Source organism: Canis lupus, chromosome 4, assembly GCF_003254725.2.
Source record: "Canis lupus dingo isolate Sandy chromosome 4, ASM325472v2, whole genome shotgun sequence".
NCBI classification, from domain to species: domain Eukaryota; kingdom Metazoa; phylum Chordata; class Mammalia; order Carnivora; family Canidae; genus Canis; species Canis lupus.
Window position 1 is genome coordinate 49393208 of NC_064246.1, and position 144179 is coordinate 49537386.

The following is a 144179-nucleotide window of genomic DNA, read 5'->3' on the forward strand; positions in this document are numbered from 1 at the left end:
AGCAACATGGAGTGGCATCCGAAGGCTATGGTAGTAATACATAGCAGTGAGAATGGCAAGAATTACTTGACTTTGTGAGAAGTTAGACATGAATCAAAGACATTAAGAATGTTTAAATATGAATGAAGAGGCTTAAAAGTTGTCAATGGTGTCCCAGACGTTCAAAGATGATGTGTTATGGTATCTATTATGCCCTCTGCTTCAGTGGTCATAAGATTATTTGTGGAAAAAGAAGTAATATTAATCATATTTGGAAACAAACAAGTTAATAATTGTGTATGTGTATTTGAGTATGTGGGTACACACTCATACACATGGAGAAAGAGAAAGATAATTTTGTTGTTGACTCGATAGCATGTAGCTGGAAAATACAAAGCACAAATATGAGGACTATGGGAAGGTCTACAGAACAGCTTTGTTCTTATTTCTTCTTTCTAAATACATTTGTTTCCTCAATCCAAACTAGCAATAAGCCAGTGAATGTTCTCTGAGAACGTTCACTGACTATAGGTATGTGCACTCTGGACACAGAACAGAATGGAATTGCTAGAAAAGTTACTGTCCCAGGAGTAACCCTACACCAGTGAGGGGCCGAGTTGGTGAAAACATCAATCAGCTCCTACACTGTTCAGTGGGATAATTCTAATATGCACTCCACACAGCCTTTCAGAGCCTCATTTTCCCTTTTTTAGTCATCTTTGGATCATATCTCAAATAAATTGCTTGCAACTAAATCCTTGCATTAGGTTCTGTTTCCTTCTTACTGTAACTTTGTGTATATGTTGCCTAATATTTTCTGTCAATTTTAAAACAACAGATTTTCTTGAATTAGAAAAACAAACAAGTATGTGTAGAGAGGATGCCAGAGTTAGGGTAATTTACTAGGTTTCTTATTTTAGAAGTGCCCTGATCTGCTGTGTAGTGAAAGTACAGTATCTTTAATAGGCAATATTTCTTTTGGTAGAGAATATTTGGTAGGTTGTTTGATTTTGTGATTCAATTTTGTTCTATAGGAGCTGTTTTTAATTCTAAATTTCTAGCAACATATATTTTTTGAGTGCTTTCATGTGTTTGTTCATAAACTGAGGAAACCCTGATGAAGTAAAGGGGTAGTTGTGGTAACTCAAGGTAAAGAGCCTAAGGTAAAGAGCCAGATGGACTTAAGACTCATCTATAAGTTAATTAAGACACTTACCAATGTATAATTTAATTCGAGCAAATGTCTAATAGAAAAATATTTCTATCATCTTAGGAGAGACAAGGCATTTACTTCTTCGTTTTTCCTTCCACTTTTAAGATTATAACAGCATGTATGCCCATTATGGGATTAGTAGAGCTGTGTGAGTTTTATATTCCAGGAGCCTGTGACTAACTTCATACTTACAAGAGTTGAACTCCTTGATGAGGCTTGTAATTCATCTTATTCTGCAGATTAATTTCCAGTACCTGTTTTATTCACTCCCTTTAACACAAACTTCTAAGATATGTTAGAAGCACTACCCTTTCAAAAAGGTCATTTATTGTTCTGACCATTTTGAGGCCCTTTCTGTTGATTGCCCTGTAGACTATGGTCGGATTCCGTGCTATCTTGGGTCTGTTATTATTTCCTCACTCTGGTGTGTCTTGTTCTCATAGGGAGTGCCTTCACCTGTCTTTCATTATCACTGGGCCCCACTCAACATGGGCTCTATGAGAGAAGGGTGTGCCAAGCTTAGGAGTTTGTCTTCCCACTTACACAGAAATTGAGCAGTATGAATCGGTTTCTTTTTTTCTATTTTTGTTTGAAATCTCTTCTTATGGATCTGTCTGTACCTGAAAAACAGATTTTAATGTAATTATATGCCATTATACTATGAACCTGAAAACCTACGCTTAGGAATTTTGAAACTTAGCTTAAGGAACATAAATATTTGTTCATAGTCAACTTGGGATGTTAAAAAATGAGACAATTTCACCGGAAACAACAACAACAACAATAAAATCAGATATCTCTTAGCATCAGAAATGAAAGCAATAGTAACAAGATAATTTTTTCAATTTCATTTGATTAGTAGAGTGGTAAAAAATAATTAGAGTGGTAGGAGAGGTCTGGGCAAAAAAAAAATCTTTGTGAACATTTTTGAATAATAAATAATGCCATTCGATGAAAGCCAGATTTCTCCCTTTACTAGCTGTATAATCCCGGCAAGTTACTGAACTGTCTGTTTGTTACATCATAAGTTATTTATAAATAAATTATATAAGTTCTAGCAAATCCTGAGAATGGTCCCAGTACATGGTAAGGGTTCAAAATATTGTAGTTATTATTATATAATATAAAAATCTGAAATTAATTGTTAGATTATTGAATTACACTTAAGTAAGAATTTGAGTGAAGTAATTTGCTTCCTTAATTGGCTACTCAGGTTTCTACCATTTCTTTTGCCTGTGATACTTCTAGCACCATCTCTTAGTGCTTCAGAAAAATGGACTTGGTTATTGAAGCCAATATTCTTGAAGAGACCTTTTGCATGTATCAACAGAACCAAAGGAATGTGTAGACTCTAAGATGTTATACATTAAAACAAAACAACTCCTCTCAAAGAAAAAAAAATCCACAAAGACTTTGCTGTTACATAGACAGGGAAAGCACAGAAAATGCATGTGTTCACTATGTTTTATAGCACTGTGAAAATGACTAGCTTCTGAGGCTTGCCAAGTTAAAGCCAGCTGGGCCAAATATTGCTGGAGCTCCTCCTAATGGAGGTAACTGAATGGAGGTTAAACTAAGTAACTAGTAAAAACTCATCACTTCCTATTTGCAGTTAGTGAAATGGTTAAAAGCAAGACCAACATTTCTTTTGTAATATGAGAGAGAACATTTCCAGTTCTAATGAGTGAGGAAAACTATCCAGTTAATCCTCTGGATATAGAAACACAATTGCTTTTAATAGAAAGGCAGCTGATTGAATGTCATCTTAAGATAATCACAGTAAAAAAATAAAATAAAGAGATAATCACAGTATTTTTCTCAACTGCCTAAGACATCCCATAGCAATTCATGCATAAAATATTCCTTTTCAAAGTTAAAATCTGTATTCAGAAATATACATTCAATTTAAACATAAAAGACTGTCCTGTTAAATGTGATGTGGAACTCATAATAAAACTTCAGGATTTCCTATCTTACTGCAGGTCAAATGCAGTATGCATGTTTCCACTTACTAACTCTGTAGAGGGGCAAACACAGTCTTAAGTTGAACTATTTCTCTTCTAGATTGGCATCAGGGATGTTATTTAAGATTAGTGAAATGGCATATCTAGATTTCCATCTTTATGGATAACGATTATTTATCCCCTTAATTCATTTAGATGCTTTTGTGTTTCTCCTTTTGAAAAAGAAAGTCATCTTTTTTTTTTTCTTTAAAGAAAGTCATCTTGAAATACTTTCTAAAAAAATTGTTTTGAAAAAAATTGTTTTGGAGAGATAAAAAGAAGGGTGAACTACTACAATACTATGAAATATTCTTTAATGGCAGTTCCTGTTATAGGTTGATTCAGAGAATTGATTATACCTGAAGATTTCATTTTCATTTTAAGTAATCCATCTTATTTTCCCATTAAATTTCAGCCTAATTTCTGTTGTATTTAACTTTTTATGGAGCCTTAAAATAAAGAAAAAATCAATTTTAGGCATCTTATTGTGGAAATCAACAAATAGTACATTCCACTGATACCATTCTAATTGGACTTACTGGCTTCTTCTTGAACAGAAAGCCAGTTCTCAAAAAGGTTCAGCAAGAGAGCCAAAGAATCTCTTTAGTTTTCCCATTAGCTAAAACTAATGCCTACAAGTCCTTAATATACCCTTTCAAAAACAAAAACAAAACAAAACAAAACATGTATGAAGCCAAATTCTGCTACTGATAAGCTCTATCACTTGACCGAGTTATGTAGCATCTATGGGTGTTGGTTTTTCCATAAATATTATGGGGAAAATAATATACATGCTTAGATATTTTGAGGATTAGTCTCTCTCCTTTCTCTTGCTTGGAAGAAAGTCTGGTAAATATAAGTGCTTTAAAAGTGTTTGTTAAATATAATAAAAATATAACAATTAAATTAATTTAAATAAATGACTATAAAGCATCAAGTAGAAACTAAATAGAAACTAGGCATTGTTATCTTCAAAATCTAATTATATCTCTATTCTCCTGTCTGATCACTCCTGTCCTTAGATTCTTGTACTTTGTGCTAAACTACTTTTAGTTACTGTAAAATTTTAATTTTGTTCTCAATGCCTGGCCTTATTATTTGCTTCCAGAATCTGAACAACCTTCTCCTCTCTGTCTTTTCCTCCTTCCTTACTACTGCTCTTTAACATCATCATAAATCATAATCATTATCATTATCAATTACTTAGTTTTTAACTTAATGCTCACTTTCTCTGGGAAGCCTTCTTTAGGTCATTTTAGATCAATATGGCAGCCCTCACTCCATGTTTTCTATACTGACCCACCAGTTTGTCCTATAATTGATTGCCTGTTTGCTGGCCTGTCATTTCTCCTCAATTAAGCATATTTTATAAAAATGTTCCATCCCTGAGGCACCAATCACAATTTGACACATAGCACTTTTTTCTGTATGTGTATTAAGTAAATGGAATGCTTCTTTTATAATCTACTGAGAACAGGCTCCAGATCAGTGGCCTTTAAAAGATGGTCTGTGGAAATATTTTCTCAGCCAGTGAAAAAAAGTAAATAAGAAAATGTGGTCAGTTTTCATAAAGATAAGTGTAATTATTATTATTTTAAATTTCTGAGATGTGCTTTTCTTATTCTAATGATAAAAACTATTCCTTTAGGGCACCTGGGTGACCCAGTCCATTAAGCATCTGATTCTTGGTTTCAGCTCAGGTCATGATCTTGGGATCATGAGATCAAGCCCTGTGTCAGGCTCTACACTCAGCATAGAGTCTACTTGAGATTCTCTTCCTCTGCTTCTGCCCATCCTACTTATGTACTCTCTCTCTAAAAAAAATTAATAAATCTTTAAAAAAATTATTTCCTTAATTAAATGAAAGCAATAATAAATGGTTAGTTTATTTATATTCTCTTTACTTAGAAAATTAAAAAGCTGGCAACTTCTACTACTGGGATCTCTATTTTTTAAAATTTATTTAACTAATACATGAGATGCAAAATTCTAGTGGAAATAGAATGAGGCATAAAAATAAGGACATAAGTAGATGACACAGAAAAGTAAGCATGAAAGAGGCTCTAAAAAGGATAATGATATATGGTATCTTTTTTAAAAAAGATTTTATTTATTTATTCATGAGAGACACAGAGAGAGGCAGAGACATAGGCAGAGGGAGAAGCAGGCTCCCTATGGGGAGCCCAATGCGGGACCCCTGGGACCACTCTCTGAAGCGATGGCAGATGCTCAACCACTGAGCCACCCAGGTGTCCCTTTTTTTTATAATAATGCTTAGAATTAGTCATAATTTTTTTGTGATAGCCATGCATCTTGAGCTATCTATTGTAACCTAGGTGAATATTCTATTTGTTGCACCTGTCCCCAAACTGAGGTTTCATAGACTAGAAGTCATAGTGCTTCTGCATTTCAGTGAAGCATTTGACAGAGTTCTAAGAAATGTTATTGGACCAGGTATAGAAATATATCATAACTAATAATGTAGAGGGGTGGATCATAGCCTGAAAGTGATGAGATATGTCAATGTCAAGTTGTCATGTGATGGCACTTTCTTTGGCTCTGGCACATTCAAAATTTTATTAATGACTTGGATGAGGACACTGATAGCTTGCCAATCTAATTTTGAGGTGACAGATATTGTAAAGAAACAAAAATGATCAATTACAGTATCAGATACAAAGAAGTCCTTGAGAGGACAAATAATTGTCCATTTTAAGAAGAAAAATATTAAGTGACAATACAAATGTATGCTTTTTTGCCAAAAGGAAATTCACAAGAACAAGTTAGTTAGCCATTGAAATAAAGGTAGAAAAGACGTAGGAATTTGAATTCAATACAGGCCAATAGTAGAAAGTATTAAAATGTAGTTGTGATCTCCTTTGTAACAATAAATGGAAGGAGGAACACCTGGGTGGCTCAGTGGTTGAGCATCCTCCTCCAGCTCAGGTCATGATCCCTGGGTCCTGGGATCCAGTCCTGCATCAGGTTCCCCATGGGGAGCGGGATATACTCCCTGCCTGTGTCTCTGCCTCTTTCTATGGGTCTCTCGTGAGTAAATAAATAAAATCTTTAATAAAATAATAAATATAAAATAAAATAAAATAATAAATAATAATTCTTGTTTTGGCTAGTGGATATTACATTCCAAGATAGTTTGATAAAGGCAATGTACCTATAGATGGGCTACCAAATGTTGAAAAGAAGTGACCTGAAAAAAGAGACAGTTCAGAAGAATTGTATCTATGTCTTCAAATATTGATTTGTTATAACTTTATCATTCTGGGGAGTGTGTGTGTGTGTGTGTGTGTGTGTGTGTGTGTGTATAGAAATGTATCTATGGAGGAAAATGTTTTTTTATTTATTGTAAAAGTATTTCAGGTTATGTAATATCAAAGTAAATGATTATAAAGACAGTCTATTACAACCAGAGGAAAGTAATAATGAAGTCATCTTCCTACAGTTGAAGGTCAGGAAAAAATCATATTTTAATTCCTCCAAGGAGACTGTTGAGAAATGCAATTGCTGTTCAAACTTATTTAAATATTGTGAGCTGCAAAACATACATCCATTTAATAAAACTACATTTGATTTTTGCAGATAAATAATGTCATAAGTGAAGGTGTAAGCCATATTTAGAGGACAATAAGTCTGATTTGAATACCTTTTATACATTTCTGCCTCTGAAGATACATTTTAATCATAATAACTAAGGAGAGCAAACAGTAGAGAGCTTAGAAAGTGACGTTATAAAATATGTTTGCATTTGGTTAGTGTTGACCGGAAATTCAATCAGAGGACTAAAGGAGAAGGAGAAGTCTAAAACTCATATGTCACTCCAGATGACTTTTTTAACCCCAAATATTGCTTTTCCATCTTTTTCCTATTTACTGTAATAGGCCCATGGGACAAGATGAGTATACTGGTAAATCTGGAACTACGGTAGAAGGGGAATACCCTTTAACATGAATAAATTGACTTTCTTTCTCTATTTTTTTTTTACTACATTTCTTTTATTATGGATGTCTCACTTCATTGGTACAGCCTACAGGTAATGTGTCACCATGATAAATGCCACCTGCTTCTATCAGACAGTGCTGTCTGGTGAAATGAGGGCTCCATTACGAGCTGTAGTTCATTTCTGATTTTAACACAGATTGGTTGACTGACCTTGAATAAATTGGGTCATGTCAGCATATTGGAGCTTTTTGGCTGCATCCTTGCCTGCCTCATATATAATGAATGTATTGCATATGGTAGCCTTTCAATATGAATAATCAAAGTTATCACTAAAATAGTGACAATATTTCACTATTTTATAACCAGCATTGCTGATTTCCTAACTTCATCTCAATAGCTAGCTTCTTTATCAAGATTATAGGTATGTTTCTCTTTCTGTCTGTGATGTTATATATCTTCATTTAAATATTTTTGAATGTTTTTCTTTATTAATATATAATTGACAAATAATATTGTAGGATTGTAGAATACAGTGTGATGATCTGATTGCTATATATATATCAATATATGTCTCTACATAGATGTATATACGTACACACACTGGGAGGGTTTCTCCTATTGAGTTAATTAACACATCCATCATCTTACAAATTTACATTTTTCATATTTTTTAGTGAAAACATTTAGTTCTACTGTCTTAGCAAATTTCAATTATGCAGTATAGTGTTATGTATGTTATATATCTTCCATTGTCTTTGGTAGAAGTTATTTGGGATGTTCAGCTTAGAATTATTTTCTGAACATGATTACACCGGTAACTTGTTCAGATACTATAGTTGCTTGAAAGACTTAAGTACAAATATTTTAGCCAGATGGTATTCAACTTGACTTGTTTTTACACAACTTACCTATTATCATTTAAAAATATATATTTGAGATTGTCTCACATCAAGATCACATAGATATACTTCTTTTTTAATGATGATATATTCTTTAATTGTATTAATGTACCATAATTTATTTACTCAATTCCATATTGATAGATATTCAGAATTTTACAATATTTTGTAATCATAAACTATGCTGCAAAGAATATTCTTGTATAGATGTGTGTGTGTATATATATATATATATATATATATACTTTAAAACATTAAGTGATTTTTAGACTGAACCTCTTAGAATCAATAAACCTGTAAAATGAAGAGGTTGAGAATGCTATAGTATAAGCATTTATTTTGACCAATATATATGTTGCCATTCCATGAAATTTGTGTTAGGAATAAAAATACTGCAATATTAAATATATTGAGGTCAGAGTGTACTATGTCTACTAGCTATTTATAAGACAGTAGGGGAAAAAAAAGTCTTCTACTTCTGGTTATTTTTATTTTCCCACGTCTTTGATCTTTCACCAAGTAAGAGATGAGCATTGATCAGTAGCACTGATTATATTGATATCTTACATTAAGGATGTATTTGATGAGATATGTACATATTCCTGATATCTTTTACAGGTGCCCAATTTTAGCAGTTGTATTGGAAGATAACCCTGAAGGTTGATGGTATTTAAATTACACTCTGCTACTTTTTCCTTTGAACAATTTGAAGGATAAGCCAATTGGAAGTTAAACAGCAATTTTACTTCATTAAATTTTTATAAAAAATACATATGATTTAACATAAATTGATGATAGAAAATGTTTTAACCTTATGTCTTTGCTTGGGGAGTGCAATTAAAATAGAAAATAATTTTCTTGCCATATTGATTCAACACTGCATTCTCCCATGCCCTCTTTTATTCACTTGATACCACACGTAGTTTATTTTAGATGATGTGATAACAATTCCTGAATGGTTTACATATGTGATAACAGTTTCTGAATCGTTTACCTATTCTGCATTTGGAAATTTTAATATGTTATTTTTCAATGTTCGTAATCAAGGATTAAAAATGTGAGTGATCCTTTTTTGATTAAGGTTATTCTTTAGTGTGAATCAGAGTAAACACAGGCATGGTTAAGTGTAATTAGATTTAGTTACCAAAAAGAATGTGTGAAAACAAATAAATGAACAGAAATACATTTAGATATGAAGTAGATATCCTGGAAATGCTGGTAGTATGTCACCTATTCTTCATGCATACAGGTTATAGTACCAACGAGCTAAAGAATTTCCATTGGCTGCCTTAAAATGGTAAAGAGACCATGCCAATATAGAAAGTTGCATTTTATTTTATTTTCATCATTGTTTCTTGGAAGACATTTTTCTGTACTGCCTTAAATGCAGTTAACTAGTTACTTCTACATTTTGAAAAAAAGAAATATATTACAGATATTATTGTACTATTATACAAATAATTCACTATTTGCCTGGCATTTTTATGTGGCTTTTGGAAAGTATAGCTTTTAAGTTTTATATTTATTCCTAACCTTTCAACTGCTTTATTCTTAAGTCTCTAGTTGAAAGCCACCACAAAAGGAGGACATTGTATGGATTTAGGAATTAATCTTAATTTTATTAAAGATAATGACCAAAAAAAAAGAAAAAAAAAGGTAATGACCATAATAAAAAATCTATATTTATTAAATATGCCCCTTGCTCCAAGAACAGTGCTAAGTGGTTTTATGAATGCCATTGGCCCACACGACAACACAAAAGGTATGGTAAGATTATTCCCTCAATTTTTCACTAAAGGAGCTTTGAGCTATCAGGATTAAGTAACTTAAAAAAGATCTTACCATTAATAAATGGCAGAGTCAGTCTTAAGCTCAAGTCTGCCTAGAGACTTGGATATAGTTATAAGTAGAAGAAATGTACAGGAATATGATGGAGCTTTTGTTTATAACAAATTATGGGATTGTGAGCACAGAAAGACACAGAGACTTTCAACAGCATTAGTTCATTCTTAAGCTATAAGGGGTTCTTGTTTTTTAAGTTGCCAAATATGACAGTATTTTAAATATATATGCATTTCTCAGTCTAGAATAAGTAAGATTGAACACAATATAAATTAGATGTGTAATTATATTTAATGATGTTTAATTATTTCTAATTCTCCATAAAAGAAAACTAGAGATCAAGTAAAATGTATAGCATGATGCTTTCTATTCAGCATGAATGGGGAATGAGAGATGTATGAAATGAAATATGAAGTTTTATTCCTGCTCTATTGACCTAGAACCTTTAAAGTCTCAGTTTATTAGGGAACATTTTAGCCAAATTATACCAATATTAATGGATTTTTACCAAAAGGTATATTCTGATATCAATGCAATTAAGCAAATCTAATTCTATGATCAATATTATGATACCTGTCAAGAGAAAGTTATTTTCTGACACATTTTAACAATGAAGAGTTACTTAATTTAGTGCAGTTTATTTTGAATCTTGCTAACTGTAGTTCTTATGGTTTTGTTTCTTTTCAGCTATTTGTATCATTATTCCAAAAATGAAATTGATAGGACAATAGTCTGATAAGGAAACAAACCACAGAGAAGTCATGTTGAAGTCATGTTTTGTCTGTAAAATTTATTCTTGTACCAATACAAATTTTACCAAATAGTTTTAGAAACTGTAAGTTTCTGTTGATTTTTTCTATAAAGTTAATTTTTACTGTGTTAGTTAGTGTAACTTCTAAATGGTATTGAATTTTTTTTTATTTATGTCAAATTTTAACTGCCTGCAGTCCTAGTAACTCCATTCTAGGTTGATGTTCGTATGTTGTTATGTGGCTTATGAACTGAATAAATGATTTATGATTTGTATTTATTTCTTAGCTAATTTACAAAATTTTGAGCAAATTATTTCATTATTTCAGTATGGAACTGTGATTCAAATGGATAGATTATTATCACTGTGATAGTATTTTTTAATATATTTCTGATCACTTTGAATTCTGTACTTGACATGTACATGCTATTTTCAAAATGAAAAGCAAATGAATGATGAGATCAAAATGCCTTCATAGTAAAGAATGTCCTTATGACCAAATTATTGTAGGTAGAAAGGCAATGTCAAAACCTGGCTTTACTGGAAAAATGCATGCTGAAATGTTCAAAGTGATTCACTTCTGTCTGAATCATGCTAGTATAGGTGATTTTACTTTCTTCCTTTTGATAATCTGCATCTTATATTTCTGTAATATACATACATTACTTTTTCAAATGAGGAAAAGAAATGAAACAAAAAGCAAGCAATCAAGTAGAGACAAATGATATATGTATGGACTTAGAAAATCCTTCTGGGTGTTTTAGAAATGGCAGTCAATATGTCACAATTGCAGAGGCGGATTCAAGTTTTGAAGGAATCAGTAGCTACAGTGCACAAAGTTCCCAAAAATAGGTCATTCTGGAGCCTGGGAGTCCAGTTAAGGAGACTATCAGGACATGGACAATGAGGAATAATAATTCCTTGAATTAAGCAGGCATGGGGATGGGGAAAACTTAGCAGACCAATGAACAACTAGAATGGTTGAAAGAGTTAACACTGTAGAAATGAGAAATAAGAAATGCCCAAATGGAATGTCTCCCAATTGTCTTTCAATGTCAAAAATAAACAAAAAATAAAATGAAAGAAATGGTCATGTGTCAAAAATTCTGTAGAATAAATTCTTAGTATCTTTAGATACTTGATTTTGCATTGGTACAATCAAATTTCTCAAGAGAAAGGTCTTCCAATACGCTACCTGTGGTGGGCTGGAGGTGGGAGCTGAATCATAATTTCTCATTTATTACTCTAAACTACATTCTTTTTTAAAAAAAATTATTTATTTATTCATGAGAGACAGAGAAAGAAGCAGAGACATAGGCAGAGGGAGAAGTAGACTCCTCACAGGGAGCCCGATGCAGGAGTTGATTCCAAAACCCCGGGATCACACCCTGAGCCAAAGACAGATGCTCAACCACTGAGCCACATAGGTGTCCCTCTAAACTACATTCTTAGAAGTGTGTTATGATCTATGATTTACTCAAAATGTATCTAATCTAAGGATCAGTAAGAGAAAGGTTGTGGAAAAAAGTGCTGAACCTGGAGCAAGAAGCCCTGGATTCCATCCTGGCCCTATTCACTGACTACTTGTGTAGCTATGAAACATTGGATCCTAATTGTGGTGTAAATTACAAAAATGAAGGAGGGCAAATGGTTCCAGGTTGACTTTTAAACATCTGTATTTTCTTCCGCTTTCATATTTTAGTGAATGTGCCTAAATCAAAAACTTGAGTGCAAATTACATACTCAGCAATGAAGACTAAATACTATAAACTAACATTTATTTAGTGAATATTATGTCCTAGTTTTCTATGTGTACCACTCTGCATGGGCTGCTGTAACAAAATACCATAGACAAGATGGTTTAACCCATGGTAACTATTTCTCATAGTGCTGGAGGCTGGGAAGTCCAAGATCAGTGTACCAGCATGGGGTCTGGATGAAGGCCCTACTCCTGACTGGTAGATGGTAGTCTTTTCCCTGTGTCCTCATGTGGTGGAGAGAGAGAGACAGAGACAGAGACAGAGACAGACAACAGCCTTGCTTTCATGATGTCATGTAAACCTAATTATCTCTCAAAGGTCTCACCCTCAAATACCACCACACATGGGGGATTAGGGCTTTAACATATAAGTTTTGGGAAGACGAAAACATTCAGTCCATAACACTCTGTGCTGTACATGTACTAGTTTATTAATTCTTATACCAAACCTGTGAGACTAAGAACTTTTAATATCTTCCTTTTAGAAGATGAGGAAATTGAGATACAGCAAAGGGTAGTAATTCACCCTAGGTCACCCAGCTAGGAAAATGGGTACTCAGAAATGCAAATTACAGAACTCACATTCTTAACCACATTGCAGTATACAATTGTGATTAATTACATGCTGTAGCTACTCAGAAAAATAAGTTAAATCTCTATCTTTCACATTAAAGTTGTCTACAGTGTACTATTTTATTCTCTTCAACAATTGGCTAATTTCAGGGACTGGAATGTTCCTAGATATTGAATATGCCATGACTGTAAAATCTAATTCTTATACTAAGCTTTGTGTTTTTCTGAGATACAATAAAATTTTCCAAAAATAATATATGTTATATTAGAACATGTAGCTCAAAAATGATAAATATCACCTCTAATGTGACCATGGAGGGAAAACCAAACCAAACCAAACCACTGTAATTAATTGTGTGTTAAAAAATAAAGAAAATGACATCCTAGTAGCTAACAAGCATTTAAACTATTTATATTTTAGGAAATATCAACAAACATTTTTATTTTAAATCTATTTAGCAAATACTTGTTCTTGTTTCTGGCTGCATTCATTGTTTATTTTAGTGATGGATCTAAATGCTCTAAATCTCAGCTTCATGAGGGTCTATACTAGGAAACCTTTTGTTAAGAACAAATATTTTATTAGTTTCATTGCATTCTTTCTTTCTCTCCCTTTCTTTCTCTCTACCTCTGTCTCTCTCTCCCTTTCTCTCTCTTTTGCAAAGAACAATTTTTAATTTAGTTTTATTAATTCCCAGATCATTTGGTCTGACAACTCAATTTTCCTCTATGGAAAATGTTGAAATTACATAATTTTATCCACCATCCACTGATATCTGGAAAATGTTCAGAAATACTTTATGATATAATTATAAAATGCTCTTTTAAAACATTATAACCAATAATAGAATCTGGGCCGCTAGGTTAAGAACTTGATGATATCTGAGCAATGCGTAAAATAAACAGTTAAACTTATTTAAAAAAGCATCTTATCTTCAAATGCTTGAGGATAGGCTCGTCATCTTTAAACCAGACCAGAGTATAGAGGAATTAAGCAAAATCAGAAAGTTATCAAAAAATAATGAAAGCAAAATCTTAGTAAAAGAAATTATATTAAATATGGTGAAAGAACTAAACATTTACATTAATGTTTAATAATATAAATTCAGTTTTTGTATCCATATCTGGTAAAACTACAAGGATATGTATACGTGGATGAAAAATAAGTCTGTAAATGTGAAATATGTTTGAAAACAATGCTGAAAATAAGACTTGTTATTTTAGAGGTGGGACTATAAACATACTTGCTGCTGGGGCTCACAAATATGATGAGCAAATGAATTAGCCCCAGTGTAAGAAAAACTGTTAATTTCATAGGCCTGTCCTCTGTTTTCTTACTTTTTTTTTAAATTTTTATTTATTTATGATAGTCACACAGAGAGAGAGAGAGAGAGAGAGGCAGAGACACAGGCAGAGGGAGAAGCAGGCTCCATGCACCAGGAGCCTGATGTGGGACTCGATCCCGGGTCTCCAGGATCGCACCTTGGGCCAAAGGCAGGCCCTAAACCGCTGCGCCACCCAGGGATCCCCCTGTTTTCTTACTTTTTATAAAGACATGAAGAAATATGATTTTAAGATAAAACTCCAGTATCTTGAACTTGTTCAACTAGAGTAACATAAACATCTGTGACTCAACACATGATTTACAAAATGTGACATTATCCAATTTGCTTCAAATGTTTTTCAAAGAAAAAAGTGAAGATAAATGTTGAAAGAATTAAAATTCCCTGTGTAACTTTCCCAGATCAAATCAGGCATTGTTCTAAGACTTTACATATATTACATATATCAACTTATCTAATGTTAACATTTTTATGAAGTAGCTTTACTCATTATCCTCACTTTACAGATAAGGAATCAAAAGTTAATGATAATTAGATCAGAAGGATTTGAACCCAGGCTATTTGACTATAGGTCATTGTTCACATAGCTCTCTGGGGTTAGCATACCCCCAAATATATAAGAGATTGTCCACAGCGGTTTTATCAATGAACATTCTCACATCCCAAGTATAGAGATCCCATGATTCTCCACATCTTTGTCTACAGCTGGTATTTTCAGACATTTTAATTTTTGTAAATCTGATTCTAGTGTATTATTACATTTCCCCAAATCCTGGTAAAGTTGAACATCTTCTCATATGTGTATTAGCTATATAATGCTTCTCTAGTTTTTTCATCATTACATTTTAATGAACTATATTAAAGTATAGCTTAAAAACAATGAAAGTGTGCAGTTTCTACAAATTTTTTTTAATTTATTTTTTTATTGGTGTTCAATTTACTAACATACAGAATAACACCCAGTGCCCGTCACCCATTCACTCCCACCCCCCGCCCTCCTCCCCTTCTACCACCCCTAGTTCGTTTCCCAGAGTTAGCAGTCTTTACGTTCTGTCTCCCTTTCTGATATTTCCCACACATTTCTTCCCCCTTCCCTTATTTTCCCTTTCACTATTATTTATATTCCCCAAATGAATGAGAACATATAATGTTTGTCCTTCTCCGACTGACTTACTTCACTCAGCATAATACCCTCCAGTTCCATCCACGTTGAAGCAAATGGTGGGTATTTGTCATTTCTAATAGCTGAGTAATATTCCATTGTATACATAAACCACATCTTCTTTATCCATTCATCTTTCGTTGGACACCGAGGCTCCTTCCACAGTTTGGCTACCGTGGCCATTGCTGCTAGAAACATCGGGGTGCAGGTGTCCCGGCGTTTCATTGCATTTGTATCTTTGGGGTAAATCCCCAACAGTGCAATTGCTGGGTCGTAAGGCAGGTATATTTTTAACTGTTTGAGGAACCTCCACACAGTTTTCCAGAGTGGCTGCACCAGTTCACATTCCCACCAACAGTGTAAGAGGGTTCCCTTTTCTCCGTATCCTCTCCAACATTTGTTGTTTCCTGCCTTGTTAATTTTCCCCATTCTCACTGGTGTGAGGTGGTATCTCATTGTAGTTTTGATTTGTATTTCCCTGATGGCAAGTGATGCAGAGCATTTTCTCATATGCATGTTGGCCATGTCTATGTCTTCCTCTGTGAGATTTCTGTTCATGTCTTTTGCCCATTTCATGATTGGATTGTTTGTTTCTTTGGTGTTGAGTTTAAGAAGTTCTTTATAGATCTTGGAAACTAGCCCTTTATCTGATATGTCATTTGCAAATATCTTCTCCCATTCTGTAGGTTGTCTTTGAGTTTTGTTGACTGTATCCTTTGCTGTGCAAAAGCTTCTTATCTTGATGAAGTCCCAATAGTTCATTTTTGCTTTTGTCAGTTTCTACAAATTATGCAATAATTTGCCTGTTTAATCTCAATAAAGCTCATTTTCCATTAATCTCTCACTTTCTTGGACCTAGGCAAATACTAACCTTCTTTCTGTCACTCTCAATTAGATTTTTTTTTTCTAGAAATTACAGACTACTTATCCATATTCACTTGTTGGACATTCGGGTTGTTTCTCTCTCTTTTGTTATCATTACAAATACAGTTTCTATAAATGTCATGTGCAAATTTTCACATGGACATGTTTTCATTTCTCTTGGCAAATGCCTGGGACAGCAAGTGCAAGATCATATGGTGAGTCCACATCCTTCAGTATTTTTAATTTTAGCGTCTTTGGTGGGTTTGTAGGGGTTGGTACTTGTTTTGGCTTGATTTTTTAAAAAAAGATTTGATTGAATGATTGATTGATTGATTGAGTTAGAGCACACATGGGCAGGGAGGCAGAGGGAGTCTCCAGCAGACTCCCTGCTGAGTGAAGAGCCCAACGTGCGGCTGGATCTCTCAACCCTGAGATCAGGACCTGCGAGGAAATCAAGAGTCACACACTTAACTGACTGAGCACACCTGTTGTGGTTTCAATATGCATTTCCCTGATGACTAATGATGTCGAGCATCATTTCAACTCAGGGAGACTACCATACTCCACTTAACAGGATCTTGCTGAAACATTAAGATATTGAACCTAGACAGAAAGCTGGTGTAATCACAGGGCTCACCTCATTTGCTTCCCTTTTTTCTCTGTGATCATGATCCTTCTTGTTTTTTAATGTTTGAATACTGTGGAGTTTTGTGTTATTCCAGTTTTTTAATTGTTTGCAATAAGAAAGTATGTTTGATCTTAGTTATCCCATTATAGCCAGAAGCTATTGTTCTTTTACAAAATAAATTTTATAAATATTATTTTTAAACAATTAGGAGTTAATGGAACTTAGTTTTGCTAATGAAAGTAGATTTAATTAAAACTATATAGAGTTTAGGAGTTACTAGGTTTTTTCATTATTTTATATTGTTTTCTTTCCTTCTGGATTCTGGATTACATTGATTAATAACTACTTTAGTAAAGTTAATTTGGTGGTAAACTCCCACATTCTTTATAAGTCTGAAAATGTCTATTTTTTCTCTCACTTTAAAATGATAATTAAATACGTGCTAAATTCTAGTTTGTTGGGGTGTTTTTTTCAGCGTTTTGAAGATAATAGTTGTTCTCTGTCTTCTTGTATTTATTTCTTCTGTTATCTTATTTGTCTTATCTTCTTAGGTTTTAATAGTTTTGTTAGCCTCAATAATCAGTCGATTGATAGCAGAGAGTAGAATGGCAACTTTTTATAATATATATTATAACATATATCTCAACATTAAAAAAAAAGATAGTAGAGACTAAGAGGGGAAGAAAAGGAGAGGTTTACTACCAGCTTGATCAATGAGATTCTTTTAAATTTGAGGAGTTCATTTGAATTGCAACGGGGTGCCAAAACTGCCCTTACAATCATATTCCTTTAATCAAGAGTAAGCTTAGGTTGTGAGAATAGATCATTTTTCCCCCTTTGAGGTCAACTTGTTACAGATGGAACAGCATGGTACTGTGTTTATAGTGAAATGGGTTTTTGAGCTGTGCAGGAGCTGAGGTGGTAATACATGGCATGATTACATTTAATTTATATTTCAATTCTGACTCTCTTGAGCCCTAGCTCTGCTTTCTCATTTTCCTCTTTTCGTGACAGTCATGCATAGGGTGATGACTACAGATTTTCATCAGTAACTCCCAAATCCCTACTGGAGTCAGTATGCTACAGCAACTTTCTCTCTAGAATGTTTTCCTTTGTTTTGTTTTGGAACTTTGTTGATTTTCTTTTTCTTTTGGTCACCTCTCTCTGTTCCAGAAACATAAAATTATCTGTAATTTGGGCTGCTGTTACACTAACGTAACAAATAATTCATTAATTAATATCATTTTCTATTAAAACATTAACATCTGTATCTTCTAATTAATTGCTGTCAAAGTCCATGTGCAGAGTCAATTATTTCTTCCTCTCAGAAATGGGTAGGGGTGCCTGGGTGGCTCAGACAGTTAAGCGTCCAACTCTTGATTTCTGTTTGGGTTATGATCTCAGGGTCATGAGACTAGCTGCCAGCTGTGTGTTGGGCTCTATGCTGGATGAGGAGCATGCATAAGGCTCTCTTTCCCTCTGCCCCTCCCTCCAAGCCCCTCAATCCCGTGCATGTGCACACCTGTGCTCTCTCAGAAAGAAAGAAAGAAAGAAAGAAAGAAAGAAAGAAAGAAAGAAAGAAAGGAAGGAAGGAAGGAAGGAAGGAAGGAAGAAAGAAAGAAAGAAAGAAAGAAAGAAAGAAAGAAAGAAAGAAAGAAAGAAAAGAAAAAAAAAGAAAAAAAAAAAAAAAAAGAAAAGAAAGAAAGAGGGATCCCTGGGTGGCGCAGCGGCTCAGCGCCTGTCTTTGGCTCAGGGCGCGATCCTGGAGACCGGGGATCGAATCCCATGTCGGGCTCCCGGTGCATGGAGCCTGCTTCTCCCTATGCCTATGTCTCTGCCTCTCGCTCTCTCTGTGTGACTATCATAAATAAATATAAAAAAATTTAAAAAAAAGAAGAAAGAAAAATGGGAAAAGAACATTGCTGTGTTTATTGTAGTTATGGAAGAGAGAGAAGCTGAAATTTGATCTTTTTACAAGCCACCACCATTAACAAATGTAAATTTTTAGAATATTTATCTCAATTTTTCTTTCTTTTTTTTTGTTTTTTTTTTAAGATTTTATTTATATATTCATGAGACACACACACACACAGAGAAAGAGAGAGAGAGAGAGAGAAAGCCAGAGACACAGGCAGAGGGAGAAGCAGGCTCCATGCAGGGAGCCCGATGTGGGATTTGATCCCGGGTCTCCAGGATCACACCCTGGGTTGCAGGTGGCGCTAAACCACTGTGCCATCAGGGCTGCCCTCAGACAAAGATTCTCATTTAAATGGAATGGTTATATTCTCCTTATGAACAAGTGTGCGTTTACTTATAATTGGGCAACAAACTATAAATGGTGGGATTAAAAATAATTATTGTAAATGATATGTAAAATGAAGAACAAATTGGAAAAAATGTAGATATTGTGATGCACAGAATGTATACAAATGCCAAAATTTACTAAGCACCTCCTAAGCCAGAGAGTTTGCATTTAAGTCACATCAGTAGATATTTGCTGGGCTCCTGCTTTGTTCCTGGAAATGTGCTAGCTGCTATGGTACATATAGCATCCTCTTGCCCTTCTCATTCTACAGGATTAATGTCTCTTGAACCAATTCTTTTCTCTCTATACCTCCTACTCTTCCTTTGTACAAATCTTCATCCATCCTCAGACCTGCGTACCTGGAGTCCCCAGGATGGTCCACCCCTATCCATTCTTACAAGTTTCCTTGAATACAGACCTGTTTATTATTCTCCTGTATTAACTCTTCTGTATCACTGCACTGTCCTCAGTTTAGCATTCACATTTCCCATCATGATGTAGTAGGCATGTCTTGAGTTTTTTTGCCTTCTATTCTTTATAACTCCTTTTGCCAGCATAGCACCCCCCAACCATGCATATTTATGATGGAAGAAACTACCCTCCCATTTCACAGTATTCTGTTCACAGAACTGCCAACTACAGTGTCTCTTTAAGGAGTAAATACATGACCAAAGCTAGATCAATTATAACCTTCCAAGAATTGAATCCACGTTGTGGCCAAAAGGACCTAAGGTAGTTGAAGCTGAGTTAAAGCAGTGACTGTGCTTTAAAGAAAATACTATGAATTCCTGCTACTGAGTTTCCTGAGAATCTCCTAATTCCTGTATTTCTTGGGATTTGGCTACTTAGCTCCCCCATCAATTATGTGATTTACCCAGTTCAATAAGTTCCCTTATTTTCTAAAACATTATCCACATATGGTTTAGATTGCTTTCAAGAGCATTTATTAATAGACACCCTTCATGGACATTCAACACCATTTCTTGCAATGCTCCACCTTACATCTGAGACTGAATTCTCCATCCTCCATTAATTCATCAGCTTGTTTTTCCCATTGTTCTCACAAAGTGCCCAGTTGTTTTTTATCTGACTAGATATTTACTCCCCATGCCTCCCTCCCCCCTTTTTTTGTGGAAATGCTTATCTGTACTACTCTAGTTCCTACACATCTTCTAGAATTCAATTTGCATTTTCTCCAGAAACATTTATATCACAGATGCTTCTACTATATGCTCCTATACTCCATTTATCACTCTTTTCAGTTATTGCTTATCTGCTGTGAAAGAGGAAGTTCCATAAAAGGAGAATCTGTGTCTATCTTCTTCATATTTTATTCATGGTGCCTAGGTCAGTGCCTACCACATAAAAGCAAATTAGCAAGTATTTGTTGAATAATGAGCAAAAGAATGAACATAAGAAAACTTATTTAATTCTACAAGACATTGTATAATCATGTTTCCCAATGAATATAAACAAGGTCCGGACAATGAGTTTTCTGGCTATTAAAAAAAGAGAAAGGGATTGAGAGAGAGAGAGAGTGAGAGAGATCAGTGATAGGTAGGTTACCAGGGATGGATGCAAGAAGGACATAAGAACATTTTGGCCCTAGCATTGCAACCTTTGCATTCAAAATGGTACATGTGGGATGTGTGGGTGGCTCAGCATTTGAGTGTCTGTCTTTGGCTCAGGACGTGATTCCAGCATCCATAATGGAGTCCCACATCGGACTCCCTGTGAGGAGCCTACTTCTCCCTCTGCCTATGTCTCTGCTCTGTGTGTCTCTCATGAATAAATAAGTAAATCCTAAAAAAAAAAAAAAAGAAAAAAAAGAAAAAAAAAGGTACTTGTGAAATCTGTCGCTTTTTGTGAGGTAGCATTTCAGCACCATGTAGATATGTTGACAAATAAGTTTTATCTCGCATGTAAGTTTGGTTTTTAGTAGGATAATGAGGCCTCATCCATTCTTGCTTGGCATGAATGAATATTGTGATTGATTAGTAATATCTGCCTTGGAAGAGGAATAAGAAAGTTTGAACAGGAGTGATAGGTATTTTCCATTCACATGCTGGTGTTATCCATTATCTTCCAGGTGCCTTTTTGAATTAAATGGTTCCAGGAATTTCCCAGCGAGATGTAGAAAATGTCAGTTTGAGAAATGTATTAAAGACTCATATAAAATGATAGAAACATAAAATTTTTAAGATGTGTCAAACATCTATTCATATTATAGGTTTAGAAGTCAATGGCTGGAGAGAAGAGGTCTTGCCCGTAAATGCCCACCAACTGGTTAGCAAGAAACTTACTTTTTCTATTTTCTGGTTTGGACTTTTCAGGCTACATAATTGAAATAAGGGAACTTATTGAACTGGGTAAATCACATAATTGATGGGGGAGCTATGTAGCCAAATCCCAAGAAATACAGGAATTAGGAGATTCCCAGGAAACTCAGTAGCAGGAAATCATGGCATTTTCTTTAAAGCACAGTCACTGCTTTAACTCAGCTTCAACTACCTTAGGTCCTTTTGGCCACAACGTGGATTCAATTCTTGAAAGGTTATGATTGATCTAGCTTCGGTCGTGTACTTACTCCTTAAAGAGACACTGTAGTTAGCAGTTCCGTGAACAGAATACTGTGAAATGGGAGGGTGGTTTCTCCCATCACAAATACGCATGGTTGGGTTTGTTTGTTTGTTTGTTTGTTTGTTGTCAAAGACTCTGAATTAATAAAAGTCACTTATTACTTGTGGTGACTTTACCAAATTACTTTAGTCCCTCCATTTTTAAATAAGAAAGATATAGTTAACCATTGGATCACACTATCCTATATGCAGGTATTAGCCAGTACTTGTCACATGATAAAAAATTAAGTGCTATTGGATATTCCTATTGTGACATTTTAGTTCTAACATAACATTCAAATGACTCAACTTCCAAATCTCTTAAAGAAATTTTGTGTCAGTTTTCAAGCCTTGATAAAATTAGCTGTATAAGGGAGTAGGCTCCCATGTCATAAATGACAACCCATTTCATTGTGACTTTTTTTATAAGACCTTTCCCCCTACTTCATATAGTTACAGGGATAAAGACAGTCTAGAAAACTGTGGGCAAGATGGGGATCATGGAAGAAAGTGAAGAGGAGAACTAGGGAACGGAGGGAAGTCTAGAGAAGGAAGAAACATGGAAGATAAACCAAGGTATCATGCATGGTATTTAAGCAAGGTTTTCTCTAATTCTTTCTTCTTTGTAATCTGGTGTTTCATTTTCAAGGTTAAGTTTTCCTTTTCTCCATATAAATTTTATGAATTATTACATTTTATTGACACAAGCAAAGGTGGTGACAGCCGCAAGCATAGCTTTGGAACTCTGCCCAACACTCTTAACTCAAAGTTATTATCATTAATAAAATAATGAGTGATAAGCAGAGCTAGAAAATACAATCTATGCACTGAGCTGATTGCTTATTCACATTATCTCAGTTAATCGCATACTTCTATGAGAACTGTCTTCATCTTTTTTTTTTAAGATTTTATTTATCTATTCATGAGACACACAGAGAGAGGCAGAGACATAGGCAGAAGGAGAAGCAGGCTCCCCATGGGGAGCCCAATGAGGGACCCCAGGACCTTGGCCTGAGCCAAATGCAGATGCTCAACCACTGAGCCACCTAGGTACCCCAAGAGCTGTCCATATTTTATGGATAAGGAAAATGAGGTTTATAACTATTAAGGTGCCCAAAGTCACAAAAGTAACAACCAACTACAAAAACACAAAACATGAGTGTTTCTCAAGTCCATGCATTTAGCTGTTCTAGCAAACTAAATGAAGCACTCACCTCTCTCCTTTTTCTCTTTGTGATTTTCACACAATAGATCACATCCTCCACCATCCCCACTCACATCAGTATGAACAAAAGGCAGATCCTTGGGAAATCCTCCAGTCCCATCTGTCCTAGCTGGGTGTGCTCCAGGTGAACTGTTTGGCGGGGCCTACTCTGAACTCTGTGAAGCCTCTGCACCTGCTGTTGCCTCAGCTTGGAAGACTTTCCTGGATCTTGTTAGCTCATCACTTCTAAATCTTGGAAACCTTGCTTTGACCTCACAAGCTCTGAGTGAATGAATCAGGGAAGTTCTTCAACCCCTCAACCCCTGTGGCTGCTCAGTCCACTGCAGCAAATCCAGGGCTTTTGTACTTACCTTAATCACATTATGCCTGATATGGTATTGAAACCATTGGTTAAATTTCCACTTTCTTCAAATAGATAATGAGGTGAGAACAGGAAATCAATTTCACTCATCCTTCTATGCTTAGTGCCTAGCACAGCAAATGGAACCTAATAGATGCTCCAAAAAGAGAATTGGATGATTTAATAATATAATATGTATTAATTATTAGCATACTATATATTAATATAATTCCTGAAAAATTCTATATGCTAAGCATTGTACTTATTTTTTCCCTGCATTACCTCATTCGATTTTTCTAGTCAATCTGACATCTAAGTCATATTATTCTCACTCTAAATTAGGAAAACAAGACCTAGAGAGGATATGGAATTTATCCTTGTTCACACAGATAGTGCCAGAGGAAATTTGAGTTTTGATCTTTCTAAAGTAGAATCTATACTCATAAGCACTGCACTTTATTAGATCCCTTCATGAATGAAAATAAATCAAACATCAAGCACATGATTTTAGAACATGATCTTACAATGCAAGTTTCCATTATTGCTCTCCTAGTTAAAAATAAAATAGCTTAAACAGCCCGGTTTTCATTGTTCTCACAACACACTGCAGATGTCCCTGAATTGGCACCTTTGTCTTGTGTTCTCCCTCTGGTGATGGCTCTTTTGGTCTACTTTTGGTAGACCTTTTGGTCTGTTTATACGGACACTATCTGTTTGGGGTGGCTGAAGTCATATTCTTTCCTAATTTTCTGAACTCCAGCTGATACACCTGCCTCTGAATGGACAGTGCATTTTACCCCTTTCATTCATTCTTTTTCTTGTGTTTCAATGAAATTCTGCTGAGGTTAGGAGTACAGTCTTTGGAGTCAATCAGGGTTGAGGTTGTGGGTAATTCAACAGCATAACAGCTTTGCCTTTGGGGTAATGCTGACTTTAGATGTTAGATGCCTCCACTGTGGGTCACTTGGCCAGTTAAGTCTCAGGATCCAGGGATAGGCAGAGAGAGTGGGGCTGTGAAAACTGGGCATGTCAAATGGAGCCTGGGTTCCTGGTGAAGAGAATAAGGAGAATAAGAAAGGGAAAACCTACCATTCAATGGAAGGAAATAAGACTTAGAAATTGATCTAAATCAAAAGTTCCACCATAGAGGTTGGAGAGGACTTTGGAGCAATTGAGGTATACCCTGTAAAGCAAATATTCCCAGGGAAGTTACATTTTTGGTTCTGGGAATTGTTCAAACAAATGCAGGAGATAATCCTCTCCATGGCAGGAAAAGGTTAAAACCACACACCCTATCTATATATAATATCTATAGAAATCTTTGACCTTCTGGTTTTCTCTGCCCTTTTCTGCTTCTTACAAACATGTTTATTTGTTGTTATAATTTTGTTTTGCTTTTCCATAAGTTTACATTTGTTTTTTAATCTTATGGATAAAAAAAAAAAGAGGACATTTGACCTCTCCTTAAAAGTAGGCCTCCTTGCTCCTGAGGATATTTGTATCAAATGAAGAATAGCCAAATTGAACAGGTGGGACGAAAAATTCACTCTTTCTCCTGTGTTATGTGAGGGTGCCCTGATCTCCAGGCCACCTGCATCCTTTAGCAGTCTTGATGAAAGAGCACAGGGCCTGGCAGTCTTGGAAGTTTTGTTCCCTGGTGCTGTCTGGACTGCCGTGGGCTGCTACCAGCCTTATGGTCTCCACACAATCTGTCATTTCTGCTTTGTCCCAATAACCTTTGGCAACAACAAAACAAAAAGGTACCTGAAAGTCAGGGATGCTGATATAGTGAATTTGCTCAGACCTTTACTTTAAAAAATGCAGGTGTCATTGGCACCGCAAGAAGTCATTAGCTGTTGAGAAGGTTCATTTAGAATCAAGATCACCTATGGGCTTGTTATAATTCTAGACCAAAAAAACCATGTGGCCACCATCGTTGTTTTGCATTTTACCCTCTTTTTACCAGGTTCTGCAAATTGGAGGAAATATGTGAGGAGATAATAACTCAGAATGTATGTATGTATGAGTGTGTGTCTGTTTGCATCTTTTTTCTTTTTTTTTTAATTTATTTTTTATTGGTGTTCAATTTACTAACATACAGAATAACCCCCAGTGCCCGTCACCCATTCCCTCCCACCCCCCGCCCTCCTCCCCTTCCACCACCCCTAGTTCGTTTCCCAGAGTCAGCAGTCTTTACGTTCTGTCTCCCTTTCTGATATTTCCCACACATTTCTTCTCCCTTCCCTTATATTCCCTTTCACTATTATTTATATTCCCCAAATGAATGAGAACATATAATGTTTGTCCTTCTCCGACTGGCTTACTTCACTCAGCATAATACCCTCCAGTTCCATCCACGTCGAAGCAAATGGTGGGTATTTGTCATTTCTAATAGCTGAGTAATATTCCATTGTATACATAAACCACATCTTCTTTATCCATTCATCTTTCGTTGGACACCGAGGCTCCAACAAATGTTGGAGAGGATGCGGAGAAAAGGGAACCCTCATACACTGTTGGTGGGAATGTGAACTGGTGCAGCCACTCTGGAAAACTGTGTGGAGGTTCCTCAAACAGTTAAAAATAGACCTGCCCTACGACCCAGCAATTGCACTGTTGGGGATTTACCCCAAAGATACAAATGCAATGAAACGCCGGGACACCTGCACCTCGGTGTGCATCTTTTTTCTATTTATTTATATATGTATCAAGAGAGAGATACTTACATTGCATATCATTCACATATATACATAGTTATTATTTTCCCCCCAAAAAAGAGAGAAAAAGTTAAATACCTAGATTTATGAAGAAGGTACTATATCAGAGAGTCTGACGCTCAGTTTCCATTGAGATGTGCAGTGTTATAGGCTAGCGGCCTCTAAATGCCCACAAAGTCGAGAATGACATCAGTGAATGAAGCCAGGCATCTGTGCTGGGTGGTACAGAGCATACAAGAGGGTGGTGGGATTGTGAAGAACTGGAAGTTCTCTGTCTAATCTGGAAGGGGCATCAGACACTCACTTTTAGTTCACTGTTGCCTTGCAGGATGCAGGTTTATTGTTGGCAGATTTTCATATCTAATAAAACCGGAAAAAAAAGTGTATGTAAAATTTTTAAATTCTTTTTTTTAAAGATTTTATTTTATTTATTCATGAGATACACACAAATACACACACACACACACACAGAGAGAGAGAGAGAGAGAGAGGCAGAGACACAGGTAGAGGGAGAAGCAGGCTCCATGCAGGGAGCCCGATGTGGGACTCGATCTTCGGTCTCCAGGATCACACCCTGGGCCGAAGGCAGCGCTAAACCGCTGAGCCACCCGGGCGCCCAAATTTTTAAATTCTTAAATTGTGAATGTGTATTTCTCCCATCTCAACCTCATCCTTACTCATTATTCAACTGGCCCTTTTTCATTTATATTGGCAGTCTTTCTTTACATGTCTAATTTTACAATAAACTCCAACCTGTACCTACTATTTTTCATATGTCCATTCTTTCCATATATTACTTGTTTAATAAAAAATGAATAAAACTAGAATATCAATATACATCCAAGCAAGAGATATATTGTTTAAATCTGTAAATTATTTAAAGACCTAATAATCTCATGGCTAGGTTTTCTAACTGTCCTTCCCTTTGGAAGAAATATGCTTTCTTTTCTTTCTTTCCTTTTTGTCTTTTTTTCTTTTCCTAAAATATGTGGTGTGTGATAATTATTTTTTTCCCTGAAGCAATTGATATCTATTTGTCAACCCTACATGTTCCCCACCCATGCTGGCTGTCTTATGAAAACCAATGTGGGATATATTGGTAGAATTGAAAGGACCTGAATTTTTAATTCAGACAAAGAAGCCTAACCAGTAGCATTTGAGTAACTGCAACAGCGTCTCATAAACTTAAAATTAATTCTGGCCTCTTATTTATAGTCTGCAATACCCACCAAGGTATGATCCCCGCATACCTATCCACCATCTCCTACAACTCCTACCCACAACACTTCAGAATATATTTTTTATTTATCCTCTAGAATTTTTACCAGCTTTTCCTAGCCATACAACCTTCTGTCTGGCATAGATTAACAATTTCTGGCTTTTCCTTGTCATTCATGTCTGAGAACATGTGTTGATCTCCCACAGAGACCAACTATAGGCATTATGTACACTGGTGAATATTCGTTGTACTTATTATCTTAATGATTTCACTTTTTAAAACATTTATTTATTTATTTATTTGAGAGAGAGAGAGAGAGAGAGAGAGAGAGAGCAAGATGGGAGAGAGAAAGAGAGAGAGAGAAAGTGCACATACGTGCCCATGCATGAGTGGGGATGGGTGGGGCAGAGGGAGAGGGAGAAGCAGACTCCCCACTGAGCAGGGAGCCTGAGACATAGGGCTTAATCCCAGGACCCCTGGGATCATAACCTGAGCCGAAGGCAGATGCTTAACTGACTAAGCCAGCCAGATGCCCCAGTGATTTCACTTTTAAAAGCTACTTTCTTTTTATTAAAGGTTTATTTATTTATTCATGAAAGACACAGACAGAGAGAGAGAGAGAGAGAGAGAGAGAGAGGCAGAGACGTAGGCAGAGGGAGAAGCAGGCTCCTTGCAGGGAGCCTGATGAAGGACTTGATCCCCAATCCCGGGATCATGACCTGAGCCAAAGGCAGGCGCCCAACCACTGAGCCACCCAGGTGTCCCTTAAAAGCTACTTTATTGAGGTATGACTGATATACAAAAAGCTGTACATATTTAATGTATACAACCTGATGAGTTTGGTGATAAGTATGTACCTGTTAAATCATTGTCACACTCAATGCCGTAAGCAATTTCATTATTCTGTGTGTAAATATCCAGTTAGGGTTTTTTTGTAAAGGAGAGAGGAAGGTTTGTGTTAGTTACATAAAACTTAACTATTTGCAAGACTATTTCAAATGTTTACTAAGACCTTTCCCTTTCTGAAAGAAAAAAAAGTACACTATATTTTTCTTGGCCATCGTGCCCTCTGCCTCTGCCCTCTGTAAACTGAGTTTTCATGAGGAGAATGACACAGTAGTTTGTACTGATGAGTGTAATATTTATATTCTTACAAGTACAGTTTGAGTAATTATTTTCTTGCTAAGACTATTGCTAGCATTGTGATTCTTACTTTTGACAGAACGTATAAAAGAATCATCAACCTCTATACGACTTGACAAGGAAGTGTAATTCAAATAAATAATCTTTTAATAGCTTGGCGGGCTTTAGGAGATAAGACCTGTGTTTTGACTAGAAACCCTTTTCTATGTGCTTTCAATGGGGCAGTAAAAGAATTTAGTAATATCCTAATGCCATCTAATAGAAAATACTGCTTATTGAGATATCATATTATTTTTTAAGCCATCAAAATCATTTCCAGATATCCATGATTGCTAAATATAATTTGGGCCACTATTTGCATATTAATTTTGTTGTAGTTACATGAAACTTGTTGACATTTACAATAGAAGGATCTTCTCCCTAAACAAATGCCTGCAATAAAGCTTTAGTTGTCTCAGTAACACTGATACTACAATTGTTTAGATAATAACATGCAAATAGGACATTTTAGAAATAGCATTGACTGGGAAGTTGGAATCATACTTCAGATACCATCTCTACCATAAACTGCAAATTGGGTAATTCATGTCTCTGTGCTTTAGTGACATTGTCTATGAAATGAGGCTATTGGCCAGAATGTAGCTTTCAAGTTTCACGTCTTGCATTTTCATTCTTAAAGTAAGTGGATCTAATTCCTGGTATTCAAATGTTTAAAAATAACCCATTAAAGTTTATATGTAATACTTTGGGGGGAGAGTTTCTTCTTCTTTTTCTTACAAGTTAGTGTTACTTCTATATGTTGACATTCTTATTCAGTACCATCCATGACATAGGATTTCAGTAAGTGAAGGATTTTTTTTTTAAATGAAGGATTTTTGGATGATGACTAAAATGATTTGATTTTTTTAAAAAAGGAGATGGTGTGAATGTTAGTTTGGTCAAATGATACTATCTCCCTCTCAGTGAGACACAGTTTAAAGAGAAAACAATGCTTTTATTTATATTGTACCTTTATTAGGTTTTTAAACTTATCGTAAATAAAGCTTGTATGCTTTTGGATTTAGGAGAATTATTTGATTTCAAATGGTGGCATATGGAAGAGCTATTTATACCATTAAATAGGTTACTATACAATTATATATTACTGTGATAAAATCTTATAAATATACTATGGTTCATAGTCAACAGTTGTCAATACTTCAAGACTCAGAATCCCTTGTGTAATAGGTAATTAGTAAGTTTCTTAAATTGGAAGCTTTAACTCTTCCTTGTTTTGATATATCTGTTCACTATCTAGATCACTGACACATGAGGAGGAGCTTAATGACGAATCTACTTAAAAAATGTTGCTTAGAGAAAACATGTCTTCTTCTAGGTCTAGGAAAATCCATTTATGTTCCGGGTATTACTTTCCTAGGGCAACTGTAACTAATTTCCACAAAGCAGATGGCTTAAAACAACAGAAATTTATTTTCTCAAAGTTTTAGAGGCCAAAGTTAAAAGATTAAGGTAATCAGCAGAGCCACATACCCTCTGAAGGCTTTAGAGAGAGAAGTCTTTCTTGTCTCTTCAAGCTTCTGGTAACTTCAAGAATTCCCTGTGGCTGCATCATTCTGTTCTCTGCCTCTGTCTTCACACGGCCTTCTCTTCTGTATATGCTATATCTTCTGTCTGTGTCAAATCCCCCTCCTCATGCTTTTCTTATAATGACATAAAAAGACTTGTCACTGAATCTAAGACCAGATAATCTAGAATGACCTCATTTTGAGATCTTTAATTATGTCTGCAAAGACTGTTTTTCCAAATCAGGTCATATTCACAGGTTCTAGAGGTTAGGATGTGGACATATCTTTTTGTAGGTCATCATTCAACCGATTACATTTCCCCATATGTATGTTCGTAGAAAATCTTCTTTATTGGTCCTGGGAATGAGGCCCATGTGAACTCTGCTCAGCGGGGAACATGCCTCTCTCTCCCACTCCTGCCCTTCCTTTCCTAATCCACACCCCCACCTGTGCTTGCTCTCTCCCATTCTCTCTCAAATAAATAAATGAAATCTTATAAAAAATCTTCTTTATTCTATTACCCTGCATGCCATGTTTGTGTTCTTAAATCAGAGTTGTTCCTAGGGCAACACCAGTGTCAAGCACAGTTCCTGTTACATGTCGACTCATAACACATACCTGCTTAATGAATGGATTTCTTGAATACCCATAGCTTTCAACACCTTGATTGGATTAAACATTCTTTTGGTATCATTTCAGTTAAATATCTCTCTTCTCTGTAAAGTTTAATGACTAAAGATTAAGACAGTACAGTGGGAAGTTCAACATAAAAGAACAAGTTTATATTTTTATTTCTTATTAAGATTCAAGAAATGTATACTATAGTCTTGAATCCACTGTTAGCAGGGAACTTACCCATTATGGTTTCCAAAATATTTTTTATTTATAAAATAAAGGAGCTAATTTAGATGATAAGTCCACTTAAACTCATTAAAAGTGACCTACTTCTGATTTTGTTTCTAATCCTGGTTTGGCATTTTACAGCTATAAAACAACTGGTGAGTTCTATAATCTTTCTAAGCCTCCGTTTTCACATCCGTAAAATGAGAATTGTTATTAGTGCATCACAGCAATATGAAAATTAAAAGAAATGGTGTATCAAAATAATATAGTGTAATCCCTGACACTAAGAAAGCAATTCATTATTGGGAACCAGTAATTAGTGATGACTATTCCTGTTATATAATACAATGGCTTATTTTTCTATGGGAGTTTTGTTTAGGATCCATGGAATACACAGATATGATCGAACATCAAGATTTAACTTTATCCTGGGGCACTGGCCAAAATTTGTTGAAAAGAAAAAGTCTCTGGCAGCCCAGGTGGCTCAGCGGTTTAGCGCCGCCTTCAGCCTGATCCTGGCGACCCTGGATCAAGTCCTACATCGGGCTCCCTGCATGGAGCCTGCTTCTCCCTCTGCCTGTGTCTCTGCCTCTCTCTCTCTCTCTCTCTCTCTCTCATTGTGTGTGTCTCTCATGAATAAATAAATAAAATCTTTTTTTTAAAAAAAAGAAAAGAAAAAGTCTCTTTTCTTTGGGTCACATATCATTTTAATCTTATCTGAATAATCTCTTACTCAAGATTGTTTTTGAATGAAAAGTGTTCCTGAGAATACTTCTTTACTGGGTACTACCTAAGGCTTGAATTTAAAAAACAGTTTTGGCACATTATTTCTGTTTCTTCTATTTTTACAGTGGCCATGAAGGGAAGAAGCAGAACTTAATGTGGACAGCTGACCTCCAAATATGTGGATTCAGTTTCCACATGTCAACTAATCAACTCCCAATGGTAATCTGTGCAGAAATAGGACTGCTGAGGAACAGAGAATCACCAATATTAATAAAACCAAATTTAAATGTTTAACCTTTTAGTACCTGAATAACTTTTTTGTTTTTGTTTTTTTTTTCTGAATAACTTCATTAAAGAGAAGTGCTCAATAGTATTTTGAAGAGACCCTTTATTGCACCCCTCACCCTGCACTCATTGTGATGCCTGAAATTCTAATTCTATTCAACAGTGTCATTTCATAACCTTCAATGTGGGGAAGATCTAGGCAGTCTTTCATTATTGTGTACATATTTGCTACCTTCTATAACTAGATCATTTTGAACATAGATTGTACTTCATCTTTCAAGATTATACCCTTTTATAATAATTATAATATCCACAGACATTTTTCTGCTCTCAGATCAGTTGCAAACTGCAGCTCATGGTCAAGTGAAGAGAGCTGAAAACAGCAGGAGCAAATGGCACTGAATGACTTAAAAACAGCTGTACTAGAATATATAGAGAGGAATATAGTCTCGTTTGTAATGTCTGAAATTGAGTTTTCTCTTTAAAGGAAAATGCAATTTAATTTTCAAAAATATTTGAATTTTATTATGTAAGAAAAAAATCCTCTGTTTTAACATGTTCATTGAATTTTATTTCTTCATTTTACTTGTACTCACTTTTCCATTTGTGGGTGGAATTTATTATAGTTACTAGTTTTACATTGAATGAAACAAAATCTCTAAGATTTATTTCAATAAAATTTTGAATTCCTTGTCATTTACAGTAAAATGTATATACTTTCCGTAGTAAGGCCATCCTTTGTTGTTTAAATCCTCTTTTCCCTCCTCCTTACCCCCAAATATTGTTACTTTAGTTTTTTAAATAAAATTGTTGAACCCACAAACATAGGCTGTGAGTAATGTGGATATCACATGCAAATAATAAAATAATAATCCAAATTTGCTTTTGAGCTCCTCTAGTAACTATACCACCTCAAATATTTTTTTTAATTTTTATTTATTTATGATAGTCACAGAGAGAGAGAGAGAGGCAGAGACATAGGCAGAGGGAGAAGCAGGCTCCATGCACTGGGAGCCCGATGTGGGATTCGATCCTGGGTCTCCAGGATCGCGCCCTGGGCCAAAGGCAGGTGCCAAACCGCTGCGCCACCCAGGGATCCCGTTAAAAGACTTTTTGTTTATTTATCTGAGAGAGAGAGAGAGAGAGAGAGAGACAGCATGAATAGGGGTAGGGTCAGAGGGAGAGAGAAGCAGACTCCCTGCTGAGTGGGGAGCCTGATGTGGTACTTGATCCCAGGACCCCAGGCTTAAAACCTGAGCTGAAGGCAGACGCTTAACCAATTGAGCCACCCAAGTGCCCCTCACTTCAGTTTATTTCCAAGTCTAGATTTGCCCTTTAGATTTACTTTTTTAATAATTTCTATCTCTTTATTGAGATTCTCTATTTAATGTATTGGTGTCATAATACTCTTATGACTTGAATATAGCTTTTTGATTCTTCAAACACACTGATTATACTGCTTTGAAGTCAGCCCACTCTGAATGCTTTATTTTCCTCACCTTCCTGTTAAATTTCCATTTCTGGTTCTTCTGGTCTTCTGTTTGCTTTTAGGGGGATTGTAATTTATGATTACCTTCAGTATTAGTCTTCCCATTCATTTGCTTATAAGATTGCTACTGTACTTTCTAATAGTATCCACAGGTATGGAACTTCTGCATACCTTGCCCTAAATTAAGTAAGGATCTCTTCAGGAGGGAAAGTGTTTGTTAACACAGCTTGTCCTTCACTGGTAGCATTATTGCAAAACTGTGGATAAAAAGATTCATGAGTGTAATTCCCCATGAAAATATAGCATACAAACATTCTTGCAAAAGTTTCATTCCTATTTTGTTTTGAATAAAGACTCCTTACTTTGTTGCATAGCTTTCATTGATTTCTAGAGCCCTGAAATTGTTGTTTTAGAGAAACTGTCAAGTTTTATTTTATCTTGGGTAGGTGTATTTGTTCAGGTCTTTACTCTGCCATTCTAGCATTGTTCACATTAATTATTATAATTCCTGTTTCCTGCATAAATAAGGCTCAGCAGGAGCTGCCCAATGGTCCCTGTCAATATTTAAAGTGAGATCTCTGACTTCAGGGGCTCTTTATGCTAAGGTGGATACCAAACTGCCCATATGAACACCCTAGTCATCTCTAGCTTCTTTCAGATGAACTTTCCTTTTGATATGAAATGACTAATTGTGTTGTTTGTAATGTTTTATAAGATTATTATTTTTTCAAATAAGCATAGACCATTAGTCAAGGAAATCCAGTGTAAATTTTTTTAAAAGATGAGTTTTGAAAGCATCAGTGTTATAATGAAGGCAATATTACTTACATAGTGTTTTAGGCAAATCAACAGTCTTATATAAATTTCTTTATAACTACACTGCTTAAGGTAAGAACCAAAAAAAATATTATCCACAATTATATTTTGATGGACTATTGATGAAATCATTCCATAATAAATGTGCCACATGTTACAGTTAGAGAAATACAGATAAATTACCAACCCAAACCAGAAAGAATCTTAATACTTTACAGCCCCATGCAGATATCGAACTTTTTTTTTAAGATTTTATTTCTTTATTCATGAGAGACACAGAGAGAGAGGCAGAGACATAGGCAGATGCGAAGCATGAGCCCTGCAGTGAGCCCGATGTGGGACTCCCAGGACCCAGGGATCACGACCTGAGTCAAAGGCAGATGCTCAACCACTGAGCCACCCAGGTGCCCCTTGAACTTCTCTTTAGACCACAAATGTTTTGTTGAAAAATAATGTGACTTTAGAATATGTAGAAAAACAGAATTGTTTCAAATACAGTTTTAAAGTTTTCTCACTAAATAATGAGGAACACCTTCTCTTTCTCTGTGAAATAATTCTTGCACCAAACACAATACAGCTGATTAATTAATGATTATCAAATAAATATATTAATCTGTATAGATTTTCTGAAAAAGACTTTCTCATCAGTTGAGTTAGCCGAAGTCAGCTGGCTCATATATTTAACGAATACAATAGTTTCAAAAGTAGAGTTAAAAAGCATTTTTAGTTTTTTTGTTTGTTTGTTTTTAACACTGGAATACATGCAATAATACGTGGCCTCTTTCTCCACAAGGCACGAAATAGCTGCAGCTGAGGCTCAGGAGACAGTTTCTCACAGGCCTTAGCTCTTGCTTTCGTGTCATATTTGGTCTACATCATACACATATGTTATTTCTCTAGCAATAGACTTTGTGACTCTCTGAGTTAAGTGCTAATACATTACTATCATCTTTCAATGAAAGACCTGTCCCTTATCATCATCAGCCATTCCCAACAATCGGATGCCTCCTAAGTGAGTCATCTTTTAAAAACTCGCTCAGCTAACACTTTCATTTGAAGCTTACCCTTACACCACTTTCCAGGTTATAAATGCCCCATACCTTGTGCATTTATTGATAGATGTACATCTTGTTTAAAGTGTTGTAACTTCATGTTCACTTGGATTCTTTGTGAATTACAGCTTTCCAAGATCATCTTGTCATCTTCATTTCTATAATCTCAGTACCTACCACAGTAGCTGAGGGATTCTAAGAGGTCTCGTGTTAGATGGTAGTTCAATGGTTCACAATACATAGGGCCGGCATTATAACCCTGGGCCATTGACAAATAGTCCAGGACCACTTCAATTCTTCTTACAGTACAAGTTTTATCTTGGACAGGATTAGTTTCTACAGATATAACTATGTAACTTATGAAGAGTGCCAAGTTAGCCCTTAGCATCCTCTACCTACAGTATTTATATTATTATCTTTTCCTGATTCTCTTCCTCCTCTATCATAATTGCAATTTCCTTAAGGAAAAAAAGCCATGAAATATTTATGTCTACATCCCTATCATAGAGCACAATACTTAACACACAATAGAGACTTAGTGAATGTTATAAGAATTTAGTTTAATTAAATTAACATTTGGAGTTTATTTGACTGAAGTGTGGCTATAATGTAATGGAGTCAGATGCTTGTTCTTGTTGGTCACTAGAGTTGGAGATATTTTAAAAAACTCCAACAGAAGGTCTTAACAAACAGGTATAATGAAATTCAAACAGATGGTCAGCAATTATGCCAACTCCATTCTGATTTTGATTCCTAAGCTAATTACTGTGGTGAGCCCCGACATGGATATATTTTGATAGCCAAAATTACCATCGTTCACTACATTCGTTTTTTGTGAGAGCCAAGAAATCAATGAACGTGGATCCAGCTAGTTTATATGAACCATTTTATTTGGATTGAATATGAAATTTGGTTGGAGGATTTTAAAACGATTAATTTTGCTAAATCCTGAATCTTTTAAAAATTTTTTGAAGATTATTTGTAGAGACATAATTTGTTTTGTTTTTGCCTGGCCACCATCTGACACGGAAAGATTTTGCCTCATATAGTCTCGTCTGTAGAAACCAGGTACAGTTTAATGTCTGTCATAGAAATCATTTTTTTATTGTCTTTCAAATGATTACAAGTATTTTGTACTTTAATCTGACTTTGTGGTCAGTTTCTACAGACGAGACAGATTATATTCCTCAGATAGAAACACTGAGGAATATAATAGCTCCAGAGAAGCTTTTAAAATGACTATGCTCAGACTCCTCCCTCAAAACAAATGAGGTCTCTGCACAGTAGATCAGAAAGCAAATTTGCTGTTGACAAGATACTCTACTATCATTTCAGCATTTTGATTCTGTTCTATTTATGTTTTATAAATTTTGAGCTGAAGTTACCAGATACTGGGTGTTTAATAATTCCTCTTTTTAAAAGTGATTAATTTAAAAATCATAGCTTAGTCATACTTTTGATACAGCTTCAAAAATATTCTTGGTACTTTAGATCCTTGCTAGCACTTGGCACCTTATGGTGCTCCTACGTGAAAATGTTTAAAACAGGTCAATGGTAGGTCCTATTGATAATATGAAAAGAGAGTCAAGCATTCCATTTGGTTATTGAATAATGTTAGCTTTATTATTATAATAGAATACAGTATGACATAAAATTAAGAGCTTTTGCTAAACTCTGTAAAGCAATACATGCATCTGCCATAAACAACCTCGATTCATGTTAGGTTTTATTGCCACTTCACTGCACTAAGGTGCAATAAACATTCAGTGTCATCTTTTAAAAAATGTTCCTGGGAGTAAACAGGAACTGTCCTCTATAAGAGTGTATCTTTATTTTCAAGGAAGACTTAACTAGTATTACATGGTTTAGCAAAGCACTGTAGAAAAGCTACATAGAATAATTGGTCTTTGATAAACTGTGCAATCAATTTATACAATAGAATACTATCACACATACTAACAAACTAAGAAATGATAGAAATGCAATCATTGCATAGCAAAAAGCAGACTAATAAGAAATATTCACATCTAGTGAGCAAAATACAGACCAAATGTTATCCATGAGGAGCCTGGAAGATAAAATGCTCTTTATAAACACATTAGGTTAACGCCGAAAAATAACAGATATAAACAGCAACACAGAAGTTAGAGCCATATTTTATTTTATTTTCTATACATGATATCTACACATGATACCAGAGGATGAAATGTCCTTGGTTCAGTCTTTATTGGCCTAGCTCATTGAATTTAGGCAGGACCAAATCAAACAATAAAGCACATTTAAAAAGAAAACCAGAGTTTGCTTAGGAAAACACAAACTGTGTTTTTTCCTACATCATTGGATAGCAGCTTTTTGAAAGAAACATTGCTCAAAACTTGGGTACGGATCCCAACAGACTTATTTGGCAATTATGCTGATAGGTTTATGCTGTAGTATTCTAAATGTGGTTAGACTATGACCTGTGGATTCTGGATGCTAATTTTAAACATCTCTGAAATTCTGTCAGACAAAAGGAGACTTCAAAAATACCTTCTGAATAAATATTCATCTCTAAAACATCTGGGAAGTAATGAAACAGACCAGAATTTTTATAGGGAGTATTAATGGACCTCTTGTAGTTAAAGCCCTTACATAGTATACCTACAAATATATTGCTACAGTATAAATGAAATATAATAATGTTACTCAATAAAAGCTATTTCCTGTACATTCTTTCATGTGTTTTTATATTTAATGCTACATATGGTACAACACTTATTGAGATAGTTGGTATCAGCAATTATAGCAATAATATATTCTAGCTCCAACTAATGCTTTTCCATTTTCTTTCTATTTTACAAGAGCCTCAGATAGGGAAATGTGGCATGACTTGAGCAGAGAGCAACGGATTTACTACTGTACACCGGGCGATAGTTTGAAATTATAAGCTTTCTCTACATAAGCGGACTTTATACCCATCTGTTTAATTTCCATCTGATTCCCACAGGCTGTTCTGTTTTTAATTCAGGCTCTAAAGGTATTTCCATAGCACTTTACAACATTCTAACAGCTAAGAGCGGTGAGTCCTACACAATATTTTAAGAACATAACTTTAAAAAAGTAAAAAATGTACAATCTCATGCTGTATATTTACATATATAATTTATATATTCTATATTTGTTTACTAGTCATAAATTTCAATCTAAAGCTTTTAATGTACTGTTATATAAAATAATACATTCAACAATTCTAGAGCTTGCAAAATATGTTTGCCCCTCTAAGAACATCTTTTTATAATGAGAATCAAGTGATTATTGGACCCATGTGCTATCTGGATATAGACAGGGCAGCAAAGAAAGTATTTTTTAATTGTTTTATTTAATTTTTTTTTAGTTTTTAGTTTTTATTGAGTGTATGTCTCTGTTAAAATGATTCCTCATTGAATCTAGTGATAAAAGGTCAGATGATGGTGAAGTAGCCTATTTAAAGCATTTGTCTCTTTTGGACTAAATGTGCTTAACGGTAAGGAACTGCACGTTTGCGTATGCCATTTCCATGAATTTTAAAATAGCCTTTAACAACAGAGTAATGCATTAGCTATTTTTAAAAGGAGAAAAATTGGGGGTCTTCAGCTTTGGAAACAAAGTGTTAAAGCTATACATCAGTTTAAAAAACAAAACAAAATGTAAAGCACACTGAAGTTTGTGCAATAAAGACAATAGATTTTTAAAATTTCTTTCATTAAACATTTATAATTTATTCTTTGAAACACCTCCACATAAAAATATTTTTGACATATACAGTATCTTTTTTTAGAACATTTGGAAATATATATCTACAAATGACCTGGAGTTATAGAGTTAAGTTTTATTTTCCTTCTACTTTTCCCTACAGTCTGGACCTACTCACATACCTTTCCTCTCTCATTCTGTCTCCTTCTGTCGTGCTTTTTCTCTTTTGCTTCCTCTCAGAATCCTGTCTCTCAGCTATATGTTCTGCTTTGCTCTGGACTGCTGGACAGGGGTCTGTTGTTCTTCTATGAATTATGGAAATAAGGAAACCTTCAAATTCTTTAAGACAGAGGCAATAAAGCAGGTGGGAATCACTGCGTTGAGAACAGAAAGCAATTCCCAGTGCAGAGGACTGAACAACAGGATGTGAATAAAAGGACCTATTGATGTGGGGTGGGGGCTTTTAGCTGAGGCTCTCTGTTTAAATATGTAGCCCAATAGACCAAGTTAAAGATTCCAAATAGCAGCGGGAAAGCTATTCTTGACAGTCGGTCAATTTTGCTGACACTGTTAAAGGTTTTCTTGGGTTCTGGTGGTTTTGTTTCCGGCTTGACTTCTTTTGGTTCTATGGTTGCACTTTTAGCAATCGTGGCTAAGCCAGGGTCACCCCTGGCCAAATTAGGGGTGTAGCTGGTTGCTGTTGGAGCATAAGTGTTGTTTTTCTTAATGAGAGGATCTTTCACTTTCTTTGGCTGTAGAAGGAAAGAGTAAAAGCATTTCGTTCAGTAGACTGTGGTAAGGAAGTTTATACGTTGCTAAGTAAAGTGACCTTTACTTTGAAATCCAAATCTATGCTTTATTTAAATTGTAAGAAATATAATGTATGGCTGTATTATTGAGACAAATTAAAAATGCAGACACAAATGCCCAGTTATAAATTTGACAAGTTAGAGCATCTAACCATACAGTGATTATAGCTAACAATAAATATGTATCCTGGACTTGAATCTTGCTAAGACCAAATCTTAAATGTTCTCACCACAAAAAAGAAATGGTAACTATGTGACAGGATAGAGATGGTAATGGATGCTATGGTAGTAATCTCTTCACAACATATAAATATCATATCAACCACATTGTATATCTCAAACTCACACAATGTCATGTGTCACATATTTCAATAAAGCTGGAAAAGAAGGGCACAGTATTTTCCAGGATTTCCCATCAAGAGGTAATGTGATGTCAGTTTAGGAGTCTATCCTCAAGAAGCTTTGTAGCCTCAGCCTTTACCCTCTAGAAACATGTTACTGCCACATGAAGAAGCCTGGACTAGAGACTGGGAGACCAGAGACCAGCCAGTATCAGGCCCCAGATGAGTGAGAGGCCATTGTGGATGCTTCCCCCTGGTGGAGCCTCTAGTTTTCTGCAAGCATGTTAGTGAGCCATATCCTACTCATGGAAGTACCACCAGGTTGTTCCCAGACCCAAAGGCCTGGTGGTTACTTTAGGGCACTAAGTTTTGGAGTGGTTTGTTTTGCAGCAATAAGTTGCTGAGTCAACTGTTATTTGCTCCTTCTCCTCATGTTGCAAGTGGATTGATAAAGCAGAGTTTTTCAGGGTATCCTGAAGTCAATTTTTGTTCAACGTCAGCTGCTTGTCAGTGTTATCTGTGCAATGAGTCACAACTGCAGCATTTCTTGGGGTTTCTGTCATATGGAAATTTCTAAAAAATGAAGTGAATCATTGTTTACAACTATGTGGTCTGATACAATTGCCACCAGTCATTTGCAACTACTGAGGACTTCAAATGTGGCTAGTCTGAGATGTGTATAAGTATAAAATATGTATAGGATTCTGAAGGCCTACTATAAAAAAAGAGAAAAAAGTAATATATCTCCTTAATAGTGTTTTTTATTGTTTACATATTGTAAGTATAGTATTTTTGATATGTTGGTTAAAAGCATATTATTATCACTAAATTCTATACCTGAAATTAATATCATACTGTATGTTTACTAACTAGAAATTAAATAAAAACCTGAGAAAGAAAAAAAGAAAAAATCAGCTTCACTGGTTTGTACCTTTAAAACAAAGTTATTAGAAAATTTTAGATTACATATTGCTCACATATTTCTGCTGGACAGCACTAGCCTAGGAGGGTAGTTCTCATTCTTTTGTGCACACTACACCACTAGTTAAAATTTTTAAGAACAAATATGTCTTGGGCACAGCTATATTTTGAATTGGAATTCCTCAGAAGTAGAGCCTTGCTACTGATTACTGCAAAAGGGTATACAGAAATACTTATGAGCAGCTAAACTTGACCAACCAGGCTCAATGCTCTCTGAATAATTTGTATTTTTATTATTGAATCAGAATAAAATATTACTACCAGATCTGCTGCTTTTCACAAAGCACACTAGTCAGGAATTTTAACAGGTTAATTTCTTTATTATCCAGCCCTGTGATCTATCTGCTACCTTTTTCCCCCTCTCTGAATCCTTAAGAATTACATTAGGACAACAAAAAAAAAGCCCAGAATTTTTTCTTTCTGGTATTACATTTTTAAAAGTAAGGCCACTTATTCGAAGTGTACTCCTATCTTATAGTGAAGACAGATTTGGTTAAGTTTTATGAAGTTGACAGAAATTTGCATAATTATTTGTAAAAAATAAAGCAAGAAAAAATGATTCTTTCAAATGTCAAAATTATACAGGTCAAAAATAGATATGGTTTACTAAGTCACACAAAGACTAATACCATATGATTTCACTTATATGTGGAACTAAAAAACAAAACAAATGAATAAATAAACACAAAGCAGAAACAGATCCATAAATACAGACAGCAAATTGCTGGCTGCCAGAGGGGAGGGCATGGAGGTGGATGGGCAAAACGGGTGAAGGGGAGTGAGAAATACAGGCAGGCTTCTGGTTATGGAATTAGCACATCATGGGAGTAAAAGGCATAGCATGTGGAACAGAGTCAATGATATTGTAATAGCACTGTATGGTGACACATGTGGTGAGCACAGCATTAATGCATAGAGTTGTGGAATCACTATGTTGTACACCTGAAACGAATGTAACATTTTGTCTCAACTATACTGGAATAAAAAAAATAGATAGGATTTATTTCAATGCAATTAAACTGCCAAATTGAACTTGTATTAGTCCATTTTCCTTTAACAAATAAGACTTCTAACATTACAGACTACATGAAAAAGCATACATGTCCTTTAGATAAAATGGTATGTACTCCGTTGCTGAAGAGAGGCAGTAGGTTCCAATCTAACCAAAACTTGTTGAGTGACAGACATCCTGTTAGATAAATTGAAATGAATAATCTGCAGCAGGGATAATTCTTGGAGAAGAGTTTGTATTATTAATAAATTTCATTTCTCCCAGTGCCAAATTATGATAATATTCCAGTACTAAAGTTTCTCAAGTTAAGTGCCTTTATTTGCAAAATATGTTGAATAAAATATTGAGAAATATCTGGTTGGCTTATTTGGGAAAGAATACTTAATAATCTTCTTTAATCTTTGAGAATGTTGAGCTCCTCCATATTCTTTAAAAAAACTGATATTTCTTTCAGCAATTTACCATACGAGAATGCATCTTAAGCAGGCTCCTGAAGGCTCACTTGTTAATGTGATGCCTTACAAAAAAATTTTTTTTTCAAGTTACACCATGTCAGAGATTGAAAATTTAACTCTCCTGAAAACACTCACCTGGTCATAGAAAGCATATTTTATTCATACTCTCTGAATGTCAACATGAGACCTGGATCACACTGTGCTCACACTCCCTATAATAAGTAAATCAAACCAGTAAAGCCCTGGGGAAGGTTTTTAGAGGCATAATTTACAGAAAATATTATCTTTCTCATTAGGATGAGAGATATAGATGAATTATTGATAAATAATATATGTGTATGATAATGATAATGATAAATAATATATGATACAACTCTACCTAACATCTATATTTTTATACTGAATAACATGGACTGTAGATTAATAGAGATCAGAGTATTTTCTTTGAGACATGAATACAGGGTCTGACCTGTATCACCTTCATTAGATGTAAATACTCCAGAGATAAATATAAATTGAACGGTGAGTTCAATCATACCTCAACCTAAATTCTATGCTTTCCAGACCAAATTCATCTAACGAGTTACTAATAACTGATACTGATGAGAAAGAATCAGAAAGACACTGGCCTCTGGCAACAAAGAAAATATTAAGATAGAAAAGCAATTTTCCCCAATGTTGGCACATCACTTTCCACCTAAATATCAACCATGTTTAGATATCACCAATTCTGAAGCACTTTAGCAGACTATTTCAGTGATTCTAAGATATGCATTTAAAAATGTTCACATCTGGGGCAGCCCCGGTGGTGCAGCGGTTTGGCGCTGCCTGCAGCCTGGGGTGTGACCCTGGAGACCCGGGATCGAATCCCACATCGGGCTCCCCGCAGGGAGCCTGCTTCTCCCCTTGCCTGTGTCTCTACCTCTCTGCCTCTCTCTCTCTGTGTCTATGAATAAATAAATAAAATCTTTAAAATAAATAAATAAATAAATAAATAAATAAATAAATAAATAAATAATAAAAAATGTTCACATCTATGACTCTGGGCTATGTCTTATAATTGGTAGTTTTATATGATGTCTTATAATTGGTCCTATGATTAACCATTCTCCATGTATGGTTCTCTCCCCTTTGGGCTGTCCTTCTACTCTAGGACAAATGGAGACCATCAATGGCTAAAGTAAGCATCTGATAATCATTCTGTCCTCACTCTCTTACTCCTCTCTCCAACTGGTATGTGCAATCCCTTTGTCTTGTCTCTTCTCTCTATGGAACCTGAGCCAAGGTCCTGGTTTGCAAATTCAGATTTTTTTTTTTAAATACTTGGCAAGTATGTTTCAAGGCAAGTGAATTTTGAGAGCTTGGTTCCTGTTGGCTGCCATAGTGCGTTCTACACAGAACTTTCTTTTGCTTTTTACTTGTGTAGGAGATTATCAGGGTGTTAGCTGATTCATCCGTGCCTGAAGGGTATATCTAAAGGAGCTTTTACTTGGCAGCATATTTTCTTTCTTACTTTTGCATATATTAATGGCTCATCTTATAGTCAGTAACACACTATAAATTAGTTTAAATATGGTAGATGTTTCCACTGCAAAAGATTCTCTTTTATAGTATGTCTGTAGAGCTATGAGGAAAACACCATTAAATTAATTTCTTTACTATAGACTTTCAGATTCTTAAATACCCTGTGACTCTGTGATATGCAGCATTATTCAAGTGTATTCAACCACAGAACTTTATTCTTTGAGACTATTTCATAAGACTAGTACTCCCAGGAATAGAATTTGGGAAAAAGCTGCTACAGAGTGATTCCTCCTAGATTATTTCTAGATGTTTTACAATCTCTGTGTCTCTGACTTTGACCTTCTTTCCATCATCCCAAGGCTCGCTTACATTTTGACATATTTTTCCTTCAAGCCACAGGAGTAGAAATATCCTCCACACATGTGCTTTAAAATACACTCTAAAATAGGTTCTAATTTAGGCAAGCAGTAATGAGCTTGACTTAATAATTTTCTACAATGAAGAATTTTTCTGTGACTTCCTTGTATGATCCTTAAAGCAAACCTCTAATTTGGAAAGGAAATATATTCCTTGTCCTTTACTTAACTGAAAATTGGTGAAAATGCATTTTGTAAACTCAATTCAATTGAGACATTAGATTAATAATATTTATGACCAAAGTGATTAGGCTCAGAAATCAACCAAAAGACAATGATTTTCAAGTTCAAATTATAATGGCATAACTTTATTTGCTCCCAATGTCAAGTTGATTAAAATTGTTCTCAGAGACCATAGGAAAGCAGTTTTGAGTAGGACTGTTTACCTTCATCTCTCCTTTATCTCTTTCACTCTACTCTGTATACTGGCCCACTTAAACAACCTCTCTCTTGAGCACTGCCAAAATTACCATAGCATACAGTCACTTACGATTTAAGAAACATAGAATCCTCATTACCTAGTCTCTGCATTCTTCATCCATCCCTTGAGGTCCAAACATGCCATCTCACAGGTTTAGTAAGACATACCGGTGATACATACCACAGGGGATATTAAAGTACTTACCTTTTCTGGAACCACGCTTTTGCCATCCCATGCATAACCTCTCTTGGTGAAATAATTGACTGTGGCAAACTCAATCAGAGCCGAGAAGACAAAGGCATAGCACACTGCAATGAACCAATCCATAGCAGTGGCATAAGCCACCTTAGGGAGGGAATTTCTGGCACTGATACTCAAAGTTGTCATGGTGAGCACAGTTGTTACTCCTGTAAAGAAAGAAATGAAGTAAGGTTCACACTATAAAATTTGATCACTGGAGGTCAGCCTACTTGTGCAAAGGGAAACCAGCAGGACCACAGATACACTGTGTTTTTTAGTTCATCCCATTTTGGTTTGGGATGGATGCGTTTGCATTTCACAGTGTGGTGGGATTGAGGGGGACCTCTTGGAGGGATAGATTGCTCTGCTATTGAGAAGCTGTGAATGTTGTGAGTTCCTTTAAATGGGCACATTGAATAGGGTATCCTGAGCAGGAAAGGAAATTATACTATCTCATTGTCCCCAACTATTTAAACAGAAAGCGTAGATCTTTACTGTCTCTGATAACACAAGAAATTGCTGGGTCCTCAGCTCTGTTTAATATTCTATCTGTATATACTAAATGTATAAACCAAGAAGCCCATAGCTTCTTGTTAATCAATAATTGATAGGTAATTGAATTATTTTAGGATAATATTTTGTTATATATTCTGCTTTTATACTATCTTTTCCCCCTAATTCTGACACAGCTCCTTTTTTGAAAGAACTCCTGAAATGTGTTGCATGTCACTTGCTTGAGGCCACATGGCACAGAAATGGCAAAACAAAAATTTGAGCACAAGCTTCTCTGATTCAAATGTCCATAAGCTTTCCCTTTCTCTGTTAATGCTGCCTCATCTGGCCCTATTCTGCGAATCCATCCCCAGTGATTAAAGTTATCAATATTCAAAGCAGTTTTCAAGTCAGTTGCTTTTAGATTATTTAGATTATTAGTATATGTGTGCATTATAATAGAATATTGTAATATACCTTGTAAGCCATTTGAAAATATATTAATTAATTCACCCAATAGGCTGCATAGTATGGAAGAACTTCTAACCTCTTCCAGTGACTAGTCCCAACCTCACCATCTCCTAGCACTAATAGGTAAAAGCATTTTAAAGATGATAAATTATTGCTGTGGAAGATACCGTCATCTGATGTATCTAAAACTCTTATCTATAACTACCCTTTTTGATTAATTTTTAGAGAATCAGCAGTGTTACACAGCTGGTAGGTGGTTGATTTTTCTAAGCTGCTTTAAACCATCTAATAGTCCCTAGTTTCCCATGAATTTTTAAGGTAGATGATCTTTGTAACTATGTTAGGAAGTGATAAGATTAAGAAGAAACACAAAGACTTTTGTTAAATCATATTTTGGAAACATGGTCACAGATGTAGGGAATAGACTTAAACTTTGGCGGTGTTACAGAAAGGTCTGGGGCATTATCTGTATTATACAACCAACAAATGGTTTAAAGAAATATTGGCTGGTAAACAGCCCTTAAATTTACATATCAATATTAACTTGAGCAAAGAGCAAAGGTAATTAATGTTGGTATTTGGGGAACAGAACAACCCAGTTTCAAATCCCAGCTCTGTAATTGCTGAATGACCTTGGGAAAATTGCCTCACAATTCTGAACTTCTGTTGGTTTTTCAAAAAATTATTTCTTTGTAAATTAATTTTAATAAGTCTAACTCAGAGGGCTGAGTATTAAATAAAATGCTGTAATAAAGTGTTTAGCATTGAGCCTGATACCAAGAACAAAGTTAATGGCTATTATTATTGACAACTTCAGTCCTTGTTAATAAATCTCTGCTACGATGAATTCCTTTTTTTTTTTTCAAATTTTGGTTCATGTAGGCAACTGTCAGAAGTAATTTGGGAATGAGTGTTCTTAAACTAAATATATCCATAAATTAAAAGTAAGAATAGCATAAAGGGAAGAGAGAGAGAGAGTGTGTGTGTGTGTGTGATATCTTACAATTCCTGCTATAAGTACAGGGAAAAGAACAAAAATGTGTTGAGCTCATCAACTGAGTTCCAAGAACTCAACCTGACAATTTACATATTTTATTCTTCTCACTTAATCTTTTAAACAGTACTATTTTACTTTAATTGCCTTCTCAATTGAATCTTAGAAAAGTGAAGATTGAACCTAAAACTTGTATCTACCTGGCAGCAAAATTACATAATCACACATTGCCTCTAAATGACAGAGCATGACCATCAAGAAGATGATGTTTGAAGACATAAGAGACTTCAGCTTTGTTGCATTCTGGATGCCTTATAATAAGCTGTTACTCTGTACAACTTTTTTTTTCTTTTTCCCTTGTGTATTTTTTCTTTAAGTATATATGACCCTCTCAGGCATCTAACGTAGCACAGAAGAATGTGCTGAGTTGAGACTAAAAACAATAGAAACATGTGCACTAAGTAAATGTTAAAAGGCCAAAGGCCTTGAGAAACTGTATTTGTGATTGTACTGAACGAAAAACATTAGAAATATATAACTTGAAACAAGGAAATATTTGCCACAATTGAGTTTACAGATATGTAGTTTATGTTCACCAAAAGGGCATGAGTTGGCTGAGATATCCGATTGTTGAAAATGTTAAGAGCAAGATTTTTAACTTATAAAACATTTCAAAATGCTTTAGATAATTTCCAAAAAGGAAAGGTAGGATTTTTTAGGGTAAGAAGAGAGGAAGAGTTAGCATTAAAAAAAAAAAAAATCCTTTTCACTATAGTGCTATTATTCATTCCACAAAAATAAACATAAAACATAAAATGTGCTATTTTTTTCAATTTCCAGTGAATAAAATGTTCACACTGAATATGCATACAGAAACACGTATCTTGACAAGAGTTCAATCTTCAGTTCTAGTAAGTGTCTTCAACACTAGTAAATACTAACAAATGGTAATAAAAAAAAAAGAGTTTGAAATGAACTACTTTTTTTGCTCTGCAACTGGGATCATTCTGGATCTTCATATACCTGTGTTCCTAGACTACTTGTGAGAGCAAAGATGTGGTTTCCAACCTGGAAGCACTTTGCTAAGTTCAGAAGAAAAAACTATTTTCTGGGCATTTGCAGCAAAGTCTTGCTTTTTTCCCTGAGATAACTGATTTTTCAGACCTTGGCTGTTATTAAAGAATGATACCATAGGGATCTCTGCACATGATAATCCTCAGTTTAGATTATAAACTTAAGCTTTTTATTCGGTAGTAAAGAGTCTTAAACATAGCGTGGGCCTAGTTGATATTTACATGCATCTATTTACATGCATTAAAAACAGCTTGCTATTTAAAGAAAGAGTTTTTAAAAATCACACCATAATGAAAATGAAATGGTAATTCTTTGAACCTTCTTTCTACTGGGCTAACTTCAGATTTTAACCCATGATTATTGTTTCATTCAATTTACAACATCACCAATATAACTTGTCCTCCAGACCCTTGCCTGCATGTCCTGATTGTCACTTACCAAAGACAGTCCTCGCTGGTACAGACTCTCTGTTGAGCCAGAACGAGACTTGGGAGAGAATGACTGTCATTATGCATGGCAGATATGTTTGAATAACAAAATAGCCAATCTTTCTCTTCAAGTGGAAATGAGTGGTCATAACAACATATTCTCCTAGAGGGTGAAACAGACAGTAAGGTGAGCAATTTGACCTTGAAAAGAAGTTATCTCCAGATTTTTCAAACAGCAGCAAAAACCTAGACTTAAGTCATCCTTTCTCTATGTGGCATTTGGTTCCTGAAGAGAAAACATTTATCCAGGAAAGAACGGAGACATTATAAAAATACCAAAAAGGGTTCGAGGATGAGACTGAGGTGCCAGAGATCTCATGGATATTGCTGCATCCTTATCCTGGTACATCACACATTTATGAGACATAGCTGAGCATCTATTTACAGATTGGCTTTAATGACCAAGAAGGCAATGTGCAAGATCCTGATGACACATACTAATGGATTAGAACAGACCAAATCCCCAGTTTACCACAGCGGAAGACATTCAGGCTATCTAATGAAGTAGCTTTGATGTCCAAGTTAGGGGAATTCCAGTTCTCACACCACACTTCCTTTTAGCAGCTCTGTGGCCCTGGGTAAGTTATTTAATTTAGCCTGATCTTTGGAATGAGGAGAGTGGGTTAGAACCTAGGGTTTCTCAAAATTTATTTTGAGGAATACCTTCATCAGAATCACTTGGGAAGGTTCTTCAGGTCCCACCTAGATACACAAACCACTCTCTAAGAGAGGCCAAGGAAAATCCACTTCAATATAGCTTTTGAACCTGTCCCAATTCCTAGCTTGGGTTAGGAAACAGTGGACTACCTGGGCACACTTCATGATCTTTGTATACATCAAAGTCTGATTTCATTTGGAGATCCAAAGTGATAGATATACAACCCGAATTATAGGAGTTTTCTTTTTTAAATTGATGTTATATTTCCTCAATTGTAAATCGTAGAAACTTTTAGCTTTATCCATTCTCAATATATATTTAGCCATCTGTGGGTGGGCAGGAGAGAAATGTGTATTCATACTAAGAAAACATCACTTTCTTTGGTATTCACCAAACTTTTTCCTTCCCTTCATCTAAAAAATTTCCCCACACAACCTGTGATTTATATCTCAGCCCATGGCCTGGCCATCTACTTTTAGCTACATATGGATAAAACTGTCCATGATCTCTAAATATCCCAACCTTCACTTTTCTGCAAAGTAATTGTAGAGGTTCCTGGTGTAGTTCTGCTTTCAGCTTTCTTCCTCATTTTTTCTTGACTCTAACCAGGAATTTCCCTTCTCACTCCTTGCCCTATTTGTATCTAGAGGGCTGCCAAATCAACAGCTCTAAGTGACACTGATTTCAAACCTGTACTCCCAAATATCTACTAGACATCTCAGAGATACTGATTTCTCATTGACATCACCAACTAAGTATGTTCAAAAACTGACATTCATTAACCTTTCTCATAAAAAAATAATGAATAGTGTAGAGCTGTGCTGCTTTTCCACTTAAGAGTCCATCTCTAAATTCATGGTCCTCTCATCTGTCTGCTCACTCAGGCTAAAATCTTAGAATCAAACCTTGCATGTTAAGTCGGGCTTCTGAGGGAGAGAGAAAGGAATCAGTTGATCATCACAATTTTAATTTCTCCTTTGCAGTATCTCTGGCTATGCCTTATCTCATGGTCACTGCTCTTATCTCCTTTGTAGATCTATTAACTGCCTTGTTTATTTCCAGTCACTTCCTCACTCCAGTTTCCCTAAATTTCGATGTCAGAGTAATCTTTTTAAAGCATACATAAAATCTTAAAATACCTTAATGCATTCCCATTATCTGCATTAAAGTTTCAAACCTCAGCACTATTGACATTTCAGGCCAGTTAATTGTTTGTTGTGGGGGCTGTCCCACATATTGTTGGATTTTTTACTTGACCTCTATCCATCAGATGCCACTAACAAACACTCTGTCCTTCCCCAGTGTGACCACAATGTCTTCAGTGTTACCTACTGACAAGTAAACTCTGTTACCTGGATTTAAGACTCTCCATGTCATAGCTGTAATATGCATTTCAGTATCATGTCTCATGTCTCACCACACATTTTCACATCTCAGTATCTTGACCTACAAAATTCTCTACTTGAAATCTATTATTAGTGACTATTTTGTTCATCTATGAATTGGGCTCAGTCCATGGTGGAATAGGAAGAAATGTCACATAGAAGCAAGTTTATTAGCCTTGGAAACAAATGGATTTGGGTTTAAAACTTATATGTGCTATTTTCTTTCTGGATAGCCTTGGGTAATTCACTTTATAGTCTCTGATCCTCAGTTTCCTAATCTGTAAAATAGTGAGAAGTATATTGTGGGGAGAATAAAGAATAAGGGCTCTATTTAAGATCATGCTGTATAGGAGTTTTAAAATAAATTTTAGTTCCTTTCTCCATTTTCTTCTCTTTTCCCTCCATTCAGAACTGGTAAAAGTATTGGTAAAAGAAAATGCATTGACTCTTTATAAGAGGAAATCATTCACACTCCCAAGTGTGTTTTCATTGCTAATTGTTAATAATGATAACAACTGTCATTTATTGATCGCTGGTAAGTAACTTCAAATTTATTTATACCTTCTGTTTACAGTTATAATACAATCTCATACTTCTTATCTTAGCTAATTTACATGCTTTATCCGTCTCATCAAACTGAAAGCTAATTGAGAAGAGGGATAGTTCTTTGAATATAGCATGTGTTTTACATATTTTAAGTATTCAACATCTGTGTGTGGTGAAAAGGGAGGCACTGAGGTTTAAGGACACTCACACAAATTAACATCCATGAGACTCTGTCTTTGGGAGGGTATATACAATGTTTACTAATTTCTTTTCAGTTTCTATAGATACCTTGGGTGATGACTCCAAGGTCATCTGAAAGAAATAAGTGATTTAAATTTGAGAAAAATGTAGAAAGCCAATTTTCCCAGCATTATGAAAAGATACTCCTGTGGGGACATGGCCATGTTACATTTCACCCTCTCAGGAGTATGCATTATTATTTCTAACCATTCATTCAACTGTGGTTTACAAAATGTCATCAGCTCAAAGAAAAAATTCCATCTTTCATATAATGTCAGAAAGATGAGTGTCTATACATATTCCATTATCATCTTTTGTTGTTCACAATGTGACATTTGAGGAAGATTCTGCAAAGAATATGATTTTGGAGGAGCTATTATTCGACATTTTGTTTGTTATATAAACCACTTCCTCACTAACAAATTAGAGAGAGAATAAGAGGACTTCAAATCTATTGAAATCATTTTCCTAAATTAAACAAAATCTAAGAAGTTTTGGCACAAAACATTTAAGTAAGGAAAAGAAAAGACAGCAAAATCGGAATCATGTTGTAATAGATTAAAGATAAAAGAAAAAAACAACAACAACAAAATCAATCTCCTATTGAATAGAAAGAGTATCTCTAGACATCAAGTGCTCATGCACTAAGCATGTCAAATTCTTTTTCTCTAATTCAACAGTCTAGAATTGTAATTCAAATATCCTTGCATATCATGTAACCCTCAGGGAAGCTTGTAAATTAGATGTGACAATATTTCTGATACATTACCATACAAAATTAAGGAGAGAGAAAGAAAAGAAGCAGGGATATAATTGTATAAAGCAGCTTCAAGGATTTGTTTAGAACTGGCTTCCATTTACTTGAAGAGTAAATACTTTGTTTAACTTTATTTGACTTCAGTTTCCTCATTTGTTCAATTAAAATGATAGTGCTTTATTTAACTATTTCCTAGGATGCTGGGAGGATAAAATGAAATGATAGATATGAAAGTTATTTTTAAAAATTGAGTCACATGGAGATTGACAGTGTGAAGACAGAAACAATAGAAGTATATTTTCTTCAGCTCTAAAAAGCAACCATTCACTTCAACAAAGTTGTAGTGAATTAGGCCTCTGTAAACCTGTCACTTTACTTTCAAGTGTGCTTCTAGGCTTTGTGTTTTCTAAGGCTATATGTTTCCTAAGTTTCTATGCTACTTTTTAAATAGGAATAAGGAATCAAAAATTATCATTGAGGGAGGAATTGGTATTTTAATATCTGCATCAAAGAGTTATGGAATAAAAAATTAAAAATATGATTAGAGTTCTAGTCCACTTAGACTCTTTAGACCCATCCCTTCATCTGAAATATGAATAGTTTGATCAGGTGACCATAGAGATCTTTTTGCCCTACTTCCAACCCCCAGTTTTTATATTTCATGGCTACAATGATTTCTCTGAAGATCATGTGCTAAGCTTCATAAATGGGAGCCTTGAGGCTCCTTGGATGAATGTTAATCACCACTCTTGTCTCTACTCAGGGAAAATGGGTGCTTTCCTCATTCATTTTGACCCTGCAGTGTCATCCTTAAATCAACTCATCCAGAGAAGACTATCTTTAAGAAAGAGGATCTTACAATTTCTCTTGGTTATTTGTCTAAGGATAAAAGTCATTCATAAAGAAGAAACATTCTTATTCAGCAAAGCTAACCTAAATTTCCTTAGATCAAATCTGTCTATTGATTTAGGTAAATATGAAGGTTTTATAGTCATCACCATGTACTTTAAAAAGGCATTACATATTATTATATTCTTATTGTTTTCTGGCCATATTATTATTATTATGCCTGATGACTAATTTAATTATTATAATTTTTGTAGAAGTCATATTTACATGCTCTTTCATCACCATTGTAATTTTTGCTGGGCACTCCTTAAAGAATTACTTAGGAAACATAATGTGGTGTAGTAGAATGAGATAGGTGGCCATTTCTGGTGTCCAGTTCCAAACTGCCTTTCCTGATACTTCAAGCAGAAATGACTTCTTCTTTATGCCATGTGGCTCCCTTGCACTAGCTCTGTTATTATTATTAATAGTAATATCTAATATTTATTACATAATTTGTACATGTTAGACACTCTGCTAATAAGCAGGTTGCATGCATGTTTCTTATTTAAATCTCACAGTGGCTCATGAAATAAATTCTTTTATCATCCCCAAATAGTACAAGAGAAAGATGAACAGAGAGATGTCTTGCCAAAGGTCAGAGAGTTAATAAGTAGTAAAACCAGCATTTAAACCTTCACAGTATAATTCCAGAGTCCACACTTTTAAATCCATGCTATACCACATTATTGCATTTCACACATGTCTATGTAGCCTGTTACTAGTTATATGGTTGAGAACACTCGGCAGCTAGATTACCCAGGTTCAAATTCTAGCTCTGCCTCTGCCTATCTGTATGATCTAGGAAAAACAGTTAAATCTCTCTGGCTTCAATTATGTTCCACCTGTAAAATGGATATAATAACATTAATACCTATATCCTGGGATTGTTGTATTATTAGAACAATGCCAAGTGTATGTTAGCTACTTATATCAATCAACTATGAGCTTATTGAAGGCAGAAATTATGTGTCCTTCATCTATCTTTCCTAGGCCCAATTGCAATGTCAAACACAGTAAGTGAGCAAATGGTTGAGAGAATTAGTGAATAAATGAATGAATAACTTCATTCTGGATTTGCCAACTGACTGGACTCATCCTTCTATGTGCCTGTAAAGGTTTTTCTCTGCCAGGTGAGTAGGTGTATTCAAACTAAATCTCTAACTTATTGTTTTCCTCCAAATCTATGGTAGACACCAGGAAGGATACTGGGGTTCTAATGTGTTTACACTGAATTTAAAAATCCAAGCATTGGATTAAATCTCATATTCCCTCCTGCTATGTCACCGAAGTGATCTAGAGGTATTTGACTTGAAGGAGATCACTGGTAGGTAGTACATATGAATGTGTGTTTACATGTGAGTTGGCTTAGGCAAGTAGGGCAACCCCTTCTAAGAGGTGATCTGAATCGCTTCTCTCCCCACAGAGAATTTTCAGGTAGAAGTAGATGGTTTTTATCTAATCATTCTTCATGTGGTGGTCTTTCCTGCTATCAGTCCTACTGTTCTGACAGAAACAAGGAGGTAAAGTACTTGATGCTTATTTACCTTAATATTTTCAGGGTTCCACATGGATATGTGAAACATGGGATTGAAGACCTTAAAAAGATCTTTGTTTCTTCCCATAGCAATCTACCAAAGTGGATTTTTGATGAGCTAAAGTAGACCCAGAGGGAGTATAGTTCAGTGTTTTATTTTGATATTGAAAATGTACACCAACCTGAGCTCCTACATCTGAGAATTTGCTCACTATTTTCCTTACCTCCCTTTCCCCCCACCAATATTCATTTATGGGAATGATAAGAGAAAGCTCTTATTTGTACAGGTAATGCTTGCTGCTTTAGCACAGAATGAGTACTTTCAACAGATCCAACTTATGAGGTCCAGACAGTTTGATGATAGTGGGTTAGGCCACTGCCTCTCATCCCGTAGCCCCATTTATGCCTGTATATCATTTATGAATAACTAGAATTTATGTAGGCTACATCCTGATGAAACCAGAGAAGTCTCCAAGTTCATCAGACTTAGCCACTCACCTTGCAGACATGGAAACTGGTCATAAAGAGGGATGCAGTGACATGCCAAGGTCACTAGCACTAGAACTAGAGTAGAGCCACTTCTTCCTCTGAGTAACCCTTGGGATTTGTATATAGTTCTAGTATTGAATGTATGCCACTGTGCTTGTGTTACTGTCGTTCTAATGGTAATGGAGAATTTCTTGAGGGAAAGATTATTTTCAATCTTCTGGACCTAAAACAGTGATTATTTGGTTCCCAACAAGTACAGATTAACAACATGAGAGGCAACCCCTGAAGCAATCCCTCCTTGATTATCCTAGGCTGGATACGTTTATTGTTTTATTCATTAATTCACAATATTTATTTAGTGCCTCTTCTGTTTCAGCTACTATAGTAAATAATAGGGATACAGAAGACAGATATGGTCTCTGGCCTCACAAAAATGTTAATCACAGCACTTAACACCCATTTTGATAAATATAGTTCATGTGTTTGTCTTCCCTTAGACTTCAGATTCCACGACAGCAAGCTCTCTGCCTTGTCTGTCATTGACTGTACAGTGCCTACCACAATATCCAGCATATAATAGCATTTATTTTTGAAAGTGAACGCTTCTCATTTTCCTATGTTTTCCCATAAAACTTGTGAGGTAGAAAATTTTTCAGATTTTCCATGTTCTGGGATATCTTTAAGACTATAGCAATAACTACTACATGCCATTTTGCATGCTTACTATATGTAATATTCTACTTAGTGTATTATATTATCTTTAGTGAAAAAGTATAAAATCTCCACTTTTTAGAAGAGACAGTTTCCAATTGTAATCAGAAAAATGACTTTCCCAAAGTCACTAGACTTCTATGTGGCAGGACCAGGACTTGATTGCACATCTTTCTCACTACAGAGCCTAAAATCTTCCCACTATTCCACATGCATTTTTAATGTGGACAAAGCTGAGGAAAAATCTTCTCCATTTTTCAAAACAAGAAACATAAATATTTGAACTTTCAGAGTAGCCATAGTTGTGATAAAATAAGCAAAAGGCAGAGCCCATTAAGCAAGGATTTTCCAATAATCAGAATAAGATATATTGACCTATTACTTGGACTTTTTAGAATTATTGGGGTTCTGACATAAAACCTGAAATCTAAGGAAGAGAATTTTCTGAAAAAAATAGCACTTCTACCCTTATTTATTACCAAATTGTATTTTTTTTAGAAATTACCAAAGTTAGTGAACTAATTTATTATTATTATTTTTTTAATTCATGAGAGACAGAGAAAGAGGCAGAGACACAGGCAGAAGGAGAAGCAGGTTCTATGCAGGGAGCCCAATGTGAGACTCAGGACTCGATCCTGGGATCCCAGGCCTACACCCTGAGCTGAAGACAGATGCCCAACTGCCGAGCCACGCAGGCATCCCTAATCTAAATTTTTTAAGACAGCTATAAAAACTGCTGACTTCTGTTAAGGCTTTAATGATTGAACATAATTAAAATTATTGAGATTGCAGAAGGGTTAAAATTCAACTTTTTATAATTTTCTAGCCCAATGATCACATTCCATTTGGTTGCAAAATGGATATTTACATAACTAAACTCTTATTTCTTGAAACAACTTCAAAAGTCTAAAATTTGGGGTCCAGCTGCTTAATAGCACTTGCTCCAGTTCTTAGTATTACATTGGTAAAACAGTTATAATACTAAGAAGAATGGCACCCCACTTTTTTCTAATGCCAAAGTGGAATGAATGGTCAGTAATGTAATGATGTTTCTGTAGGATTTAACTGTGGAAGATCCATAGCTGAGATACAAATGGATTTGTAGAAGGAATTAGTGTTTGGTATCTTATGTATAATGATCACTGCTACAAATTCACCAAGATTCACTGAATCATTGCAATAAGTCAGGCCTAGATGATATTAATAGCTAACATTTATTAAGAATTTTTTATATGTGCCAGAAACTATCATAAGTATTCTTCACGGATTTAATTTATTTCTTCCAACAACCCTGCAAGGTGACCACAATCAACAAGTAAGGTGGAAGTGTAAGAATTTAATACATACATTCTCCTCCAAAAGTTCACATTTATAAATACTCAGCTACCCTGATCTCATAGAACTGGTACCTTATTTTGCAAACAAAGAAACAGAGGCCAAAAGACATTAAATGATGAATCCAAGGGCATAAATCTATAGAGTTTACACTAATTCCTAGCTTATCTGGTTTCAAGGTTAGTGAAATTTTCTCTCTATCTGTGTTATTGAAGAACTTACTGAATTCTCACATTGTCACTCACAAAAACTGTTTATATTTCTTCTGACATATCTGGAATAATCAAGTGGCACTAACCTGTACTAGACTGAACAATTCCAGAGTCTACTGTTTGTCCAAGAAGATCATACTGATTTAGGCGTGACCCATCTTCTGCTACAACAACTGAGCGTGCTGGCTCTCTGGTCCACTCATAAACAACTTCTGCTCTAGTATACGCATCTGAAAGGAAAGAAAGGAAAATGGTCCATGGGTCATGCTACTGCAAGTCTCCTAATTAGCTGATGAGTCCTACCAGTTTCATATTTTCAATTGCATGGCCAGGACAGGCAGGACCAAAAGCAGAGCCCATATCCCTTAATTTAGGAAAACTGAAACACATTTTCCTGATTTGTTCTGTCATCTGTTCACTCTTACAACAAATGGTTATTAAGCATCTACAAAAGACAAAGTACCTTGCTGAAAAAATACATAACAAACAAGTTTCCCTGATGTTGTGGAACATGCATGGCAGTAATGGGGACAGAAATAGACAAGCTAATAAACATATAATTTCAAGTAGCGTTAAATGAAACAATGCCGTACACAATAGGTGAGGGGGTAGAGAATGAAAGACATGGACGTATTTTAGGCAAAGACTCAGAGAGGGTCACTGAGGAAATGACCATTTTATGCATGACAGAAATGAGAGTAGGCTATATAAGTCTTGGGGAAGAATCTGCTGGATAGGTGAACAAATTTTTTTTTTCCTCTGGCCCTGATAAAAGCTTTATATGTTATAGGAAGAACAGGAATACTGATATGACTAAATCTGAACTACATGAGAAATGAAATAAGGTTAGAGGCAGTAGCATGGGTTCAGATTATGTTGGGTCAGGGGAAGGTCATGATAAATGTGAAAAGTAACACTGGAAATTTTACTGAGCATCCATTTTTAAAAGAAGTCTGACTTTACTTCCTTTTAAATTAATTCTCCTTTCTATGGTATTTACTATTGTGACAATATGCTGATGAGATACACCATTTAGCTCATTACACTTCTCAATCATTTTCATTTACCATGTCACTTTTCACCCAGCCATCTTTCTACATGAGAAGTGAGGTCATAATCCTGATCTGTAATTCTGAAAGGTTGGGAGAAGAGGTGTAGAGAATGAGTGAGAAGGTGAGGAAGAAGGGATTCTATAGCTTTTCTGGTTTCTAGTCACAGAATACCATTATACATAGGGTGGAATGATAGTATATACTCTCCTTTGTTTAGATGTAGAGTGATATTAAAAATAAAGAGAACAGCACATTAGTAAAAGCAGAAAGTTTCCAGGGTTATATCAGGCAGATATGATAGCAAAAGCTTCCTTTACTGTGAAAGCTTTACTCCTTGGCCAACTTCTGCATTAGGCACAGTAGATAGTGTCCAGGGTCTGCAATACTTCTAGGTGACCAAACAATGTTTTAATTTCATTTAAAATAAAAAAAAGTGAGCATAACCCAACTTGAATTCTATTCATCTTTATACCAACATAGTCATAAAATATAAAAGTTAAAAATATAAAATTAGAAACTAAAATATATATTTTAATATACATTTTTTTAAGGAATTGTTCACAAACGGAAGTTCCTAGAGCTTGTTAATATCATAATGTGTCCCTGTTTCACCCAACACTTGCCCCAACGTAACCAAACTTGAGAGTTTTGTTTAATTCTTTATCCAAGCTGAAATATTATGAGATGTGAAGTTATGGTTGCATTTTTACACCCATGTGAAGCTTCCATAAGAAAGATGAGAGCCATGCCTCTCATTCTCTGAACCAAAGCTTCTTCTTGCCTCTGGGATGAATTTTGCAGAAAAGTGTAGCCAGTCTTCTCCTGATTTTACAGTGTCTGGTCTATTCCAGCATCACTTTTGGACCAACATACAATCAGGTTATTTTTGTAATCAAATTTCTCCAGAAGTTTGAGAGAATATACTAGGAATTAACTTAGTGGTTATTACTTCTTTCATAAACATGTAAGATTGATAAATGAATGGTTTTAGAATTTGTTCTTATTGAATTTTACTTTTTAATCATGGCTGCCCTCATTGACTTTTTTTCATGGCAATAATCTTTTATGTATGTATGTATGTATGTATGTATGTATGTATTTATAGCTTTAGTAAGGTATAATTGACAAATAAAATTATAAGACATTTAAAGTGTACAACATAATTTGATACACATATATAGTGAAATAATTCCTATTATTTGTTAAGTTATGTGTCAAGTTAACACATCTCATTGACTTAAAATTTTGAATCATTTCAGCATTGCATTTGTTAAGGAGAAGAAATGCATTTATTAGCATCTAAAACATGATTTATTTTTAAAATTCCCCAAAGAAGTGCAGAGCATAGTAGCTTGAGAAGAACCATATTGCTTACAATTTGCAGGTACCATATTCAGTAAAATATTTTTCCAATCATTATAAATTTTTCTTTTTTAATGGAAGGGTCTTGCCTAAGAAGACAGCCAAAGTTTATGGTAACATAGAATCACTGATTATTAACATGGAAGGATTTCAGAGGTCATATAATTTGTCTCATTTTACAGATGATAAACTGAACCACAGAAACGAGACATATTTAAGGGTTTAAATATTTAGATAGTTATTTAGTGGGGAAACTGAGGTAAGAGCATAGAATGATATTCATTCTACTCTACTGCTATTAATAAGGATTTTCTAGGCAAAAACTGTATATTATATTCTCAAAATCCAAGCAGGGATACTTGATGGTCAAGTATTTAGGGATGAAACCAATTCTAGACCTTGTGTCATTTTGTAACAATTAAAACACTCTTGCTACTGTATTGTACTATCATTAACAACAGTGCTTGGACTCTACCTTTTCCTACCTCATCATGTGTTGCCAAAGGGCTGCTAATACAGTTTTAGAGGAAAAAACTTGTTACCATCCACTTTTCACTTCATATAATTCAATGTCTCATACTTGTAATGTCTTAGAAACTCCATTGGGTATAAAATCTACAATAAACACGAAACTATTGTGAAAGGGGAGATTACTCATTGTTCACGTCTCTTAGTGGAAATCTCCCAAAATGCAGAGCAGATCTACATGATTAAATAGGTAAGGGGATTAAGAAGTGCACTTGTGAAGAGCACCAGGTGTTTTATGGATGACTACATTGTACACCTGAAAATCATATTACACTGTATGCTAACTAGAATTTATTTATTTATTTTAAAGAATTTATTTATTTATTTGAGACACTGCATGCATACCGTGCACTTGAGCTAGAGAGGAGCAAAGGGAGAGGGAGAAGCAGACTCCCTGCTGAGCAGAGAGTCCAACTTGGGGCTCAATTCCAGGACCCTGAGATTATGACCTGAGCTGAAGGCACAAGCTTAATGGACTGAGCCACCCAAGTGCCCCAACTACCTAACTGGAACTTAAACAAAAACTTAAAAAAAAAGTTGGTGTTTTAAGATGTAGAAGACATATCTAAGGTATATCACAATAGGTGATATACCTTATTTCTTCATTTCAGTATCTAGAAAGTACTTTTTATGAAAACCTCCTTCATCTGAGACTATTCAGCATAAAGAAAATAAGGTTAAAAAGAGTCTTCAGGTACTTAGTCAAAATGTTGAGCTCAGATTTCAAATAAATCAGCAGATTACCAAAGAAAAAAATTAACAAGAAGACAGAAAGTTTTGGTTGGGCTTATGAAAGAATTTGTGGTGAAATAACTCTGGGAACATAGACTTGGTATCAGAAGAGTATCTGTTAATACAGACTATCACTTCTCTTTTATGGGCCTTTATCTTTCCATTTGTATGAAGCAGGCACACTAAATAATTTCTAAAGTTATTTATTACTCAAAATTCATTTAAATTTCTACTTATCACTCTCTCCTTATTTATAAGGCACTATGCTTGATAATCAGTAGGGAAACCATCACTTATCAGTCCTTACAAGGTCTAACACTCTCCTAGATCTTATTGTCAGAATATCATTTGAATCTCTTAGAATCAAAGTCTTATTTGTATTTTCTTCAAAAAGCAATTGAAAGATGTCAATTGAATCATGTATGTTGTCTTCTGGTTATCTGGCCTTATGAAGAGGGCTCTATCACCAATAAGCAAAAAGTGTGATATAACACTGACAATCAGGGTCTAATGGAAAGTAGTAAGGAAAACATCTGCTTTTCTTAGGTTAGTTCTTATCAACATATGGATGAGGTTGCCTCATAAACATTTATTACAGTGTTTTACTAAATTATTACAAAATCCTGTAGCTTCTCTCTTGTTTATTTTCTTCTGTGATATTTTGGCAAGATGTTTGCTCAAAAACTGGGTCAAAGCATTTTTAGCCCACGTTTGCCTCAGTTTCTTAATTTAAGAAGTGTGCTAATTAGGCCAGGTCAGAGAACTAACTATACAATAAATCAACCCCCACTGCTTCCTCTCAAGCCAATGGCAGGCAATGGTAATTATTCATGGTGCTCTCCCACTGAGCTCAGATGCTTACTTTTTAATATCAAGCCTCCTCTGTTTGTTTAATTCCCCACAGGTCTTAAATCCTGTTTTCTGAGGCTTCTCTGAGATTTAAACATTAAAGGGCATTTAAAACCTGATTATTGTATATTTAATAAATATTTATTGAGTGTACATTATAGTAGGCTCTGTGCTAGGAAATGCTGAACAAAATAGGTTGTGCTCTAAATGGAGTTTACAGTCTCCAGACAATAAAAAGTCAACCAACAAATAAAACTAGTAATTATTGTGTGATACATCTAAATTAAACATGTATTATAATCAAGGCACTATATGTAAATTTAGATAAGGTCATTAGGGAAGGCCTACGAGATGACATTTATGCTGAGAAGTGGAAAAGTAAAAGAAGCCAATTACAGGAAGAATGAAGGGAAGAGTGACCCAAGTAGAGAAAAGAGCATGTATAAAGGCTCTGAGGTGGAAAACAGATTTTTATTTAACTTCAGTTTTCTTATATGAGACACTATTTACTTTCTAATCATTATCCATTTCCTCCTTCCTGAAATACCTCCAATTTTCTTCAGACTGACAATGTGCCTAGTTAAGAATATTTCTTCCCAGTTTCATTTGCAGTCAGCATTGGCAATGGGACACATCTTTGATTATTAATGAGATGTGAGTAAATGCCTTCTAGGATTTTAGGGAAAGCTTTTATCTTTTTGATACAGATGCTAGTTCCTTCTTCTTTGTCCACAATTCTTTATTTTGAAAGCAGATGCAACGGCTGGAGTTGCAGCAGCCATTTTGTGATCAGGAAGATCTAGGGGCATTTTAGAACATCATCCTTGTTAAGATGCTGACTAACCAACAATCAACCAACAATCACCATCATTCATCTTGTATAGAAAATATAAACGCTTCTTTTCAGCTAATTATACTCACTGCTTGAAAGCTATTCCTGACTAGTATGTTAGACAAGTAATTCGTTGTCCAAAACAAGGTTATAAATGAAGATAAAAGGGGGCACTATTAGTAGTTACACCAGGATAATCAGCATAAATAAGTACTGCCTCAGGCAAAGTATAACGCACAATCTTCCCAAGTATAAGATTATTTTGTGGATGAGATGAACTAATACATATAAAATATTTAATATACTGTCTCGCATATAAGTAACACATAATACATAATATTATTGTTAAAAATGGAAGTGGTAATCAGGAGAAAACATAGTAGTCCATAATATAGAATATACGTTCAATTGGGAAAAGAGTGGGGAGGAGGGAGTTATCACCAAAGGCCTGTTTGGCTGACAATTTTTGAAGTAGTTTGTCCTTGGGTTTCAGTATAGAATTAGATTTATAAATAAACTTGTCTCTCCATGACTAGTGCTGCTAGGAGCCTGAAGGCCCTTTGCTATTTTCTTTGCTTGCTATCTTCCTACACTACCACTATTTTTTTCTATGAATCATATCTTCACCAAAATAGTTACTTAGACTGTCTGTCTAGTGGGAACAGAGAGCTGGTTAGGTAGTCCAGGAGTTGACTCAGTCCTTATAAGTACCTCTTCTACAGGAAACCAGTAATACATTGCTCTCACACCCTTTATATATGCATACTAGTCAAAAGCAGAAGGGTAGAGAAAGACCAGAGCTGACTCTGCTGGCCACTCTTCTCTTGGCTCCTCTTATGTGTATCTATCTGCATATTTTCGAACAGCAGAAGCCCAGAGGGTTATCACAAAGTTTTCTAGGATACCTGCAAAAGCATTAATATGCACATGGAATTCATGGGATATCCTAACAAGTCGAGAACTTTTCTAAAGATTGTGATTAGGGTAAATTCTCATCAGGGAATATTTTTTTAGGTGTAGGCTTCATTATTAAGAAACAATTATCATCCACTGTTGCCACCTACCAATATTTCCATCTGATAAACAACCTGAAATATTCTTAAGGTCAAACAAATGTCAGCAATGATACGAAATAAGCACAATGATCTCCATTTATTGGCAGGGAGATATTATCTATGGGGTAAAAACATCTGTACTCTGCTTGTTTTTCTATGAATAAAGCTTTAACAAAAGTAGAATTTTTCCACTAATTAATTAAATCCATTCTTTCTTATTGAGGAGATAGGGAATAATCTCATTCTGAAATAACATTTTAAAATGGAATAAAAGATTATTACTTATACAAAGTATTTTTTAAAAGATTTTATTTATTTATTTGAGAGAGAAGGGAAGAGAGAGCATTGGGGGGGAAGGGCAGAGGGAATAGCAGAATCCCTCCTGAGCAGGAAGCCTGGCCCAGGCTCTATCCCAGGACCTAGAGATAAAAACCTGAGCTGAGGGACACCTAGGGGACTCACGGCTGAGCGTCTGTCTTCAGCTCAGGACATGATCCTGGAGTCTCAGGATCGAGTCTCCCATCAGGCTCCCTATATGGAGCCTGCTTCTCCCTCTGCCTGTCTCTGCCTCTCTCTCTCTGTGTCCCTCATGAATAAATAAATAAAATCTTAAAAAAAAAAAAAACCTAAGCTGAAGGCAGATGCTTAACACACTAAGCCATCCAGACATTCCTAGAAAGTGTTTGCAGCAAATCACTAAACTTTCTTCATGCTTTTTATCTGTCCCCCAACAGACTTTAATAATTGGAGGTTTCTTGCTTAAATACTTAGGTCTCTCAGGGATGCCTGGGTGGCTCAGTCAGTTAAGCATCCGACTATTAATTGTGCCTCAGGTCATGATCTCAGGGTCATGAGATTCAGCTCCACATAGGGCTCTGCACTCAGCACAGAATCTGCTTGTCCTTCTCTGTCTGCTCCTCCCCCTGTGCACGCTCTTTCTCTCTCATAAATAAATAAATAAATAAATAAAATCTTTAAAACTATTAAATAGAGAGGTCTCTTATAAGAATAAAGAAAAATTAAAATTACAAATTTACTCACAGCTTCCAAATTTTAGTGGGCAGGCATGGGCATCCATAGGAAAGTCCTCCAAATGCATTGGACACTCAGCTCTCACCGTCAGCCTTACCAATTAAGAAGACAGAGGACATAAACAAGAGCCCTATAGATAAAATACTTGGCTGATAAACCTGACTAGGTTGTCACTAACTCTAACAAATACATTAAGAAAAGCAAGAGAGGCAGGCTCAAACTTCAGCATGATACTGAGCTGTTAATGTTAACCAAAAGATCTAAAAGGAATTATTTACAACAATGACTAGATTCTATCCATTTATTTGTTTTGATAAAATAGGTGACACCAGATTTTGTATGATGGACAAGCATGTTTAATGTTTTCCAAGACAAGCATCATTACCTAATTCACCTAGACTCAGAAAATCTTTTGAGACTATAATTAGATGTAAGCAAATACTTGGATAAAGACTTGGCAGAGAAGAAGACATGGACAGCTAGGAAGAGAGGAGAATGTCTCCTCTCCTCAGTGCAGCTCTCCCCATCCCCTTCTCTAAAACAGCACCAGACAGCATAAAACAAAAAAAAAGGAGTAGGTTAAGGAGAGTTTGTGGGTGATCCCACTATAATCCAACCATTTTGTTTTATATAGAAACCTGCTGCCTAATTGAAGCCAGGATTTTGCTGTGCTTCTTTCTAGTCCCTATCTTCATTTCTATTTACATTTGAAAAATGGTAAAGAAAATAATTCACTGAAATACATTTGATTTTGTTTGGTGGACTTAGGAATTTATACCAAATTCATCATACAGTTTTTATAAAATATATTTATCCATATTATTAAGTAGCTGAAGAAATGGGGTAGGAATGTCTTTATAGCCAGTAAACTCGTTAAGTGATTCCAATGCTGATGAAAGCAAATATGACATGTGTAAATTAATGACCAAACTTACATTTTAAAATTCAAATTTTAAGGAAAGTGATGATATATTAGCAAAGGAGGTGGTAAGTTTAGGAGATCGGCAATAACAGGCTAGTTATTGACGAAGAACACTGTGCATATCAGAAAGTATGAATTGCTAAACTTCACAGTAGATGCAAATCCTGCCCCAGAAAATTGATAGCTGAGAAGAATAAATACTGAACTTAGGCTCAAAAACAGGCGTAGGAAAGGAAAAAAAAAATGGGCATAGGGTGTTTTACAAGGGGCAAATACTTCAGGTTTCAATTATAAATAGATTTTACCCGGATGATCTGGAAAGGTCTCACTCAACATAGACATGTTGAGTGTCTATGTTGGACATAGACACTCAACACAGAGGACATGTCTGTCCACTGATCCTCTATTTTTTTCTCTCTCTTTTTTATTTTTGCATGTGATTTGTCACTCTTTTAATTCTATTAGATGTTTACTAGTTGAGTCCAACACCTAAAGTAGCTCCTGAAGCGCTTTTTCTTTCTTTTTCATTTGGATATTTTTGTATAAAAAGGTAGAAATTCTGGCAGCTCTCTTCAAAAGCAAAGCATCCCTCTATTCCCACACTAAACAAAATCCACCGAGTCTAGGATTTTGCCTCCATTATCTTTTCATGCCAAAGGAATAATTGGACAGTCTGAATTACCAAGTACTGTCCAGATCTATAAAAACAACATTCTAACAAGTCACTTGGGTATGAAATAACTGCTTCCCTTAAGAATAAGTTCTGTACAATTTTAAATTTCTTCAAATTAGGAATATTTTAAACATTTTTTTCTTTAAAAGTATTCACAACTTTTTTTGATTTGTGTTTCCTTCATTGAACTGTAAATGAATGAAAATATCTAGCTGCTAGGTTTTCCAATAATCTCAAAATGGAAGAAGTGTTTATAAAGCAGATATATATATGTATATATATATTATATTTTTTTCTTCAATTTAAGCAAAATTAAGAATATTTATATTCTCTAATAATATCTAATAACATCATTATAAATTCATATACTTCTCTAAATGTATACTTTCACATGAATCTATGGTTTTTAAGATGAACTGTTCTAATTTCGGGGGATTTTTTCCTCCTTTTTATGTAGAAACATTGTCAGATATATATCTTGAGACAGCGTCTAGAAATTTAATCTAGACCTTATTGGGATGCAGAAATATTTTAGGTTAGTAGTAGGGGGAAGAAATTCCTCATACTGAACTAGCACAGGTTGGATAGATACTTGAGATATATTACTTAATATACATTATAAATTCCCCTCCCATTTTGTCTAATCATTTTACTTAATGCTTTCATACTTCCATAATACTTCAGTCAGTTTATTTTTCATACTGGAGCAATTATTAAGGTTGAAAAACAAGGTAAACAGAAAGCCAGATATTTCACCATGCCCTATCAACTTCATAAGCACATATATATGGGACAAAAAAGTATAAAAAGAATCACAAATGGAAACACAGTCATCCTTACCTCATGGTGTACAACAAGGTACCATCCTCTGTGATCCTCAGGAGTTTGTTTGGCATGGTCATGTTGTGTGCCACAGACTTCTTTCCATTGTGAAAGAAGGTATCCGGAGTCCAGATTTTACTTGCCATTAGGTTATTTAACCGGAGAACTGTCATGGGTCCTTTAAATTTTAATCTTTCATCCTTCCAGCTTTGACGGAAAAATACATCTATTGTATATTCCTAGGTAATTTTGGAAAATGGCAGAGAGTTCACTGAGCTGTATTTTGCAATGCAAATGGCTTACACAGACAATGCATAATTTTTGTAATTTTAAAAGCAAAATAGGAGGTAGGTGATGTTTTTAGAAGTAAACTGTGGTGGTCTGTACATATTGGTGTCAGGTGAATCACTGGTCGGCATAATCATTTTTTAAAATATCTAAAATGTCTGAAATATTTCTTGGTCAGAAAAATTCCACAATTATCTCTTCAGATATATGAAAATAAAATCATGCTCTAATCCCTACACCTCTACTACACCAGCACTCAAAAAAATAGGATACAGTACAAATAAAAACAAAACTCATGTTAGAGGTTACCACAGATAGGAAGATGTTTAAATTACATAATGACAGCTACAAAGGTAAATCATAGCATCTTGGGGGGCCCTTCCATAGTCTGAAAACCTCACAGTCAGTTTCAAATCATTCATGATTCTAATATTAGCATGACAGTCCCATCTCCTTTATGGCTAAGTAAAAAAAAAAATTTTACAGATAATGTATATGGACTTTCAGTTTTCCACAACAAAGAAGATTATGAAAATAATCTGTTTCACCGTCAATTGGGATCTTTGCCAAAAAAAAAAAAATTCAAAATATTCGAGTGTGTGTGTGTGTGTGTGTGTGTGTGTTTGAGTATATGTGTATATAAGACACATGAGAAATGTGTGAAGCTCATCATCATTCACAGCCAGGGAATCTATTTATTTGAATAAACACAGAATTCCTTATGGCAATACCCAGAGACAAACATCTGCTAATCTGAAAACAAGCAATGTGACTTACCAGCTCCTAAAATTGAAAAGGGTAATATCCATCTTCCTTGCAGCACTTGCTACACTGACACTAAATTTGGAACTTAATGGTTTGAAATAAAGATTCCCACATTCTCCATTAATCTTAGCATGCTCCAAACTGGAAGGAAGACTAACTTGAAAACATCATGCTACATTTTCTTAATCCCCTAAACCCTGATGCATTAGAAAGCTGTTCTTTTTTTTTTTTTTAATCTTATACATATCATCTTGAACATGCGGAATAAATAATGTCTGTGTCTAGGCATTTTGTGCATGAATTTAACTACCTGTCTTTTTCTCAGGCTTTAAGTAAGATTGGGTAAAGATTGAGGAAAAGTTTATCCTTTCTGCCACAAGTTTGGTATTACTGAGCCCTTCTGATCAAGTAACTAATAGTTATTACTGGATAGTTTACAGTGCACCAGGCATAGCACTAAATGTTGACTGAGAGAGCAACAAGGAAGTGTAACATGAGGCCAGTTTATTTTTGTGGGCAAGAGAAACTACCTTGTCTGTTGCTTAGGTTTTTCCATATCTGGAAGTGTGAGGTGAAATGGCACTGAGATACATGACGTAAGAATTTACTCACCAAGAAACAGTTTTTAAGCATCTTTTAATTTAGCAGAGGGAGAAACTGTTTAGACTTGGATGCTGTAAGGAAAACTTATGGAGTAGGATGGGCATACAATGGTTGTTTCCATGAGGAGAGAGATGGAGAGGGAGCCTATGGACTACACTGGGAAGTGATACAGACGAGCAGTGCTTGCCAGAGAAGCAAATGGATGGATTTACCCTGAGCTGTGTATGTTCTTTTCTCTGGACGACAGGCTTATGAGATAGGGATATGATAATAAGGATATTTCTATTACTCAGGAATCAGCCACATGAGCTCTATTTTCTGTCCAACTGAACTACTTTAGCTTGTCAAACAGTAGCGGGAACAGTCACTTATAAATCAAGATGCCAAGTATGCCGAACTGACCATATTCTTATGAATCCAAAAATTTTATTTTGTTCATTTGTTTGCTTGCTCTAAGATTTTTGAAAATGAAATAAATGTTAAATATTTTAAAAACCTAAAATAGATTTATTACCAAATCTGTGATACAATATATCCAAAGTCAATGATTCCAAAAATTATGTCAACACTTGCCAAACTCCTCATGTTTACGTATTTGTCATGTTTACAACCAGCTTTACTTACCTGTGCTAATGGCAGACATTGAAATCCCCAAATTCACTTATGATATTCTCCCTTCAAATATTGTACTGGCCACACAAGCATGCACACACACACTGCAAAAGTAACTGGATAAGCTTTCGTATCCATGTTCCCTTCAGCTAGAAGTGGAAATGAAAACTGAAATAAAAACACTTGATAGTGATCAGATCCTGTCTAACCAAGAGTGTAAATATTTGGTCTCCCATTTTATTAGAACAGCCCCTGCAACACTGCCATGGTAGCAGCAGGCAGCTCTCAGCATGACCTCACCCTCGGGGTCCTAGTTCACTAGACCAGATAGGCCAGAACTGCTTCTACAGAAAGCTGGAATAAGAAGGAGGATAGCAGAGCTGGAGCATAATGGTTAGGGATATAAGTTCTCAACCTGCTAACTGCTAACTTTGTCTGTCTGCCAAATGTGTGACTTTAGGTCATTTTCTTATCTTTCTAAATTCCAGTTTCCAATCTATAAAGCAGGGATCATGCAGTACTGATTTCATCTGTACTGCATATCTCTCTATTGTGAGAAATGAGTTAACAATGCAAGTGAAAAGCTTGCAAGAATGTCTGAAACATAGGCAGTTCTCAGTAAACATTAGAAGTTGTCTCCCAATTTTTTTTTTTTTATCAACACCAATTTATATCAGATTTCGATGTAGGTGGGAATGAGAAATGTGTTCTTTGGACGGTAGCAGCATAGGAAACCTCAGGAAAGTGAGGTGGTCATAACCAAGCAAAGCAAAATCAGAGGCAAAAAGAAAAGTCTCTACAGAAGACTGTCTGAATAAAGTTCAGAAGTGAAGAAACTGTTCAAGGTTCAGCGTTCCAGCCCCTACCATTCTAGTGAGAAGTTTCTCCGTGTTACCCTGTTCAATAGAGTAGGTTGCTGGAGAATGTGAGTCTTACTCTGAATACTGGGACAAAACATCCATTATGTTCCTAAGCAAATATTGTATTGAAGTGTTCCCACTTGCACCATCTATTACCATCTGTGTGTGCTTTGACTTTATACATTTTAAGCACCATGGAGAACATGGCTCTGTGACTGTGCTGCCTGGATATTTGTGTCAGAACCTAGTGCCCTGGGAATGTGCTGTTTGATTGCCAATTAATGGCTTTTAGAATAAAGTTAAAGAGTTGTCCTAATTTTGTTTTCTATTCCAGATGAAGTCAGATGCCTTGGGAGCTATGGAACCTCTAGGGACACACAGCCTGAGTTCAAGTTGCTACCTAGCTAGGTCACTTTCCTCCTCTGGAAAATGCGGAAGATAATAATGCCGAGGTAAAATGCATAGTACGAGCACTAGATGAAATATGATCTATAAACCTCTTAGCATGGTGCTTGACATATTGGAAGCATTCTTATGGTTATCTGTATTAGATATTCTATTAGTTCTCACTTTAAAAATGACAAATATTTTCTTGTCTTGAAAAACAGCTTTGTCATTGGCCTTCTAATTTTGATAGACTCCAAATCATACTGCCCTGTATGCATAATTCTCCCACAATGTGGTTTAAAGGAGTAATCTTCTCAAATGAATTGGCCAGGTGTAATTTATGCTAGCCACTTGGCATGTCCGTTGTAAACCTAGTTAATTTGGTTCTCTGACAGAACAATTCAAGCATTATTTCATTCAAGAGTTTTAGGCAATAGGGAGTATTGTTCCTTCTTCCTATCTGATATTTGATCAAAAGCCATTTATGAAAAATAATTCACAATAACAATAGGGTTAGTGGTGTATCAAAAACCCTAACATACACCTTTGGTACAAGACAAAAAAAAAAAAAATCAGTGGTTCCTTAAATGACAATCTAAACCTATAACTCAAAGGTATGCCAAATATTTTCCAGAGAAAATATGCCTTTATTTGAGTGCTGCCCTGTAACAACTCCTATTGAGCATCTACTCTTTGTGAGGCATTATGAAGGATGCCAGAGATAGAGAATATTCATTTTAAATTATGATAATAATAATAATGAGGAGGAATACCATTATCAGTGTGTGATGTCTGTAATGCTTCATCCCCTCTCGATGTTTCCATTGATGAGAAGAGAGCTTCACCAGTGCAAAACTTCTGAATGCTCTCCAACCCCTCATACTCCTCTATTTAGGGAGGGGAGGAGGGAAGAATAATTTCATTTGATGGGTAAATTTGGAAGCAGAAACCAGTCTTGCCTATCTCAGCCTCTTCCTGCTGCCCAAAAGACACAAATTCTGCTGTCTCTCCATGCTAGAAGTTTTATATGGACAGGCCCTGCCCTAACAGAGGGAGGCCTGTTGACTGGGTGGGTTAATCTGATCTGATGTTTACTCTCTGGAAACTCACTTGTCTGCAGATACAAACCACTTTCTGCAGTACCATTATTAGTAGTAATAAAAATGATATTCTTACTTTCCAAATGCCTTACTCTACTGTCTTATTTCTCAAAAGGTTTGGAACTCAAGAAAGAGGGTATTATTTATTGAGTCCCATATGACTTTCTGTTTTTAAAGACAATATCGACTCCTAAACCTATCACTAAATAAGTGGTAATTCAATACTTACTGTAAGCCAGCAATGCACTGATACTGTGAAGGATGTGAAACAAGTGTGTCTTTACATTTTTTGGCACCACTTTAGGAAAATAAGACATTTATATAAGAGAAATAAGTTTACAAGGTTGTGTTATCAATCAGGCCAAAAGCTGAGTTGTTATTTTACAATCATTAAATGTGACTAGAATGCAGAAAGGAAAACTTAATCTGTTATTGGATTAATAAAAAAAAATGTTTTCATTAAGCTTTTGGGTCTTGATTTGGGCCTTTGTGGAAATGTAGGATTTAGATGGGTGGGAAATAGAGGGAATTTTCCATGAAGATTACACAGCATGAGACAGAGGTTCGGAGGCAAAAAGTATTTATTGAGCACTATCTAGAGACACCTAATTTACATAGCTCATTTAGAATTCCTATCTTACAAGGAGAGCCTATTACAATATTATACCCGTTTTAGAGACTTTGATCCTTACATTTAAGTGATTTGCCCAAGGTCATGTTATTGGTAGTGTTGAGATGTGAATTCAGCCAGCCTGGATCCTAGACAATTTCAGCTCACCCCCAAGTGGTATGGCCTCACAGAAAGCAGTACTTAAGCAAATGACTAAAGTAAATAAATAGTATTAGGAACAAGTAAGGATGAGTGGTAACATCATCTGGGGACTGTATGGAATACACGGAGAAGAGTTTAAATTTGAACTTAAATCTGACTGGGATCTATTAAATGTTCTTAATTAGAAAAGTAGTGTGAGAGAATAATTTTGTAAGATGGAGTGTCAACATGGGAGAATCACAAGAGGTCCTCAGAGAGTGATCAGTTTAGCAAAAAATAATGTATAACACAATATTTCAAGAAAGGGTTCTACAGATCAACTGCTGTAATAAATTGCCAAAGGAATACATTCATAATTATGGCTAATTTTTATATCTATTTCTTGCATAATGATAATGGTTAACATTCATTGAATCTTCCTATATGCTAAGAACTTTTAAATGATTTTCATGTATGAATTCATTTAATACTTGTGATAACCTCATGGGTATTATCATCACTCCCATCTTACACATGAAGAAACTGAGGCAAAGAGATATTAAGGAACTTCCCCAACAATACACCCTTATGAGCTCAAAAGCTGGGATTATCAACCCAGGCAGCGTTCTGGTTCAAAAATCTGTATTCTTACCTACCACTCTCTTATGCTCTGCTGACTCTAATTTGCATAGTCGGTACATTTCATAACTTGTGTTAAGATTTAAAATATCTAATCATCCTCAGCCAGTATTTCCCAGTGTTTGACTCACAGACCACTAGCTCTACAGAATGTCAATAGGTATCACATAAAAGGTTTTGCACAAATATGATTGGAAAACACTAGATTAAATGCAGTTAAACAGGTTTCCTTATTTCAGAATTTGGCAGAGCTTTTACTCTGCTGAAGTGGGTACACTTGTGAATTTCCGCACTTTGGCAATGTTGGTCCAAATTGATATTTTCTGTAATTTTTATTGTCAATCACTTGAACTATTATGATGTCAGAGGACTTTTATGTAAAGATGGTGTCAACAAAAAGACCTTTCAAAAATAATATTCAATAAATATATCTTTGAAATATTTTATAATGATGTGTCTTCATGGCTTCTATGATTTTCTGATTATATAGGAGCTTGGCTGTTATGAGTTCACAAATATTACATAATATCTTCAGAGCTCTACTCTTTTACCAATTCCAATCAGATAGAAGAGAAATTCATGTTAATTTATTGGACTAGGAAAAGAAAGAATAGGTATATATTAATTTTATTTTCATTCTTGGTAATAATTTAATGAATGTCTTTTGGAATGAAGTTGAACATTTCCCACCGGTGTGTTTTATTTTAACCATTTCTCTGTCTAGTTCTGGTCAAGTATTCATTCATCTTTTATACTCACTTCCCCTGTTTAGCCAAGAATAATTCAGAAATCATGATGCTCATGGCTATTCTATAAAAAGTGCTGGCTATCTAGAGACCTAACATCTTTGAATCAACATGGCCTCCTAAATAAAAATGTAAGGCAAATCAACTATTTGGCTTACAGAACATAAATCAAGGCAAAACAATCATTTCAGAGATGGAAAAAAAGATGATTGCAGTGGTTGATATCATAAATAGGTTTGGTCTGGAAAGCAAGTGGGTATTTTCTATTATATAAATATTAATATTGGTATATATTACATAGTATACACACAGAAAGATACAAAGATATTGCCATGCTATTTCAACTTACTCTCTAAATACTGGGTCTGTATTTTTCTTTCAAAAGTTAAAATGAGAAAACACACCAAGAAAACCAAAAATGCAGTGTCACTTACCATATCATGGTCTGAAACAGGTCCGAAACTGGTGACGAAGATGTCAGTCTTCACTTCAGTTACACGCTCTGATGAAGCAGGAAATTGGGACAGTGAATGTCTATCAACAGCCCTTATTAGATCTCACACCACATACTCACACCCAAATGGGAAATTTATTGGCTTTGATTAGCTATTTCTAAAATTGGTCCACTGTGTAGTCCTGATAATTTACTGCTTACACATGAAATTTCACAGTTAATATTTTTCAATGGAGAATGGAGCCCAAATATGTCACTTTGGGAGGCAGACTTTATGGAGAAGTCAGCTGCTGCTTAATGAATTCTTCAAGAATGAACACACTTTCCTAAATGATACCAAGCCATTTCACATTGTAATAAAAAAATGTTAGCATATGAGTGTGATTTAAGCTTAAATATTCTTACAGAGCTCACCAGATCCTCCAGGTATTTAGGATACTCTTGGGAAGTATATAGTATACTGAAACAAGCTTTATTAACTCTTTAAGGACTCAAGGGTATGTTTGGTAAATGATTGCTTTCTGGCACTAAATCATAACCGAATTATCCAAATTACTCCCTGAGAAAAATCTGACAACCTATATAAAGACTTTCAATTTTGAGGACAAGAATAAATATATTAGGGCACAGAAAGAGTTCATTTAATAGATTCCATTTCAAGTTCAATGTGATTTTATTTTATTAGTCTCTGAGGCATATATATCAACCAATGAAACATATTCCTTGTAGTTGGGTGACAACTCAACACAGACATTTTCAAGGAAATTCAGTCATCCCCCCCCCAAAAAAAAAGAGAGAAAAATGTTGCTCTCATAAAAGGACACAATCTGCTTAGAAGTGAGAATAAAAAAGATGGCCCTGTAATTTTAAACTGTAGCTCTGAGAAATAACGGTCCAGTGTCTTAAGCAATTCATTTTATTTATTGGGACATTTATATCTCTGAGGTAGGACATTAAAAAGGTGATGTAATATATGCAATAATAAATTCTTTTGAAAATGAAGAATTTTATCTCTCGGGAATTCACTTATAAACAGTTAACACCTTCGGTATGAATTTCTCTCAAGAAGGTCATGTTATACACTATATATAATGTGTAACACAAATGTTAATAGAATTTGGTGGTAGAGATAATCCATTCAATAACCAATATACCATTTTTTGGCTTATTTTCCCTTTCTTTTCTTTTTTTCCTTCCTTCCTCCTTTTTTCTTTCTTTCTTTTTTTCTTTCTTTCTTTCAACAATTTCTTTGGCTCCAACAATTCTTAAATGAGCCCCTTGACATAATTACCTGGGATTTACTCTTTAAAAACTTCAAAATGGAGGATATAGCTTAAGACAAAGAAAATAGAGCTGTGTTTTTAAAACTCACTTCCTTCCAAAGTCAGTGTTAATATTCTACAGCAACTGTATAGCTTGAAAGGAGCCATTAGCAATGTCTCAGCTGGAGTAACAATTGGCCTCTTCTGGCGATCCCCATCCTCTCCCCTTTGGGAGTCATTTTCCCAGTACATACATTTCTCTCTCTCCCTCTCTCCTGAACTCTCTTTCCATATGTATTCTTTACTTGACTAATTCTTCTTAGTTACACAAATCTGTTATTTCTTAAGACTTAATCTAGAGTTCACATTTTATTAGAATGACGGGACTTTCAATTAAAACAATAATAAAAAGAAAATGCATGCCATCTATTTCAAAAAGCTAGAATTTCTTTTATTAATTGAGCTTATTTTTATCCTTTCTCTTTCAGTATTTTCCTTTCTAGTTCAAGCAAAGGAGCCATCACACTTGGACTTTCTTTGATATGATAAAATATGCGATTATTGCCATGAAAAAAGAAGAAGAAGAAACACATCACATAATAGAGAATTGGGCATATTTCCATCCTAATTTCTAGTGTCCCAAGTATGCTCCTTATTGGAAATAATTTTATTTCTTATTATTAAGAAATAAATATAGATTAATAAGAAATAATATAGATTAATTATTGCAATAATATAGATTAATTTATTGCAATTAAAAGCACCCTAAATTATGTGTTCAGAGAGAATTAATATCTATATTTTCTTTCTACATAAGTCTTGAAAGAGTTGGATCCTCCTGTTATTTTATTCACTTTTCGAAGTCATTGACTCACCTAATCTTGTTTCCAAGGTTGAAGTTTGATTCTCTGCAGATTATAACTATGGCAGACTTATGGTGAATATCCTATAGATCTGAGTGACATCTACAGAACTAGAATTATTCTATCATTTTTATTTTTGTTCAGGGATCTACTATTAAGTGCATGTTCATTTGGGAGATATGTATAAGTTCTTGTCTGCACACTTGTAAGTCTTGGCAGTGTGGGACAGCTTTCCTGAACTCTTTTATCACCATTTTCTATTTCTTGAGTGTGGGGAGGACATAACATCTGCCCTTCAAGGTAATTCACCAAGGTAGCTAGCTTTACAAAAATTGGCTTTCCAGATGTTTTAGGAACAATCAATCTGTTTTTCTAGCATGATAAAGTGCTCAAAGAAGTGAGATACCCACTTTCCAAATTTATGGGCTATTTCCCTCTGCTGTTTTAAGATTGTTAGTAAATGATGATGCTATATAACTAACAAATTATAAAGACTAAAAAGCCTATTTATAAAGATGACTGTACCAATAAAATAGAATGTAAAACATGCTTAAGTTCATATACATTTATTGCCACACATAATTGTTAGTGTGCTATATAGAAAGATTAGGCATAAATGCAAAGCAGTTCACACAAATGGCTATAATCACACTTTAAAAATCTATTTCTTGAATCCTTTATCTGTCCTTGCCCCTAAGTATATTTACCGTACCAGTTCATCATCTCCAAGTGCTTCATCTTATTTTCTACTAGGTATCTCCCTCTAATAGTTCCCAAAAGTCACCATTGTAATATCCCAAGGACCTCACCCGAGTCCTTCAGATGACCTTCTCATCATGCACTCTAATCATACAAGATGTCCTTAAAGAGTTTCTGATTTTTGTTCTCTGTTCACCCTGTTTCTCCTCTAAGGTTAAGGTGGCAAAATTTCCAAGTCCCTAAACTAAAGATCGCCTGGTGTGGGGGATACGAGGGTGCAAGAGCACTGAAGGGACCACTCAACTACTGAATGGAAGAGGTGGGCCATGGTACCAAGAAGAGGAAGGAGTGCAGTGCAATGAGATTTAGGAAAACATCTGGAACTTGGGATAAGAAAATTAAAGAAAGGGAGTAACACTTTCTGTATTTTTCTCTCTAATATATTTTCCTTGCCACATATCCAAACAGTTTTCTTTGATTTGTCATCAGCTATTTGTGAGTGGCCAGTTTCCATTGCTGAAAAACTCTGCTTATTATGTATGCCTTTGGAAGATTCATCATGAAAATTAGCATGCCAATGTCTCTAAGAAAACATATTTTAAATAAATGTAATCAACCCTGTTTACCCCTGAATTTCCCAAACTTACCTGGGAATGCCACTCTAAAATATTACAACAGCTTATTGTAATTATAAGATTAATGTAATATATGTTTATTAAAAAATTGTTTTAACTTCATAGTATGTTTGGAAATTTCCAAAAAAATAAAAAAAATAAAAAAAAATTAAACCCTGTTGAATACCATCATTCACATAAATCCACCGCTAATATCTTGATGTATTCCTTTCCTTCTTTTATTTTTTTCTATTCAAATAATTCTCAAACCACATTCTTATTCAGTTGAGTACAATTTCAGTGACAAGAAATAGGTTCCTTTGGCCAAAAGCGTGTCTTTCACTACAGCTCACCAGCAATTTCCTTAGTGATACGTGAAGTCATCCTGCTTTAGACAGAAGATTTATAACTCAGAATGCAAAGGTTCAAGACAGAGTACTGTTATGAATGTATTTTAGTCAAATTGTAAAAAGTGACATGGTTAACTTGCTCTTTCAGCAAAGAAATGATGATTTGAAATCAAGGCCTCTTTAGATCCAGGACCAGGCTTAAGCAGAAGATGTGCTCATACCTATGTACTTTGGCTGATATCTAGGAGAATTCTTCAGGAATCTTCTTTTTACAATTCTGGGAAAATTTAGTCATCTTTTCCCCCCTCCTTTCTAATTTGAAATTCCCATAACCTCATGAAGGAGAAAAGTTTATGGATACATATACAAATTTTAGGAACTTATTTGTTATTTAAGGAACATTAGAACATTAAAATCTAAATCATGTGCTCTAGCACTGGACATTAGGGTGTTATTAGAAATATCTAGAAAGTACTCAAGGCCTTTCTATGGATCACATGAAAGGTGAAGATACTTTTATGTCAAAATATTCTGTTTAAGAGCACACAACATGAGTCAGGAACTTTTAATGAAGTTCAGCTGGAATGATTTTATAGCTAGCCAAAGTTAAACATGAATGAACTCTTTCTGTAACTAGGAAATTGTCTGAAAATGGAAATCAATAAAATAACTCAGTTGGAGGAAATGTTCAAAGGGAAAATTAATTGGAAAGTAATTTTTAAAGTATTTTCTTCACAATAATCCTTCCCTGTCCATTGTAAAAAAAATCAACGGTCTTTAAAATTTGTATAAATTTATATACATGTTTGAGTACCAGAGGGATAAACATGGAATAGTTGTGTAAAGTGAGATTATAATGATGGTGATGATTATTGTTATAAAGATTTGGGATATCTTAAAATAGTACATCAATGTAAATAAAATTTTTGATGATAAATAAACCAATTAAAATCAATCTTTAAAGAAGCATATCCTTCAAATATATACTTTATATACATATATAGATGCTTTATGTGCTTTATATGATTTATATATATTTATATGTTTTCTATATATACACACAAATGTATATGTATACATACTATATTATATACTCTATAGCTGCTAGACAGTAGTAAATCTGTTTTTATCAGAGATTTCTTACAATGTTGATATCCTGCTGATAAGTATTGAAATAACAGATGTTTTGAAGTGATAATTCAAAATGATGATTAGTGCTTGAGGCAGAAATGAGAAAAGCAGTACAGTATAGTAAGTAGTAAGCATATTGGATTAAAAGTCTAAACACTCAGATTTTAACTCTGATTCTCCTAGAAAACAAGCTGTGTGATTTTAGGTACAATCCTTTAATCTTCCTGAGCCTGTTTTCTTGCCTTTTTAGTGAAGAAATAATACCCATAGAGTGACAACATCACACTGGAGTAAGGGTGGAATAAGGTTTGATGCCGAAAATACTTTGAGATATATTTGTTGGGTATATTAATTTAACCAACAAATGTTAATTATTGAGTGTTTTTTATGTGCCAGACAGGCACTGTTTTAAGTAATAGTAATACACTGGTGAACAAAAGTGCAAATGTTCTTATTCTGTAGCACATCTTATAGTCTTAGGGAAAGTTATTTTAGATAGAATAGAAACATGAATAGGATAGATAAATAGAAAGATGATAAATTAGAAACAGATTGGTAAATGATAGGAAAGACAGATATAATTACATATATAGTCATTTACAACACATACACAAATTATACTAATGAATTTCAGGTCACTATAAATGCTCTGGAAAAATGTCTTTTTTCTGACTGAGACCTCAATGAGAAAAATTCAGGGATGACCTCAAAGGGAAAGATAATTAAAAGAGGAGAGGAGGGATCCCTGGGTGGCGCAGCGGTTTGGCGCCTGCCTTTGGCCCAGGGCACGATCCTAGAGACCCGGGATCGAATCCCACGTCGGGCTCCCGGTGCATGGAGCCTGCTTCTCCCTCTACCTATGTCTGCCTCTCTCTCTGTGTGTGACTATCATAAATAAATAAAAATTTAAAAAAAATTTAAAAGAGGAGAGGAAAGAACAAGATCTGAGGTAAGAACAAATGTGTGATGTTTAAGAAACGGAAAGTCCAGGGGCGCCTGGGTGGCTCAGTCAGTGAAGCATCTGCCTCTGGCCCAGGTCATGATCCCAGGGTCCTCAGATGGAGCCCTGCATCAGGCTCCCTGCTGAGCCAAGAGTCTGTTTCTTCCTCTCCTTCTGCTCCTCTGCCCACTTGTGCATGTTCTCTCTCTCTCTCTCTCTCTCCTCTCTCTCCTCTCTCTCCTCTCTCTCTCTCTCTCAAATAAATAAAATCTTTTAAAAATAAAGGAATGGAAAGTCCAATAATGTATCTGGGGTCTGGTGATGCTGATAATCATGGTACAAGATGACACTCTGGATGCAAGTGGGGCCACACCTAAAGAACTTTGTGCATTTCACTAAGCAGTTGACCTTTATTCTAATGCAATAAGAAACCTCTGGGTAATGAAGTGAAATGATGTTACTTGCAGTTTAAGATGATAGCTGATGCTGTGTGAATAATGCATTATAAGAGTGTAATAAAAAAAATGGAAGAGGGAATCAACAGTGAAGAATTATAAGTGGTGTTTTATTAGGAATGCCTATCACAACAATTTATTTAATATGGTATTGACCATTTCTTCACTGGAATTGCTGTCTACTGAGGAACTCAGAGTGATATTCACTAGGCCCTGTTCTGTGGATTTATAATTTAGAAAGGAGGTTTATTGCCTCCTTTAAGTTACTTTGTATCTATTAATTCACAGAGGCAGTCACTATATAGAGACTAAGCGGACTAACATTACTCATCATAATAAAGTATATCTTAAAACCTCACTTGGAAATGGTCCTGCTTGGAAATTGAAAATGTTCTGGGTTCCCTACATAACCATCAGTGTGTACTTCTGAATTGGACAATGTTTCCGCTCCCTGCCAATCTGCCTGGGGCAACATTTTTTGCTCCCTGTCCTTCACTTACATTCCCCAAATTCTTTAAAGTAGTTGGCAATTTGCCCTAGCTGATATATAAAGCAACTTAATTGTGGTAGTGTTCAGCTACTAAATCTGGATATGGGGTAAAAACCCACTTTTTGAGATATCTAATCAATCACTGATTCTTTTGTGTTTTCAGATTCCAAGTACTCAAATGATAAAAGCATCTACCAGGAAAAAAAAAAAAAGGTAAATTTTACTGTGGCAGAGATTAATCTCATTTCCATTGAGAATTTCCATCCGTCCCTCTTTATATTATAGCCAGATTTTTATTGGGAGGGGGACCCTGTAGAAAAGAATATAATGGCTGTGTTAGAGGAATGTGGTCTATGTAAGTCTTGATCAAAACTGTATAACCTGTAATAGCTTTGAGGCATCATACTTCCTGTTTCCATTATAGCATTTTAGTTACATGAGACTAATACTATAGCAATCTTAGGAGGAATATGGCATCGACTTAGAATTGTGTTTCTCCTAAGTTTTCCAAAATGGTAGAGTTTCTCATCTCAGAAACACTACAACATTATTTTTCAAGTAAGGAGTTCAGATTCTATCTGGAAAACAACAACAAAAATCATCTACAGAAAACATTTTAAAAAATATTCTACATTGGTTCTAGAATCAAGACAAGAAATGAGGGGCACCTGGGTGGTTCAGTCAGTTAAGTGTCTTCCTTTTGCTCAGGTCATGATCCCAGGGTGCTGGGATTGAGCCCCACATTGGGCTCCCTGCTCAGCCAGGAGCCTGATTCTCCCTCTCCCACTGCCTACCACTCTGCCTACTTGTGCTCTCTTTCTCTCTCTCTCATTCAAATAAATAAGATCTTTTTTTTTTTTTTAAGATGGGAAATGGAAACTATAAAAAGTTCAAAAGTAACTGCACAGAAAATAAACTGCAGTGTTTACTGATAATTTGGTCTTTATAACTTGAGCATAGTCTCTGTGGCTACATTTTACTTCAGGAACTTCTTGGCACTGATCAGTAGATGATTTATATAGAACAGGAAAAAATGAGAGTAGAAAGTTTCTAAACATGCTACGACATTCCTCTGGGTATCTGGGTTGGATTCATTAGGCAAGCTGGCTTCAGGGGCTGACTGGAGATCTCAGCCAGTAAACATTAAAAGGTGTTCTCTGTTTATTTTAACAATTCCTCTTGGGTCTTTGGTAACTGCTTTTTCCCAAAGTCCAGCTGAACTATGGAATGTCTAAGTATAATATTTCTGTGGAAATGGATTACATGATGCCAAAGTCTGAGTATATGTTCCACACCTTGTATCAAAAGCACCAGATAAGGTTACAGCAAATTCAGAAAGAAGGATTCTCAAGACAAATTTCAAAAGCTAATATTAAAAGCCATGATCTGGTAAAGTAAATATAACACCACCACCACCCACCAACAGAAAATATTGGATGAACCTAACCTTTTAAAATTTTGGACATTGTTAGTAATTTAGAATCTTTTTATTCTATTCAAAGCCATCACATTGTCCTCTCAATATCTTATCCTCTGAATTTTTAATATTCTAGCTGTTTAATAGAAATATCAAATGTGTGTGTTCAAATCAGTTGAACATGAATAAAATGGTTGCCTCTGATCTTAACATCACCCAGGATACAAATAAAAATAATAAAACAATAAAAATAAATTAATTATGAATTAATAAAAATTTTTAAAATTACATGAATATCGAATACTTTATAATCTTGAGATAGAACAAAGTTTTATTTTGAAAAATAATTAAAAGATACTGTTTACTCTATTTCCTAGTCACCTAAACTTTACAAAGTTACAAAAAATTTTACAAAAGTTAATCTGCTTTTTTTCCAGAGCACTCAGTTTTCTACCTTTACTTATTTTGACGTTAAAAAAAACAAACAAAACCCATAATCAAAAATCCCAAGCTAACTCTCAAAGGAGTCAACACCACTTAGCCAGTCTCATGCATATCCAACCCAGTCACCTTGCTTAGCTGGAGATGTTTACAACTTAAAGCTGAGATCTCTTGCAATAATTGGCCTAAGGGAGGTCTAAAAAGTGTTATATAGTTTAAAAAGTCCAAAATTGGGAAAATCAGGAAGATAAGGAGAAAGTTTGCTTTGAAGTATAAACTGTTGGTTAACATTTTATGTTAGTGCTAAAATACCTTGAGAGAAAACCACCATTATACTCCAGTTACAAATATTCACCTGATATGTGCATTTAAGTAAAATATGACACAAACAAATAAAAACCTTAAATCTATATAACTTATAGGAAAAAAATCATACCTAAATATCTATTAAAGATATATTAGGGATAAACAAAGTCCATTATCTACCTACATTCCTATCTACTCATTTACTTGTCTACTTCTCCTCCCATCCACCTGGGTTTGTCACATGATGAGTATGCATTCACTCTCCTTTACCATCTTCATCTCTATGGTTTGATGATAAAATCTTTGAGAAGCATTCATCATCCTATCTATTATTTATTGAGATTAAGTCTAAGGCAACATTTAGAAATTATAATAATATTTCCAGAAAGTACCATTAGCAGGGAGGGAGAGAGTAAAAAGTTCTGTAGTCCCCTGAAAATGTGGTTCAACCAAGATCTCATTTCTTTGGCACTATCCTATTTGGTTTCCATTTAAGAATGGCTTTACTGTAATCAGTTTTCCAAGGAGTGAAATAAAATTGTTTATAGAAGAAAATGTCTTTTGTAAGCAAGATGCTTAAGAAGAAGCCTGTGAACAGGAGGAATGGCAAGCCCTCAGCCTGATGGTATGTTCCAGACAATAAACTGTACACATCAATCCGACTTACCCTGGGATTTCGTCATATTATCAATAAAATGTAGCCTGTATATAAGGCTAAGAAAAAGGAATGTCACTGGAAGGGCATTACTTATCCTTAAAAACCTGAAATCTCCCTTCAGAATTAAGTTTGGAATCTGTGTTTACGGGTTGCTTTTTTTGCCCACCTAGAGTGCAGGGGCTATCAGTTTGATGGTGGCCAAAATTTGACCTCAATGGTTGCAGTTCAGGAGCTGTATCATTTAACTTTTCAGTAAGTTGGAGAAAATTTAGGCTTCTTTAGTATATTTTAATCACAGTCAATATGCAGAAACCTTCAGAAAACGAATTGTCTCAGAATGTGCTTGGTTTGGTCCTGATTTAAAATGAGAAGAGGAATCCTGATTAATCAAGAACAGACACCTGAGCCTACTCATCTTTAGACCACAGATCCCGCCCCTTCACCGTTTTCTGTGTGTTGCTCTCCTTCACTTTTTCTATCCCTCTCACTTCCCTCTCCTTATTTTCACTGCTCCCCTTTTGCTCATCTTTCTTCTCTAACTTTTTCTTTCCTATCCTGCCATTCTTTCTGGCTTTTACCTTTTTCCATCCCCCAACCACTTTATTCTTCTGTACTGGCCAGGTTTTAAACAAGAGCCGAGCCTTTTAAAAAAAAAAAAAAGAGCCGAGCCTTCTGAAAACATTCTTTAGTACCTGGTTGCAAGGAAGAAGAGGGCTCTATACCTTGCTCTAAAAAAAAAAAAAAAAAAAAAAATTTAAATGAGAATGAATTCCACAATATTTCTGATGATTTTGTTTTGTATTTTCTGGCCACTGATTATTTCAATTCAAGTCTATTTAAAGGTTTCTTCATTACCTTTGTATTTAAAATACGAACATGGCCAAATCATTGTTCTCTTTCGTTCCTGAATAGAGTATATTACATCATTAGAATTCCACACATTGTATTCCTTCGTATCTTTTCTATCTCAAAAAAGAAAAAAAAAAAAAAAAAAAAGAAAAAAGTCTCTTCCCCGAATTTATGTTATCTTTTCATTTTTATCTTCTCAGGATTCCTCTCTAGGCTCTGAAAAGTTAGGTACACTTTTTAAATAGTGTAACAATATCTGCAAACTGGTTTCTATCATCTAGATGAACCAAGTTATATATGTTGTTTCTTAAGTTATTGTACCAAGGGTGTGTATCTCCAAAGAGTATTGCTATATCTTCAGGTGGCAGTGCGTTTTTCTGAAAAACAGGTCATGATGAATTTGCACATAGTCTCTTCCATTTGTCTCAGTTTATCACATTTCTATACCTTCTGAGAACATTCAGAATAAAATATCCCTGCATTCTTCAGAATGTTACTGTTTTTATAAAATTAGACATTTGTCATAATAGAGAAGAGAGTGAGCCCATTTCTCTTGCAAGAGAAGATTATTATATCAGTGGTTATGAAGCTACTAAGAAGAACCTTTTTCCTCTTATAAACTAATGATAATCTTTCAAGTGTTTGCTCTACATGGGCTTTTCATCTATGAAAATGGGTGGGGGCAGCCTGGGTGGCTCAGCGGTTTAGCGCCGCCTTCAGCCCAGAGCCTGATCCTGAAGACCCAGGATTGAGTTCCACGCCAGGCTCCCTGCATGGAGCCTGCTTGTCCATCTGCCTGTGTCTCTGCCTCTCTCTCTGTCTCTCATGAATAAATAAATAAAATCTTTAAAATAAAAAAAAAAAGAAAATGGATGGATAAAAACACAAATGGATCATGTAACAACAACAAAACAAAGGTGCATTTCTGCCATGGAGATCTACTAAAATGTATGTCATACTTAGCAGAAATCTATAGTAAAGAAATGAAATGAAATAATTACAGAGAGATATTTATTCAATAATTTCAGTTTATACATCTGGAAAGCATGGTGGTAATATTTTTCTAATTCTGTAGCTGACTGTGTTTTTGAAAATATCTAAAAACTAATATTTTAAGGTATAGTTTTTTAAAGATGGAGAGATGTTCTCAAAATGCTTGTAAAAATATTGATGACTCTGGAGATACATGTAATAAACACATGCTAGCCCTTTAGGGCTAAAAGATACATTCCAAAAAAATTAACCGAAATTAAGTTAGTATTAAAACTTCCTCAGAACTCTCAAATTTATCGGATTTAATCATAGCATATTCCAGGATGACACATAAAATAGTAACAGACGTAAATATTTGAGCTACTTTTTTTTTTTTTAATTTTTATTTATTTATGATAGTCACACAGGGAGAGAGAGAGGCAGAGACACAGGCAGAGGGAGAAGCAGGCTCCATGCACCAGGAGCCCGACGTGGGATTCGATCCGGGGTCTCCAGGATCGCGCCCTGGGCCAAAGGCAGGAGCCAGACCGCTGCGCCACCCAGGGATCCCTGAGCTACTTTTTAATTTATTTTGTCTATCATATCCTCAAAATCACTGTTTCCAGGAATCATGAATATCAGAAAAGTCATCTTTAGTAAAGATTAAAGCACATCCACTCTTTTAAATTTTCTTGAGTACTTGAATTCTTGATTATCACAGCACACTATATCCATTTCAATTAAAAAGAATACACTCTGACTAAATTTGGCCAACTACTATTTCTGTTCTTTAGATACATGCCTATTTCTCTTACTTAGGGGGATTAAATAGATATGAAAAGTAGATTCTACCAAAATAGTAATGTTGCAGTTTGAATCAATGTTGATTCTGTTAACAGATCTAGCATTATCTCAATTCTTGAAAATTAGCCTTTCAACTCCTTTTTAGTCTAATTATATATCCTCAAGTTCTGTGGCTCTCCAGGACCCAGGTGTGTATATGAGAAGGAGGTAAAATACTTCCTGTTTACACTATATTTGATTAAAAAGTCAACATACATATGTATTTAAGAATTATTACATATAAGTAAATGTAAAGGACCAGTCAAACCCAATACTTATACTCCAAACAACAATACAACCATATAGCTGATCATTAAAGGTGTGTGCATGTGTGAGTGTGTGTGTTTAAAATTCTTTAACAAAATGAAAATTATGCATAGAGCTTAAAGAGCTCTATGTAAAATAATTAAATGCATTGCCCATTAGTACTTTAGAAAGTCTCACTTTTAAAAAGTTGTATCACTATCTTGTTTCTTCTTTTTGTACATTCCTTCCTTACTTGCAGTCTTTGCAATTTATTTCGAATTCTATGAATTAAGAATAATTTTTCTTAAGCCAATTTAGAAGTTTAGATGTACACAAACGTTATTGCAATATATCACATACATAATTATGCACTCCATTTTATGACCAATACATTCTGTTTCTTAAGATTTTTTTTTTTTCTTAGAATGTAGTGAAGGAACACTAGGTGGAATTCAAACCCAAAGGAATTTGTATAGTATGTCCAAGAATGAATGTTTGAAATTGACAAGAAAGGACACCTGGTAAGGCCTCTGACATATATTTGAGTTGTGTCTTTGACAAAGCAGTTCCTCTTAAACCTCTGAGACGCTAATGGTGTTTGGCAGCCTCAAAACAGACCCACGGAAAAAAAAAAAATAGACCCATGATCCACGTCATGTGATTACACTACCCAAAATATTTTTCAAAAAAAGACTAAATCCATGCTACTATTCAGTTTTAAAAACAAAATCTTGTTTCTTAAGCTTCTTATTTTTTGTATTTATTTGCTATTGAAGAAGAGATGACTTTCTTAATTTTGCAATTTAATTGCAATTTAAATATTGCTATTTAGTTATTTAGTTTAGTTTCTAACAAATGCTTCAGAGAAGATGCATCATTAGCTGTAGCTGGGAATCATAGATTCTCACCTTGGTTTCCTGTGAGACTTTAAACAATAATTTATTTCCTTGCTTCCCTTGTTTTAGTCTGAAATCAATATTCTGTTTTGGCTTCATTAATCTCTGTTTAACTAAATAAGATCAGTTGATTATCTTATTCAAACTTTATTCAAATAAGTGAGTAATGTCTAGCACTATTTATTCTCACTGTTATAAATACTGTATTAGTAAGTGCTTTTTTCTTCCTAAGTAGAAACCCATAGTGTAACTAATTAATTGGTATACAAAGAAAAATATATTTTTACTACAGAAAATTAGGGTTTAAGTTCAAGTTCATTGTTAAAAAAAATTACCATATATCTCATTCACCTTTTATCCCAGAGTTGGTGCTAATTTAATGCAAAATAGTGCATCAGTATGTAATATTCTAAACATTAAAATAAATGTTTAGAACATTCGGCTCAGAGATAATCTGTTTGAATTCAATGCAAACATAGCAATGCCAAATGAAGTAGATGTAGTCTTTGGGCTGGAAGGAAAAATATTAACTTCATTTTTTCTCTGGATAACCAAATCATGGCACAGAAAACATTATGACTGCCAAGTAAATGTAACATTTTTAATGTAATTATGAGAAGTTTATATCTGCCTTTTACTTCATGTAGGTATGTGCACAGAAATACCATAATAAGTTGAATTAACATTGGTCTATTAAAAATAGGATTGGTTCCTTAAACTACATGCTGCCATTCTTATTACTTAACCATTTAGAAGGAAAACAAGGCTTCATTAGTAAAGATTTAATACTGTTCTCTAAAATAAAAACACAATTATGCGACTCACCTCCCAATCCTGGTCTTAGACGATTGTCATAACCATCTAGGAGTCGGTCCAAAATCCTGGTGAAGACAGTGGTATTGTCTTTAAGTTCATCTTGTAATGAGGGTTGTCCATAGCTAAAGAAAATATAATGGCAGGTGATAATCTAAATTATAAATTTCTATTAAAATCATTTTCCAAATAAAGCCTTCCCTAGATTTTCCTACTTTCTTTTCTATTGAATCTTAATTTGAAAATTCCTTCTGATAAAGTAAAAAAAAAAAGTCATATTTTAATTTTTACCATTTTCTCCTATTTGTTCTCATAAGTGATAAACTATTCTAATATTTCTAACTATGGAAGGAAAATTACAGGAAATGAGTTCTGTCTCCTTATGTGTATAAATCTCAGCATGTATACAATGCTATAATGCATGTTTCCTCTGAGCAAGCAAGAATGTTAATGCATGCTAGGGAAAAAAAGCCTGGTAAACTTCTTCCCAAATAGAAAAAAAAAGGGGTTTATGAGCTATCAAATTAATAGTTTTGCTTTCATTTAACATGTAGCATCATGCTTTTACCTACCAATGTACTCTTCCTTCATCTACTTTATATGTATTTGCCCTTTTGATATTTTTTCAGGATGTTTAGATGAGAAAAATAGTTAAAACTTTTTTCTTAGGATAATTATAGTTTCAAATCAGTGTGTAATTTCCATTCCCCTTAAGGTTTATGAACCGATTTTTACAATGTGTCTATTCAAGCCTTTAATTAATCAAATTTTCATCATTCCTATCTTTGAAATAAAAGATACCTTGAAAAAGAGATGTTCCAGTATTCTTAATTTATGGTTTACTAAATTGTAGTGTAGGATTAGTATTTTGTTTAAGAAAACATAGCAATTTGTGAGCAGAGCTGGAACTACAAGGCCGTTTTCTTCAACTTTTAGTAAGACTTTAATTCTATTCTTCTATAATGGAGTAAATTGTGTCTACTTAAGTCCTCCTACTTGCAAGTATAGTTTTAACCCTTACCATTACTATTCTTTGAGTTTTAACCACATAGTGACCACAGTTCAAATATTGCATATTTCTTAAATCAATCACATTATCATTTATGGTCGTTGAATCATATTTTATGTAATGATTAGGATGACACTTCTAAAATCCTTTGAGAGAAGAGTTTTTTTAATCTCTAAGTGGATCACACTCACTGATATATTTCAATGATAACTCCGACCTTGAATAAAAAAGAAATGAATACAGAGTGTAAACTAAGAAACGCCACAAAAATATCACTTTTATACTCTCTACTTAATATGCTTTTGGCTTCAGTCATTTGTGTTTATATTACTGATCAATGTAAAAAAATAATAACATCTGAAACCAGGATTCACTTATTTGCCAGGAACAAGAAATATAATGAAAGTATCATTGCAAAAACAAACACCATTTTTAAATTTTATCTTGGCAAAATTTAATGGCCATATTTCTGATAAAATTTCATTTAATAATTAAAGTTATTATAACTAAAAGCTCTTTATGATATTAAGCATATGAAATACACTTCTATGAAACAATTTTCTATTCTCCTAAGTTCGACATTAATACCATACCGATTGAGAGCTTACTCTCCTTTGGGAAAACTAAACATCTCACTAGTTTTTGAAATCAAATTTTCACTGAGCTCTGTGTCTTCCAGGATGTTTCATTAGCAATACTAATAAAGTAAAAATAGTTGTCTGAATGCAATTATTTATAAAAACTAGTCACAAAACAAACTGCCATGCCTGCATCTTTCAAGGATATTGGAAGGTCATCTTGATAAAGGTGGAAAAGAAATGCTAGTACACTTTAAGTTGTGAGGACGGCCTGATCAAGTAGTCTAAGGAAGAAAGCAGTAAAATAAGAAGGGGTAAAGATGAGATGGGGTGAGTGACAGAGCACAATTCGATTGTGGATACGATTTTTAGAATATGTAGTTACTAATTACCTTTTCCTGCATTTTCCGTGTGTTTAAGCTTATACCAAATTCAGGAAAAGCTTTCATCCCTGTTTTTAGCTTCTAAATGTCATTTCCACCAATTGCATGCATTGGAATATAAATGCCAAAAGAGACTTTTCCCTCCCTCCCTCCCAGAAAACTAGTTCTGCTATCCCAACTGGAATAGTAATCTTTATTTCCTGTGATTTTCTAATGAGGTTATTCTTCATCTCCACTTCTAATTTATTATGTCCAGTTGTAACTGTCAGAGAATAACCCCGGGATAAAGATCAAGGTTGTTTATTGCTCTTAAACACTTATGCCAGTGTAAGGTTTCCTAAACTGAATATATAATTTGAAAAGAAATGTCAGTTACAGTACCTGATTTTGATTCCATATGAACCACTATATAATAAAACACTGTGCACTAACTCCATCTACAGGTCATTACAATAGTAACACTTCATATAATTTTTCAAAAGCAATGGAGAACATTTAACTCCTCAGATTAAGAGTACCTGGCAATAGTGAGTCCCCTCTTCATCTGGTAGTCATTATTTACCACACCCAATAGCAAAAACTAAAAAGACAACTTCTCAATTAAAATAAATCCTCCTAAGTTCATTTCTTTCTAGACTATTCTTTCTTTCCACCTTAACTTGTTAAGAGTTCACTTTCCATTACATTTTGAAGAACCTTAGTTTTTATAATGTCTAAGACTTTCTTAAGGGCCATAGGAGTAGATCATGCAAGAAGCATAAGAGCAGATAAAAAAGAATCTGAAATATTTGGTTATTTATACCATTTTTACTATAATATGTTTATATGTTTGATTTGACCATTAGCACATTTTTTAATATGCTTAAGCATTTTATTAAATTTTTCTCATAACTTCTCTCCACAGTAGTCACACTTAAATAGAGAAGTTTGATTTTATGTAATGTTCTTAAGTATTTCTTCAGTATATTCTACCTCTATTGATTATACAAATAATGGTTTCAAAACACAATGTGCACACGCGTTTATAGAGACTTAGGACTTTCAGACTATAAGTATTATTTTAAACTTTCCACTTTTACGCAGTCACAAGCTACTCTATGATCTTTACAGTTGCCTAGAAATGTTCTTGCTGGAAAATCAACTCACAGTACGCAGACATTAATTGGGGTAACTTTCTCTATGAATTAGGAAACCACATATTTTGTTCAGTTACAACTGAACAGTGAAAAGTTCAATTTAAGACTTAAATGTTGAATTAATATATTCCTTTAACAAAAGCGTGCTAAGTGTATTCTAATCATCATGCAAATAAGACGGCTATTTTTTTCATACTGCTCTTCTTTATTCTTAGTTGGGATTTTATTGCTGTTAAGTTTTTTGAATTCCCTTAGTCATGAATTCATCCAAAGACAATTTTCTTCCCCCTGAAAGAATAAATGAAAAGTTACAGAAATTCTCATGCAGATTTAAAATAAAGTGCCCCCACCTTCTTCCAATCAATGTGCTCAGAAGGAGGGTCCAGGCCCAAAGATAGTCAGAGAGACCCAGACTTTTCTTCATCGCGGGCTTGTGCAGCTGAAAAGTAGAACAAGTAGAGATCAATGTCTCTTGCAAGAAACATCAGGTTATAACCACTAGGGCTGACTGAGGCAGTTCGGATGAATGCTTTGAAGTCAGGAAATGACCTCACTGGGATATGACACCTCATTGGAAGCAATGGAAACCTGGACCATCCATTCTCCACTTTCCCTTCCATTTCTCCATTCAGCAATATATCAGTATCTTAATTTCTCCTGTAAAAGAATACAAGTTGAAATGCTTTCAGGTGACAGTATTGCGCAACAAAAAACCCGTGAGTTTTTTTCCTCTAGGTTGTATATTTCCAATATAGTTTGAATTACACTCTTCTTGTTTATCATCTGAAAATCTTGACCTTTCTGACTGGAGTTTCCATGCCTGAACTGTGCATTGAAATTTTTAAGCCGGTGTCTATAATGGGGTGAACGTGTTTTGGAGCTGAGATGGGGTAGGTCAATATGCTTCGATGACTAAATTCATTTTTGAATTCTGGATTTTCCTTGATTTCAGAAGCAACTGTATTTATCTTAAAAAAAAAAAAAAAGGCATAGGAAACACACTGTTGAATGCCGAAGTCGTGCTTATATTCTCTGTGATTGCTTTGTTAAACGTGCTCATTAATGCTTCTGTGGGGCTAAAGGACACACTTTATAGTCAAGCCATGTGCTGATCTCTCTCATACACACACGCCACACTCACGTAAACGCATGCAAACATGCCCACACATGTCTTTTAAGCCCTCTTAAATTCTGCCAGGTTGCTGCTAGAAGGAAGATGTTTCATCTCAGACAGATGGAAGCTGGAGTGCTTTGCTTTGCATGAATACGGGAATCTTTTTTCCCTCTTAGGTAAAGTGCAATCAATCACCATCTGATTGTCAAATTTTAGACTTGATAGTGGGATGAGGAAGGAAAGGAAGAGTATGGAAAGCTTAGAGAATTTCACAAAATTATCATCTATTTGTGGGAACAATTTTTAAAGATCGGTGCACTACCTGGTTACGGAGAAGATATGGCAACACTTTTTAAATGTGCTATGATTAATGGCAATCATAGCATGAGAAATGCTGAAGGTATTTATTTATTAGGACTTTTCTGAATCTATACTCCTTAGTACAGTGATTAATGGATTGCATGTCTTTTAAAGCATGTTTTTCATTATCCACTCTATGGTTTAATGTGGTATGCCTTTAAGTACATCTACACAAATGCTTTCCACACTCCTGGGGATCATTTATATCAGTAAAAACCACTACAGACAGACATGTAAGCAATGAAACATAATTAATGTGTTTAGAGTGAAATGGTCTAGATCTAGAGATAAGAGCTGTGAGCTTCATAGTTTTTACTTAATTTAGTCACTGGTTTTGGCATGAATGACAAGAGATATCAGACAAATATCAGTATGTTAAAAGATTGCATCTAAATCGCACAGTTAGAATTCACCCTTGCATTAATCTTCAGCATCTGTTATGAAGGAAAAACAACTTCTCTTACCCTATTAATAAGTATCGGTCTTTATAAAAAAAAAAAAAAAGAGGGGGTGATTCTTGAGGGGTAAATGGAATAAAACAAATTCCCCGAGGCAAGGTACTAAAGCTTTTTGTCCTCCTCTGGCATTTTAAAGAGGAAAACAAACCTATCATGGCACTTGAGTTGTTGAGTAAGAAAGTTTCTTGCAAATACAAACCTAATAGTTTAAAAGAAATGCTAAGCTGCCTCCTTACCCTCTTCCACCTTCAACCTTCCCCCATCAGACACACACCCTTCAAACACCCGTATCCCATGCCACCCATATCAAATGAGAAGTTGAGTTTTTCACGTTCAGAATCAGAGAGACCCCTACACCAGAGGGCATTTTAGCAGCGTCCACTGGAAATGAGAAAAGAGGCATTTCTGCAGCCAGAATGTGAGAGCGCCTTCCCTCGAAGGGAACAGAGACGGGGCTTCCGTCCCAGCATCTTAACTTTAGACGATGCCCCCCAAAGCCCCTCCCCAGCTCATCCCAGCTCCCTCTTGGAAAAAAAAAAAAAAAATCAAAACAACATGTCACCACCCACCCCGCGGAATAAATTCATATCTGCCTAAGAAAGGGGGAAAGAAAAGAAGAGATAAGGGGGGGGGGGGAATAACGCTTCTATATCGCTGCGGTTTTCACCCTGAAAGAAAAACATTCGTTGTTTCTACCTGCTGTGGGATCAGGCTCTTGTCCTGTTCCCTCTTCCCCCTTTTTTCCCCTCTAGCCTTCCCATCTCTCCGGCTGGGAAAAGCCACGTTCAAGCTGTGTGTGCAGCGGTCCGCAGCCGCACTTACCTCGGGCCCCCTCTGGGCACAGGATCGCTCAAGACCCGGGAAAAGTGTGCGAGCGAGCGCGGACCGCGGAGAGCCGGGAGCAGCGCGGGGCGCGGGGCGCGGGGCGCTGGGCGCGGGGCGGGCGCGCCGGAGCCGGGGGCGGCCTCGCTCTCCCCTCGCTCACTCGGTCTGAGCCATCATGGACTCTGCGTGCTCCTCTGCTGAAGATCTCACACCCAAATTTGCTTCCCGGTATCCGATCTGCAGCTATACAACAAAAGATTTCTCTTTACCAAGACAGTAGTAATACGTCCCAGGGCAAACCGGATGTGAAATAGGCGGTGACTTCATGCCAGAGAGATTTTATTTTAGAAAGGAAGGTGGTACCAGCCTCTGGATCTGGAGACCAATCCGCCCATTTTTTATATGCAGCACAATTTAACTTGCACCGCTCTGGCCCTAATCCCCTTCTCTCTGGCTGCAGACTCAAATCCTTCTACAATCTGCTGCAAGCTTTGCTTTGCTTTTTTTTTTTTTTTTTTTTTTTTTTTTTTGGTGGGGAGTAGAAATGGGGGAGGAAAGGGGAGAAAGGGTTAGAGACATAAGGACTCCACTCAGACCCTTTTCACACTTTCAATTCATGAGCACTATTTTAAGGTGTGCCCCATTAAAAAACAACAACAACAAAATAACAACTGATCAGTATAACTAGTGCAGCTTTGATCAAACATTCAACCACTGCATGCATATGAATGGATGCAGGGAGCTGCAAGGTTGCACATGTGGAGAGCCACGTCCTCTCGCCTGCCTCCCTCCCTCGCACGCACTCCCACACACATGTCTGAGTCCCTGTGTCTTGCAGAGTCACGAATGGTGAGGGATGGCGGGCAACAGTTCTGGCCAGTAGGGAACTGGCCGCCAGGTGTCCAGGCTTTCGCACTTTCGCAGGTTGTGAGCGCTTTCCACCCCACCTTCGTCTGTATCTTAGAGGACAGCAAGAAGCGCGCTCCGGAGCCGGGTTTTTAATCTCTGGAGGCAACTGTTTGTCTGTTTATGTGATTAAAGGAGAAAACACGGTCCCCTTTAAATCAGAATCGTGCTGGGTTCCCAGGACGAGGAGTATTTAACTTTAAATAAATCACCCAGATCATTTCTAGGTTTGAGAGTCATATCTCCATTTCCGGAATCATTCCCTTGACTCCAACTCCATCATCCTCCGGATTAGGAAAATGGGAGAGGGGGAGGAGAGAAGATTAACAAAAAGATTTTTAGAAGTCAGGCCCAAACCATCCTCTGCCTCCCCCCCCCCCGCCCCTCCCCACCCCCCGCCCTCTTCCATTACCCTCCCCAGTGGCTCTCCACCCACGAATAATTATACACTTAGGGAAGGAGGGTGTGTTTCAACATCAATCTAACTCCATTTCTAAGGAGCCAGGGGCGACTGTAGTTCTCCCTTCGGATTTTGTGAATGGGTGTTTGCAGCACAGAGGAGATGGGTGCCTTCTGAAACGACCTGAAGCCCTGGAAACTGTCCCTTCAGCACTTGCGCCAGACAACGTAGGAGGCGCTGAAAAGATAGGGTGCCTCCATGTAATGCTTCTGGTGAGTAAGGTCTGAACTTTGATGAGCTCCCTAGTCATTTTGCTCTAGAAGACTTCCAGCAGAGGAAACGTTGTGGGTAGGGGCGGAGCTTGGCAAAGTGAAGAAAAAACCTAAATGGCCAGTCTATACCACTCACTGGTGTTTGATTCTACAAGCCTTCCTTGACCTTGTGCTGTAATGCAATCAGCTTACTTGGTTAAAACATAACAGGTGATTGAGATGATCAGGAATATAAAATTGAAGACCACTTTCAGAATCGGGCTTGATTATCATGAGTTTTGAAGGGAAATGTTACTGGGAAAATGATTTTAGGAGTAAATATTCAAGGAAGAGAGATTTGAAGATCATCTTATGTTGCCTACTCTGCTCAGATAGGACAAAGGTCAATGTATTCTTAAAGATTCCCACTGAGGATCATCATAGCTTCCCTATATGACATTACTCAATTTTTATTTATTTATGTACTTATCCATTAATTCACTTATTTATTGAGTAGTTCTGAGAACAAAACTTACTTTATTAAGGTTTTATAACCCTGGCTTAACAATTAGAAAATATTGTTTTCTTACCTGACAATATAAAATGCAATTCCATAATTTTGTTTTCATTCAACAAAGACTGATAGTTCTAGAAATGTGATCTTTTCATCTTTTTTTTTTTTTTTCTGTCTCCTGATAAAATTGTCACAGCTTCTTCTACTCTGCTCTGCCAATGGGAGTAACTTTATATCCTATATACCTAATGCTATACAATCAAACCACTCTACTGATTATGTTTTTTTTTTTCAATCACAGTTACCGAAATGTTATTATTTGCACAATAATCTCTGAAAACAATGCCAATCACATCTTTCTTCAGATTAAAAGTGTTATGTGACTATCCAGCAGGACACAATTGCATGGCATTTCCATACATTTAAAACAATAAATATTTACAAATAATCACTGGGTTTATTTTAAAACTAGAGTGCATATATGGAAATAGAAATGTCTATGCTATGATTCTCCATTTAAGAAAACAATGCAGTTTTTACTAGATGATATTTGTATGATTGGTTTTTGGACATATATGTTTTTAATAAATGATTTTAATAAATAAATTGTGGTCGTTTAGAACACTGATAATTTGACTACTCCAAAAACAGCAACTGCAACTAAATTATCAGTTTGTTTATTATTTTCCATCAAGGTATCATTAACCAAGGAATAAATATAAGAAATAATATAAGAGATTAATGGTAAGGAAATAATTACTTTATATTTTCTCTTTATATTGAATCTTTTAGATAATTGGTGACAGACTTGTTTTTTTCTTCCACCTAGGGGAATAAATCCCTTCAGAGTATGTGTGCATCTGATTGAAGTAAGTTCTTGAGATAGTAGTAACCATGATATTTAATATTCTTAAAGTGTTTACTTGGTGCCAAGTAATGTGCTAATAAATTTGTATAAGCCATTCAATTTAATTCACAAAACATGTCTGAGAGATAGTCTTAATATACCTGTTTTACACATCATTCAATTATGAATTAAGAGTGAGAGATTTGCCAAAGGTCACATAGGCAGTGAATGTTCATGCTAGAATGCAAACCCAGATCTTCTGACTTCAAAGCTTAATTTTTTAACCCCCCTTCTATATTACTTTAATTCTTTAATTACCATATAGTTGTAGGCTCATGTTAAAATCTGTTTTATTCATCTTACATCCATGTTGAACAATCTTCATATCAGTTACATAAAACTTACCTCTGAACATTTTTAAAAATATTTGTTCAAGACAAGATTCTTTCTTTTGCTGGTCTAGTGCATCAAACTGCAACGCAGTATCAAGCTTACTTTAGTGTTTCAGAGGTTTCTGCAATTTCCCTCTTGTCTTATGAGGCTACTCCCTCAGAGGACCTCCAAACCATCACTGGTTCTGGGCAGAAGGGATTTGAGGTCAAACCTAGGACCACAGATCCTGGGGAGGCCTAATAGCTCTATTTCCAGTGTTGCAGTCTGGTACATTTTGCTTTTTCTGTCAATTTTAAATGGCAGGAAGCCCTGACCTAATTGAAGAAGTGGTACTGATTCTTTTCAACAGAAATGTTTTTACTTTCTCCAACTAAATGTAAACCAAATGAGGAAAAAAAATAGCAAGAATGTTCTCATCAATTCAGTGTGGGTTTTTATCATTTACAAAATATAGGGTGAGGGAGAAGAGGCAAATAAAAATAATGAAATATCCAATAAGCTTCAATTGAAATCTAAAATAAAGTGTTTTTTTTAAATGTCTGTGCATGGTTTAGATATGTACTGAAAGTGCATTTTAACATGTATGAAACATGGTTATCAATCTGCAATAATAAATATATAGTTCTAGTTAAACATGATGCCACCTACATTTATGTATATATACTTAGATATTAATATGGAATTTGTACACTCACTAAACTAGTCCTCCTTTTCTAATTTCTTTATATATAATACAGACCATCTTGCTAATGAATTATATGAACACATCCAGAGGCCTATCCCTTCTATTATAATTGTTATCAAAATAATAGCTCAGTGGGAGAAAGAACTGCTATTTAAGTAATAGTGTACTTTTTGTACACTATTTGTACACCTAGACACCTTTGTCATCTGGGTTACTTAGACCAATTCTTTTTCCCGTGCTGGAAGGCTAGTTTGACATCTTAGCATAGTGAGAGACAGGTTATGTATAATAAAAACAATCTAAATTTTCTCATATTTGAGTCATAAATGTTTGGTACTCTAAAGGGATTTAGCGATTGTCTGCCCCAATCAATTTAACAGATCACAAAGATTATGTAATTCTCCCAGTGATCTTTGTAGAAGTAGAACTCAGGTTAGCATGGCACAGTGATTATTGTACATGGATATATTTCTGAAGCCATTGGTATCTAACAGCTTCATGACCACTGGTTTATTGATGAACTTTTCTGAACCTCATTTTCTGAAGTTTTAAAATAAAGTAATATTAGGGGCAGCTGGATGGTGCAGTAGGTAATGCGATCAACTCTCGATTTTGGCTCAGGTCCTGATCTCGGGGCTGTGAGATCAAGCCTGGCATGGAACCCCATGCTCAGCGCAGAGTCTGCTTCAGATTCCCATTCCTTCTCGTTCTGTGCTTCCTGCTCATGCTTATTCTCTCTCTAAAATAAATAAATAAACAAACAAACAAATAAATCTTTTAAAAAATAAATAACACTATAAATAAAAAATAAACAAGTGATATTATAAATAAAAATAAATAAGCAATATTACATATAAAAAATAAAAAGTAATATTATAAATAAAATAAATAACATTATAAATTAAAAAAATAAGTAATATTACGTCATTAGCTGACTGTCGCATGATACAGGAAAACAATTGTGAATCCCATAGTCCTCTAGCATACACCTAGTAGGTATCCAATGAATGCCACTTTCCTTCTCTTTCTCTTATCTCAATACAAATTCATTGTTTTTCAAACACTATAGTACATTCTGTACAGCATATTCATGTAACTCACAATTATTATTCTATTGTCCACATTACACATTAGATTTAACCAAAACATAGAATTCCCAGTTATTAGACAAGATGCCACAGCAAGCTAGCTTACATGCTGGGCTTAATCCTAGGCCCATATGCTTATTTTGTTGTTTTGTTTTTTTTAAAGAGTCATTTATTTATTCATGACAGACAGAGAGAGAGAGAGAGAGAGGCAGAGGCACAGGGAGAGGAAGAAGCAGGCTCCATGCAGCGAGCCTGATGCGGGACTTGATCTTGGGACTCCAGGATCACACTCTGAGCTGAAGGCAGGCAATTTAACTGCTCAGCCACCCAGGTGTCCCTATATGCTTATTTTGAAGGTGTTCTGAGAAAAAGAATACTTCTCACTATACCTGCCTTAGGCATTGAGGATTTTGCATAGACCCTAAACCAGGAAGATTTGAAGAGAATGCTCCAAGATAGAAGCAACCACAGCTTCTGCAGTCAGCCACAGACACCCTACCCCACTCCCACCCAATGTATATTTTACAGCATTTTCCTGTAAGAAAAACTCAACCAATACCCTTTAGGAATAAAACATATATATGAGAGCCAGACTCTTTTTAATTGTCACGCAAGGAGGACATTGTCCAATTTTCTTTTGTGGCAGTTTTCAGTTTTCCAGCAACTTAGATGTAACCCAGATTCATCCATTTTCTTTCTTTTTTTTTTAATTTTATTTATTTATTCATGAGAGACACACACAGAGAGACAGGGACATAGGCAGAGGGAGAAGCAGGCTTCCTGCAGGGAGCCCGATGTGGGACTCGATCCCAGGACCCCAGGATCACAATCTGAGCCAAAGGCACACACTCAAACATTGAGCCACCCAGGTGCCCCAAGATTCACTCATTTTCTTTTAGTCTTTTCACAGATGTCAAATCTATCAACCCAAGCAGGAAAATGCAGATTTATTCAGAGTTCAGAGGAATGATAATAAGCTGATAGTTGAAATAAATTATTTATTTTCAAATATCAAATATCAATAATTTTTGAAACTTTCAGAAGATTTTAGACTCTGTAGATTCTTTTAGCAATGTGAAGATCGCAATGCAAGTCAGGAGGGAGGTAAGAAACTGAGCATAGTCTATTAAAATGCCACAACTCTAAGTCAGATTTTTAAAAATGATATATTCTATATGACTTGAATTGAGGAAACATGCATTCTCTAATTTTATGGCAAAATTAAGCCATTCAGGATGTGTTTTCTTTGGTAAACTTCAAGTGTGTATATGTATACATAGTCTCTGAGTAAACTCCTTTAATAAGGAGTATATTTGCCCTTATTTTTCTTTGTTAAGGTGAATATAATGAATAGATATTCAGTCAATATCAGTTAAGTGTCTAGCATGCAGAAGGGAAAAATAAAGATCTGCGTTAGGGAATCAATTTAGAAAGATTACTTACCAGAAATACTAAAAAAACAGTAGGCATATTGGTACCAAGAAATTGCATTTAGCTTATGCAGAATCTAATGACATGATGAGGATACACCTAGTTTAGAATATTTGAAGATTTTAATGTGGCCTCATCCTGTTGGGCAGCTGCATTTACATATTTGAAATCATAAAACACAAAAAGTGACACAAACATTAAAACAGCATTTAAAAAATCATTCATCATATTCTGAATGGCCATAGGATTTATGGAAAGGATATGAAATGGAAGGATTTACTATAACAAAGATCAAGAATTAAAACACTAATGCCCCATCTGTTCAGTAGCTCCCAATTCTTGATGTTTACAATAATTGCGTTCTGTGGAGTGAAATGAAAATGAGTTTATAGATATGGGTGCATTTTTTATTGTGGTTGTTCATAAATATATCTCAAATTATCTAATGTCCTTGTGTTAAATGTAGAATATAGAACCAATTAGATTTTTTTTCTTACCATAACCTACAACTAAACAATCTTAACCTAACCCCTTTCCAAGTTCGCTTATAATAACATTCACCATGCTTTCTCTTGGAGAAAACTCTACAACTTCCATTTTAGTTTTATACATGATCTTGAGGAGGGGTAGGGGGGGAACAAAGAGTTTTAAAGATGAATGACAATTGCTTTTGAATAATTTCATTTATGAAACAATCAGCCCATGTAAATCTCAGGAATGTAGACTGTCCCCCATGAGAACTGGAGATTTAACTCAGAAAGCATTGCTCTGGATAGAGATACAATATCAAAAACCATATAGACCATTATCAACATAAAGGATCAAGATGACAACTAAAGTTAGATTTACTTGTTCTACTCTTCATCAGCTTTTAAGATGACAGCACATAATTGCCTTTGAAAGATGTAAAATGTGATTCTGAAAGCAATGGAGTGGGCTTACCGTTTGTCACTACTCACATTCAGTGTTAGAATTTCAACATAAAATAGACCATTCTTAAATTTCATTTAAGATGAGAGAATGAATTCTAAAATGCTAATCCCCACCCTCCCCAAAAGAGATTATCTCCTATTTAGTAGTTTAAAGTATACCAGAAACTGTGTTTATTTTTCCTCACATAATCTTTGCCATTGCATTCTTGTAATAATGCTGTTTATAGACAGAAAACCTAGGTTCAAAAGAAGAGTGGACTTTCCTAGACTCACTTGGCTCATAATTCAGAGCCCTGATTTGAAATTGATGAAAACATTGATTTTGTGGCTTCCAAAAATTCATAATTATAAGGTAACTGAAGGTAAGTCCCTTCTTCGTAGGCTGGGAGTAAAACTGTCATGAGAGACTGATGAAAATATTTCTGATCACAGATTTGCAATTTGTGAAGAAATGTAATCATATGAATTAAAGTTTTAAAAATGTTTAGTACAGGGAAGCAGAATAACATATTTAAGAAAGTGGAATTTGGAAAAAAAAAAAGAAAGTGGAATTTGGAGTCAGACCTTTTCTTTCTCTGTCAGTTACTGTTCAGCCACTTCTCTAAATTTGCTTCTTTTTTTGTAGTAGAGGATTAATAATTTCATTTTACATGGAATATTCATAATAGTTATAAAGTAGGTAATATTAAATCAAATTATTAAATTGTTGAAAAATTAAGATATTTTCAACAATTTGGTAGCTATGGTTATTACTAACACAATCTTTATTCTGTAACAATCTGTGATAACATGTAACTTTCCCTAGAACATTTCTTAGCTTCTCAAATATTGATATTAAGTTTTTATACATGACAACCAATTAAGTTAAAGCTTTGCAGTTGGACCAACTCACTCAGCCAAAATTTGTTAAATATCAGATTGACCATTTGATTTTTTTCATCATATAGTTATTGCCTGAAGCAAGAAAGCAATGGCTTTTACAAGGAAAGTGAATTCATTATTTCAGAGAAATTCGACCCAGCAGGTGGTAGAACATAAGACATAAAATGCTTAAGGCAGAAGCAACTGCAAGACTCAACCATGATCCCACAACAGGAGGTGAAAAATTCTCTCTATCCAACTTCTGCTCAACTATTTTGCCAATAAGATGATGTAGGTTTAGTCAACATATAGGATGGCTTAATATTAAAATCAGATAAAAAGGAGTAAGAAATAAATGGGATGACAATTAGTGAACAAATTAGAAGTTAGGGAAAAATTACCACTCTTATCATGTCTTACTCATTTTTTTTAACAATTAGAGTAGATAGATACTCCTGAAGGAGCAAGCAGTTCAGAAATTCTAGAAGGGAACACTGAAAGATAAGTCATCTATTGTGGATTTGGCAACTTTTGAAATTAAAAAGTAAATTTTACTAGACCAAGAAAGGATCAGGGAAAATGTTGCAGAGATTCATTTTTTATACCATGCTTTTGTTTTTATTTGTATGGGAATATTTTATTTTATCGGGGAGGTTCATTCCTGTAACAGACCATTTGAGTCATAACAGTGTTTTAGAATTCAAATTAAACACAATTTTCAACCAGTATTGAATTGAAAATCATGCAGAGCATTTTGTTTGTTTTACAATTCTTTCTATAAGCTAATTTCGGTTAAAAGTATGTTTTTTTTAAACTGCCAAAGTGAAATAAAAGCAGAACTTAGAAAAAGCTTTTGAAAAGCAGCTTCAGGAGCCTGCTATTCTGTTCTTTAATTTCATTATTAGTTCTGTGAACCATGTTAAAATATTATAGTTACTCTTTGGGTGACCTTGAGATACTTGATACCTCTAGGAAAACTAGCTATTTCAGGGATTGAACTGTCCTAAGTTAGTCTGACAGCCATATGTTTAAATCATGATTTCAGTGCCTGGAGAAATTTTTGTCAGGCTCCCAAGCAAGTCAGCGAATTCAGGAGAATTGCCTTTTGGCTTTGGAAGAACATGGGGAAGGTCAGTCAAGGTTCAGAAGCCTTTGTCACAGGCTTAAGGAAGATGCAAATACAAAGCCTGTTCTCAGACAGAACAGCATCTATCTCCCATTTATACTTTCATGGAACGCCCTATATTACCAAAAAAGAAAAAAAAATCCATTACAAAATGTGGCCACCTCTCCTTACACTTTTTGTTTGATTTAGTTGTGAGTAAAATATAAGAACAAAAGTAAATAAAAAACAAATAGAAGAAGGGCTAATATTTTCCATAAGAAGAGCTTGTGAATCACCAGAAAAATGTAAAAGAAAACCCAAGTATTTTAGGACTAAATCTGTTTAAACTGTACAAGTAGTTCCTCTCCTGTAATGTATGGGAACAGGTAGAGAAAGTGTTCGCAATATTTGAAACTATAACTCCCTATTTAATCATTCTTTCCCTTTGAAAATCATGCTAACTCTAAAGTTGCTAAACTTCTTTCTCTTTTGAAGCACAATAAGACATAAAGAGAAGTATAGTTCTCAGAGGTCAGCACATCAAATACCACACAAAAATGAAATTTTATACAGGAATCTTAACAACAAAAAAAAAGAATCTTAACAAAAAGACTCCTGGGCAATAATAAGTAGTTATTTGTTCGTGCCATTTTTATTGAAAGAGGACTCAGGAACCATCCTTTGTATAGATCCTTATTTTCATCTAGTTTTCAAATTCAAAACTAAATCTGAGATTTCCTCATTTAGCAGAACAGTATATTAGACTCACCTGCTCAGGTCTACTACTTTCACTTTCTCATACCCATTTGCAAAATTCATGTCCATTATTATTACTGCCTTTGAATTTCCAGAATTTATTTCATACAAAATCTTTACAAATGTACTGAATAATCTAATCAGATTAGTTTTAGGGTTGTTTAAATCAATTCAAAAGTTCCTCTGAGGAGTAAATAGGTACAAAATCATCAAAAAAAATTTTTGGAAAAAAAAATCTTGGCATAGGGATCGTTCTACCAGATATAAAAATGTACATGAAGAAACTATAGTAAATAAACTAAATAGTTCTGGCTCAGATGCAGATGGAAGCTTAATGTAGGATTATCTGTAAATGGCCCTAAAATTAGAGGCATCTTAAATGTCCAAAAATAGGGGAGAAATTGAATAAATTTTAGTATATTCTTACCACAAAATTATATGTAGTACTTTAAAAAGTGAAGTAAATTTTGACCCAATCACATAAAATGATACTTGCAGTGTATTGCTACATCAAAAAAGCAAACATATAAATAGTATGATTATTGTTTTGCAAAATACATATAATAAGAAGATAAAATAAAGGTCTGAAATGGTACACATTTCAGATAATAGAGCTGTCAACAACTATCATACCTTTTTATTTTATCCTTTCCATATAATATAATTTTTTTTGGTAGATATACCTTTTGTAAAATTTTTTATAAAACAATAACAAAATGAAAAAAAGAAAGGTATATGATTTAGCTTCCTGGACACAGAAGAAATAAAGCAGTGACTCTACTGTTCACTTAAAGCCCCAGAAGTCTGACTCTAGGTTTGTTGTTGTAATTATCACCTAGAAAGAGCTGGATTCTCAAAATTGCTGAGGTTTCATTCACTTGTCTTAGAGGTTGAAGAGGAAGTGGCAGCACAGTGCTAGAAATTCACACTCACTTTCTTCATCTCCCTAATTATATAGTGATCCAGGTGAAAAACTTCCCTTCAGAAATAAGATACTTAGTTCACAATCGTAGGCACTACTCCAAATTAAATGTTTATAGGCTTACTGTAAACTCAACAATAAATGATAAAAAAAGATAAAGGCTGTCAATCAACTAAACAGACATGCTTGAGTATAAAAGACTCCGTGGTGCGTGCTATAAATCCCGGATCATTTTACAATATTACCAGTTTGGAGACTTGGAGATTTACAGCCACTTGGGTTTTTTTTTTTTTTTTTTTTTGGTTTGGTTTCAGGCAGAATTCATTTTGTGCCTGCTGGATACCCTAGGGACCATATGTTTAAAAACGTTAGCATCACATTGTTGGGAACTAGAGCTCTTCACCTAGCTCTCTGCCTAGAGACCTTGGAACTCTTCACTAGTCACATAATTCTCACAGTTCTATTGTTAAATGAATCACTTCCTATCCCTTATGTTGAAACATGTGTAAGTTTGGCTGTGTGGTTTTGCACAACAGTTATGTAAGCAGATATCTCCAAACCCCTTAGTTAAGCATGCTCTTTTCTTTCATTTGAAAGATTCTCTCCCTACTCCCTGCCCCTGCCCCCTGCCACACACATAGCCTTAGCAAGAAGAGCAAGTTTTAAATAGTAAATTTAAATGACTTTTTTTGTTTCACTCCTAAAAAAAAGTAGTATCATAAGTTAGTGTTTATGGAAACATTAAAGAAACAGCCTCATGGTCAAGAGAGAAGTATAATTCTGCTTTGCATGTTTGGACAAAGAAAGAAAATCAATTCTCCCATATATGAATAGCACTGGACTTTGGGCATCTATTTTCTATGGATTGAAAACCTATCTTTCTTTCTTTTTTAAAAAGATTTATTAATTTAATTAGAGAGAGAGATACAGAGAAGGGAAGGGCAGAGGGAGAGGGAGAGAATCCTCAAGCAGACTCCACACTGAGCATGGAGACTGGTGTGGGGTCTCGTCCCAGGACCCTGAGATCATGAACTCAGCTGAAACCAAGAGTTGGGACATTCAACCACCCAGACACCCCCAAAACCTAACTTTCTATCTAAAGGATGATCAGTTATTAAAATATTTCTAAGTTTAAAACTCCTATCATTACATTGACTATTAAGCTGTGGTAGATGAGATTAGCATTTATTTCTCACTTAGCTAAAATAAGTGTGCATTTCAGAAGAGTAGATAAGCAAAGATAAATTTGACAGTCCTGTAGGGTGGGCATGCATCAGTCTCCAGATTGGTTGTTAACAGAAGGATTTCCTTTTTTCTCTTGAGATCAAATGATATTAGATGTTGGCAGTAGGAGCTAACTAAGTGTCCAGTCTTGGATGAACATAAAGATGGCAGAGATGTTCTGTTCAAAACTCAATGAAATAAAGGCCCAAGAGGAGTACAACAGAGCAGTTTCAGGGAAACATGGGTCAAGCCCCAGCTCAGCTAATTACTGAACTGAGACAAGTTACTTAATTTTTTTGTATTTCTGATTTTTCACCTGAAAATTAGGAATAAGAGGCCTTTTTTTTCCCTAAGAGTCCTAAATTAGGTAACTTAAAGGGCTTAGCATAGTACATGGAACATGAGAAATGCTCAACATGAGAAATGCTCAATGAACATTTTTTAATGTGACTGACATTATTTGTACTCATTAACATATCATCACTATAAAACCACCTTTCTGATACTCAGTTCCTAAATTTATGGATTGAGATTGATATTTCTTCTTCACAGTGAGGTTAGAAATCAATAAAGTAAACTGTACTATAGATACTATTACTGGAAACTCTGACATTATAATGTTTTTATTTAGGGAATACTACTATGTCACTATCATTGAGAATTCACAAAATAGCCATGTAAATGCCACACATCAGGGAACACATTCCCTCTTAATTCACTGTACAATTAGGATATAATGGATGAATTCAAGATTCCTAGAAAAAGTGATGCCAATGTATATTAGCATGAGCAATCATATCTTTAGATAATCTTATCTTAAATACTGTACTTTAGAATAACAGAGGTTTAAAAAATGCAGGTTATAGGAACACTGATGTTAAATCAATCAGAATGCACAATTACTTCTCCTTGGTTCCATGACTCTATGCATAGGTAAAAATATGTTGATGCTGCAGTTTGCAAATTGTATAAGCCCTAGTCCTCTTCCCTGTATCTTTTTGAATATGAAATTCTATGTGTCTTATTGCAATAATTAAGCAAGAAAATTGTTTCCCATTATATCAGCCCATATATCCCTTATGCATAAGGCAAAGAGCTTACTAAACATTTGCAAAAACTTGACAGCTCAGGTAGTGATGGCTAGGATTCTACTGGACTAAAAACTTCCCTCCCCTAATCCTGACCCTACAAATATAGACTGACTGTATTCCAAGCTATGATAGGTACTTTTACAACTCCAAAGTATTGCAGCCAGGCTGATTAGGGATAGTCTGGTTACTAAAATTCCAGTATTAGTGATGAACGTGATGTAGTTCCTCTCACTGCAATCATGCTTTAACTTCTCCACTGAATTTAATATTTCTAAGTGCTTCAGAAGACATCCAACCCTCCATTCTCATTGGAAAGTGTGAGTTGACTACTTTGTCTAACATACTTAGTGAGATAGCTCCAAGAAGCAGTGGCAACCACTTCAGCTATTAAGGAGGCTGTCCTCACGGGAGTAAGATGGGATAGGGAATGCTGGTTTTGGAGCTGGAAAATCTGGATTTCCTTATTCACTAACATTAGACTATAGGTTACCTGAAAGCCAAGAATATTCAGAGTAAACAAATAGATTGGATAAGATATATATAAGGTAGAATCTAGAAGAGCAAAATAGACATTGGGTTGAATTGTGCATAATGGTTAGAGGGACTTATTGGGAGGCAATTCTCTATTGTTTTCCAGCATTTCTGCATGTTATAAGCAGAGAAAATGATTGCTTTGTTCCAGATTATTTTTTCAAGGATGTTTTTGTAGCAAACAGTCCTAGACGGTAAAGGTAACATTGCCCTAGAGCAAAGGGCAGGGAGTGTTTCTCATAATAAGAGATGTGGGCTCCTAAGGTGCCTGACTGGCTCAGTTGTTAGAGCATGCAACTCTTGATCTCATGGTCATGAGTTCAAGGTCCATGTTGAGCATGGACTCAATTCAGAATAAGTGAAATCAAATCAAATCAAATCTTAGAGAAAGAGAAAGAAATGTGGGCGACACTTGGGTGTCTCAGCTGGTTAAATGTCTGCCTTCAGCTCAGGTCATGATCCCAGGGTCCTGGGATGGAGCCCAGTATTGGGCTCCCTGCTCAGGGAGGAGTCTCTTCTCCCTCTCCCTCTGCCTTGGCCCTCAACTTGCTCTCTCTCAAGTAAATACATAAAATATTTTTAAAAAGAGAGATGTGGGTTCCCTAAGTTCCAGGCTCCTCTCCTGTGATGCGCCACGCTCCGTATGCAGGTGCCATCTGGCCCTCTTCATGTTGTCCTGTGGAAACTGGGGTATGGAGGACTGATGCAAACATTATGCTGCTGGTTGTGCTTTGAATAATAAAGCCCTTTGTCTTTGACCCAGGTGTCTTATGTCTTCTGCATGCATCCAAAAAACTGCAGCAGAATAAAGTGTTAGCTTGCAAGTAGGGTAAAGTATTAGACATGTCATAGTTCTTGACAGAATATAGAGAAATAAAGGAATACAGCATATAAAAGAAATCTAGAAGGGTAAAAGAGCAAACACTAGTCTGCAATTCCCTTCCTTCATGTTTAATAAAGGTTCACTTAGCATTAATTCATTTATTCATAAATTGAGCACCTTCCAATGGGCAGGTATTATTCTAGGACCAGGAATACAGTACTGACTATGACTGACAATGCCTCTTCTCTCTTGCTGCATGACTAATTACCAGAGACAAATAAAAATAGGTGAACAAATACATTTTAAAATTTCAGATGGTCATAAAAGTTCTAAAGCCAAGTAAAAAGGATAGAGGTATCCTTTTAAGGATTAGAGTTTAGTGATTCATCAGTTGCATATAACACCCAGAGCTCATTACATTAAGTAATGCTACCCCATCCCCCCTACCCCCACCGAAGGGAAGGCCTTCCTGAAGTGATAACATTTGGTATATGGTCTGTCATTTAGAATTTGAAGAAAGAACAGTCCAAGAGGATAGAGAAAAGGGGAGGGAGAGAAAGAAAGTGAGGAGAGAAAAAGGAGAAAGAGAGACAGAGAGCATGAGTAGAGATGAGGAAGCTTGAATAAGAGAAATAAAAGCAGTATTGCTGGAACATGAGTAATGAATGAGAGGAAAAGTGATACTGGATGATTTTAGCAATTTGCAGGAGCCAGATCATATTGTAAATTGTAGACGGCAGTAAGCAATCAGATGAGATAGATGCTGTTTTTTTGCCTTTATGAAGTTAAATTGGCTCACTTTCTTCATTAGTTTTAAAAAGATAACAAAGTTTACTGATGTTATGAGTATTCAGAAAAAAAGGAATATATTTGTGCTGTGTAAGGCAGGTGTTTGGATTGACAGAAAAAAATGGAAATAAAGGCTTTTGCCTAAAAACTTCTGGAGAACAGAGCTAAAGTATAGTTTCAATTAACTACTATTATTAATATTAAAAAACTAATACTTCTATTACTACTAAAAATAACAATATAAAGATAAGGAGAAGGATGAGGGAGACAAGAAAAATAGCAAATTATAAAGATAGTCATTGTTAAGAATTATGCTCAATGCTTTACAAACTTTTTTTTTTAACTTCAAAATTATGGTGCAAAATGCTTTACTGCTCCTTTCAAAAATGGAAATTCAAGCTCAGAAAGGAAGAAATCTTTGCCTGAGATTTTCCGGCTAGCCTATGCCTGGGCCAGGATTTGAACCTTGGAACTATCTGGCTCCAGAGCCAGGAACTTTGCAAAATATGCAGCCTGTATTCTAATGTAGCATCTCTATGCTGAAGATGTTCTTTCTTTATAAAGCAGGCAGCTTTGTCATCAGTTGATAGAGAATTGTAGTATCCCAGAGATTGTTAGGTTTAGTGATGGAACAAAATGATTGGTTGTTTTTATCTGCATTGTTTGAAAAGTCTGGCTTTATACAGAGGCTGAAATACAGCACATAACATTTTTTTTTTCCAGTGGATGCCATAGCAGACAACAGATGTGCAAAGTCTATACAATAAGATGAGCAAAAATGCCTAAATCGATCATCTAGCATGAGGCTATAGCTGACCCATGCTTTATTCCAGGTGCTTCTAGACTTTGGTCCTTTGGAAGAAAAACGATGAGTTTCTGGAATATATCTCTAAAGAGAAAGGATTATTATCATCCTACAGAAAATGTTTCATAAATGCATAAAGTCAAAGGTAAGGGAACAGGAAAAAATATCTGAACTAAAAAGACAGGTTTTGATCTAATAGAATAATAGAGTATAAATCCAAAGATATCTGGAATTTACTTCTTAGGTAATTAGTAACTAATAACATGTTATAGTAGGGGGAAATGTCTGAAACAGATTGTCTAGATGAGTGTTTTCAAAACTGTTGCAAAGAATGCATGTTTCTAGAAATACCAACATTTTATTAAATTAAGATTCCATTGTTTGGAAAGCCTCTAGCAAAATTTATCCAAATTTATTTTTCTTCATAACAGAAAGAGCTCTTAGTTTTATTTGGGGTTGAAGGTAGAAGCCAATGGTTTGGTGAGCTCACTACTGGTGATTTTAAAACATGAGACTGGAAATTTAAAGCAAAGAAAGAGAAAAACAAGCTGCCAGATGGTCAGTTATTGAACTCAACCAAGCTCTCTAAAACAAAGGAATACCAGGAGAGGTGTCCTGGCTGTTTCTCTAGTCCCATGGCTGGCAATGTGTTTATTGGAGATAGCCGTCTTTGAAGTGGATTCTCCTTTGAAATGGATGTCTCAGCAATCAAAGCTTAAGTCAGGTTGCATCACAAAAAGAAAAGCCAACTGTCGAAGCTTACACTACAAAAATTTTATAGATGAAACTTACTCTGTGGCACTGCCTCATCAACCCTGGTGTACCTACATCTTAAGTCTTTTTGGGGGGTGAAAATATAAACCCTCATGTGTTTAAACAATTGTGACTAGACCTCTGTTACTTACCAGCACTTGGGAACAATTCTTGATACACACAAATATTGTACTTCTCATTACAGGTTTACAGGCACATTTACTCATTAGAGACTGAAAATTAATGTTATAGATAATGCATTCATAAATAAAACAACTATTAAGAAATTACCATTGTGCCAGACACTGCAAAATGCTGAGGATGTGGGAAACTAAAAGACAGAGTGATTGACTCTGAGTATGTCATGGCAATCTTTTCAAAAGAAGCTCACATAAGTTTTGAAGTGTGAAAAGAAGTTTTCTAAATAGAGAAGAAATGGAAATACAAGACTGGTAGGAAATGTGATAAATAAAAAGAGACCTCAGTATGTCCCGAGAACTTCAGCATCTTTGATAACAACTGAGAAACAGAAGTACATTGGTCTTTTGGGTGGCTACATGGTTCTGTGGCAGAATTACATATTTGGAGAGGCAGGCAAAAGCCAAACTATGCAAGGCTTTTTACTACGGCACTTAAGCATTATACCCCAGGCAATGTGGCACTATTAAGCAATTTTAGACAAGGAGAAACAAAATCAGTTTTGTGTTCTTGAGTGTCCACTCTGGCCTTACTGTGAAGAATGGATAAGGGAGGCTGACTGGAAAGTGGCCAAGGTGGGGCATGAAACCAGATATAAGAAAGCCAAATTGGAGTCTACTCAAGAGGACATCAACCACCATAGTAGTAACTTTCTGATTGACTAGCAAAAGGCTACTAGTATTTATTCATGGAACAATGCTATTCCACAAAACTACCAACAGTCATATCACTCCTTTATCTCATAAAGAAATCCTGACTCCTCACCAATAGAAAGCTTATGTCTAAAAAAATGGATTCCATGAATTAAATTTTTTTAAAAGTCCCATTTTCCAATTTATTAAAAGAATAACTTTTTTTGAGAGAGACAGAGAGAGCACATGGGAAGGAGGGGCAGAGAGAGGGAGAAAGATTCTCTTTCCATACCCAGTGCGGAGCCTGATGCAAGGCTTGATCTCACAACCCCGAGATCATGACCTGAGCTGAAGTCAAGAGTTGGGCACTTGGGGTGCCTGGGTGGCTTAGTTGGTTAAACAGCTGCTCTGGGTTTAGGTCATGATCCCAGGGTCCTGGGATTAAATCCCACATCGGGTTCCCTGCTCCCCCTACTTGCATTCTCTCACTCTCTCTCTCTCTGTCAAAAAAATAAATTAAAATGAAAAAAAAAAAAAAAAAAGAAGAGCTGGACACTTAACTAACTGAGCCATCCAGGTGCCCCAGGAACAACTTTTATTTAAAGAGCACAAAAGTGCAGATATGTCTTTGATCTACTCTGATTCTTCCACTAACACTCAGCTCCATGCTGAATATGGTTTTGATTTCTTTGCCACTTTGCAGATATCTCACTATCCCAGGGTAAGAAAACACAGTCCGCTCATCTCTTCATATCTGTAGTCAAGGAGGTTTCCATTTTCCCAGGGCCCACCATTTCTGGCTCTGAGAAGATCTGAGAAATTGTCCACTGTGCTGTTCAGCACTACACTTGCTTGGAGCATTGTGACTAAAGCCAGTATCATTTTCACTCTTAGTATCAATAGTAAGAGCCAATGACTGCACCATCAATAAAAACCTGCATAGTTCTGATTTCAGAGTCATTTCTATGGGAGACAATAACACCTTTAGGATTCTTTAGCATCCCTAAAATGAAAACAACTACAACGAGGATGCCTGGGTGGCTCAGTTAATTAAGCATCGATCTCTGGTTCAGGTCATGATGCCAGAGTCCTGGGATTAAGCCCCACATTGGGCTCCCTGCTCAGCAGGGAGTCTGCTTCTCCCTTCCCTAGTCCCCCTGCTTATGCTCTCTCTTTCAAATAAATAAATAAATAAAATCTTTTTTAAAAAACCCAACAGAACAAAAATTACAACACTGCATATCCAACTTCATGATTTCTTGTAAACAACCTCTACCACACCAAATCCTGAAGAGACTCTGAGCTTTTGAACAATCCCACGTCTAAAGTATAGAGTATTTACTTTGTCCTTTGTGGAAGAGATGTAAAATATTTCTGAATGAGATTCATAGATTACCGTCTTTTGTAATCTATGTTGGAGGTTGGTTACCTTCTTTATTGTGGCTTTGCTGTCATTTCTATCTCATCCACAACTCTTATCACTTCCATGCTGCTATCCAGATTTCAGGGAGAAACTGGTCAGTGTGTGAAGAATTAGAACTCAAGTTCTTCCATGCTGCTTTTGCCCACCATATATATTCCTTTACAAAGACTCCTGATTCTGATTTCATTCCTTTAGGAATTTTTTTTTCTTTCAAACACATGAAATCAATCATCTTTTATTTATTTATTTATTTATTTATTTATTTATTTTATTTATGATAGTCACACAGAGAGAGAGAGAGAGAGGCAGAGACACAGGCAGAGGGAGAAACAGGCTCCATGCACCGGGAGCCCGACGTGGGATTCGACCCAGGGTCTCCCGGATCGCGCCCTGGGCCAAAGGCAGGCGCCAAACCGCTGCGCCACCCAGGGATCCCGAAATCAATCATCTCATGAAAAGAATGTATCCAAGAAACTTAAAAGGATTTTTGACAGAAAGCATCACTACCCCATCAGATAATGTCAGAGGCTGAGTATCCAGATTGAGGGGCGGGGGGAATTGTGTGACTGTGTTGCATATCCAGTATGCTTAATAAATATTTTACTTAGAAAGCAATGATTAGATAAACTAGAAATACATTACATGAAAGCAGCCTACTTATAGAAAAGTATAAAAGCATATTTTTGTTAATTTTTATTTGGACTTCACCTAGTTCCCAAAGAAAAGTAGGAGTAGCTAATGGTATACACTACTTTTGCTTTATTAATTGTTCTACTGAAAGTTTTGCTGATGTCCTTGAGTACAAATTTGAAGGAAAGGACATTGTTACACATAGTACTTCATCCTTTACTCAAATTAAATTCAACTTTTTTATTTCTGTAAAAGCAATATATTCAATGAAATGAAAAGGCAGTATAGTTTGAGAATTAGGAAGAGAGTCATGTGGCTCAGTCTTTGTTTTTCACAAATGGAGAGGAAAACATTGAAATAAAAATCATGGTAGTGAAACTTTAAAGTGCTTACAGAGCAAATCTTTTCAAGAATTATAGGCATGTCCTCATGTCTAGAAAACATCCTGACTACAGCCCTATAAAATTAGTAAGAATCATGAAATCTCACAGATCCTGAGAACAGTTTATAGTATGATTATTCTTAAAGAGCATTTAATCCAATGCTTGAACATCACAATAAGGAAACAAACATTCCAGAGCACTAAAGTGACTTTTGCAATGTCACATAGTAGTAATAGGGGCTATCTGGAGCTTTTTGAAACCTACTTCTAAATTATTACTGTGTGGTATGCTCCCAGGCAATTTATTCTATGGGGAAAGCCTTGGGCTAGGACACAGGTTTTCTCCCTTCCACAAAGTAGATAAATGTGTGTGTGATTTAGGACACATCAACTTCCTGAATTTTTGTTAGAAGGTACAATCCTAATTTTTGAAAATCTAACAAAAAACACCTAAAGTAACAGCATCTGAGCCAGTGTCAGAGATCACAGACTGAAAGGTCCCTTGTTTAGAAACTAAATGTAGACATAATTCAAATCAGATTTTCAAAACTAGGGAGAATACTTTATGTAATTCTCTTAAGGAAGGGAAACAGAACACCTTATTTTAAATAATAAAAAAGGTCTTTATTATATTCAGTTGAGGCTCCACCAGTTAAAAGATTAAAGAAACTTCCTTAGGTTTCTGGAAATAACTTACTAACCCAGTTTCATAAGATCCCATCACACCACAGCAGGATGCATGTTTGAGAGCTCTTCGATATAAAAGTTTAGACTAGGGAAAAAGAAGAACCATCAAGTGGAGGAAAAGTATTCTATTTTTTTGGAGTTTTACCTTTAGTAATTAAATTAATCAAATAGATATTTTTCACTTTCCTTCCATAAAATACACATTTAAAGGCTATTCAAATATAAATTGCTCTCAAAATCATGCTAATTGACTCTCTGATAATTCAAGAGATGACTTCCTGATGAAGAAAATAATGATGAGCTCTCAAGGGAATGTAAGGAAGTTTGATTTTTAAGAGTAGTCCCACTTAAATTTTTTTCAAGTTATAAATAGGAAGAAACACTTTAGAATGGAAGCTTGAGAAAGGTTCCTGAAAGGGATAGTAATGGTGATAATTCATTGTCTCTAAACATCAGGGTAAAAAGGAGGGAAACCTCCAAATTACAACTTTTTTAAGTTGAGTAAGAGGACAAACTGTCAGATAATAGGATGAAGCCACGTGTCTCACTTAGCTTCACAGTTAAGGTTTTCTCAAAATGTAAACACTTTGTAATTGTTCATATTCCATTATTGTATGTGAAAGAGAAAGACCATTTTCCACCTCTGTGCTGCAAAAGAGAAGCTTAAAATTTATAGAGCAGAGAAACAGAAATGTCCCTGGAATCTAGAAGCCTGGTAGTGTCATTGGTTGCCCCAACTGCCTTCTTTGCTACAGAACCTCCATTTGTTTGGATATTCACTCTCACGTGGTTCAGAAAAAAAAGAAGAGGACAATAATTATGATAGGTCTCAAACCCCTTGGTTGTGATTGATTAGGTATGAATTTGTGACCCAATCCTGACCAAAGGGATAGACAGGTAAATCTATCAATGTGGCTTTACAAAAAAGCAAACAAATGAAATGATGAAAGATTGGAAATATCTTTTTCACTAGCTACGGCCATATGTCAAGATGATAACACAAAACTGCTATAAACATCTCATAATCAGAAGTAAAACATTTCCAACTCACCAAAGGTAACAGAGGACTAATGTACTGAGCACCTGGGTCCATGATGATATTTCTGACTTGCAAAACCATTTCTGGAATCAACCTTCAGCTAAGCACTGAGAGCCAATTTTCCATGGGTCTCTGGCATTTCAGCACATCTTGCAAGCAGCGGTACTGACTGCCTTTGCTTGTGACTACACTTTCAAGGATGTTTGTATAATGAAGAGGCTTGTAAGATAGAGATAGTGTCTGCTCCAGTAATAGAGCCAGTTTGTTTACTTTTTGGTATGATAAAGTTAATGTTTACCTTCAAGACAAAGAGTAGGCAAGCCTATTAAAAAAAGATTAACTTTAGAGTTCTTCTCCGGTAATGCAACCAACTTTATAGGCAGGGATTTCCTGGCTCTTTTAATTTCCATGTGGAAATGGGACTCACGGAATCAGCAAAAATTGATACTCTGGCTGTTGTTACTGTTGTGAGTAATAAAGCCTTTGTTTCTGACCCAGAGTTTTGTGTTCATGCGCACTCATGCAACTGTTACAGGCTAATTATTTTAGCTCATAGGTAAAGTAATATTTCAGACCATTCACAGTGATTGACACTAAAATTCTTATTATGTGAGGTAATATATATCCCCATAATTAATCTCCTTTTAATGGGATATTCTACTATTTATGGCTAAAATCATCCACTGAGATATTGTCACAAAACTGTATATTTTTGGAAGAGAAGAGCAAAATATTCTCTAGGTATATGCTTCATATTCTCGTAAAGTCAGTGGCGTGATATGGTGAAATTTGAAGAACTGGATGCTTCTGAGATTATAGGAAACTATTTGATCCTTTAGCCTAAGTGTCCTTTTTTGTTAAATGGTGACAGTAAATATGCGCTACCTACATATATGCTCTCATATAAGGACCATGCTTTTTAGAAAATATAGTTGTTTTTACTGAATTTTAAAAAATCATACAATTTTACATGCATATTCTCTAGATACAAATCTAGAACTGTTGATATAATTAGTACCACAATACAACATTTTTATTATAACACCAGGGTTTATAAATGGCAGATGTCTTAAATTCTATAATAAACACCTTTAATTTAACATAATTTGGGGGTGGTGTGTAGAACTGCAAAGAAATATTTCAGGCACAAGTATAGAATCATTTCTTTTTTTTTTAAGATGTATTTATTTATTTTAGAGAGAGAGAAACAGTATGAGTTGGGGGAACGTCAGAGGGAGAGGATCTTAAGCAGAGTATGCACTGAGCATGGAGCCCAACATGGCACTCTGTCCAACAGTCCCAAGATCATGACTGAGCCAAAACCAAGAGTCAGATGCTTGACTGACTGAGCTACCCAGGAGCCCCTAGAATCATTTAGATAACTCAATTTTAAATATGTAACCCATGGAGCAACCAGAAAGAGTTGTTTCTTCCTTCTTTTCCTTTCTCTTTTCATGTGGGTGCAGTATAGGATTTCTTTAATGAATCTTTTGTGAAGTACCTATCAGTGGACAGAGATGTTGTTAAAAATTCTTTACCAGTTTTTCTTTCCTTCCTCTTCCCTTTGTAGAGGAGAACATATGGCAAATGGATGGTCAGGGATGCTGAGCAGACTAGAAAATGTGATAACCAATAATGGGAGTAATGAGATGACAGAAAAGATGGCTGGCATGGCTACAGTTCAGTTACGTTGAGCAAATAAGTAAACATATTGAGAAAGAAGCCTCTGGATGCAAGAGAAGGTATTAATTATCAAAGAAAGGTAAAATGATGGAAAGAAACATGAGATGTTGTACTAAAATTAAAGATTTTGGTATAGACTTATGATTTTGTAACATATATACGCCATTATATGTACAGTAGTTGTAGTTGTAGTTGTATTCACATACATATACTTCCAGCTCTGCCCACTAATAAGGCATATATACTCTTGTAACAGTGAGTTCTAAGATAATGGTTTTCTAAATGCTGACCTCACTAAAAGGAACCAGGGCTTCTTAAAGTATTAACTTTTCCTAGGACTAGGACAGGGAGAGTAGGAGATGAGCTTTGTATATCGTATTGTGCCTGAAATTAAGGTAATGCTCAATGAATGTTGAAGACATCTCTAAAGCATATAGGAGCCAGTTTGAATGGGATGATTTTGGTATCAAAATAAGTAGCAATAACAATGGGTTGCAATCCATTGAATAAGTTAAGAATCCATGATATTATACTGATAATAAGTGAGTGAATAAATGAATAGAATTATGGGTTCTATTACATATTCTATTATAGATGGATTTTATTTATATAAATGTATATTCTATTAGAGTTATATACAAAAATATATGTAGAGATACAATTGTTCCTTACAACAGAATGCCAAAAATTTTTGAAGGAATAATGGAAATAGAGAATTGCCATTTGCCAACTATCAGAGACCATGGTTAATTAAGTAGATGCTGTCAATAGATACAAAAGGTATTTGGTGGTGGTTTGATGAGGAATGGACTTAGGAATTATTTTGAAATATTTCCCTACATTACTCTAGTAAGTTAAACTGGGGAAATGGTGACTGTAAAGTAGAAAAACTGGCAAAGGCCAATATTACCCACTGTTTCAGTTAAAGTCACCAGAGAAAAGATTGTTTCACAAGTGTCTCATGAGGTCATGCACCTAGAAGGGTGCAACATTTGGCAGGAATTCTTGCCAAAAGTGCATGAGCTTAGTCAGGAAGGAAAATTAACACATGGACCCAGGTTGAAGGTCATGCTATATAGAATGGAAGGCCTGCTCCCTTTAAACTTGTCAAAGACAAAAAAGACAGCAAAACACTGAGGGACTGAATCAGGATGGAAGAATCAGAAAAGACCTAACAATTAAAAGTCACATGGTGTCCTGGATAGGAACCAGAATCAGAACCAGAATGGGAAAGTTGTTACTGTTGGGGCAACTGACAAAATCTGAATGGCAATTTGGGCTTAAATGGTCTTATTGTACTAATTTTAAATTCCTGATTTGGAAGGTTATATGATTGTTATTCAAGAAAGTATGCTTGTTTGGAGAACAGAAACATTGTATCATTTGGAGTGAGGGGACACTATGTCCACATCTTACTCTTGAAACTTCAGAAAGAGATAAAAGATAATGGCTACAAATTCATATACAGAGAGAGATCAATTGAGAGACAAAACAAATTTGGCAAAATTTAACAACTGGAAGATCTAGTAGATACATACATACTAATATTGAAGCATACATAACTATTAGGAAAAATGGAATTATTTCCATTAAAATTAAGGTGGGTATGAATATATCATTTATTAGTCTAACAAATATTGGGATTCTGCATTGTTTGCCCCATTATTTTGGGTGCAAGATTTACAGAGGGAACAAGAAAAACAATCCAGACTCCAGGAATTCATATAACCATGGAGGTCTGTCATTTATGCTATTTTTAGATATTCCAGTGGCCTTGTGGAAGGAGGTGAGGAAATGTGAGCAGAAAATTATAATATTCAACAGAATAATAAATATATCCACTGAAGCCTATACTTTTTAACAAATGTACTAATTTCTGGGATCTTGAATCTAGAAGGTATGTCATTTCCATTATTGTTACCAGTGTTATGAATAGAGATTGCTTTTTTTTTTTAATTTTTTCAAGGACCTTTGCAAGTATGATCTTGTTTGTCAGGGTTGAAAGCAGTCTAGTAGTACGCTGCCTCCTCAAATAATAAATACTGTATTTCTTTCCTTCCATCTCTCCACTTCAAAGGTCAGCAGCATTCTGAATAAAAGAGTAAAGACCAAAAACCCCTATAAATTGTGGTGGAGGCCCTCAGTGGAAACATTATTTTTAAAGTGCTTAAATCAAAACCATAAAGAAGGTGATTACTATAATATATTGACACATTTCTTCCAAATTCAATTTTTTTAGACAATAAAACTTCTATTGATTTTAATTTATTCTTTGTTTTGTTCTGTATCTAAGTATAGACTTCCAAAACCACAAAAATTATTAAAATTCTTAAGAATGTTTGCAATCTCACTAAGGATCTATGTTTTATTTCCCTTTGGTTAAGTGGCAATACTTTTTGCCACTGGAGTTTGACAAATGATTAATAAGAATTATCCTGGTTTCCTTATTGCATATTGTGAATTTACTTTATTTCTACGTTAATAGTAGTTATTCAGAACATCTGCATATATGAAAAGTAGATTTCAACCTAGAACATATTTGTTTAATGGCTGAACTATCTCAAACCCAATGCTACTATACACATGAAGCATAAAACAAATGAAAAGTAATCCCTCAACTGGAAACTCATTTTGGTAATAGTAAAAATCTAGTCAAGAAATTCATTAATATATTCATAAATAAGGGGTCAAGAAAATTTAGAAAAAAGTGTGACTCTCTAATTAAGGAAGTACCAGGGATAGCTTTCTGGGGAAGAGAACAAACCAAGGTTTTAAAAATAAATAGAAGTTTATTAGACCAAAAACTGAAAGTACCAAAGACATAGAAGTATAGGACAAATAATAGAATCTGATGAATATATTTGCTACTGCCTCAGCACAGAATACGTATACCTGTAAAATGGTTGATCAGGATTGCTTGTAAATCTGAGAATGGAGAGGAATATAGGGGCCAGATCATGAAGAACTTTAAATGCCTGTATTTTATCATGTAAAATAAAAGAAAATGGGGGAGCTAATAAAGAACATTAGATGGAAGAATCACATGGTCCCAGAAAAAAAATTAAAGAAAATCACACTTAACAATTTTATAATATACAGGAATAAAATACATATTAACAATAGAAATTATATGTCATTGTTACACACTGAATATTTTGCATATGAAATTATATCTAGTTCAATATTCCATTCATATTAGAGTTGCCATCTGAATGGTAGGATCCCATTCCATGTGAGGCTGCTCATGCTGCTTCAGAGTGCAAGCAGCTGGACAGGAAAACAGAGATATATTTGGTGTTGAGAGACTTGGGATGTAATCATTAACTTCAGTGGCACTATGTGCCTAGTGCTGTGTAAAATCCTTTTTCCCCATCCTATAAATCCAAAGGCAGCATGTGGGGTGTGAAAGTATATGTGCATGCATGTATATTTTGTCTATTCCTAGTTCATTCGCACAATAGCTAGAGTGACTATTTAAAAACTCGAATCAGTTCATCTTACTCCTCTAGTATAAAACTTTCAGTAGATTCCTACTGTACTTGGAATAAAATGTGAATTCCTTTACATAACCTATAGCACCATGCAGTATCTATATCTTGCCTACTTCTCAAACACTCTCCTTGTCATTCACAAATTTCCGACCATGCTGGCTGTTTTTCAGTCTGTAGACTAAACCGTGCTCTTCCCTAAAATATGGGGGTTTGAATTTACTGATTCTTTTGCACAAGATGTCCTCCCTTCTAGTGACTGTTCTATGCTTCATTTTAGAGATTAAAAGCCACTTGACTCTGAAAGGCAAATCCATATGCTTCAAACTGATATTACATAATGTTGCTTTTCATGGCCATGGTGACATTAAATGTTGGAAACAGGATGGAAACAATTGGCACAATTGGATGTCCACAGGGCTTGGAACCAAATCCATAGTTAAGATTCCAGTTGTACAATTTACGAGCTGTAACTGTTTGGATAAATTCCTTAACAATCTCCTAGCTTCATTCATTCAATTTTGCATTCACAAATTCATTCATTTGTTCATGCAGGCCCTGTTCTAGACGGTGCAGATTAAGCAGCGACCAAGACAGATAATACCTCTGCATTTTTTAAGCTTCCACTGATGATGGACAGACAGACAGACTGCAGACAGACTGCAGACAATGATACATGATATGACTCAAGCAGTGTCTTTTTTCTACAACTTGACCAATAAAGTCTTTCTTAGGAAGATTTTAACAAAGTGACAAATGTTATATAGTTAAATTAGACAGACTGTCAGCAAGCACCAATCCAGAAACAATACTGGAGTGCTTCAGGATTAAAATTTATAGATAATGAGACCATTTTACAAGGTTGCTGTTCTAGGAATTAAGTGAAGTGTAAGATATGCAGCATAGTGTGTGAAACCTGATCAGTACCAATAAATGTTAGTTTCCCTCCTTGTATTCCCTGGGATTAGTGAGGACTAAGAAAAAGACAAAATCACACTGATGTTGGCCAACACTGTTATTTCTTGCAAACTTATATGCTTCCTCTCAGAAAAAAGTTCTTTCTTTCCAAATTCTTGATAATATTTCTAATAGGATATTGATAGGTATTTCTAACAACAAGAATTTCCCAGTAATATAAAGTAAAAAAAAAAAAGGACAGATTTAATTCTAATTAATTTTAGTATGAGTCTGTGATCCATCATTTGCTAGTTATGTGATTTTTGTTTAAAACACCTCATCTTTTTGAGGTATAATTTTCTTACCTATAATAGACTTTCAATCATAAAGTTAACATGTGCCTATAATGTTACAGCCTTCTTAAGTATGTTACATGTGCTAACATATATTCTTCATAACCACTTCCTGATGTATTCACATGATTACTAATACCACTGTACAGATGAGGAATCTGAGGTACAGATAAGTAACTTGTCCAAAGTCACATCACATGAGTATAAGAATATTTGAAAAAGAATATTTGGGGATCCCTGGGTGGCGCAGCGGTTTGGCGCCTGCCTTTGGCCCGGGGCGTGATCCTGGAGACCCGGGATCGAATCCCACGTCAGGCTCCCTGCATGGAGCCTGCTTCTCCCTCTACCTGTGTCTCTGCCTCTCTGTCTCTCTCTGTGTGACTATCATGAATAAATAAATAAAATCTTTAAAAAAAAAAAAAAAAAAAAAAAAAAAAAGAAAAAGAATATTTGAAACTAGTCTACATATGATGAGTGAAATATTAATGCTTGTCATTATAAGCTATTGAGATTTTGTGACTGTTCATTATAACACAGCTGTTGTGCTGTCAAGTTTTAATAGACTTGTATGTTATAACTCTAGAGAGCTACTGTATAAGCATTCTCAAACATATTTTATTTAACATGTTCAATGTAACAATTACTATGTATAGGCAATGTTCCAGAAACTTTATAATTATTAATTAATTCTCATGTCAACACAAAGAGAAAAGTACCACTTACTATGGTATTTATGGACAATGGTACTATGTAATATATTTCCACTTAATAGCTAAGGGAACTTAATAGCTAAGTCACAGAACAATCAACCTGCCCAAGTTCACATAGCTATGATGTGGAAGAGGCTTTTTTAAAATTTATTTTTATTTTTTTTATTGGAGTTCAATTTGCCAACATATAGCATAACACCCAGTGCTCATCCCATCAAGTGCCCACCTCAGTGCCCATCACCCAGTTACCCCCACCCGCCTGCCCACCTCCCTTTCTACCACCCCTTGTTTGTTTCCCAGAGTTAGGAGTCTTTCAGGTTCTGTCTCCCTTTCTGATATTTCCCACTCATTTTTTTTTGTCTTTTCCTGGAAGAGGCTTTTAAATGAGGGAACTTGATTATGTGCTCCTGATCACTGTGCTATGATGACTTTCATGTATTTGATAGCATGCTCCACAAACCTTATACTAATTCTTTGCAGAATTCATGTGGCTAATTTCTGAATGTTGGAAATATGGTTCTCTTCAGTAAAGAAGGATCTCAGACAAAGTGTCTGAGATCTGGAGGACTACCATGAGCTTTGTAGGTGCTGGTTAGGCTATTAATTCTTCCCTTGAATAAGAAGGATGTCATGTAGTATTTTTCTTATTATTCAACAATAATCTTTATCTTCCTTCTTTTAAGTGTTGTGTAGTCAAAACATTTGGATGACTAAAAATTTAAATGATGTTACCTAATGTTTTTGTCATAATTTAAATATAGCTCTCAAGTCTTGTTCCTGAAATTATTTCACTAGCATTTGTAAATGTATGTTGCATTAAGGTGCAGAAAGTGAATATCTCTTACCTTTCTTACTTTGAAAGTTCAGAGTTATTGGATTGCTTTAAAAACATTATCTATTGGCAAATTATGTGTATTAGCGTGGTACCACATGAGTGAGAAAACTTCAAATTTTGCATAATGCTGACCAAATAATACAAAACTCTCTGCAATTTATATGTACATATATTTTTAGCTTTCATAAGTATATCACTGTGACATAACAATACAAAGTATGTATTTTAGAAATAGTCTGAATTCTGATTTTCTCCCTTAGGGTCTTCCTATAGCTTCCAACCACTTGTTGAAACTAGTATCATAGTATCATAGGATTAATGCCTTGAAAAGTATTGTCAGTATTTCATCCCATGTCACTACACAAAAAACATTTAAAAAGAGAAAAATGTTTGCCCTCATGTTGTACCTTCTAGTGTCTCTTCACATGATCCTTCTTTAATGGGCATTTGAGAATATTTTAGAGAAAGAAGAATAAGCGTCACTCTGAATATGTCAACATCTTTAAAATTTTTTAAACCACAGTCGACTGTAAGTTTCTCCAATTATGATAATTGTTGTCTTTGCATAAAGGTCAGTGGAAGGTTGTTCTTGAAAGTGGTAAGGAACATTCTTACACTCCAGGTTTTTATATTTTTATAGTTTTTATATTTATATAGTTTAACCATACCATTTACTTATTAAGGATCACGTGAGCTTCTTCACCCATTCCATCCCACTCTTCCTAGAAACACTTGGTGCACATGCTAGCATTATAGTAGTTTTCTTAAAAAGAACTTTATTTTTTTGGTTCACAGCAGATTTGAGAGGAAGGTACAGAGATTTCTCAAATATCCCCTACTCCCACATAGGCACAATCTTCCCCTATTTTCAACATTCTCCACCAGAGTGGTACATTTGTTACAATTGTTGAACCTACATTGACACATCATTATCAATCAAAGTTCATATGTAGCATTTTCAGATGGGTCTTTTTTTCCCTCTTAATAGTATGCATTTAAATTTCCTCCGAGTCTTTTAATGGCTGATAGCTCATATCTCTTTAGCACTGAATAATGTTCCATTGTCTGGATGCGCCAAGTTTATTCATCCATTTACTTGCTATGAGACATCTTGGTTGCTTCCAAGTTTTGGTAATTATGAATGAAGCTGCTGTAAACATTCATGTGCAGAATTTTATGTGGATGTAAGTTTTCACCTCTTCTGGGTAAGTACCCAGGAGCATGATTGCTGGATCCTATGATAAGAGATTTAGTTTTGCAACCTACCATCAAACTGTCTTCCAAAGTGGCTGTGCCATTTTATATTCCCACTCTTTACAGTGTCTTTTGCAGAGCTGAAAATTTTAATTTTAATAAAGTCCAACTTACTATTTTTTCATATATCATGCCTTTGGTGTGATATCTAAAAAGTCACTGCCATACCCAAGGCCATCTATGTTTTCTTCTATGTTATCTTCTAGGAGTTTTATACTTTTGTGCTTTCAAATTCTATCTGTTATCCGGCAGCCCCGGTGGCGTAGCGGTTTGGCGCCGCCTGCAGCCTGGGGTGTGATCCTGAGGACGTGGGATTGAGTCCCACATCAGGTTCCCTGCATGGAGCCTGCTTCTCCCTCTGCCTCTCTGTCTCTATGAATAAATAAGTAAAATCTTCAAAAAAAATTAGATCTGTTATCAACTTTGAGGTAATTTTCATAAAGAGTGTAAGGTTCGTGTCTGTGTTCTTTTTTTTTTTTTTTTCATGTAGGTTCCAAGTTATCTCAGCACCATTTTTTGAAAAGATTAACTTTTCTCCACTGTTTTGCTTGTTCCTTTGTCAAAGATCGGTTAACTATATTTATGTAGATCTGTTTCTGGGTTCTATATTCTGTTTTATTGATCTATTCTTTTGCCAATATTATGCTGTCTTGATTACTGCTGATTTATAGTTAAGTCATGAGGTTGGGGAATGTCAGTTCTCCAACTTTGTTCTTTAATATTGTGTTGGCTATTCTAGGTCTTTTGCCTCTTTTCATGAACTTTAGAATAAGTTTGTCGAGATCTACAAAATAACTTACTGAGATTTTCATTGGGATTGCATTGGTCCATGCTACTATTATGATTAATAAATTTTTTTAGTTTTCTAAGTACTATTTCTATACTGAAGTGTTAAACAAACATCTTTAGGTTTTGTTTTATTTTATTTTTTTTTTTTTTTAATTTTTTTTTTTTTTTTTTTTTATTTATGATAGTCACAGAGAGAGAAAGAGAGAGAGGCAGAGACATAGGCAGAGGGAGAAGCAGGCTCCATGCACCGAGAGCCCGATGTGGGACTCGATCCCGGGTCTCCAGGATCGCGCCCTGGGCCAAAGGCAGGCGCCAAACCGCTGCGCCACCCAGGGATCCCTAGGTTTTGTTTTAATCTATACCTAAGGACAGGAGTGCCATCTGCTGAATCACTGCTCACCTTTCCTATCTTCCCTAGGTTAAGATGTGAAGACATCAAACCCCTAGATTAAGATGTGAAGACTTCATGTGATACTTAAGGGTCCCATAAGCCTCAAAGGCATAATGGGTTGCTGGCACATTTTAGTGTACAAATAAGTCACTAAATTTGTCATCTTTAATTAATGTTTCATTAAATTGTAAGTTTTTAATTATTTAATTATTTTGTGCCTTTTTTTAATTTTTTTTTTTTTTTTTTTTTTTTTTTTTTTTTTTTTTTTACAAGGCATCCTCAGGAACTTTCTATCTGGTTCTAAATTACATAGAGGGAAATAAAAAAATCTACCAAGGAGTGTTTTCAGAAATCACTTGTTTAAGTTTCATTGTTGTTTTGCCTATTTTAAAATTATGGTTGTTTTTCTAAATGGATGCAACACATACTAAACCTAACATAGTGAAAATTTAAGTAATTGAAACATGGAAAAATTAAAATGATAATCTTACTGTTCAAGTATGTCTGCCATTAATATTTTATTTCTCATTCTCTCAACTTTGTATTTAATAGAAAAATAAATATGACACATAGAAATTAATAGTTTTCCTCTTCATTAATGTCATAAAATAATGAACACTTTTGGAAATCCATATTCAAGGTAATAAACAGTGTGTTAATCTGGCACTACAGTTAATTCAATGTCCCTTAAATGAGATGGATTTACATGTGAGGCAGGCAGCAATTTAACAAAAGATTTTATTTACTTAATCTTTTTATAATGCTTCTGGATTTCAAGCATGCTTTCACCAGAACTAGAATCTTTTAAAAATTTAGTTACTATCATTTATATTCCAGATTGATAACTTTTTTCAGGTATGTAAATTGATTTGATTAGTAAGCCCTGCCCTTTAATATTTTTCAAATGGCATTTTCAATTCAGTTTAACAGGTAAGTTTTAACTGCTTGCCAAGGAAGATGCACATTATTAAGTATGGAACATTGTCCTTTTTTGTATGCTTATTACATTGTGAATAAGGCAAGATACACAGACACAGACACACAGACACACAGGCACATACAAAGTAGTGACATAATATGACATTGCTTAGACTTGGTGAAAATAAATAAGTCAAACAGAAATCTGATTGTTCCCTCCATCTATAGAAATACATGCTATGTGCTTCTGAGATCAGAAATGGGAATTTTCTTGTCTGGAGTCAGTGATAATGTCTAAAGAAGAGCCATTATCCACATGGTTTCCAGGCCTGAAGTACTATACTTCACATTGTATACTCATGTGGAATAATGAGAGACAGAAAAAGTAATTTTGCAGTATGTAGACTGATTACTTAAAGAGCAAGCTGAAACTGGATTTAGAGAGAAATTGATGAAAATGAAGGAAGAATGCCAGGTGCATATAGTAAAGCACCCCCTATATGTCCTGCCTCACACTCTGCACCTTCTCTTCAGTGTATGTGGTCAACAATATTTGTTGAATGATTAATGAGTCAGGTTTAACATTTTCTTGATGACTAGGAAGAAAAGCTGGCATTATCAATGGATATTATTTACATTGAGCTGATGAAGTTTTACTCTAAAATACATGTGCCTATAAAATATGAATACTCTCAGCTCCTGGTAACATGGGTAAATGTAAATTCAAGATTCAAAGGCTATTTATCTGCAGGCTGTTGAATGTGGACTTTTGAATTGAAAAGGTGATTTAAATGATGTTTAATTTTATGATTATTTTTCCAGTTTTAAGTAAATCATACTTAAATGACATGTTTTTTTTCCTAATGAAGCTACTATGCAGAGAGGAAAGTGAGGATAAAATCAGAAATGGGACCCAAATCAAGGAGGTATACATTCTAACTTATGCCCTCCTGAGGAAACTTTCTCAGCTTTATTCTTATCACAGAAGACTTAAAGGATTTAAAGAAATTCCTAATTTCGTTGGAAATAGTTTCTCACAATCTCTAAATAAATTAGTCCCCTTCAGTATTGCTCAGATATGCTATTTCTGCGATGGTCACATTTTTTAAAGCATAAGAAGAAACTAAGAAAATACAGAATCATAAGTTTAAATTCATTTAGTTAAGGAAAACTGCTTGTAGATTGTTTAAACGGTCTTCTTTCCTGAAGCAGATTTTTAACATACAATCTTATCTAAGTTTTCCGTATTTTATCACACAGCAATTCCAAGACTACTTTAATTATCAAGAGATTGATAGAAAGATGTGTCATTTAAAAGTAAAAAAAGATTCTAGGATGAAAATAATATTTGACAGTAAGAAACAGTTAATAAATGAGGTCAGAATTCTGCATTACATTTAGCTAGCTCTGTAAGTTTGGTCACATCCCCTTCTTTTCTCCGAACCTGTTTCCTGATCATTAAAACAAAGATACAGAAATAGAAGTGATCTATAAAATCTCTTCTACCTTTCATGTCCAAGTACTTTGCTTAAACCAAATAATCTACCCGACTTTGGAAAAAAAAATTCCCATCACTTGCAGTTTTTGCCACCCACCTTCCCACTCTGCAGTCCTTGGGTCAGAATTCGCTAGCACAGCCCATGGATCACCCCTGTGTAAAGGCACACATAGTCCCCTTATGTGATAAGTTGTTTCCATGATGGCCAAGACTTATGGATACTTATGACCACTTGTGCACCTCACAGTGATAGGGTCCTAGTAGAGAGGACAATAATGTGAAGCACCACCCAGCTCCCAAGTGTCAGGGTATCACCACACACTACCGGGATTGTCAAATTGTTATCTCCCATAGATTGTAGGTTGCTTGAGGACTGAGACCATGTTTTATTCTTCTTGTGAAACATAAAGCCTAGTTCGGTGTTTTGTACATACTGAATGAATAAATGAAGGATGAATTAAATGTGTTACCCTTTATTGAGCAATTAATTCCTAGTTAGGTTTAACGTGGAAAACAAACTCATCGATCAGGTTTGATTGCTAGTGTCTCTTTGAAAACAGATCCTATGAAGCTAGATTCTCTGCCAGTGAATACAGGTGTATAAACACAGGTAGGAGGGAAGGGGCTAAAGGAAAAAAAAAAGTCATGAAATCTGAAACTACAATGTTGTTACTTTTTTCAGGATGTAATTTGTTTTTCTCTTTTCGGTTTCAGGTGTTTTGAGTTAGTGAATGAAACTAAGTAAAACTCTGATATTTTCTTTTGGATCTTTTTAAAATGTAAAGAAGAAAAATCCTCTTTTGTTATTGGGAAAATATTTTGAGAGCCAAAATATAACTTGCAAAACTGAAATTTTAAAAGATTTCAGGAACTGATGCCCAAATCAATGATAAATTATTCATTTTAAAATTCATGCAGCCTATTTAATTTTTAAATCATTGTCTAAATATGTAATTATAATATAAGTATTTAGACAAAAATCCTCATTGTCACTTTTATTAGAGTCTCTGTTTATGTGCAGTTTACTAAATCTAAGCATGTAGTTAAATTCATCCATGAAAAATTTTCTGCATTAACAGCATTCACTCAACATATTTGTATATATTCCTTTTTAAAAATTTTATGTATTTATTTATTCATGAGAGACACGCATAGAGAGAGGTAGAGACATAGGCAGGGGGAGAAGTAGGCTTTCTGCTGGGAGCCTGATGCAGGACTTGATCTGGATCACAGGATCATGCCTTGAGCTGAAGGCAGACACTCAACCACTGAGCCACCCAGGCATCCCTGTATATATTCCTATTATGTGTAAGACAGTGTCCTAGGTGCTGGTTAGTAAAAGTAAAAAAGTAGCCCAAAGCACTTTCATCCTAGTGGAAAGAGATCACATAAACAATATAAAAATTCTATACTTGGTTAAAAGGTATTAAGAGTTAAAGAGAAAAATAAAGCAAAAAAGGAGTATAGGAAATATGGATATGAAGGTGACATTTTAAGTAGAGGGACCATAGAAGATTCACTGAGCAGATGATAGCTGAGCAACATCTTGAAGTAAGTGAGGGAGAAAGTCCTGTGGTGCTTTGAAGAAATGTTCCAGACAGAAGGAACAGCAGGGGCAAAGTTACAACACACAATGCCCATGTGTTGAAGATGCTAAGGTGCCTTATGAAAAATGAGTGACTTAAAAAATAATTTTAAGAATTATTTACAAATAAAAAATCTTCAGAAAGGATGAATACCCACCATTTGCTTAGACGTGGATGGAACTGGAGGGTATTATACTGAGTGAAGTAAGTCAGTCGGAGAAGGACAATCATCACATGGTTTCACTCTTATGAGGAATATAAGAAATAGTAAAAGGCATTATAAGGCAAAGGAGGAGAACTGAGTGGGGGAAATTAGAGAGGGAGACAAACCATGAGAGACTCCTAACTCTGGGAAATGAATAAAGGTTTGAGGAAGGTGAGGTGGACTGGGGGGTTGGAGTAACTGGGTGATGGGCACCGAGGAGGGTACTTGATGGATGAGCACTGGGTGTTATACTATATGTTGGCAAATTGAACTTCAATAAAAACAAATTAAAAAAAAAGGAAAAAGTCTTTCTCTTAAAGTTCTCACACATGGCCAAATATAAAATAAATAAGTCATGTGTCTATTCCTATATTTTATATCAGAATATTGCAGGAACAGAAAACAGGTACTTTCTAATCATAATCATAGCTGGGATTATGCCCATAGAGCAGACCTTCAATACAAAGGCTTATAAATCAGATCAAGGACTAAGAAGTTTTTTTGCCTCAACTTTCCTCTCCCTCTGTCTATAGAGTGTAAAATAATGTGTCTGCATTAACCTATATAAAATAGAACCGATCCACAGAAAACACATGTGATTCTGTATGTTTTTTCCTGACATTGCTCCAAAGATAGTGTTCCTGCTTGAAAAATAAAGCAGATCGTTATGATGCCATCTGTATAATACAAGCAAGCAAAAATGCTATTAGAATGAGTTGCTGAGATAACTTAGCCAAGGCACCGCATCCACAGTTTCCCTGTCCATTGCACAACTAAGTAATGCTAGATCTTTCTTTCTTCTTTCTGCCTCTTCTCATTATAATGGTCCTGTACACAATAAATTATTGATGTGGAATCCATATGATTAAACATACCCAAAGGGACTACCAGATCACTCTGCTCTGGTAAGTCCAAAGTTGCAGCCCCCTCACAGGCTCTCAGTGGACTCCACTTTTGTGTTGCCTGTAGACTGCACTCCCTCACTTTTGCTTGGCTCTCTCAGGTAGACATCTAAAATCCCCGAAAATTCATTCAGAATGTAATGATGAAGAAGACCTTCAAAGAGTATCTCTCCTAAGGGAAGAAGTCTGAAAGATAGAGTCTACTTTCTAGTCAGCTGTCAGAAAGGCTGACTTTCTCCCCTGGTCTGTTATTTTCTGTCACCTGGGCATTCTCTAAAACAAGCCAGGCTCCTGGATAAAAGGAACAAAAAGTATTAACACAGCCCACTGTTCTTTCTTATGGTTTATTAACAGAAACACTTAAACATAGGAGCAGAGGATGTCAGTGTCTGCTAGGAAAGACACAGATAAGATATTTATCCATAAATAAGTATATGGGTTCACAATATGATGTGATGGCATAAAAACATTTAAAAATGAACTTTGGAAAAACTTAGATTGACAAGAGAAAATTTGCAAGGTATAAGAGTAAAGAAAACATGCTATAATGTGGTATGTTTTTATAAACATGTGTACTCATGCATCTGCATACAAATACTTATATAGGAGTATATAAATATATAGACAAATATACATGTATAAAAGAAATAAAATATTATCTTTAGTGGTAAAATTATACGTAACTTTTGGAGTATTTTTATATTGTTCTGCATTTTCCAAATGTATATAGTTCATTGGCAGATGAACTATATAAATATTCCACACAAAAAAACAAACATTTAAACAAGAAAAGCCTGTTGGAACTAATAAGTAAATCAGTGAAGTTGTAGGATACAAAATTAACACACAAAAGTCAGTTGTGTTTCTGTACACTAACAACAAATGTGAAAAGAAAACTAAGGAAATTATTCATTTACATTAATTAGCATCAAAAAGAGCAAAAAACTTGGGAATGAATTTAACCAAGGAGGTGAAAGACTTGAGCACTGAAAACTACAAAACAATGATGAAGGCAATTAAACACACACACACACACACACACACGCACACAAACCAAAACAAAACAAAAAAATAGAAGGACATCCCTTGTTCATGGACTGGAAGAATTAGTATTTTTTTTTTTTTTAGTTTCCACATTCCCCAAAGTGACTTGTAGATTCAGTGCACTCCTTATCAAAATCTTAATGGCACTTTTTTTTTCAGAAATAGAAAAAAATTCTAAATTTCATATAGAATCACAAAAGACCTTGAATTGCTAAGGCAATTTTAATCAAGAAGAATAAAGTTAGAGGTATCATACACCCTAGTTTCAAAAGATATTACAAAGCTACAGTAATTAAAGCAGTATAGTTATGGCATAAAAACAAACATATAGAATTCTTTTTTTTTTTTTTAACATATAGAATTCTAAACATATAGACCAGAAAAAACCTGCAGTTAGCTGATCTTTGAAAAGGATGCCAAGTACACACAATAGAAAAAAGATATTCCCTTCAATGTGGTGTTGGGAAAACAGGATATCCATACGCAAAAGATTGAGACTAGATCCTTACCTCACAGCATATACAAAATGAACTCAAAATGTGTTAAAGATTAAATATAAAATCTGATAGAATAAAGCTCTTCGAAGAAAACTTAGGGAAAAACTCCTTGATTCTGGATTGGGTAATGATTTCTTGACTATGACATCAAAAGCACAGGCAACAAAAGCAAAAATAGACAAGTGGGATTACATAAAAATAAACGGTTCTGTGAAGCAAAGAAAACAACAAAATGAAAAAGCAACCTACAGAATGGGAAAAAATATTTGCAGACCATATATTGCAAAAGGAATTAATATGGAAACTATAAATATGGGACTCCTCAATACCATAACAAAAAACAAATAACCCCATTAAAAATGAGAAAAGGATCTAAACAGATATTTATCTAAAGAAGACACACAAATGGCCAAAAGATTAATCACTAATCATCATGGAAATACAAATTAAAACCACAATGAGATACCACTTCACACCTATTAGGATGAATATTTTCAGAAAAACAAAACAAACACAAAGGCTATTAAGTGTTGCTAAGGATGTGGAGAAAAAAGAATCTTCATACACTCTTGCTAGGAATGTAAGTTGGTAGAGCCATTATGGAAAATAATATGGAAGTTCTTCAAAATATTAAAAATAGAATTACCTTTTGATCCTAGAAATCCCAATTCTGGGTACATATCTAAAGGAATTAGGATCTTGAAGAGATATCTGCATCCTCTCTTCATTGTAGCATAATCAAAACAACAAGATATATAAACCTAGATGTCCATAGTGGGTGAATGGATAAGAAAAATGTCCTATATACATACAGTGGAATATTATTAAGCCTTAAAAGAAAAGGAACTCATACCATTTATGACAACATGGGTGGATTTGGAGGATATGGTGCTAAGTGAAATAAGCCAGACAAAGAAAGACAACTGCTGCATAATCTCATTTATATATGGAATTTAAAGAGTCAAACTCAAAGAAGTATAGAATAGAATTAATAGATCTAAGAGTATAGATCTTATTTTAAGCATTCTATCTACAAAAGGAAAAATAGGGGGATGCCTAGAGGAAACTTTTGGAAGTGATGGATTAAGTTTATGGCATTGATCCTGATAATGTTTTCACAGGTGTATATTTATCTTCAAACACATCAAGTTGTAGAAATTAAATATTTACAGCTTTTTGTATGTTAATCATATCTCACTAGAACAGTTAAGATTGTAGTATTCACAATTTAAATTTTATAATCAGGGAAAATGATCTTTCCTTTTCTTTTCTTTCTTTTAAATGATCTTTTCAAATGATATATTGTGTTATCATCTGCATTATTGTTTTGCTTTTGTCCTCAACAAAGAGCAAAATGTGTATGTTAAATAAGAACATCTCTTAAAAGGCATAAATTCCTCATGGGGGAGAAAAAAATCTTAACATCAAATAGTTTCTGTCCAGTCTCTGTGGCACCAACTACAGAGATGCACAAGTTGCTAAGATCAAGGAGCATGTGACCGCTATTGTGTGTGGACTTGTCCCCAAGGGGGTATTTCAGAGGACTCTCAGCCTGGTGAATATGGCACACAAATGTCCTGTTTTCTTAGACTGTTGCAACATTTAAATGTATTTGGCAGCCTAAGCACATAGTTTCTTTCTGAAGGAGGTTTTCTGTTGAAGGTTATGCTGTGCATTCCACTAAAACATAAATCTGTTGGCTGTTTGTTAAGCCTCTTGTACAATGAAATCAAAGCAATCGTCATAGGATATGGCTCACTGGAAAATGTAAACTGGCTTCTCCACCCCAAAGAGAAATGGATTACGTTATACAGGAGGTTTTGCACACATTCTCTACACACATCATCTCTCTTCATAAGGGAAAGCTTTACTGCAACACCTTCATTGCATCTGCCAACTCCCTCTTTTCTCCTGAAAGCACAAATTCCCATTCCACATCAAAGAATGACTAATGCCTCTCAGTGCCCAGAATGTGTTTGTAATAATTGATATTTCATCCTCTGGTGCCAGGCTGCATGAATAAAGTGCTTTATGTTGAAGGCTCAGGAATGTCCTTTTATCTCTTTGGTATTGTAGGGAGGAAAACTTCTTTTTTTCCCTTCTAGGTTCTTTGGCTTGCCTAATGATTAAATTGACATAAGACAGATAACAGGAGAAAGCAAATTTAATTTCATGTGTACCTGAGTCCCATAAAGACACAAGAAGCTTACTGACAGGTAATTGAGGTTTATTTGCCATTCTGAACTAAAGAGAAGGGGGTGAGAGGGTCTAAGACTTCAAAGGGGAGGAAGGCAATTCATAAACAAATGTTTACCTTAGGCAGAGATGACTTTCTTATGTTAAAAAAAAAAAAAAAGGAAAAACAAAAAAGGCAACAAAAAAACAGGATTTAGGTGTTTGTCATGTTTGTTTCTACCTTAAAGAAACATGCATATATTTTAATCTGACCAACCCTGAGACTCTTCCAGGTTTCTCAATCTCAAGGCCTCAACTCTGTACCAGGGCCAACAGTTTCAACGGAGGTTCTCAGAAGTAAAACCATTTGGTCAGACGAGATAGGGCGCGTTCAGGGTGGTATAGCTGTAGACAATGTTTCTAGCAGCAATGTCCACAATAGCCAAACTGTGGAAGAAGCCTCGGTGTCCATCGAAAGATGAGTGGATAAAGAAGATGTGGTTTATGTATACAATGGAATATTACTCAGCCATTAGAAACGACAAAAACCCACCATTTGCTTCAACGTGTATGGAACTGGAGGGTATTATGTTGAGTGAAATGAGTCAATTGGAGAAGGACAAACATTATATGTTCTCATTCATTTGGGGAATATAAATAATACTGAAAGGGAATAGAAGGGAAGGGAGAAGAAATGGGTGGGAAATGTCAGAAAGGGAGACAGAACATAAAGACTCCTAACTCTGGGAAACGAACTAGGGGTGGTGGAAGGGGAGGAGGGTGGGGGGTGGGGGTGAATGAGTGACGGGCACTGAGGGGGGCACTTGACGGGATGGGCGCTGGGTGTTATTCTGTATGTTGGCAAATTGAACACCAATAAAAAATAAATTTATTATTTTAAAAAACCCATTTGGTCATATGGATTATTTAACTTAAGCACAGCTGAATATCAACAATGAAATATCTGAAAAAGAAATGGTTGTATATATAGTCAACTAGTATTTGATAGGGGAGCCAAGGATATTTAATGGGGAAAGGACAAGCTCTTCAAAAAACAGTAATGGGAAATTGGATAAGCATTTGCAAAATGATGAAATTGAACCCCTATTTTACACCACTTACAAAAATTAATTCAAAATGCATTAATGGGGGCACCTGGGTGGCTCGGTCTTTGGTTCAGGTCATGATTCCTGGGATCATGCTCCCCAACTGCTTCCCCCTCTGCCTATGTCTCTGCCTCTCATTCTATGTCTCTCCTGAATAAATAAATAAAATCTTAAAAAGAAAACCCAAAATGCATTAAAGACTTAAAGACCTGAAAATGTAAAACCTCTAGCATAAAACGAGGAAAAAGCTCCCAGACATTGGTTTTGGCAATGATCACCTGAATACATCACAAAAAACACAAGCAACAAAAGCAAAAGTCAACGTGGGACTATGTGAAACTAAAAATCTTCTGCACACGAAAAGAAACAATCAATACAATGAAAAGGCAACCTACAAAATGCAGAAAATATCAGTAAGTGGTCTAACTGATAATGGGTTAATACCCAAAATAGATAAGTAACTCATACAACTTAACAAAAACCAAAAAATCCCAAACAACTGAAAATGAGCAGAGAACCTGAATAGACATTTTTCCAAAGAAGAAATACAAATGTTCAATAGGCATATGAAAAGGTTCTCAACACAACTAATCATCAGGGAAATGAGATCAAAACTATAATGAGATATCACCTCACACCTTTCAGAAGGACAATTATCAAAAAGTTTAAAAAATAACAATTTTTGGCTAGAGTGTAGAGAAAAGGGCACTACTGGTAGGAATGTAAATTGGTACAACCATTAAGGAAAACATTATAAAGATTCCTCAAAAAATTAAAAATAGAACTGCCATATGATTTAGTAATCCTACAACTGGATATATATTTAAAAAAGATGAAATCAGGATATCTGCCCTCCCATGTTCACTGCAGCATTATTCCTAACAGCCCACATATGAAAACAACCTAAGTGACCATCTACAGATAAATAGATGAAGATATGTTTAACTCTCTATATTCAGTCATGAGAAGGAAGGAAATCTTGCCACTTGTTGACATGGATGGAACCTGAGGGCATTATATTAAGTCAGAGAATGACACAATATTGTATAATCTCACTTATATGTGGAATTTTAAAAAGCCAAATTCACAGAAACAGAGAGAAAAATGGTAGTTGCCAAGGGTTGGGTGGTGAGTAGGGGAAATGGGGACATGCTGGTCAAAGGGAGCAACCTTTCAGTTTTAAGTTGAATAAGTTCTGGGGAAGAGTAGGGTCCCCAAGTCAATTCTCCCATCAACTTACCTAGATAACTTTTAAATCATCTTGAAAACCTACGAATTTGGCCTGAGATTTAAAGAGAGAACAGCTGGAATGCTACAGAGAGAAGAGTTCAGGCTTCTAACAAGGTAGGAATATGGAAAATAAATAAATAAATAAATAAATAAATAAATAAATAAAGAATCCGGTGCGGGAGGGCCCCCGCGAGGAGCCGGGCGAAGGCCAGCAGGCGAGAGCCTCCAGGACAGGAAAGCCCAGCCCCGGAGAGGCAGGAGCTTTAACAATCTTCCCAGAGGGAAAGGCGCTCTCAGGGAACTCAGGCAGAATCCTAGGAGGGGCAGTGGAGCCTCCAGGTTCCCGGGGTCACTAACAGAAAGTGCGCCGGTGGGAGAGCACCCCACACACTGCGCGGAGCTAGGAAAAGGGCTGGAGCAGGCGCCTGGTGGGGCCTCAGGAGCAGCTCAGGCTGTGGCTCTGCGCAGAGGGGGCTGTGCAGCCCGGGAGCACGATTCCAGCGGCGCAGCCCTGGAGCCCAGGGCGCCGAGGGACACAGCCCAGGATCCTGCGCTCCCCTCAGGACAGGCGGAGGCTAGGAAGGCACAGGACAGCAAGGATGCTCCTGCTGCTGGCGCCCCAGAGCTGTGCAAATCAGCGCCCCCCCCCCGGCCCCTGGAGCATCCAGGCCAGTGCGGATTGAGATACTGTGGTAGTTACTGCGGGAGCTGACACCAGGGCTGGAGAGCTAGCCACCACCAGTGTTGTTTCTCCTGGTGTCACCCTGTGCCTGGTACGGAGTGGAGCTGCCAGGGAACAGGGGCCTCACAGGGTAAACAGCTCCCACTGAGCCGTGCACCTGGCAAGGGGTGGGGCAGCTCCCCCAGGTGCACATACCTGAGAATCAGCATAGCAGGCCCCTTCCCCAGAAGACCAGCTGGAAGGACAGGGGAAGAGCAAGTTCTTGACCGAGCAGCGCTGGAAAAATCCAAGGGAAGTCAAGGGATTTACAGTATATAAAACCAGAGGATACCCCTCTTTGTTTCGTTTTTGTTTTTGTTTTTCATTCTTTGTTTTTTTGTTGTTGTTGTTGGTTTTTCCCTTTTTTCCCCTCTTTTCTTTTTCTTCTTTTTTCCAGTATAACTTGTTTTTAGCCACTCTGCACGGAGCAATGACTAGAAAGAAGAGCTCACCACAAAAGAAAGAATCAGAAACAGTACTCTCTCCCACAGAATTACAGATTTGGATTACAATCTGATGTCAGAAAGCCAATTCAGAAGCATAATTATAAAGTTACTGGTGGATCTGGAAAAAAGGATAAAGGATTCAAGAGACTTTATGACTGCAGAATTTAGATATAATCAGTCCGAAATTAAAAATCAATTAAATGAGATGCAATCCAGACTGGAGGTCCTAACGATGAGGGTTAACTGAGGTAGAAGAATGAATGAGTGACATAGAAGACAGTTGATGGCAAGGAACAAAGCAGAGGAAAAAAGAGAAAAACAATTAAAAGATCACTGAGGAAAGGTTTAAGGGATATAAATGACAGCCTCAGAAGGAAAAGTCTATATTTAATTAGGGTTCCAGAGGGCGCTGAAAGGGACTGAGGACCAGAAAGTGTATTTGAACAAATCATAGCTGAGAACTTCCCTAACTTGGGGAAGGAAACAGGCATTCAGATCCAGGAGATAGAGCGATCTCCCCTAAAATCAATAAAAACTGTTCAACACCTCGACATTTTAATAGTGAAACTAACAAATCCCAAAGATAAAGAGAAAATCCTTAAAGCAACAAGAGACAAGATTCCCTAACTTATATGGGGAGAAATATTAGGGTAACAGCAGACCTCTCCAAAGACACCTGGCAGGTCAGAAAGGGCTGGCAGGATGTATTCAGGGGCCTAAATGAGAAGAGCATGCAGCCAAGAATACACTATCCAGCAAGGCTCTCATTCAAAATAGAAGGAGAGATAAAGAACTTCCTAGATAGGCAGAAATTGAAAGAATATGTGACCAGCAAACCAGCTCTGCAAGAAATATTAAGGGGACTCTGTAAAAGAAAGAGGAAGCCCAAAAAAATAAGCCACAAAAACAGGGAGTGAATAGGTATTATGATGACACTAAATTCATATCTTTCAATAGTAACTCTGAAGGTAAATGGGCTTAATGACCCCATCAAGAGAGGCTGGGTTTCAGACTGGATAAAAAAGCAAGACCCATCTATTTGCTGTCTACAAGAGACTCATTTTAGACCTAAGGACACCTCCAGCCTGAAGATGAAAGGTTGGAGAACCATTTACCATTCAAATGATCCTCAAAAGAAAGCAGGAATAGCAATCCTCATTTCAGATAAACTAAAGTTTATCCCAAAGACTGTAGTAAGAGATGAAGAGTGAAACTACATCTTACTTAAAGGATTTATCCAACAAGAGGACCTAACAATCATGAATATTTATGCCCCTAATGTGGGAGCTGCCAAGTATATCAATCAATTAATAATCAAAGTTAAGACATACTTAGATAATAATACACTTATACTGGGAGACTTCAATATGGTACTTTCTCCAAATGACAGATATTCTAAGCACAACATCTCCAAAGAAACAAGAGATTTATTTATTTATTTATTTATTTATTTATTTATTTATTTATTTATTTTTAAGATTTAATTTATTTATTCATGAGAGACACACAGAGAAAGAGGCAGAGACATAGGCAGAGGGAGAAGCAGGCTCCATGCAGGGACCCCAAGTAAGACTCGATCCCGGGTCTCCAGGATCAGGCCCTGGGCTGAAGGTGGTGCTAAAACCACTGAGCCACTCGGGCTGCCTGAAACAAGAGCTTTAAATGATACACTGGACCAGATGGATTTCACAGATATTTAAAGAACTTTACATCCAAACGCAACTGAATACACATTCTTCTTAAGTGGACATGGAACGTTCTCCAGAATAGACCACATACTGGGTCACAAATCAGGTCTTAAGTGATACCAAAGATTGGGATTGTCCCTGCATATTTTCAGACCATAATGCTTTGAGACTAGAGCTCAATCACAAGAAGAAATTTGGAAAAAAAAGTAAAAATAAAATTAACAATTAAAAAAAAACGAAATTTGGAAGAAATTCAAAAATGTGGAGGTTAAAGACCATCCTGCTAAAAGATGAAAGGGTTAACCAGGAAATTAGAGAAGAATTAAGAAGATTCATGGACACTAATGAGAATGAAGATAAAACCATTCAAAATCTTTGGGATATAGCAAAAGCAGTCCTGAGAGGGAAATACATCACAATACAAGCGTCTCTCAAAAAACTGAAAAGTATTCAAATACATAAGCTAACCTTACACCTAAAGGAACTGGGGAAAGAACAGCAAATAAAACTTACACCCAGCAGAAGAGAGTTAATAAAGATTCGAGCAGAACTCAATGAAATAGACCAGAAGAACTGTGGAACAGATTAACAAAACCAGGAGTTGGTTCTTTGAAAGAATTAAAGATAGATAAACCATTAGCCAGCCATATTAAAATAAAAAAGGCTCAAATTAATAAAATCATGAATGAAAAAGGAGAGATCACCACCAATACCAAGGAAATACAAACGATTTTAAAATCATATAATGAGCAGCTATATGCCAATAAGTTAGGCAATCTAGAAGAAATGGATGCATTTCTGGAAAACCACTAACTGCCAAAACTGAAACGGAAGAAATAGAAAACCTGAACAGGCTAATAACCAGGGAGAACATTGAAGCAGTCATCAAAAACCTCCCAAGACACAAAAGTCCTGGGCCAGATGTCTTCCCAGGGGAATTCTACCAAATGTTTAAAGAAGAAACTGTATCTATTCTACTAAACCTGTTCTGAAAGATAGAAAGAGATGGAATACTTCCAAACTTGTTCTATGAGGTCAGCATCACCTTAATTCCAAAACCAGACAAGGACCCCACCAAAAAGGAGAATTATAGACCAATATCCCTGATGAACACAGATGCAAAAATTCTCAACAGGATACTAGCCAATAGGATCCAACAATACATTAAGAAGATTATTCACTATGACCGGGTGGGATTTATCCCCATGATGCAAGGCTGGTTCAACACTCATAAAGCAATCAATGATAGATCAAATTAACAAGAAAAAAAAAAAAAAGAACGAACCATATGATCCTCTCAATAGATGCAAAGAAAGCATTTGACAAAATACAGCATCCATTCCTGATCAAAACTCTTCAGAGTATAGGGATAGAGGGAACATTCCTCAGCATCTTAAAAGCCATCTACAAAAGCCCACAGCAAATATCATTCTCAATGGGGAAACACTAGGAGCCTTTCCCCTAAGATCAGGAACAAGATAAGGATGTCCACTCTCACCACTGCTAGTCAACATAGTACCGGAAGTCCTAGCCTCAGCAATCAGGCAACAAAAAGAAATAAAAGGCATTCAAATTGGGAAAGAGGAAGTCAGACTCTCCCTCTTTGCAGATGACATGATACTGTACATAGAAAACCCAAAAGACTCCACCCCAAGATTGCTAGAACTCATAGAGCAATTTGGCAGTGTGGCAGGATACAAAATCAATGCCCAGAAATCAGTGGCATTTCTATACACTAACAATGAGACTGAAGAAAGAGAAATTAAGCAGTAAATCTCATTTACAATTGCACTAAAAAGCATAAGATACCTAGGAATAAACCTAACCAAAGAGGTAAAGGATCTATATCCTAAAAACTACACAAGACTTCTGAAAGAAATTAAGGAAGACACAAAGAGATGGAAAAATATTCCATACTCATGGATTGGAAGAATGAATATTGTGAAAATGTCAATGCTACCCAGGGAAATTTACATATTTAATGCAATCCCTATCAAAATATCATGGACTTTCTTTGGAGAGTTGGAACAAATCATCTTAATATTTGTGTGGAATCAGAAAAGACCCCAAATAGCCAGGAGAATACTAAAAAAGAAAACCAGAGCCGGAGGCATCACAATGCCAGATTTCAGGTTGTACTACAAAGCTGTGATCCTCAAGACAGTGTGGTACTGGCACAAAAACAGACACATAGGTCACTGGAACAGAATAGAGAATCCAGAAATGGGCCCTCAACTCTATGGTCAACTAATATTCGACAAAGCAGGAAAAACCATCCACTGGAAAAAGGACAGTCTCTTCAATAAATGGTGCTAGGAAAATTGGACAGCCAAGTGCAGAAGAATGAAACTTTACCAGTCTCTTACACCATACACAAAGATAAACTGATCTTTGGGAGTGATCTTTCACTCTTCACTCTTTCACTCTTTCATTCTTTCATCCATGAAAGATCTAAATGTGAGACAAGATTCCATCAAAATCCTAGAGGAGAACACAGGCAACACCCTTTTTGAACTTGGCCACAGCAACTTCTTGCAAGATACATCTATGAAGGCGAGGGAAACAAAAGCAAAAATGAATTATTGGGACTCAATCAAGATAAAAAGCTTCTAAAAAAAAAAAAAAAGATAAAAAGCTTCTGCACAGCAAAAGAAACAGTCAACAAAACTAAAAGACAACCTACAGAATGGGAGAAGATATTTGCAAATGACATATCAGATAAAGGGCTAGTATCCAAGATCTATAAAGAACTTATTAAACTTAACAGCAAAGAAACAAACAATCCAATCATGAAATGGGCAAAAGACATGAACAGAAATTTCACAGAGCTAGACACAGACATCGCCAACAAGCACAAGAAAAAATGCTCCACATCACTTGCCCTCAGGGAAATACAAATCAAAACCACAATGAGATACCACTTCACACCAGTGAGAATGGGGCAAATTAACAAGGCAGGAAACAACAAATGTTGGAGAGGGTGTGGAGAA

The 144179-nt window shown here is 35.4% G+C and overlaps 1 protein-coding gene across 1 annotated transcript; it reads right to left on the reverse strand.

Annotated features, from left to right (window-relative positions):
• Positions 1–36912: 36912 nt before the first annotated feature.
• GABRA1 (gamma-aminobutyric acid type A receptor subunit alpha1) lies at positions 36913–95126 on the reverse strand. The gene is made up of 10 exons (XM_025434773.3): positions 94673–95126; positions 92269–92357; positions 88825–88937; positions 74548–74615; positions 67381–67601; positions 64955–65037; positions 57590–57733; positions 48696–48848; positions 45191–45393; positions 36913–39779 (listed from the first exon to the last, which is right to left on the reverse strand). The coding sequence occupies exons 2-10, from the start codon at positions 92340–92342 to the stop codon at positions 39468–39470; spliced, it is 1371 nt and encodes a 456-aa protein (XP_025290558.1). The 5' UTR covers positions 92343–92357; positions 94673–95126; the 3' UTR covers positions 36913–39467.
• Positions 95127–144179: the final 49053 nt, after the last annotated feature.

Bases quoted from the DNA above. Each gene is read 5' to 3' on its own strand.
- GABRA1 (XM_025434773.3), bottom strand. From the start codon at position 92,342: ATGAAGAAAAGTCTGGGTCTCTCTGACTATCTTTGGGCCTGGACCCTC. The intron at 74,616-88,824 runs GTGAGTCGCATA...CTGCTTCATCAG, and splicing joins TCTAAGACCAGGATTGGGAG to AGCGTGTAACTGAAGTGAAG. The intron at 48,849-57,589 runs GTTAGTGCCACT...TTCACCCTCTAG, and splicing joins AATTGTTCAGTCTAGTACAG to GAGAATATGTTGTTATGACC.